Source organism: Emydura macquarii, unplaced genomic scaffold (assembly GCF_026122565.2).
Source record: "Emydura macquarii macquarii isolate MOO-44397 ecotype Brisbane River unplaced genomic scaffold, CSIRO-AGI_Emac_v2 contig_691, whole genome shotgun sequence".
NCBI classification, from domain to species: Eukaryota; Metazoa; Chordata; order Testudines; family Chelidae; genus Emydura; species Emydura macquarii.
Window position 1 is genome coordinate 7,598,872 of NW_027130828.1, and position 121,896 is coordinate 7,720,767.

General features: G+C 44.6%; 3 protein-coding genes, 1 long non-coding RNA gene and 1 other non-coding gene across 9 annotated transcripts; 3 read left to right on the plus strand and 2 right to left on the minus strand.

The window, feature by feature from the left end:
- Positions 1 to 25,618: 25,618 nt before the first annotated feature.
- Positions 25,619 to 25,746, plus strand: LOC137148972 (U6atac minor spliceosomal RNA). Its single transcript, XR_010918630.1, has one exon. It is a non-coding gene; the product is annotated as a U6atac minor spliceosomal RNA (small nuclear RNA).
- Positions 25,747 to 29,933: 4,187 nt separating this feature from the next.
- Positions 29,934 to 47,249, minus strand: WDR5 (WD repeat domain 5). 2 transcript variants are annotated; one of them, XM_067541849.1, is made up of 14 exons: positions 47,147 to 47,249; positions 44,767 to 44,957; positions 43,114 to 43,222; positions 41,609 to 41,682; positions 40,132 to 40,221; positions 39,257 to 39,346; positions 38,246 to 38,329; positions 36,994 to 37,049; positions 36,737 to 36,783; positions 35,211 to 35,286; positions 33,938 to 33,971; positions 33,398 to 33,472; positions 32,165 to 32,252; positions 29,934 to 30,797 (listed from the first exon to the last, which is right to left on the minus strand). In XM_067541849.1, exons 2-14 carry the CDS (start codon positions 44,845 to 44,847, stop codon positions 30,697 to 30,699), a joined length of 1,005 nt encoding a protein of 334 aa, XP_067397950.1. In that variant the 5' UTR covers positions 44,848 to 44,957; positions 47,147 to 47,249; the 3' UTR covers positions 29,934 to 30,696. The 2 variants fall into 2 exon arrangements, with proteins under 2 accessions (XP_067397950.1, XP_067397951.1); XM_067541850.1 differs by lacking the exon at positions 47,147 to 47,249 and adding an exon at positions 45,710 to 45,733.
- An 8,023-nt stretch (positions 47,250 to 55,272) lies between these two features.
- On the plus strand, positions 55,273 to 60,729 carry LOC137148808 (uncharacterized). Of its 2 annotated transcripts, XR_010918595.1 has the most exons (4): positions 55,273 to 55,398; positions 56,435 to 56,487; positions 59,713 to 59,796; positions 60,207 to 60,729. It is a non-coding gene; the product is annotated as an uncharacterized lncRNA (long non-coding RNA). The 2 variants fall into 2 exon arrangements; XR_010918594.1 differs by lacking the exon at positions 56,435 to 56,487 and having other exon boundaries at positions 60,207 to 60,431.
- Positions 60,730 to 61,615: 886 nt separating this feature from the next.
- On the plus strand, positions 61,616 to 108,786 carry BRD3 (bromodomain containing 3). Of its 3 annotated transcripts, none has more exons than XM_067541851.1 (12): positions 61,616 to 61,631; positions 81,026 to 81,340; positions 84,975 to 85,112; positions 86,706 to 86,853; positions 88,810 to 89,024; positions 91,023 to 91,394; positions 99,925 to 100,053; positions 100,974 to 101,165; positions 102,293 to 102,534; positions 104,753 to 105,045; positions 106,797 to 106,955; positions 108,054 to 108,786. In XM_067541851.1, exons 2-12 carry the CDS (start codon positions 81,140 to 81,142, stop codon positions 108,167 to 108,169), a joined length of 2,205 nt encoding a protein of 734 aa, XP_067397952.1. In that variant the 5' UTR covers positions 61,616 to 61,631; positions 81,026 to 81,139; the 3' UTR covers positions 108,170 to 108,786. The 3 variants fall into 3 exon arrangements, with proteins under 3 accessions (XP_067397952.1, XP_067397954.1, XP_067397953.1); XM_067541853.1 differs by having other exon boundaries at positions 106,827 to 106,955; XM_067541852.1 differs by having other exon boundaries at positions 61,617 to 61,631; positions 88,813 to 89,024.
- Positions 108,787 to 118,215: 9,429 nt separating this feature from the next.
- Positions 118,216 to 121,165, minus strand: BRD3OS (BRD3 opposite strand). Its single transcript, XM_067541854.1, has one exon. The coding sequence runs from the start codon at positions 121,163 to 121,165 to the stop codon at positions 120,896 to 120,898; it is 270 nt and encodes an 89-aa protein (XP_067397955.1). The 3' UTR covers positions 118,216 to 120,895.
- Positions 121,166 to 121,896: the final 731 nt, after the last annotated feature.

Here is a 121,896-nt window from a genome sequence, read left to right on the forward strand (position 1 = left end):
CGCTCCTTGGTGAAGGTAGCTGTTCTTTGTCAAATAGTGGAGCCAGTGAATCAATTTGCCCCTGGTATCCAGACAGCTCTGGTTCATATATCTGGATCAGGCCAATTTATAGCTTGATTTTTTTATTATTATTTTAGTAAAGAGAAAAAGGTTCCCTCCCCCCTGCTCCGCTTTCTTACTAACTTCAGCTTCAGATAAACTATGGGTTTATGGCCATCTCTTGAGCTTGCTGTCCTCATCTGTTCATGCAGGAGCATAGCACTTCTGTGTCACAGTGAATGTGCACTTTGGTCCCATTCTGTGAGGTTGGAGAGTACATTTGCTCTGAACTGTTGGTCTGGTGAGAGCATCTTCTTATAGGTTCCTCTAAATCTCCATCTCTTTTTCTGCTGGAAAGCACGCCTGCTTTGGGAGGAGAATGGGTTCCATGACCTGAGAATGCTTTTCCGTCACTAATTTCTGTGGTCCACCTCATCCATGTTCTGCTATGTAAGATGGGCAGGAGCAAATCAAAGGAGAAAACAGTCTGGGGTCCACTGTAGCAGTAGAATATCTATGCTGGAATGCTACCCAGCACCCAATGGAGATCTCTGCCTGCCCCACACTCCTGCTGGTCCTGTATACTGCCAGAAAGAGAGCAGAATGGGTGGGGTTTTCCCATTCTATGTCCCCTCTGCTTGTTTTTATATGGAAAGAGAGCAGAGGAAGCACCGACTCTCTAACCTTGGAATCCTCATCAATGAATCTGTAACAAACTTACAAGGGGTGGGAATTAAGCCCAGGCTCTTCTGCCCCAAAAACACAGGCCTCTATTATTTGAGCTAAAGGAGCAACGAAAGAGCAAAAAATGCACTGGCTGTACAGGATTTTTTTTTTTTTTTTTAAAGATCTGCTCTAGGAATTATTTCAGGGAAATTCTATGGCCTGTGTTTATACAGGAGGTCAGAATACATCATCACAGTGGTCGCTTCTGGCTTTGGAATCTCTGAATCACTAGAACTTTAGTTTGAGCATGACCGTGGCAGGATGGGGGATGAGAAAAATCAGTGCTGTTGTGCTGTAAAATCATGTTCTTCTACTTCTAAAAAATGGCCACGATTTCCCAAAGTGACTAGTGAGCTTTGAGCTTTGGTGTCTCCATTTTTGGCTGCCCCACTAAAGACTCCTCAATGGGGCTTGATTTTCCAAGGGCTGGTTCTGAACACTTTCTGTAAAGGAATCTCAAGGTGCAGCCCAAAAACTGAGGCATGTGTGGTGGAAGGGGATAGGAAAAAATCCCCCAAAAGTCTGTAACACTATGTGAAGCAAACAAGAAGAATGAGGATCTGTTGTTTTGGCTGAAATTTGGAGTGGATCAACCCTGCTTTTACTAGCTACTGAAATTAATGGCTATAAACAATGTACACTTCCAGAGCATGAATTAAACAGCAAGTCTGCAATGTGACTGTGTTTTAAGCGATGTTTATTTGTCCTTGCTGCAGTTCTGCAACAAGTTGCACAAGCATCTATTAAATTTTAACCTACGTTGTTCCTGGGTAAATAGGAGTCCTTACTCCAACATGAGCACTAACCGCAGAGATAAGCAAATGTTAACTAGAACGTTCCAGTGCGTGCAATGTCTCAGGAAATCTCCCAGAGCGAGAGGTAGGCAGAGATGATCCACTGGAAGACTACAACATAAGAATAAATAATACTGGAATTAAATGGTTGTTATGCCACTGTGGATAGCATCAGCAGTGTCCAACTGTGTGTCATAGGTCTTGTACAGCTAACAGAGATTCTCCTTTAGCTGAGGTAGTAGAAGGCTGTGCTTCTAGATCCAAGTTCTATCCCCTCTGAGGCAATAAAGTTCCTAATAGCCAGGTATTGCATCAGAATGGCTGTGAAGCTGTTAGGTGCCTTCAGATCTGTTACAGAACTTTGCATCTTCCTTCCAAGAATCTCAAAGTGTTTTACAAAGAGTGGGGATTTTACTGACACATTTACACTGGTGTAGCTCTGCCTAGTGTAGACGAGTCCTGAATGGTGTTATCCTCACTTCACAGTTGTGGCAATGGAGGCACTGAGAAGCTATGTGAATTGTCCCTCAGCCAATAGTGATGCTGTGATGGACCTGGCATTAGAACCCAGATCTCCAAACATCCAGTTTTGTGCTCTAACCACTTGGGACCCCTGCCTACCTTACATCCAAAAGCGCTATGAGCTGGAACAGGTTTCTATGTGTTTGTTCCTCATTGGAAGATGTCATGTATTTTAGCCCCAAATTTGCCCTATTTCATAAATGAATCCCAAATTAGCTTTCTTCACTGCTCATTTTTCCTTGCATAGCAATAGCTAGGTGTTCCTCACACATTAGAAGACCAGCATCACACATTGTGGATTCGCAGGGCTAAGAGCTCTGCCTAGTTAGGGTTGTAATTTGCCAGTTCCCCGGCAGATCAGTGGCCTATTGAAACAGGAAATTCAAGTTATAGCTTTCTGGGTAACCGTAACTCACCCTGATCGTGTCATACCTCTGCCACAGTAAAAGCAGCACGGAAGATTACAGCATTAGACTTCCATCGATTGGGTCTGCACCCTATAAATTAGGGCCTGGTCTACACTTCAAAGTGAAATTGGCATAGCTATGGTGCTCAGAGCTGTGAAAAACACCACCAAGCACTGCAGCTATGCTGACAAAACTCCCAGTGTAGACCCGACTTAGGTCACTGGAAGAATTCTTCTATTGACCTAGCTACAACTGCTCATAGAGGTGAATTACCTATGCAACGGCAAAACCCTTTCCGTCAATGTAGGAAGCACCTGCACTACAGCAGCATAGCTACAGCACCATGGCTGTGTCACTGTAGCGCCCATAGTATGGACAAGGCCTAGGTCACAAGCAAAACGTGGGGTGTTCTACTTCCTAGTGGATGAATACCACAAAGACAGCGCAGAGCGCACGACAGGGAATGCCACAGCAGGAAGCGTTCACTTTTGTTCTGGGGAAGCACAAGAGCAGAATGAATCAGCAAGGCCCTGAAGATCAGAACTGAGAGGAAGACAAGACTGAAACAGGAAGCTGCAGGGCCCCAGTAAGATGACGTGGCTGGGGCAAGGCTGTCTGTCAAGGCTGAATTACATGGGCCGTGATGGTGGGGGTGGGGGCTAGTAGGGGTGCAGCTGGCTAGGAGTGAGGTGCAACCGTTGTGTGAGGGGAAATTGCAAAGCATTTGCATGCTCCAGGTCCGTCTCTCGTCTGTCCTCTGAGCCCTTCTGTTTCAGGAACTCTCCTATTCATGCAAAATAAAAAAACAAATCTGGATTAACACAAAATTAGCTCATTTTGCCTAGTCCTTTTTCTCTGCCTAAATCTTTAAGAATCCTGTTTATGTAACTCACAGTGTGTTACGCTCCTGTCTAGTGCTGATCTAAGTAGCAGGATAAGAGACTACTACTGTTTACAGCTGAGTTATCCCTTTAACTCGAGTAGCAAAGGTTCATGCTTTTGTGGTGTGAGCACACCAGCAGCCTAAGCAGGGAGATTGTGCCAGTCATTCTACTGTCAATATAGACGCAATGACCACCATGCCCCAGCTTTATACTGGCGCCAGGAGAAACTGATATTACTGAATGTCCCAGCATCCCAAGCTCTGACATCAACCAGAGGGGATGGAATGGCCCTGTGCAAGTCTATAGAACTGCCACAGAAAAGAGACCTCTTGAGACAGGACAGCAAAGCCTTCGTAGGGCAAACTTTTTGTGCATTCCTGGTTTTGACGCAGCTCATGCTCCTCTATTTGAAGGCTGGTTCTTGATCATCTGCTATTACAGGGAGTGCAGACAAGTCTAAACACCCCCCTGCTTTTCTGAGGTGCATCGGTGGAGTTTCCCCTGGTCTTGGGAAGGGAGAGGCAGTCACAGGATGAGAAGCTGCTTAATATAGGTCTCCAAACAGAAAAAGGATCTATGTCTTGTAGAAACATTTCCAAACTCGTGTTTGTTCCCTCTCACTGGTCTGGGCAGAATGTCAAAGCCTGTTTTGAGCTGGAAATATTTCAAGACCAGCACTCACTAGAGACTAAAACAATGGCAATTCTTTAGCAACTGAGGCTTTCATGCACGGGCTTTTGACACAGCAACTGCTTTGATTTTTTTAAAAGAAAGACTTGTGCTAGCTGCCGTGTGTGTGTGTGTGTGTGTGTGTGTGTAAAATAACATGTTGCATTTCAATTGGGCGTTTCATCTGAAAGTCGTATACAAACATACAGTGGAACCATTGAAATGCAGCCACCTCTGGGGTAGAGGAGAGAAACCACCAATCACACAGCTCAGCAATGGAAGAAAAAGAAATTTTAGCTAAGGAGACCAGGGCAAATCACAGCTCTTAAGTTAAAAAAAGGGGGAGGGAGCAAGAGACTTTAATGCCCTAGAGACAGCCTCATTTTCAAGGGGTTATCCGAAAGATCAAACTCTGTGGAAATCAATCTCTCTGTATAGGAAGAATGAAAAGGATATCGCTGGGATTTCAACTTTGGCTCCAGCAGAAAGTCTAGATGCTCGTGTGTCAAACCTGCTACAGGTCAATCAGCTTTCGTGTAGGAGCCACTCAATTCATATTTTCATCTCCCGCTCTCTCATATATATTATAATATCTATTATATGATATTCACATACACATTAGGTAAGGGTAGGTAGGTAGCCTGAAGCCAAACCCACACAAACCGTGTGATCTTGTCAGATCTCATATCAACTAAGCGGGATAGGGTTGAAAGCTGGGAAAATAACAAGGCTGTAGAACATGGGGTCTGTGAAAAGAACTCACGAAAATCCCGGCTGGCTCAGAACAGACTCTTCCATCATCTCTCAGAAATCAAGGGGCCGCCAGGGCCAGTGCCGGAGCAACGGGCGTAAGGGGCTGGCTGCAGGCAGCACCGCACATGCACGGACGTCTGCGAATGGCTTCAGGGCATAGCTTCACATAAAGGGCTCTGCAGTCATTCTGCTTTGGGCGACAAAGGTGTGGGGAACCCAACTGCTATGTTTACATAGCCCTCAGAGATAGCATAGACCTACCTGGCTGTCTTGCCCCGACCCCCCTTCATCCCAGCTAGTGCAGGATTCGCTCCCTTCAGGGGTTAAATCCTGGCTTCGCTGACATCAGTGCAAAACTCCCATTGATTTTAATGGGGCCAGGATTTCTCCCTACACAGCTTGGCTCAGGCCCAGTTTACTCAATTTAAATGCCTCAAAGCCTATTCCAAGCTTAGACTACCCTTGGGACAGGTCCTGATTAGGCTTCAGCTGCATGGAGGTGAACCCCTTAGTGCAGCAGGGCGACACCACCACGGCGTAGCTCATCCCTGCTAAGAACTGCGGTGGGCTGCACCGCTGCAAACACTGGTTCTTTAGCGGCTTACCCGGGCGAGGCTAGACGTTGGCACGGACCGAGCTCAGTGGTTGGCCAACAACAGCTGCAATCAGAAACTCACTTGTGTAAGACAGCCTTCGCTAACTGCCCTGCCACCTACATTTTCCTGGCCTCAATTTCTTCCCCTCGCTCTCCCATTAAATCCCCTCGGACGCTCCTAAATGCTTATTGGCCCTCCCAGCTGTTCAAAGCTTTGTCAACAGTTTTCACTGCCCCCTTTTTTCAGGCAACATTCGTCCAGGTCCTACAGATTTAGCTCTCTTGGTCTTGCCTCCTTGAGTCAGTCCCCACAGCCCCTTCATGCTGTGTGTGCATGGAACGATAGATGGCCCGCCGCTTTCCAGTATAAATCAAAGCCCTTCCAATGCTCCAAAGTAGCATTTTCCACCTCAGGGTGCTAATAGAATCCAGCAGGAGAAAGCAATGTCAGCTAAGGAGCTGCCGCTGTTCTGAGTGTGCGCTGGAGCTGATCCACTACCCTGCGGCAAAAGGAGCAATCCTAGGGCAAAGGTTAAAGAGTTCAGACACACTTCAGCCTACTTAACTGCAACAGGTCTCTTACACATTGCAAGATGGATGACTCAAGCTGGGGAAGGGGGGCAAAGTTGGGTGATCAGGGGCTGCCCCCTGGAGGAGCATGAAGAGCAGGACGGAAAAAAACGATGCTACTCCGGTACCACCTATACAAGAAGCTGAGGAGACTCGGTTTAGTTCACAGGAGGGTTGGCGACTGGTTCTGATTTGACCTAAGCACCAAGTGGGGTCTTTCTGAGCCAGAACAACACTCAAAAAACTCCTCAAAGAGAATCTGGATGCAAGCCCTTTATGTGGTTTCAGGTCAAAACTGGGTGAAACCTTCAAATTTTCATTGCAAAAGTGTAGCCCGGTGCTTACCAACACAAATAAATGATCGATAGTGATGACAATTATTACAGCTGCTCGGGAAATGGTTTTCATGCCTGTGAAATTTTCAAGGAAAATGGAAATGTTTGTTTTCACTGAAATTTTTCATAATTTTGGGGGGGGTTGTCAAAAAAAAAAAATCTCAAAAGGAAACGTTTTCTTGGTTGAATGCCAACTCACCGACATTTTGGGGATTGTTCAACATTTTTCTGTTTTTAATAAGGTGAGGTGTTCAAAATAGCTGTGTCTTTCTGTGCCTCAGTTTCCCAACCTGTAAAATGGGGACCTCTGTGGGAGGTGTGGTGGGCATAGATATATTAATGAGGGATGGTGTATACTACGGATGGGGAAGATATATTAATGGTGATGGAGGCCATAGAAGCACCTAGCCAGACCCCACTCAGCCGCCTTTGTGTGAATGTGGCCTTCCACAGGGCTGGTCTTGGTAGACTCTCCTGGGCCCTACTTCTTTTTCCATGGGACGTTTTTGCATCTCCATGGACTGAGGATTGGTTGGGGAGTTCACCAATAAAGCAAGGAAACCGCGCAAGAGATTACAGGAACAGTGGGGGAGGCTCCTTGAATGGATCTGCTTGAAAATACAATTCTCAGCGGGTCTGGGAGCCAGGCACTGATGCTGGAGAAGCTGATGTTACAGGCTTCCAGGCCTAATGGGTCTTTAAGCTACCCCTGTTTCTGATTATCTCCTTTTTTTTTTTTTCCTTTTGTAGGGATGGAGGTGAGTTTCAGTTCACACTGTGAATGGGGAGACTCTGAGAGATCCAAGGGTGCTCTCTGGTGGAAAGAACTGGTTGAGCTAGAAGAGATGTCTTGGTTTCAAATGCCAGTGGCAAAAATTCTGTTCTGATGCCCATTGTATCCTGGGAAGACGTTCCCGTTGACAACCAAGTAGGTCTTGGACCGAAGAGATGGATGCGTTGGTGTGCTGATTCCTGGAGCTAGAACGGCCCCCTGGTTAGAAAGCCACCGAGAATGGCAGAAGGGTTCAGATGGAGCCTGCCAGCATTTAATAATAACAATATCGAGCTCATACATAGTGGTTCTGCAACAGTAGCTCTCCAAGCACTTTACATGCACAAGGGGAAAGCCCAGGGCAGGGTATCTAAGCACCATGCACTGGCTAAGAAGCTCATTCAGGTGTCTGGGACTGTACTGTCTACGGGGCACGGTTAGGGGATAGACATAAAGTAAGATAGGAAAGTGTGGCTTTGACCAGCGCTATGGTATTATCAGGGCCCTCCCTCTGGGACCCAGCCCGCTCTGGGACCCATCTACTCCCACCTATGGCTGCCTGCTTGCCATCCCAGCTCAGGCTGCATTATCCCCTCATCTGGAAAACAGGGTCCTATGTGGGCCTCTTGTGTATTATGACCGGGGCTGAGTGAATGCCGGGGTTTCTCTTCACCGGGCCTCAGGCAGCGATCCTGAAACTTAGTGCTTTGCCTCGCTGGGAACGCCAAGCCCCAGGCTCCGTACATGAGCCCTGGCCCAAGTTCCAGGTTGGCACAGCTTCCGTTATCCCTGCAGGGTAATCCAACAGGACTCGGCCATCGCCAGGCGCCAGAACCCGCCACTCGCCCTCTAATCTGGGGAAGGGAGAGCAAAGGGCTAGCACCAGCGGAGAGGGGACGAATCAGGCCGCAGGTTCGCTATCCCCTCTCCGGAGCAACTCAGAGTGGTCGTCCGTCAGCAGCCATGGAGGGAGCCCTGGGATCTGGGGAGTCGTGAGCGGGAGTTGGGGGGTGAGGAGCTGGCAAGGTGCCTGCAGTAGCAGAAAGAGCAGTCTTCAAGCACGAGGCGGTTGCTGTGGCGAGATGGCAGGAGGACAATGCAATGAAATCCTAGACCACTAGGCCTGAGCACTGGCTATCGGTACCTACACCCTGCTGCAATGGGGCAGAAGAGGCAGCCCACGTATCGGGCCTCAGGTGCCCCCCACGCCTCCTGGATCCTGCCACCTACAGGCTGAGTTAGCCACCACTGTAGTTACCGCGGGGGGTAGCTGTCTACACCAGAGCTCCTCAACCTTTTTGGGCGATGGGCCCGTTTGTAAACACTTGCGGCCTGTCGTGCCCCAGTAAACACACGAGGGGTGGAGGCTCCGGGGCAGAGCCGTAACTAATTTTAGCGCCCGGGACGAGCAAGCATATTCACACCCCCTACAAGAGGTGATGCGTGTGGGGGGGGTCATGCAGGGTCATGTGCCTCCCCCCAGCAGAATTTTGGGTTGCACCACCCCCCACCCAGACAGGCTGGGGGCCTGCTGAGGTGAGTCGGGGGGGGTGAAGGTGACACTCCCTCCCCTAGCTGGCCCAACCGAGGCCCGCCACGCGTCCTGCCCTGCCCTGCCCTGCCCTGCCCTGGGATGGTTTTGCTCGGGTCCTGCCCCCCGCAGGGGTTGGGTCCTGCCCGGCATTCACCCCACAGTGGCGGCTCCTATGGCTCTCTTGCTGTGGGGCTGGCTGGGCTGGGCTCTCGGCTCTGGGCATTGCAACTCCTCGGGTTACAGCACAGCTCAGGTTTGGCCGCACCTTTCTGACTGGACCAAACTGGTGTGAGTGGAGCTGTGACCTGGTTCCTGGGCTTACAGGGCCACTCACTTCGCCTTTGGCACACCCGGACTCCCGTCGGCATGACGATTGGGCCACCCCTGAGTGGCGCTGGGACCCGAGAGGTGGCAGTGCCTGGAGCAGGGAGGCGAGCCCAGCCAGCTCCATGGACAGGAGCTGCCACGCCACCTTTTGAACCATTCTGGCGACCTGATTTTTGGGTCCCATCCGATGGGTTGAGAAACCCTGCTCTGCACCGTTGTACAGAGGGGTTTGCACCTGCTTCTTTCTGCCCTAGAAAATAAGCCTTTCTTTCTCCTCTGCTTATTGGGAACCCGCCAGGCGCTGTAGCTCCTATCTGTCAAGCTTTCTCCCACACTTGCCTTCAAGGCCTCTGGCATGCTACTACTACATTTGATGCCCCAGCACACTCACAGTGACTCCATCAGGTGGAGAAATGACAGTGGATTGGGCTGGAGTGAGTAGGGGAATATCTTGTTGGATGAATGACCTTTCAAAAACCTTCTCTCTCAGGTGATGCTCCTAAATCTAGTCTTGTTGCAAGGTTGTATGTGCCATGTCGATATAGGCCTTTCCTGGCCTCCCCTGCATCAGGGCAGTACAGTCTCGTTAAACGCCCTCGTGGACGGCTTATCATCCCAATTACGAGAAGATGCGGCTTTGTACCTGGAGTGTTTCTTAAATTGCTTTGTTTCACTTCTATCCAGCTAACGGAGGACTTAGAACTCATACTGCTACTGAGCATGTATACGGCACTTCACTTGTTCCAAGCTTCACTCATGGAGCTTCTCAACACTGCACACAGGGGGAACGATTATCCCCTTGCTTTATTGGTGGGGAAACTGAGGCACAGCGCGCCAGGGTCACAAAGGGATTTTGTGAAGGGGCTGGGAAATAGAACCCAGGTATCCTGACTGCCTGCCTTTCCTCGCTCAGACCACGCTGCCTCTCAGCACAGAAGACCCAGGTCTGCTGCTCTCAAAATGTTCATGGGATTTTCTCCTAAACTGAGCTGGGCGGGGGGGGAGGGGAGGGGAGTGAAATGAGGACTACTCTGAGTGTCTCTCATGGAAGGCGCTATAAAACTGCAGAGGGCTTTGCAAACATTTGAAATGCTGCTCAGCAAGTCTTGGGTAGTTAGTAAAGCATCAGTATCGCTTCTACATACAGGGAAACCGAGGCACGGAACGATTCATTAACTGGACCACTGTCAAACCGAAGGGCTTTGGCAGAGCTGGGCACAGCACTCCAGTGTTACTCCTAATTCAGTATTGCCGGGAGGCCCCAACCAAGATCAGGATTCCATCGTGCTGGGCACTGCACAATCTCACGGTGCTTTGCCCAAAGTGCTCACCCACTAAACAGAGGCAGGCTGGGCGTGGAATCCGATGGGAAGTCAATTGCACATGGTCACACGGTAGGTCAGGGTAGAGCTAGGACTAGGACCCAGGGCTCCTGACTCCCACTCAAGTGCGAAATGCCCCATGTGACATGGCCAGCACCTGAGGAGGTAACGTTACTTCTTGAAACAACCTGCAAATGGCTACTCAAGTAGTTTGCGTGGTTTCTGAAGGTCTTGCCCTGTGGGACAGAGCACTCTCCGCTTCTGAGAATCACAAAACTCAGGCATCCCTACCTCTCACTTAATCACACACCGTTACCCATCCAATTAAGTGGGCTTACCAACCCAAAGAAGCAGGAGTAATTGCTATCACATCTCATTAAATTTCATTTGCTTTCTTGGGAAATGTCCCAGTTCAAAAGATTTCCCAGGAACGCGTGTCCTGATTAGCACCGGGTGCTGGCTGGATGGATCAATGCTCTGACCTGGTATAAATACTTTGCATTTAGAGAAGGCTTTCCAGGCAGAAGGTAGTGTACTCATAGGAGGTTAAAACATTCATTCAGAACATCTGCATTACATCAGCGTCTAAGGAACCCAACACCTCCTGTATGGCTAATCAAGTGCCCCACGTCCTACAAGACCTTCCCAGGATTCCCCCCACCCTATGTGCCCAGAAAGGCCAGACAAGCCCTCCCACCATTCCCTGGGAAAGAATTCCTAGCGCAGTTAGCTTAGAGCATCACGGGGGGTCATGAGATGTGTCCCTGGAAGGCTCAGTGCCACGCGGGAGTGAGTGCAGCGCCCATGTGGACACAGCAGTTTGAGTGTCACTTTGCAGAGCGGCTGCTCTCACTCGAGAGGAGTAGGTCAAGCGGAGATAGCCCAAGCTCACTCTCCAGAGAGGCCTTCCTTCCGTCCCGCCGCTATGCAACATATGCTAAGAATGTTCCTCTCTGTGGGATGCCTCCCCTTGGGAAAAACAAGGGTCTCTCCCCAAAACTAGCAGATCCCAAGCCCCAGGGAGACCAGAGCCATCGGCATGGTAGATCCAGGATCCCACCGGCCCCCCAGCAACATGGCCCCCATAGGATCTTGTGTCCCTCAGACCTGTCCTTTGGCCATTGCCCTTCACCATTAACCTGCCTCCTTCGCACGCTCAATGGCCGCCATCTTGGCTAACAGCAAGGACCGCCACAGCTCCCTACAACCAAAGCTAAAGAGCCAGGCCTCTCTAGCCAGCTGCTGTAACAGACTCGCATCCTCCGCAGATCAAGCCCAGAGGTAGACAAATAATACACTGCCCAGGGGATTACACACAACCCCAGCCACAGGCTTTCCCACCCAACTACCTGCAACGACAGAGGGTCTTAGCGTGGTGCTTCCCACCTTCAGGTATGTGAGTAAGCCTGGGACCTTGCTGGGTCAGTTTGTTTGGTGCTTTTATTGAGAGAGAAGAGAAAAAGAACAAGGGTTTTCTTACAAGCTGTCATGTTAGAATAGTGAAGTGTTCATGCCAGTCAGCGGATGCCTTCTCCCCGTTGGGCTATGCTCAGTCAATGGCTGGCCCTGGGATCTCAGAAGAGGAAGAAAGCAGTAATGACTGAGGACACCAGGAGGCAGCAGCTGGACAGGGTATATGGTGGGAGGGCAGATCTCGGGGAGCCATTGCACAGATCCGTGTCACAGCAATGGATCCGCACACCCGGCAGCTCCTGCTGCTGGCAGTGACGGGACGTGGCACAGCCACTGGTCAGCAGGATTCCCAGCACCACTGCAGAGCAAGCACAGAGCACAAAGAACATCCCATCAGGGCAGAGGGACACGGCTGATCCAAACAAAGTAAAACACAGTGCAAGATAATCAGCGATGGGTGAACCTCAGCGAGGGTGGTCCCGATTCTGGTCTTGCCTACTCTGATTTTACAGTGAATTCACCTGGCTGACACCCTTCAGAGCAAGAGCAGAATCAGCTAATTCTACCGAATCTAGTTCTCATGAGCAGTCTAACTCCGGTGGGACTCACGGGCATCTGAGTGTGGACACGCTATTTCCAGGGTGAGGAAATCTATCCTACGTCACTCTGTCCAAAGCCACACAAACAAGGTCCTGAGCGGTTCCTTCACTTAGATGCTATGGTGTATAAGCAGATCTATTAACTAAAATGCCCAATTAAACCCCATCTCTGCAAGCCGGAACTTGCTCTTTGCAATGGACTGCCGACTTCTTTACCCAACGGAGAATGGCTTGATGACTTTTGTTGCTCATTCCAACGTCAAGGGCCTGATCCAAGGCCCAATGCATTCAATAGAACCATCTCCTCTGTCTTCAAATGGGGGTTGGCTCAGGACCCAGCTCAGCACCTTTGGTTGCTATGCTCTGGTTTACAAGCTGAATTACAGGACGCAGGCTGCCCCTGTGGGGCCGTAAGGAAACAACAACAACATCACAGCCTGGTACAAGTTAGGGAACATCTAACAATTGCAGCGTCAGGCTCAGAGGCTGCAAAAATAACCTGGTTTGGTTTTGCACAACAGCACTGCTGATTAGACAACCTCCCTGGACAAGCGTTTCACTTGTGGGGCTGGAGGCAGACTTACCGCTTTCTGTTTTAATGCAGAATCGGTGTTTGAAGCCCTGGTGAGAATGGGAGCAGGTAATCACTTCTGGGTTGGAGCATCCCATGTCAACGTACTTCGTGCCAGCGACAATATTGCAGCCGTAGCACTGTAGACCAGAAGCTAAACAAGACCATTGGAAACATGACTGGATTCTTCCAAGGGCAAATATTTGCATTCTTTTGAGAGATCCTTTAATACAAATTTTTCTGTTGCCTTTTACCTTGCCATGCTGAATTACGCTAGAACCATGAAGTCAATTCTCCTTTACATTTGTGTAACCCGCGGGCCCAAGGAATAGCCTCACCCCATTATAACAAAACCTGTTTTTGTCCACTAGAGGTCACTAGAAAACCAGAGATGTGAGAAAGAGCCGGGGCTCAGCTTGAATAAGCATATTTAGAAGCAGTTTTGTAAGCAGAAAAAGAAATCTTAGCGCCACACAGACCCTCTGAGGCTCAGATCCTCAAAGTTATTTAGGTGCCTAACTCTCATGGGACTGAAGAGCCTCAATAGCTTTGAGGATCTGGGCCCTGGTGGCTGTAGGCCAGTGTTTCTCAACCTTTTAAGTAGCAAGTACCCCCTAACTTCTGAAAATTTTAATAAGTGCCCAACACTCCATTTTCCACTCTGAGAAATACAATCTTTTCCCCCTTTACCGCTGGACAACTGTATTTCTCGTAAGGCAGGAGAATTCTGAGTTCTGCAATGCTGTGTGGCTGTGGCAGATCACAAAACCGCTGCTGTTTCTCCCCTCTTTCCTCTTCCTCCATATAGGAGCAAAGGTCAATGCCAACCCGTCACTATGGCCTGATGGTGGGGTCACGTGGGGTTCTCCTCACACAGGCGGTAACTTGTGGGGTCTGAGCAGGCGCTAGCAGCCCACCAGAGTGGATAGCAGCCGTCCCTAGGGGGGTGCGGACCTGGGGCAAATCACACTGTGTGGGCCGCCTGCCTCCCAGCTGGGAGCTGAGACAGGGCGGGAAGTAGGCGGCTGCCACCTGGCTTCCCCAAAAGTTGGTGACTGCTGCTCGCCTCCCTTCACTGGGTTTTTCACCGCGCACCCCCTGCCTGTGTCTCGCGTACCCCTGTACCACAGGTTGAGAAACTATGCTTTAGGGAATCTCTTTGTATATTTCACAGCCCGTGTTCAGCTGTGATTGTGATCATTATTATATGGGTCAACAAAGGCATCAGGTGGCTGGAAAGTTAAACACAAAGCATTCTTTCCCAGCGTAGGATATTGTGCATCCAGCTCTCTTTAAAAGGAGGTTCTGCTCTGAAAAGCAGGTGTAAAAATGGCACCCCAGGGCGGGGGGTCTGCATTTATTCCCGTGTTTTGAGTTGTGCCCAGATTGTTTTTCACCGATTCCAGGTCCAACGTGCTCAGCGTGCAAGTCAAAAGGGTTTTTTCCCCCTACATCAGAGCCCTGCAAATGCAGCCTGGGATTTGAAAGCCAACCCGGTTTCTTTCCTTTTCACACATCATCACCAGCAATTCGAGTTCCACAGGCCTAATTCTGCCCTCAATGTCACCTGTGGAGCCCGAATTATACCTTTGCAACCCCATTGCTAGGTAACCCATCAGTCCTGGAGCTGGATGCCAGTAAACCATTCTAGTGACGATGCACAAGAGGGAATGCAATCCAGTTCTTGTCCTTTTGCTGGGCCAGCTATGCCAGGCTAACAGGAATAAAACACTTATTTTAGCCAGTAGAGTCAGCATCTCTGACTCAGAATACACATACGGCACAGACAAGCTGCCCCAGGCACTTTTCAGAGCAGATGTGCACTCTACTCTGGTCTTTCTCACCAGGCTGCTATCACTACTCTGTGGATGGGTGTTATTCCTTACTGTTGTGTTGCCATCCTCCTGCTCGGATGAGAATGTTGTTAATCAGATGTTGCTTCCAAGGAGCACAGACAATATACGCCCTCCCACGCACTGAAAGGTTCAGTTCAAGGCTCTCTCTCTAGTCAGATAACTCTGCTTAATGATAGCTTCTTGGAGTGTGTATTTGTGGGATCTGTTTCAGAGGTAAACAGAAATCTGGATGATGGCCTTTGAAGAGCCAAGAAAAATAATTTCACCTCCATTTGCACATATATCATTGTCATTTGGAGGCTTATTTTTTCTATTGAAGTCCTTCCTTTGTTAAACCTTGGTGTCTAGCAGACCTGCAAACTGACAAGGAAATAGAAGAGGGGGCAGGAAAAGCAATGGTCTGTGACCTCTGGGACAGGGAGTCCCCCCCAGTGTTCTAAGTCTCCCTATGGTACGGAGATAGCACATGTTTTCCCAGCAGAATTTAGTCGTGTCCTCTGAGAACTGCCCATAGACTAAGCCTGGATGAAAATCAGGCTAAAAAAATCAAGCTAAAAAACAATGGTCATGAACAGAAAGGAGCAATATGGATTTTCATGCAGATCTGCATGGGAATTTTAAGGCAAACACAGCACCTGATGCCTGTATTGAACTCAATGAGCAGAGCAATAAAAGACTCCTTGTCTATAGTAGCACTGAATTTCTCACTGTTTCACTGTTCCTTATGCAGTCTTCAGTGCTGTGGACCTAAGAGTGCTACATCCCAACCACACAGCTCCAAATAGTAATACTTAGCCCTTCCACAAATCCTCCCATCTCAAAGTGTTTCACTGTATAGTAGGGTGACCAGCTAGCAAGTGTGAACGATGGGGACAGGGGGTGGGGAGTAACAGGCGCCTATATAAGAAAAAGCCCCAAATATTGGGACTGTCCCCATAAAATCAGGACAAATGGTCACCCTGCTGTATAGATAGGGAAATGGAAGCTTTACCCAAAGGCCACTCAGTGAAGAGGATCAGAAAGAGAATCCAGGATTCCCGACTCATGCTAGAGTCTTGTTCCTCTTTCATCCATATGCCTCTTTTTATACAATATATGATTATGTTAGTCCAGTTTCTGAAACCGCCAGCAATTACTAGGTAGACACTGGGTGGAAATGCCTTTAAATGCCCTCCAAAAATTAAATCAATTTTAGCAACTAGGAGGAAAACAGCAACTTCAAACAACCAACTGGCACATTTATAACCTTGTAGATTGGAAGCACTTACCCCTTGGAAGATCGAAAGCGACAGTCATCAGAGAGAGAATCCCATATGCCACACCAAGCCCGTGTCTTAACAGCATGGGGATCAATTCCAGGGATCCACTCTATGTTAAAAACAAAGCAAATCAAATGTGTGCGTGTGTAGACAGAACAGACGATCTAACCCTTCCAGCCATTCCTGTCCCTCGGCATGCCCGCTACAATCTCCAGGCATGTGGGATTATTCTGCATTACTTGAAAAGCATCTTGTTATTTATTCAGAACCACGGAACCCTTCTGTAGAAGAACATAAAGAAAAAGGCAGTTCGTACATGTAAAATCTTCTTTCAGTCGTCCTCTGAGTCACTGTGGAGCTGGGGGTTTTTTGTTTTCCTCCTGAGAAATTCCCAATTCTTTCGCTTTACGAACAGACGTGTGCGTGCGTATTTGTAACCCTCGGTTATTTCTGTCCTATTTCCTCTACCCACATCGTTACCCATTAATACTATCACGCAGCAGCTCTTGGAGAGAAATTCTCCCTAATCAAGATTTAGTTCTAAATCCACTTGGAAATCCTCTAATTCAGTTGGATTAGACAGAAGGGTTGTGGGTTTTTTTTTCCCCCCTTTTTTTTTCTTTTTCCTCTTTGAGCTTTTTCATCTGGGTGAACTGACTTTGTACGACATACTGTGCTATTTAAAGAGGCCAAGAATAATTTTATTAAAGAGAAACGGGCTGACTAATTTTAAACCCAAAGTAAGATTTTAGAACAAAAATTACACACACACATCCTGGTGTGGTGGCTATATTAGAGCAAAATCTGACGCAGGCAGAAATGGGGTTTTTATTAATCATTTATTTCAAAAGAAACGATTTAAAAAATAAACAAGAGAGCGGCCTGAAGTAAAATCCCAGTTCTGAATGGTGCCTTTCCCCAACTTTAGGGAGGAAAGATGGTCCAGAGATTAAGACTCTGGTTTAGGAGACCAGGGTTCAGCTCCCTGCTCTGTTACAGATTTCCTGTGTGACCTTGATCAAGTCACTGAGTCTCTCTCTGCCTCAGTTTCCCATGTGTACAATGGGGATAAAAGCCCTGCCCTGCCTCACAGGTGTGTTGTGAGGTTAACAATAATACCTAACTCTTATAAAGCATTTTTATCCATAAATCTCAAAGCACTTTACAAAGGGGCTTGGTATCATTATTGCCATTTTACAGAATGGGGAAACTGAGGCAGAAAGAGGGGAAAGTGGCTTGGCCATGGGCATCCCCAACAGGCCAGAGGTAAAGCCAGGAACAAAATCCAGGTTTCCTGGGTCCCAGTCCAATGCTCCAGCCACCAGGCCACACAGGCTCTCACTATAAGTGCTTATTGGCCACACACCAAGGAATTTGGATGTGCAATTCAGAGCGCTTTGGATGCTCAGTTCCCATTAGTTGTAATGGGATTTGGGCATCTAAATACCTTAGGCTGCTTTGAAAATCTCAGCCAAAATCTAGATCTGAATTTTCCAACTACTCCCTCTCTTTATAACAGGATGAACCAACCCCTGGATCCAACATCCCTCCTCCCCCAGGTTTGTAGTGCTTGAAATCCAGACTTAAGCCCCCAATCCTGAAATGACCTCAAAGCAGTTCTGCATGGACCCCAGGCCCCGCCTGAATAGAGCTCCTTGCAGGACTGGAGCCCTTCTTCTATTTATTAGTCACAGCATTTAGTGTCTTATGGAAGAAGTCTGTGTTGTGTTCTCCTTTTGCCATATTGAGATGTCCTAGAAATACATCTGCCATCACGGCGGAATCACTCCTTACTCTGTCAACGGCGGAGGGATCATAGAAGATGGTAGGAGTTTAGAAGGAATCGTTTTCCTCAGTGAGAGAGAAATGAGTAACTCAGGATAACCCTTCCTAGTCTAGTTTATGCAGCGTGGGTGAAATTCACCCCATGAGCAGAAGGCCAACACAAGACCTATGCGGGACACACATAGCGTTCGCACTGGCCCTGCTGCTCTGAGGGTGAATTTCAGCTAATACCACCCACACAGCGTCCTGGTAATCTGAGCTGAGATCTGGGTTTGATTCCTCTGTGTCACCTTAGGTAGGACACTTCATCTACCGCTTCCCCAGTCGCTTGTTTGTAAAATGGGGATATTTGCTTTCTCCCATCTTGTGTCTGTTAGATTGTATACTAAAAAAAAAATTTCACTCTGTGTGTGTGTGTGTGTGTGTGTGTGTGTGGGGCCTGCTGCCGTGGTGGTCAGATTTCAGCTGGCATCTCTACTGTAATATACATAACAATATGAATCCCAAAAACCAGCAGCCAAGCATGACAGAAGCAATTTCATCCTCAAACACCTGTGTTCCAGCCCTTTTACCCTGTATTTTATTCCGCTCCCACATTTTGTCATGACATCTTGCAACCCCCTCTTCCCTCTGCATCTGTCCCAGAAATACACACACAAATAAACTCCTTTTGCTTTTGGCCTGTCCCACAGGCGATATAAAAAACTTCCCTCTGACTCTTCATGCAATGCAGCTGCACCAGTCTCAACACTAGTGGATGCACCGCTACAGACAGGGCTGACTTGGCTTCTGAGATTTTTACCATTAAATTCTAGCTGGTCAGAAAACCGATTTTCAGACCTGTGAAAAATGTCAAGATTCTGAAAAAAAGAGGGGGGCCCTGAATCAGAATGAAAAGGCAAACTTTTGAATATTTTTGTTAAATGAAATTTCCCTCCCCCCCAAAAAAAAATCATTTAAGGTCAGTCAGAATGTTTTATTTTGATCCATTTAAAATGTTTTATTTTTGACTCTTTTGATTTTTTTATATTAAAAATATCGAAATGAAAAGTCTTTCCAAAACAAAACAAGATCTACACTTTTCATTCAAAAAATACCAAAACACAAGATGTTTTGATAGTTTCAAAACCTTTTTCCAAATATTTTTCAAAACACGAGTTCATTGAAATCAACAGGATTTCACAAAAGATTTTGGTTTTCGTTGAAACAGCATATTCTGACAGAAAACTGGGCACACATTTTTCAACCAGCTCTAAGTTAAACTTGCTAGCAGCTAGCTGCATTCCTGAAGAGACACTTCACACCCTCTGGGCAAATTCACACCCACTAGCCTAAAAATATCTTGGTACATGGAGCAGACAGAACCAGAGAGGAGATAAGCAATGGAAAAGTGATAGCCAAGAGACCCAGTTTTAACAAGAAGTATGGGGAAGGAGAAGAAACTTACACAGGCAAAGTATAGTGGCTGCATAAAAAAACAAAAGGGAACAAAGTGGGAGAAGAGACAAATGCTGATTTCAAACCATTGTGAGTCTCCACTCGGTTGAGATCAGCTAGGCCCACGGATGTCACTTGAGTTAGTGCTGATTTGCACCAGTATCAGTGAGATCAGAAGCAGGCCTATAGCAACCCACCAGAGCACTGGTTGGGGGAGGAAGGATCTGGACTTTGGAGGAGGCACTCGGAAGTTGGGCTGTGTGCACATGGCTGGAATGCTTGCGGCAACTGCAGCATCGCTGTAAATAGTTCTCTTAATAAAGAGCCAATTTAGTTTTACAAACATGAAGTCCTTATGCTGTTACCCAGCACGCAGTACGTGAAACACGGCCCGTTTGTGCCATGAAACAAGGCCTGAGTTACTCATGCTTTGCCTCAGTAGCATCAGAATCCGGCTCATTGATGTCAATGGAGTTCTTGCTGATTTACACCACTGTATGTGAGATCAGAAGCGGCTCGCTGGGCAGACAAGGTGCAGGGCTCAGAGCAGGAAGTGGAATCCGAGATGCAGCCTCCTAGAGCACGAAGAGGAAGGACAAGGGGTAGGCACTCTTCAATGATTTACTGCCTGGCCTGGATTCAGATATGCAATTGCTGGTGGCACTGGCCGTGCAGGAGGGACATGGCAGCTTGTTCAGGGCCCCATCCTCGCTGCTTTCAGCCTGCCCTACGCTCACAGCTCTTGGCCATCTAACTGTTGGCATCCCAAGTCTTGCCAGCTCCCCTACCTCCAAAGCCCAAGCTCTAAATGTAGCTAATTGGACTTAAAGAGCTAATGCTTACTGATAAGAGAGAACAACCGAATGTATGGGACTAAAAGATTAAAATGGCAAAATAAGCAGCTTAGTTAGCGTGGCCATCAACCTCTCATTAGCTGCACCGGGGAAAGCAGTTTCTCCGGGTCACACCCTCTCACCCAGTGTCTGACTCGTGCAGCTGGGTTCACAAGGAACGAATAGGAGGGTGGGGTCTGGGCTGCCTGAGGAAATCTCTGCATGTGTGTAGAGATGGTGGGGTGGGGAGAACACAATCAGAGAAATAGAATCCTAGATCATTGTTACTTTCATTCTACACCGTGTCCAGGCTGCCACTCCACATGGATAAAGCTTCCAATGGGGCCGGAGAAACGGGATGGATTAGAGAAGATGTTTTTTCTGCACATCATAGCACTGCTGTAGCCCTTTTTACGCCATGGTATCAAAAGGCTTTTCAAGGAAGAGTACTGCTAGCATATTTTCCAGATGGGGAAACTGAGACACAGAGCAATTAAGTGACTTGCCTGGCAGCACGGCCAACTAGTGGCAAAACTGGGAACAGCATCCAGATCTCCCAGCTCTGATCACGTCACCCACTGGGTCAGGGTATTACACATCCCACTTTAGCGGCTGGTCCATCCAGGATAACAGCCTGCTGTTGCTACCTCGTAATGGAATTTACTCCTTTATCTCAAGTAGTAGCTGTCAATGCTTCAAAGGCAAAAATCCCAGGTTCAAAGCTCAGTGGTGAGTCCCAAGGGAGCCGGTGCATGTTCAGTTTCTCTGGCCCAGGTCCACAAAGGTATTTAGGCTCCTAACTTCAATTGAAATCAATAGAAAAAGACTTTCTCTTGCAGGAGGAGGGCAGCTCACTACTTGTGGTCTGCTTCTCCAACAGAACAGAACAATTCTGGTAAGGATTTGTCCTTGGGAAATCTCCCCACTAATGAGGATATATGGCTCAACTAGCAGCTAGAAACTGAGCCTTATCTCCTCATAGACCTATTCAATAGCAAGTTTGGTCATTAATATTTCACTTGGAGGCAAGACTTCTCTAAGTCAAGTGCATGCCCCTACTACTCAGTATGGCCAATTAAATGTTGAACCACAGGAGCAGCGCCTAGGAAAGCTGCCTAAATAATGCAGACCATTTATTCAAATCACAAAATAACCCAGTGTCTTGCCTCGAAACAATGTGAGTATAAAAAAAATGTCTAACACAGTGAAGACCAAAAGCTTGGGGGAAGAGATGAAGGGCATACTTGGGATTAATTACTTTCATACATAAATCCTAGGATTCAACAAGCAGGGGAAACTAACTTTTAATCTTCAATAAACTACAGTGGTTGCTGACTCGAGAGAGCACAACCGTTTGAAAGAAGATCTCCTGTCAGCTGATACAAATCATCAGAACCCTTCTGAGCTGATGGAGATACACTGATTTGGTGCCAGATATTCAACTAGTGTAAATGTGCATCAATCTTCAACCAATCCACCCACTTGTATGAACTTCTCCAGTTTCATGAGCTAGGCCAAGTATTTTGGACCAGAGGCTCCCAACCTGGAAATCCCAAGGTGCCATGGAAAGCAAGGCTACTAATTCAATAGGCATCACTCTTCTCTTTGAGTCAGGACTGAACTCACGCCTTGATACGTTGTTAACATTGTGCTGCCGGAGCTGCCGGAGCTGCCAACCTCTGATGAGCTATAACGCCAACATCTTGCCCACCTGCAGTCTTTAAAGCTGTCATGGCACTCTTTGCAAGAGAAAGGTGTTAACCCAGAGTCCTGGCTTGGATAATTTTCTACTCCCTGAATCCCCTCTATAGTTTCAGTTGATTATGGTATTCTGCTTCACCTCCGGTCCAAAATGAAGCTTTTACCACTCGGGTCAAAAGAGTTCAGCTGATCCAGCAGGGCTCAGCCAGTGGTCAGAGTGGAGACGGGGGAAAGGTGTGGTACTCTTTCATGCTCCACCTATAACATAAGCTCCGTCCCCACAAAAGCTCCACCCATGTGAATCACCAGAATGAGATATTGCTCACAGTAAACTATGGGCCGTGCCCCCCAGTGGATGAATATACAAACCAAATCAGAACACGTCTGAACCCACTCTACCAAATGGGATCCTCTGCTCAGCATGACCTCACGTGCATGGTACATGCCAGGTCACGCTGCCTGGAGGATGCCATTTCGTAGAGCACATATTTCTGTTCAGGGCCCCTGCAGACACTGCATTTGGTTCAGTCTCCAGCAGTGAGTCTAGAGATGTAGTGATGGTGCCACACGAATCAATAAGTCTCAAAATGGGGCCATGCAGGCAAAACGTTTGGGAACTACTGCAGTAGATGGGGCAGACGTTCAACATATGGTCATCATCACACTTGGCTCAGTTGGGCTTCCAGAATCTGGCTCCCTCTTGGTGGGGCTTGCATATTCTCATGAGTGCTGCTGGACTCTTTGGACATAGCTCCTTCTCAAAGAGTGGTAAGATAAGTGGTGGCATCTCCAAATGCCACCCACTGAGGTCACCAAAATGAGATGTCAATCACAGTAGACTGTGCAGATGTGCGTGACCTTTCCACTCCTTCTCACGGGAGGAATGAAAGAGTTAACAGTCCTGTGATTTAAGTTATTACTGGGCATCTAACACCGCATGGAGCAGAAATTGGAAATTTGGATGGGAAATTTGACTTGTCTCCCTGTTTCCTACAAAAGCAATGACCAAGGCATGACCTTGCTCAGTTCATGAGATCACAATCTGAGGTACTTCAGTTGCTGATTTGGCTTGGCTTCTTGCTTTCATTTTCTTTGGATCCCATTCTTCTAAAGCATGTTTTTGGTGCTGTCAGCACCTTTGGGATTAGGATAAATTTCCTTCATTTTGTCATTAGATCTGATGTCATTTACAGAGATTTAGCAGTTGGAATCAGCAAACTGCATTCCTCCCCTGATTGAGAAAAATTTGATTAACAAGTTCATGGTACATTTATGTTCTCACTTAAACCTTTGGGATACCCAGAAAGATGGATAAACCCGGCACAGATTAGACGATTTTGCCTGTAAATCCTTCTTTGAGCTCATCTGTAACCAGAGACATAATTTATCACATGGTACTAATTTCCCCTTCTCAGTCAAATCCCCCAGTGAATGGGTCTCAGTCTGGGGCAGTTGGAACACTAGTTTACTGAGAATGCTGCAGGCACAAAAACCAGCATGTTGCTTGTTTGCACCTGAAATATTTCTTGATGGTGAGCATTGAATTTGCAACTGCTCTTGGATGCTTTAAATGAAAAATGTGTTTATTTGTGTGTGTTCAAAACATAAAAGAACAAATAAAACATTGCGCTTCCATCAGTGGATCTCAAAGATGTTTGTTAATTAACCTCTGGGCTGGCTGCATTATTGTATTCCTTTTACCGACAGATGAAATGAGCCACAAGGAGATGATGACTTGCCTCAGGTCACCCACACAAGGGTCCATGGCAGAGCCAGAGATAAAAAACCAGGAGGCAGATCCCCAGATGGTGTAAATTGTCAGTGGAACGATGGCAGTTTACACCGGCTGAGGATTTGCACCCAGAAGCACTGACCCCCAGTCCTTTGCGCTGATCTTGAGAGGACACAGGCTCCCCCAAAACAATTCTGCACTCCATGTTTTCAGGACTAAGGAAACTGTTCTGGGTTTGATCTGTTCCGAATCTGCCTACTGTAATGGAGACAGAATTAAATTCCGTGGGATTTCACCGGGATTAGGAGGAATTCACATGGGATTCAGACATCAGAATGCTAATCCCCATGCCACACACACTTCTCAGCAGTTCATTCATGGGCCTCGAGCTTTTTAGGCCTTGGACATGATGCCACCCCACTGCAGGAGGCCTTTCATATCAACTTCTGTCTCCACATACAAGGAAGAAAAAAGCAACACACTCATATGCCTTTTATCCTCATCCCATACCTTTTCTATGGTCTCTCTCACCTAGTCACATCTGAAATTGAGCTTGTCAACTCCCTGGGGCAAAAGCCGGGTCTTTCTAACCCTTCTGTGGAGCAGCTGAAGAGCTGTAAAATAATGCCTAACTACAACAGCCACCCTGTCTGTGGCACCATCCTGTGCCCTCACCCCACAGCACTTGTTTGGTTACAGAATACCTCCCATGCCCAGATGTGCCTTAAAGAAAACACTGGTAAAGGCAGAGATGTGTCTCAGCTGGGAGTTCAGATGGAAACCAGACCTTTTCCATAGTCTGGGGGTTGCTGGATCAAGGATGGTGGCTCAGCTCATTATATCAGCCCCAGAATCTGGCTCCGTGTTGTTCAAATATAGCAGCTTGGAAAATGCTGATAATTTTTCAGCCAGAATTTTTAAATAATTTTTGTCTCGCAGGTTTCAACTAGCCACTCCAGCACTGCAAATGACCTCCCCTTGCAATGCAAGGAACTTCTTGAGGGCCCCCTGAATTCTTTGGGCACTGTGCTCATATGGCAATACGCAGACCAGCCGGGTCTCTCCTGACTCCCCAATTCAGTGTCTCAGGACCAGAGAGGTGTGACACACAGGACATGGATTGCAAGGGTTAATGTACCCCAGCGGCCTGATCTGATCTCTGTCACACTGGTGCCATCAGTATTACAGGCTGGGGCGGTTTCTCCTCCCGGGATCAGGGAAATCTTGCAGTCCTGGTATACCCCCTCACCACCACCACCCTCTGCCCCTGGGGGTCCTAAGCTAGGTTGCCAGTCTTGCCGAAAGCCCTGAAATGACGGGATTCCCTCGGATACACACGTTGTCCCTAAAGAAAAACACCTGCAGTGCAAAGGTTTAAAAAAAAAATCTTAAAAAAAACCCTGAACTTGCAAAAATAATAATTAAATAGAAAAAAAAGTGTAAACGTTCTAAAAGGTTTTTTTTAGCAAGACAAAGTGGATGAGGCAATATCTGTCATTGGACCAGCTTCTGCTGCTGAGAGAGACAAAGTCACACAGAGCTCCTCTGCTGGTCTGGCTGTGATTAAAAAAAGGTTTTATCAAACAATGAAGTTTCGGCCCCCAGTGGGGATTCGAACCTATCAACCAGGCACGCTAACGCTCCGGTGCGGTCGCCATCTTGGGTGAGGCGGATAGGCTCCGGGAGCCACACCTGCCACATTCAAAATGGCCAGTAAATATATCTGCTGTTTGGAGACGACTGATTCGGCGACATTGTTGCGGGTTGTTTGCGTGTTGAGGGGGTTTTTCAGGCCAATCCGATAACCAAGATCTTGGGAGGATCTTCACAGCCGAAAGCAGGCGCCTAGCATATTTTTAGGAGATAAAATTCAGCACCCTCTTGTATTCTAATCAGCTGAATTCTGTATTCTGATTGGCTAAAATGGATGAATATATTAGCGACTCAAAGACGATCAGCAGCTTAGTTTTATTCACTTTGTTGAATTATTTGGTTTCTGAATAAAATTAAGAAGGTAAAATCCCAGGATAGTCTATAAACATTAGTTTTATGAGTAATAAAATAGCATGAAGAGCTAAATAATAATATTTTAATGTTATTTACCCTGCATTTCTTTCTCCCCATAACCTTAAGATTAATCACATCCCAGAGCTATAAAAGGATGCAGTCTGAGTCGTAGATATGTGTTGTATGAAAGGAGAGAAGGTTAGCACTCCCCTTGATAAGGATGGAAGAGGTCCTAGTGACCTTTACAACACGCATATGGTTAAGGCATTGCCACTTACTTTGTGGCATCTAACCAAGTTTTTTGCTCTGCCCTAGGCCGGCATAGGAGTATGGTCATTACAATGGGATACGGCTGCTTTGTGTTAGCACAACTCCATGTCGCCACTAACAAAAGCATCGTTTGCCACCAGTGTCTGACTTCGTTGCTGCATTGCATGCTCTAGGTATCCTATAAATACCAGAAGTAAAACCGCAGAGTATATTAGGGCAGCCTGGCCAGTTTTGCCTGCTGATAGTCTGGCCTTATGCAGATATCAAGTGTGGGTTTTATGCCATTATCATGTCCAGGGTTAGAAAACAACAACAAATGTTAATGATGTCCTTAAAATGGGATTTAACGCTATTGCTACGTTATTGTTACCAGTGAAAACTAAGCCTTTGCAACAAAAAGATGAGTCCCTTTTTACAGTCCTACAGAACCCCCTTCATCCAGGAGAGTCTCAAATACCTTAAACTATACAGTCATACTATGGTAGAGCTAGGCCAGGATAAGAGACGCATGGACAACAGGTTGTGATCCGGACAAGATATGTGAGGGCTGACAGACAGCGCAATTGAGGTGATGGTGCAGTCAGTGGATGGATGTTTATGATGGGTTTTGGGGGTTTTTTTAAATGAGAAAAAAATCATTGCAAAAAAATCATTCTATAGGTAGATCGATGAAATACTGGAACACAATAGTCTAAGATGTAGCAAACAGTGACTGCAAATTGTGAGAGAAGTGAAATACCCTCGAGTTTGTCTCATTCCTGGTTGCATAGCACCCGATGGGCACTACCATAATATAAATCATTAAAAGTGGTTGAAAATCTTTTAATAATATTTAACTAAGAACTAAACCCCACTGGAAAACTCCAGCAGACTGCATAGTTTAATAATTTAATAACGATTCAATAATTCATGGCAGAGGCTAGCTCATTCTAACTCAGGCTGGCTGGGATGACACAGCCCAGGAGTGTTAAAGAATAATCAGGAAATTGTTGGGTTTTTGGCTCAGAAATCACTGAGGTGAGGAGTCCAGAATTCTGTGCCCCACAAGACCTGGGGAGCATTCGCTTATTCCCAAATCAACTTTCAGGATCGGCAGAAGGCAGCATCGTGGCAACATGCTGATTTGGATGTGACAGGTCCCTACAGCCATTGCTAGTCAGACATTGACCATGGACACATGGCAGTGCGGCAATGGAGGGCATTGAGAAGGAGGGCAGTAGCCAGGCGGACAGTATGCTATGCAATGGTGTGGCGGGAGAAAATGTTTAGCAAAGGTGGTCTCCCCCTCCCCCTCACACCATGCTGACTGGGCTGAACAAAAGCCCTATACGTATTGTCTCATCATTTCCTTGCACGCCCCCATTTCTGTAGCTGTCTCGTCTTATACGTCAATTGCAAGCTCTTTGGAACAGGGACGGGCTTTTTTGTTCTGTGTTTGTACAGGACCTATCACAGAAGGGTCTTGGTCTACAATGGGAGCTACACTAGTACAACTAGCCCCTGAACTATGTAGGACTTCCTTGACCATGACACCATCCAAATAAGATCCCTGTAATTTGCTTTTTGGAGTTAGGAACACGTCAGGGCATTAATTCTTCCATGTTTTCAGAATCCCATTAACCGGATTATTTGCTTGTAACCGACCTGCCTAGTCAGAGCCTGTAAAAGTGAACCACTGAACTCTGCTCCAGAGACGACAATCCAGGGAGGAGGAAGTTATCCCTTTTATTACTTAGTTTAGCCATTCAGGTAAGGGTGGTAGCACTGGGCTGGGCCTGAAGCTATTTTTATTAGCAGGCTGGAGGTTAATACTCTCATTTTTACAGTGCTTTCCTTCTGAGCTCATCATGCAGAGCTCCCAAGACAGGTATAGGGTGCGTGTTCCCTATTTCACAGCTAGGGAACTCAGCCTAACCTCATTTTCAGAGGCACTGAGCATCTGCAGCTCCCATTGACTAGCAGGGATGTTAGTTCTCAACCTCTTTGAAACTTGGCAAGTCACTGATGATCTGATTTCTAAGAGCTAAGAACAAGAGTAAACTATCATTATAAAATCAGGGTTAGATCCTAAAGTTACGCCCTTGGTAATTCCCAGGCTGAACCCCACTGAGCTAAACAGAAGCCTTTGTAGAAGAAACTGCTTGTTGTGTGTGAATCCCCGCACATGCAGACAATTGGCACCCAAGCTGGCTGAATCAGCAGTCTTGAACCTCTAATAGGGATTTACTGTAATGAGTTAAAAGACATTGACTCACCCTTTTGAAATAGCGTTTAATGATGTTACCAGGTAGAATGCAATAGGAACATGAGGCGTTTTCTGGTAATGAGTGGATGTTACTGTCCATAGCACAAAAAACAGGAGAGTTTATTTCAAGAACCTTAAGAAATTACATTTGAATGTGTGACTAGCACCTTACCGAAACAGAATCTCACTTGAGGATTCTTTTTACATGGTGTTACTGATACATCCGGCAATTCAAAAGTGGGAAAAATCTAACTCGGGCCAGCGTGCTCCCTCATTCCAGTAACACGAGTGGCTGCAATGAGAAAATAAACAGTTGTAGAGATGGCCTAACAGCCAGCTGGGTACAGGCCAACTTGAACCCTAGATTTATGCAGGAAAAAATATTGACCCTCAACTGTCTTAGCGTACTAGATGGTACAAATTAAAACGCATAGTAGCTCCAACTTCAATTTGGACAAGGAATGGAGAAGCGAGAAAGCCACATGCCAAGTGTTTCAGATTTGGGCACACACACATGCATGAGGTTGGTTCCTCAGGTGCATGCTAGGGTAGGTTCTTTACTAAAGCACGTGATTATCGAGAATGCCCATTAAATTACTGACTTTTTTTTTTAAACTAAGTACTACATAAAAAGTTTGACAGGGCCTCTGCACCTAAACTAAATCGGATTATTCAGAAACTTCCATTATTAGCAGACTGCCTTATAAACCCAAGCAGTAGATTGTTCTGCAGCTGTTTTCCAAGAGTGTCATGCTTACACACAGACTCGCTTTATTTATCTGAGAGCCAGCTCACGTGTAGCTGAATTCTGAAGTAACTTTTGCAGGTACACACTTTATACGAGGAAGCTAATGCGCTCAAGGTGTCAAACATCAGTCTCCACGGCCCTGTACCACCCTCCATCTCCCCTTCAGATTATCCACACAGAAAGATGATCTATTTCTTTAAGTGACCTGAACCCTCTTGCCCCTGTTGATTGAGAGGCAATCATCAGTATGGTTAAAACTCTCTGCCTTTCACTACTAACTGAAAAATCACATCTAATGGGAAACACGAGTCTACACTGCTTCTTTGAAAGTTTAAGTTTAGATGCAAAAATTGAGCAGTTTTGCCTCAACAAGAATAGAAAGTGCAAAGGGCAGGAGGAACACACTGGGGCCAAAAAAAAAAATTCTCACATCTTCTGCCCCATGAAGGTTTGGTTTGAGAGGAGTCTTGTTGTATGGCAGTTGTTTGCCTATTTTTGGATACTAGACTTTTGTGTTGCAAATGGTCAAGACTAATCTCCAGCTAGTTCTCAAACTCCTGTTTGCCTGCTGGAAGATTCACTAATCCTTTAGCCCAACAATTATTTAGCAACGGAGACTTTTCCTCCCTCCTAGAGACAGGACAGCAGACTGGCCGGAATTCTTTTCACCTTAAGTAAGAGTCCAGTCCATTTGACCGTTTACACGTTGCCTCAAGCTGAGGACTCTGTCAATTTAACACTCTCTCCTGGCTCCTTTCACGTGCAGCTGGACTGGAGTTATGCTCATCATCTCATCCCTCCACACAATGGACTCTCATCCCGCCTAAAAAATATTGTGGTCAGGGATCTGGTAAAACTTCTACAGCAGAAATGGGCTGCAAAAAAAGTTGGTTTTGGAGGAAGTCTTGCGAGCTGAAGGGACACAGACACTTCACATTAGTGCACTCTCACCACCAGCGTACACATAAAATCCCACCTTTTTATTATGGCATATGGTTCTGGTTTGGAAGTGTGACAAAAAAAGGGAAAGACATAGCGACGCTGAAATAGTTACAGAGTCATGCCATTAGCAACACAGGTCGATACGATGGATTTCCAAGATACAAAATTGTTTGAGATGGTTTTTTTTTTTTTTTTGCTTTACACTGAAATAACTTTACAATATTTTGTGAACGCGCTTTTTTTTTTCCCAAGAAGAGAAAAAAATGTAAAATATGCTGAGAACAACTACAAGCAGGAATCATTTTAATGGTTAACAGAAAAAAAAGCTGTAACTTTGTTCTATAACAGCATCTATTAAACACACGTAACGAGAGGTAAGCAACTATACAGAAGTAAGAGTAGATATTTCACCACAGGAGTCTGAAGTTGGGGCAGGAAGGGGGACGGTGGAACTGGATGGTTTTATTTGGTCACAGAGTTTGAGCTGAGTGTTTAAAATGAGGCATCCTTAAAGATGCAGCACTCCTATTTAAAACAATAAAGAGAAACTTCTGATAGATTAGAACCTACCGGCCTGCAAAAAAAATAGTTAAAAAATAAAAATTAGACATTAAAAAAAAAAATCCAAGTATTTCTAGTATTCCGACTTAACTTACTGTTACAAAACAGACCGGGAGCACCTCCTTAAGAAGCAGCAAATCAGCCAAGGAGCAAAGCCACCTTCTCCACAAAGTACAGTATCTCTGGGGCTTCCAATACAAGGCTGATACTCCTAATGCGATGTAAGAATGATCCGTTTTGTCTGCCAAGCGATCAGGCACGAAAAGGAGACACTGCCTCTTTTCCCACCGCATTGCCCGGTTCTAGCAACAAGCTAAGACGTTCTCTTTGGGCCAAAACTAACAGAAACCGCTTTCTCAAATGCTCTTCAGGTTTCCTGCCAACCTGGGTTTTTATCATTATTATTCTCACATGGGGGGTTTTTATTATTTTTTTTTTAAAAAAAAAAACATTTTTCCTGACAGTCTCTAAAGTGACACAGAAAGTGTTTAACAGTCACTCTTCCACAGTTTAATTGTTTTGTCGTTTTCTAGTGCCGCTGATGCAATGATGTTTTCTGTTGGGTGACAAGCTGTTGAGATCACAACATCTAAATAAAAGGAGAGAGAGACAGATGTTACCATTTATGCCAGTACAACCTGCTTTGGTTCACAGCAGGTATTTTCAACTCCAGTGTGCACAGCTGCCCCATTATAAGCCATGGTCAGGTTACCTATCTACTGCAGATTCTGACACCAGAGCAATTGTTATGAATATAAATGTTGTGACCTGACCTTTGTTCTTCAGGAATCATTAACTATACTCCATAACAGCTATGTTATAACAACTGGGGTCTAGTAAGCCTACCTCAATCATGAGCTTAATAGCTGAGAAGTGGGTAAAATTGTATACACTTCTACTATAACCTATAACAAAGTAACCAATCAAAACACACCAAAACAGGCAGAACTTAGGGAAATTTTTCACAGCAGTAACATATGAAAGAACCAGACCCAATGTTCTGACCACATTTCATGCCTAGGGTTCCCTGGTGTAAGTTAGGACAGATAAAACCCACCAAAGCAAATAGCTGATTAAGCCACAAGAGTCCCAAACTCATAATTGGAAGTCCTGAGAGTCCAAAGACTTATGCACATGCTTAACTTGATTAGACTGCAAACAGTCCAATTTGCCTCCGTGCATGAAGTTCAGCAAGTTGCGTAAGTCTTTGCAGGATTGGGACCTAAGACACTGATCATGCCATTCACATAGGGCATGCCACTAACTACTCATGTGAGTAAAGTTGAGCACGTGCTTAAGTGTTTGTAGGGGCAGGACTTAACTATTCAAGACTCTTTCCTGTTTGCTAGAGGCTGGGAATGGATCACTCAATGATTACCTGTTCTATTCATTCCCTCTGAAGCACATGGCATTGGCCACTGTCAGAAGACAGGTTATTGGGCTAGAGATGACCATTGGTCTGACCCAGTATGGCCGTTCTTATGTTCCTTGCTGATGGGGTCAATGTCTCTAAAAGATGCCTCAAGCTCACCTGGAACTCATCCTTGGACAAGGGAGGCTTTGGGAGGACCTAATGGCCAAGATTTTCCAAGAATGACTAGCAAGTTGCAGTGCCTCATATCAGGCATTTAAAAGTTACTAAAACCTTGTGAAAACCATGGCCAATTTCTTTATATAATTCAAAGAACACAAGGTCTTTGATCACGGATATCACCACAGTTCCTCTAAAAATACCCAGCAAGTGTCAGGAAAAACACACTTTGTGTCCTAATCATGCCCCATTCAGACAGATTTTTATACTAATCCCATCTGTCAAATTCGAAAGAAATTTGAGTTAACACTAAAAATAGACGTTTCCAATTTACACCAGATAATTAACCTTAAATGCTATGTGCTTGTTATTTATTCAGTTAAGGAATCTTCAATCAATATGAGTAACAAAAAGCAGATTCACACCTGTGTGCCCTTGTAATTTCTGTACAATCTCTTTTGTTTGGAGGTTCCAAATATAAACCAGGTTGTCCTCTGAACCAGACACAATCCACTGGAAAAAAAATGGAGAGAGAAATAGTTACTGAAGTGCCATTTCAGTCTTTCCTGCCACACCACCTTTAACTGCTATTTATTCTATATAGGTTCATATACCGCCCTCATCACGGTAGCACCCGACTGCCTTCCAGTTGTGCATTAAACCATGTGGTTAACATCAGTCACATGTAGTTCATTCTCTCTCGCCCCACAAGGAGAATTGTGTGTGCAGTAAAGTGTTTTGTTTTGGTAGGGTTTGTTGTTTGTTTTCATGTGTCCATGGTGTTCTGTCTTAATCATAATACTGAGCTCTTCTACAGTGCTTTTCATATGTGGTTCTCAAAGCACTTCACATAGGTCAGTATCATTATTCCCATTTTACAGATGGGGAAACTGAGGCACAGAGCTTGGGCCGGGGGAGAGGAGGGGGGAGAGTGACTTGCCCAAGGTGTCACACCAGTCCAATGGCAGAGATAGAACTCAGGTCTTCTGAATCCTGGGCCAATGGCTCCTTCCACTAGGCCACGTTGAAGGCCAAGAAGGTTGGTTGAAGAAGTAGGCTTAGCACTTGAAGCAGAAGGGTGAGGTTTAAGATGGAGCTTAGAGTCCTTGGGGGAATGGCTCTTCAAGGACGCACCATCTCCTGCACAAGGATGCTGTGGTCCTAGAGACAACATCTCAACCAAGACTCCTACACAGCAACCCACTATCTGTAACAGGCAAGTGCTATATTATGAACTAACGTGGCTGCTCACCACGGAGGCCTTCCTTCTCCGTTACTGGCAAAGTTATTGGGCCTGCACTTGGGGCACAGATGCACTCTGGAGCATCCACACAGCTGAATGAAGTTTCCTAAAACTTGCCCCAAAATGGACCTTTCAACCAAGCCTCCAGAAAGTAAAGTTGCCACGAGATTCAAACCTTTGGACCGTTGCTTCTATTATAATCTTGCCTCATTGCTTGGAAGTTTGCAACATTAACTGGAGCACTTGTTACACTGCCTCCCCCGCGCCCGGGTGAAGACAGTTTTGCACTAAGGGCAGGATGGCTATTTATGGATCCAGAAATTGAGAGAGATTTGCATCATCTCTTTCATTTTGATGGGAAAAAAAAATCCTCAAATCCACCAATGTCACTAAAAGCAGCTCAGTAATCACCAACCTTTCCACCAGTGACGGAGAAGTTTGCAAATATGCAGTATTTCTCATTCTTGTGACCTGTGTATGTCTTCAGGCACTGGAAGTGAAGAGCCAAAAGGCAAAAATCATAAGCGCAGCTGTGAATAAGATATCTAGCAGTCAAGGACAAACTCCCTTTGCGGGGCAGACTAAATATATCTGTGCACATTTCCCACTCCACCAACTCATCCAAAGGATGCAGAGGGCATCTCAGCCCTCAAACGTTAACCAATCACTTTACTGGGCAGGGAATAACCCCAATTTGTCCCACAAACAGAAAAAACAGGGCAAGAACAATTGCAGTTCAGGAAACAGAATTCAATGTCTCTGGGCTTCATAAAAGTGTAAAGGAACTTTTCAAATTATCCTGTTTGGCCCACTACTAAAGAAAAAGGGCTGTAACAAATATTATTTACAGTAATTATACTGTACAGAGGACAGAGAAAAAGCTTAACCTTATGTGAAATCATCCAAAGCAGGCTACAAACCTAGCTAGGACTTTATAGTAAGACTGTGATTGTACCTTTCCTTTGCTGTAGTCCCAAAGTTTCAGCGTGCTAGAGAACAAAAGGAGAACAAGGATTTTAGGCTTTGTGTTATTTCACCTGACATGATTTCCGGGTACATAAAAGTTTTTCCATACTTGAGCTTCTCTAAATTTATATTAGTCATTCTAGTCTGGCTTTGGAATGCAGAGTTTCAGCTAACTCAACAAGAACTGGATTTTATTTACATGCCATTCTGATTCTCCGCTATGAAAAAAAATGGAGCAAGTCTTTAAAATTGCATTTTGTCAAGTTTACTCTTGTCCTTTTTGCTTGATGTGTGAACAGACACTCTGACGAGGTGTGTGACAGACAGCTCAAAACGTTATGGAGGGAAGGAGCTGGATGACAATTCTCAACTCTCTCTCACTACAACATATAGATTTTGTATCAGGCAAAACCAAGCCAGAATCACAGGCTGCCCTGCATCTGGGTAGTTACGGACACTGCGTAATAGGATGAGATCTTTAAGTCAGTCAATAAGTAGGCAAAAAAAGAAGTAAAGTTCAAATTCTATTTGGTAGCCTAAGAGTGAAATTAATCACTGGTTTTGGACAGAGGTGTCTCTTTCACACACACAGAAGAGAACACAAAGCTCCACCCATATGCAAGTAGGATGCAACAATGTCAACTCCCTTGGTCTGACATGCAAAACAGCCACAAATTTAGTTTAATTTAGGATAGGAGAAGGAACAATCCTGTAATGTCTGTTATAAGGAGACATTCATAAATAACTAGCTCATCACACTGTGAGGTCGGGACGGGAGGGTCTCATTACAGCAGCAGCGATTAATACACAAGAGTGGAGAAAGGAGAGCGGTTGGTTTTTGCTAGTCGTGGCAATGGAAATATTCCAGTCGAAGAACTCTCAGCAGAACCAATCCATCTGCATAGCTTTTCTGCTTTGTACACACAGCTATTTTTATATTGCATCCTCTGTGGGGGAGACACTCAGCCTTTGATGGCGTTACAACAAGAGAACCATTTGATCAATGCAAGGAACTACTTCATGATGAAGGCTCTAAAGAGACACAAAGCTAAGAGTGCAGGGGGAGTATGCCAACAGCAATGCTAAGACTTCCAACAGCATAAGCTTTGTTGTCGTTACTGACACCACAATTCCCAAAGGAATGGATTATAGACGTTTGAGAATAGGTATGAGTTTACCCATCCTAAGAATATTACAACAGCATGAAAAAGGTTAAATCTGAGGTTGATGAATGCACTATAAATGTATTTTTGAATACCTACTTGTCCAGAGTTGCTGCTAGAATGTATTTGCCATTTGGAGAGAATTTCACAAAAGATACAGGAGGGTTATCATCATCTGTATTGAAAATATGAAGGTGTTATACAGAATATTGTGAAATGTTTTTCTTATGGACAAAGCATTTCTTCCGACAAAATAGACCTCCAGTAGATGACAAAAGCCAACTTCAAGATTTGTTCAGTTACGTTTTTGTTCAGTTACCATTTTATACTTCAAGCAAACCCATGGGAGATACAGGAAAGTGGTAGTGTGAAATAGTTCAAGAGGAAGAATATTTGGTTTACTAACATTTTTATTACATAATCCTCTGTAACCCCAACCTTCCCACTCCTGCCTCAACCATCCTTATAGTCCACAGCGTGGCTGTAAAAATCATAATTAAGGCCCTACTTCATTTGCGATATTGCAAATCACGCAATATTAGACTTCCACTGCATTTTGATTTTAATTACCTTACTTTGCACAGTCCACAATTTTGCATATATTTTGAGTATGCAATTAGTACTGCACTAACATCCAATGCCTGTAAAATGTAAAAGGCTAAAGTGACTGGACTCGATTTCTACAGCAGTCGTGTTAAGACTTTGTCTTCTGCATTTTATATTGTACCGATCACTTTTTTTAAATGATATAATATAGTTACAGCAAAATGTCTGGTTATCAAAAAAAAATAGCAACCATAATATAATACTTGAGTGTTTACATCATTCCAGCATTTTTTTTCCTTAAACAAATAGATCTACTCTGGCTTTTCCAATTTACCAATATTAATAAAGGTCCATTAGTACATTTCTGCAATTTTCCATGTCCTGTCCACAACTCACCACAACTGCAATTATTTGAAGATCATCCTGTAATTTTAGCAGGGCCTTAATCATAAGACCATGACACACCCTACTGCTAAAGTATGTCCATTTTGAACACTAGAAGGTGTAGTTTTGCCTATGTCATGTTATCACTCTAGAGTCTGGTAATCAGAGGTATGACATCACTGTTCAACAGGCTGCCCACTGTCTTAAGAAGGGCATCAGTTCTCAAACACCTGTAACCCTAAACTGTAAACACATTTGGTCTTCTCTCACGGCCATAAAGAGGATATTCTGTTGCACTGGAGTATGCAGTTATCATTTCAAAGTGGAAAGTGGAAATCAGACTCATTTTTGCCATAGCAGTTCTAAGCCGTTGCATTGCTAGGCATAGTACTACAATGACTAGTGGAAAACCCTATAGTACAGGTATTTAAACTTTATTGTCAGCACACAATGAGCAACATCCCAAGCCAAAGAAGATTTCCTAAACATAGGAGAGAGGAGATTGCTTCTTAAATCAACTGCGAGGATGGTAGTGTATGACGAGGACAGTGTAAGGAGAAAGGAAAAAAAGAGAAACCAAAACTGATAAGAAAACTACCTAAGAGCAAAGTCACAGTCACACTGAGTATTTCATATGCTACATGATAACGCAGCTATGAGAATCAAGCACAACATATGCAAGTTTGCCTGCTTACCAATGAGTGTTTTTAAGCACTGGCCTGATGCTGTATCCCAGATTCGACTTTAACAAAAAAAAAAAAAGAGAGACATGAGTCACTATTGTAGCTTATGAAATGTATGACATCATCAACTTACAAGTCTACAATTTAACTTCAAAGTCATGGTATAACAAGCGTAAGACTAAAAATCTATATTTTAAACATTATTTTTATGTATGGAGCCTAGAAGGCTATGGCTCATAATAAATGTTACTGAAGAAATAACCACTTACCAGAGACCATCATAGCTACTTGATACTATCAGGGACCCATCACGATTAAAATGCACCTGTGGTTTTATATAAGGGGAAAAAACAGCCGTATTCATGTTTATGAAGACCAAACTCTTGTCCCACAGGTAAAAAGTTGCATCTGAAAATTAATTTATCTCCCACTGTGTCCCTATTATCACAAAACTAATATCTTGCGATTCATGTGAACGGTGGCAAGATTTCAACAACATAAGGATGGGCACAGAAAGTTCAGACATATCAAGTTAAAAAAAGCACTCTGGGAATTTTAGTGTAAGTCAGCCTTACAAAATTCTAATGCCTTATTTGCCTCGCTTGATTTTTTTCCAGCCTGAATAGAGACAGCTGCAGTTAATTCAGTTAGCAGGATAATGTTTGGGCAAGTAGATTGAGACTAGCTGGTAAGGTTTCATAACAATTACTAGACTGTTTTAAGAGGCCTCTTAAAACATTAAGACCTGAACTGATTCATTGCTCGAATGTAGTGAGGAATTTTGCTTACAGTAGTGGGACCATACAGGAAGACTGAATTATAGTTACATGGGCACAGCATTTAATTATATGTACATCTTGGTCTGGTCCATTTATTTTCTTCAGTCACCCATGAGCTTCCCGCAAAACCACCACTAAAGTGAATTTTAAATAGCAAATATTTAAACATACCCATGGGGGGGGGGAATTTGTAAGAGATATCACACACATTTCTGGTAAGCATTGTGGACTATACTCCATTTTAGTATCAGAGACGTGTTCAGAGCAGTCACCACTCAACACGTCTGACGCTTAGGAAATTCTGCTTTCCTCTGCTTCTTTCATTTTGTAACATTTCATTTCTGTTAAGAGCTGCACCCCTACTGCTTCCCTATCTTGGATGGATTAAGTTTTAGTCACTTTCATCCACTGAATGGACAAGATTTTAAGTGCAGTTTATTCTGACGTTACAGTACTTTGTTTTATCTCCTGAAGAGGTTTAGAGTAATGAGAAAGTTATGGAGCAACCCAGATGCACAGCCAATCCAGATGTTCATTGAGCAGTGTGGAGTAGCCCCCACAATGTGTGCTTCTATAGTGCTTTCTATCATAACAAATCATCACATGCCATTTATTATGCTGTGTCCTTCATCAAGGGGCGGCTACAGAATAACAGCGCTGCTCCATTCTTTGCAAAAGGGGAAAAAGCCCGGCTAGTTGCAGGCAAGTATGTCAAAATGTTAATGTATCTGAAGGCACTTACAGCTGAAACTGGGTCAGAATGCGCAGGCAGCGTCTTGAGGCACTTCCCCGTTTTCACATCCCATATCCTCACACTTTCGTCAAACTGAAGATTAGAGGACAAATTCACACAGTGATTTTCAAATGCACATCACTCCCCAGCCATACTGCTCAGCCCACATGAATGGATTAACAGGTTTCATCAGGGAGGGAAAAGAAATATACATGACCACATTCCTCAAGCAGCTAGACTTACTTCGGCTTGGGAGCAGCTAAGATTTTAATGTAATTTCTGTTCACTTCGTGTGGGGATCTTCAAAGGAGTTAAATCCTAACCTTCATGCTTTGCACTTCATGGAACCTTCCTGTGCCAATCTCAACGAGCTTTATGAATTTTAAGCTCAAATATTCATGCAAGGAAGCTAGTATTTATCCCTAGCTTACAGAGAAGGTAATTCAGGTTTAATGACTTGCTCAAGGTGACGAAGCAAGCTGGGAGAAATGTAGAGGAGAACCCAAGAGTCCTATTCCCAGTGCCTTCACAAGCCGAGAGCATAATGCTTTCTAGCTGCAGAGCAAGATGTTGAAATTGTCATGAAGCTACCTTTCAGTGAGGCCATGTTTTGCATGAAATGCTCAAATAAACCCTCAAAGAGATAAGGGTCTCTTCCAGAGCGATCACAGAATCTGCACTACAAAGATACAAGGAGCATCTATTTCCCAAGGTATTCATGCCAGAGCAGCACTTAAGGAAGGCTTTGCAATGAAGTGAATGTAGATATGCTGACTGCTAGGGCAGCCCCCTCAAGTCAGAAAGAGCATCTGGAGTTAGGGTGCTATGGGTGAAGCCCCAAACTTCTAAAGCTGGGCTGAGAGCTTTGACCTGGTCCCAAAAGCCAATGTGGTAGTGATGCTACCAACTCTCCCCTTCAAGACTTCATTTAATTACATAGTATGAACGGTGGAATTCAGACAGTCTAGACCTCTTTAGGGGATATGGGACTTCTACTCTATTGAGAGCGTGTTCCCTTACCGAGCCTGAAACAATGAGGTTGGACTGGGGGTTGAAGTTGCAGCAGAAGACATAGTTACTGTGCCCCTTCAGTGTCTTCAAACACTTGCCCTAAAATAAGATTTAAAATATTATTAAGAGTCAAATATACACACAATAGATTTACCAGTAACTTTCCACACCTTCAAAGCTCCCACAGTGACCTGAGTTCAGGACTATTCATAGTGTGATAAAGGGACAACATCAGGATAAATTTCTACCCAAAAATCTAGGCTTCTTTAAAAACAAAACAAAAAATCCCCCACAAACATCACCACCGCAAGTTTTTATGGGATAGGAATAGTTAAGCAAAACAGAAACAAAGTATTTCCATCCGAAAGGCTGGCCCTTTCTCATAGTGCATGAGAACCAGGCAGTTAAACGGAGCAGAAACAAAAGTGAGATAAACTAACTTCTTTTCTTGCTAATACAGAAAGCAAGCAAGCAGCATCCCAGGTGAAAAGTGAACGACAAATGTTCCATTTCAGAGAGAGCTCTCTCACATGAAGACTGTCATCTCTCCACCATCACATGCCTGGGAGGCCAGGGTGCCATCTACTAGCGTAATCACTGTCACCAACCAGGCAGTAAGTAGCAAGCTCCAGTCTCCCAAGATCAGCAGGACTTTTTCAAACAGACAGCACAACTCGCCCCTCTTCAGTTCACTTTAAACAGCTGTGTAGCATTACCAGGTAGAATCACAGATGGGCATGTTTAAAAGGAGCCGATGCTTAAAATTTCTCCTCCAACAACCTTAACACGTCAAGTTAGCCTTCTTCATTTTAAGATACCCTAAGAGAGAGGACTGGAGAGAGGGAGAGAGAGAGAGAGAAAGAGAATTCAAGCTCTGCCCTTACCGAGCTCACATCCCAAATTTTGAGAGTTTTGTCATCCGAGGCAGAGACAAGAAGGTTGGAATCTGATGACCATGCTACGTCAGAGATACCCTGAAACAAAGGAAAGCAATTTAACAGGGAGCTTTGCTTGATCATTCACTCCAGAACATGCTAAGCATAGACAGTTTATCAGTTTCATATCTGAAGCCAGAAAGAGAGAAAAGCAAGTTTACCTTAACTCTGGGACGTTTAGCTAGAAATGCATAACAGCATCTAACACCTCTCCATCTTAACACAGGACAGTCAGTGACTCTGGGATGCTTTTAGCTTTGCTGAGGCCTGGTCTACACTGGCCGTGGATTTCAGTGGCAGTTGACGGGATATACGCAAGCTACATACAGTAGCTTGCTTATCTTCCGTTGACTTCCTAATGTCTACTTTCTGTGGCATCTCCACTGCACTGATGGGATATGCTCGCCCTTCGACGCAGCGCTACGCTACTTGCCGGGGTGGATTTAGAGTCGACTTCCGGGTTCGAGCGAGCGAGCGAGTCTTTACTACTGCTCAATCAAACCTGCAAAATCGATCCTGCACTGCGGGCTGTGTAGACATAGCCTGAGTCTCGCAGTAATAAGAGCACTAGTACTTGTTCAGCCAGTGGGTTCTAGTTACACTGGAACCTGGTCCTCTTTTTGAAGTTTGTAAATAATAACTACAATAACTGGGTTAGATTCTTTTCCTTCTCCCTTCCTGAAGAGGGGCTCATCCCTGCTCTCTACAATACATGAAATGACCCACTGCAAAACTGCCAAAAGCACCAAAGTGACTTAGAAGCCTAAGTCCAGTTTTCAAAAGTGACTTAGGCACCTGGATCCTATTGACTTTCAGTGCGATTTAGGAGTCTTGAGTCTCAATGAAAGTCACTGGGACACAGGCATCACTTAAGTCACTTTTGAAAACGGGTACTTTTGAAAGTATTCTTTATTTCCTAACATTCAATCTTATTGCCCGAATTTCCATGTTGGCAAACCCATGAGAAGTGTCAGGTTCCCTTAAAAAAGCAAGCCATCCTGATCAAAATTGAAAGCAAATCCTGTAGGCAGAACATTATACCATGTAGTGTTCCTAGGTGGAAGATCAGCAGTCAAACAGGTAATTCACACTGGCTAAGCATTGTGAATGTAGGCACTTCATCAACAGATGAAGTTTCTGCCCATCTCTCTCAATCCTGACCTGAAACATCGCTACTTTTCCTGTACCAGGACATCATCATCATACAGGGTTGGGACATTGACACGTGGACAAATTAAACCCCATCCCCAGATGAGACCAAACAATTTGTTTTCACATGAATTAAATCAGGATAGGATGGCTTCTGAAGGGGAAAGCTAGCAATTTAACCCATTAGGCAAGCCCCAGATGAAATACGGAATTGTAATTGTGATCTGAAAGGACAGCTATTTAAAAGGAAAACTATTCTTTAGAGTTTAATACTTACCAGTTTGTGACCAGATATTGTTTTTTCAAACTTGCCATCATATGCTCCCCAAATCTTAATTAATTTGTCAGCCGCTAAAAGAGAAAAGACTCCCAATTAATAAATGAGCAGTAATAAAAAGGGCTACCTCACTCCCTTAAGAAGAGAGAAGTTCATGGGCTACTTTTCTGCAAACATAGAACAGTTTTTACCCTCAAGCAGACTTCAGTGCATAAGGTAGCATGTAAACATTAAATGACAAAGTTTCACATATGCCAGACTGCAGGAGTTGAGATTACACATACTGCCTTGAAGGTAAAGGGTCTCAAATAATTCAATTTCAAAACTGAATCCACTGTAATTTATCTGACAAGCAGTGGACTTTGGTTTCTCATTTTTAAAAATAAATTCATTGCCGATGAGAAAAAAGCTACCGTATCACAAGAGCCACTGAAACACTTCTACCTCAGAGAGAGCAAAAACATCCATAAATTGGGCCGACATTACTGCTTGTGAGAAACAAACATGCTACCTATTATCATGTTAGCTTGTGCTCTGTAGCAGAGGGAGAGGTTGATATTTGCCAGATGTTAAAAGTTAGAGAACTGTTCAGGGAGTGAGAAGAAATTTTCTTCTTCTAGAAGGTACTATGAAGAGTAAGAAGTTAATTTCTATGGATTACATTGCCCATTTAAAGGCAGTCACAATAAAGTAAGAGACCAGAACCATTGCCATTTCTACAGGTCGTGGCGGTTTCGGTAGCCATCTCCATTACCTTCAGTTCCTCTGAATTGCCTTTTTCCTCTCTAATTCCCTTTGGACAACCAGTGCCCAAAGTATGTGGGACTTGATTCAAAAGGAAGTTGTCAGGCAGTTGCAATGCTTACCAAAGAAAAAGTTAAACGGATATCAAGGTTGGCTTTGAGTTCTAGGCAAATACTTGTCAAGTTCCTCCCTTCCCAAGTGTGTCTGCTTGTTCCTTTCTTGTAAACAGCATGGTGAAATGTGTCAGACTGACTCTCCAACATCCTGTTATATTACAATGCCAGTGGAGGGGAGGGAGTGATAGGAGCACTCTGGACGAATTTCACCTCAATGCAGAGAACACATGCAGGTCCTTTATGCCAGGCGAACCCCAATTTAAAGGTTTAAGATGCAGTTTGAATGATGCAAAAGACTGCAGGAGGTCCCATCGGGGCTGGAATTAATTTCACCAGTATCCATAATCAAAGCAATTCTGCACTGTTTTCGCTAGCGTGTTCCATAGCCCAAGTTGAGCATCTCAAGCCCTTTGGTCCAGGCAAAGGCAGATCCAACATTTTGGACAATAGGACATAAAAGGCAACATAAAAGTGGGTCAAACTTTGGAACAGCCAGTTTTGAGGGCCCCTTTAAAAAAGGAGCCATGTGGTTATATTTCCCCACCTTTTGATCACTGTAGCATTAAGATTAGCCAGCTAGCTGTCTCCCAGCACGAGGTTCACATTTGCACAATTCAAAAGGAATTAAGGAAGACTGATACTTACAGGAACTGGCCAGCCACTCTCCATTGGGACTAAACTTTACTGACGAGACCGCCTTAGTGTGTCCTGCTAACGTGAACTTCAGAGCATAGTTTGGTTTTACAGGTGCCGGCTGTAAGAAAGAGTCATACGAGTAAGATGACCAGGGATGTAATTCAGTGTTTCGGTTGTAAATGGGGTACCAGAGTGAGCCACTATGCAGCGTTGTGCACTTCAATGGCAATCCAGATTTGAGCCTTTATTTTTTTTTTAATTTCAGTTTCTAGCCCTTCTGCTTGTGAAGCAAACCTGAGCCGCTACTTTCTTCCTGAGCTTATATAGAACCGTGCTCAAACAATGGGTTAAATTCATCCTTGGTGTAACTCTAGCCAAGTCAGTTACCAGGATGACGCTGGGCTAAGAGGTTTGCAAAGTGCGAACTGAGCCACTGATCTCAATGGAGTGTTCACAAAAGTGAGCTGCAAAGGATTTTTTAAAAATTGGTGATGTGCCTTTTTGCTTCTTCATGATTTAAAATAAAGACCTAAAAAGCTCCCCCACCAACCGCAACTTGTTTTCACCTTAAATTTTAGCAGTGTCATATCCAGCCTTCCCCGCTTTTGTTGGAGGACTTCTTGGGGGAAGGGGTTTCAGAGGGACACTGCGAGTTCTCATGTCTTTATTGAAGGGGCAGAGGTGTTTAACAAAGACATATTTTCTCCCAAATGTCTTCAGGCATTGAAAAATTTGAACAGTCACTTGCAATCTGTTCCTCTCTCTATTGAGATAATAAATTCACCAGTTCTCCAGTTGCCCTAAAGCCTTTTGAGTGTAGACAAGACCTGAATTTCTAGTACAGAAAGCAATAAAATATTTTCTTGATAAGACTCTTTTAGGCTTTTTTTAATATCACAAAACAGAAAAGGGTACAAGGCCATTTTTTTAAAAACCTTTTGCAAGTCAGCTTTACATTCCAGCATCAGCTATTTCACTGATGATCTTTTTAGCAGAAACATTCAACTACTCTGGGATCACAGGAAGACTTTGGTAGGATACCATAGCTTTCCCCCTCAGTCTGGCCCCAATGTAATGATTGCGGAAATCAGAATTAGCAGTAGAAAGAAACCAAACTTCCGACAGGGTGCATAATTCCTTTCTGGCTAACTGGAAAGCCTATTTATTATTTCAAGAAACCCTGACAATGTCTCCCCATTTCTCAGGAAAGATTTAATACTAGTGTCTCGCTAATTACACAACTGTGATTTCATTAGTTACAAAATATACTACACCATATTTACCAATACTCAGAAGTGTTACCATAAAACAAAATTACACATCTTGTGATATATTCTCTTTAATGAATTTTGCAAATTAGCAAAATTCAATAAATCACACTGGATCTCAGTTGAAGGTTACATTATACACATACATCAAAACCGAGCTCTTTAGGACAATGGAAGGAATCTTGCTATCAGTCTTGTCCATAAAGCACTTAGCATATTTTTGGCTCTCAGCAATATTAGGAGAAACTCTGAGAAGTTCCTTGAATTCATTTAAGTTATTAGAATTCAGTTTCTTAAATACCCCTGATGCTATTTGTAAGTTTGCCGGTAAAAGATGCAAGTAACTTCCATGTGTGCTGACAGACTGAGATATCGTTCTGAGATGTACACACACCTTGGTCTGATTGGTTGAGGAGGAAGGAGTAGATTGTGTTTTGGTGGATTCTGCATCTGGTTTCTTCTCTTCTGTTGCCATGGTTCTGAAGCTGGCAAGTCAGACGTATAGTGCTTGAAGGGATGAATGAATGTGCTGCTTCAAAAGGGAGCTTTTCACACCAAAAAGAGAACTGTTCTAATAACGCAAATCTAGGAGAAAATGAAACCCCATTGTTAACTATCAAGGCAATTATTTCAGCACCTAGAAGAAAATTAACACAACAACGCATCCTAACAGTAATCCATGTCCCCAAATAATCAATGCAAAAATCATCGCTTTCCAATTCTAGCTAGTCTCCAAGAGAGCTGAATGCTGCAGGTGGGAGTTAGATAAATACAGGATTAACACAAAGTTTCAAGCCCATCATCTTGTACCCTATGCAACGCTCCCTCAACTCCCCTTCTTCTTACAAGCCATGCTATATAATAGCCTTTTGCTAGCCACATTGTACTGACTCTTCTTTTTCTCAGATGCCAAATCACATTTAAATAACTATAAGCACATTACTGTTCCTGAGATCTCTTTTCCATGTAAACAATTGCTGTAGTTGCCACTGTTTCACAGATAGGTGGTCCAGGTGATGCTCTGAGAAGATGTGGTCTACAGCCTACAAGTTCAAGAACCCCAGTTATGGCCATTTATCACATTTTGCAAATTTTGCAAGGCTCCTCTGCACCATGTCATTCCGCAATCACTAAGAATACAGCTGTGAGGATCTGGCGAGGGTGGGGACAGTTTATTTCTCACCACACTTCCTGAAATGCCATTAAAAGTAGATAGTTTAAAAGCGTTAGAGACACAAGGGTTCATGGAACAGAAGCAATAGTCCTGGATATCCTTCAGATTCAATGACACACATGATACAAAACGCATGATAATGCAAAGAATGCAACACGCATACCCAGAGCTCAAAATCCTATTAGCTTCTTCTGCTCTTTCAGTTCACCCATTTCAACCAAGTGTTGTCTCCTTAAATGCATTTCAGAGCAGCAAATCACACTCACTTCTGCCCTACACTTGGAAGACGTTTCACCTGATTAAGAGCCAGCCTTGTAATAATCTTAACAGACTCGCCTTCTGAAACAGCTGTGCCAATGTTCTGCAAACAGGGCTTACACTGCAGAAGGAATACCTCTCCTGCAGCCCTGCAAGATTTCAGCCTGACAATGAAAAATACTTCTGACACACACAGTAAGACTCTGTCTTTAGAAAAAAATGTATTAGTGGAATTTTCACTGTTGCTACCACCAGTTCTGTTCTGCTGGTAGTGGCTGTACTTGGAGTGACACCATATGATCCACGGGGACTATGCAACATGGTACTGCCCATGACTTGTCTTCACTAGAGTTCGCTTTGGTGAAGAGAAGTCTCCAGGAGGAAGTTTTAGAAGAGATCTTTGGTAACTGTACATCAGCTTTTCAATGTTTAGCTCTGTTTAGGACAATGTTATTCAGCATAAGAAGAGGCAGCTTTCTGCACCAAACAGCAATATTCAGTTCAGGTTTCCTGAATGGCAATTGGCTGATGACAATGTGGCTAAGATCAAGCTCATGAAGAGGCCTAAACCAAGCCCAAATCATTCATGCTTAAAGCTTCAGCCTGCTGGAAAGAGAACAAACTCTAATTCAGTGTTTGTATCACTCCAGCCCCCTACAAGAGTCTGGGCACCCAGGACGAGACACCACCACTATGCTCCATGTAATGAACGCTAAGGGCCAGGCTCTAGCCGTGCAAGCACCATGGGTCATGCAAGCAACCCAGAAGCAGTCCGCAGAAGCTGGGCGAGAGAGAAAAGAATAATGCATGCCCGCTAGAGAGGCGCTGTTCGAGCATGTGAATGAAGGGAAGGGAAGGGAAGGGAAGGTTTGTGCATGCAAAGTTATGGGAGCTGGGGAGGGGGGGGGCAGACCCACACATCCCTGGGGAGGGACTGATGCGTGCCCCATTCTGGCACCGGGGCCAGGGAGGGGACAGATCCGTGCACCCCGGGGCCAGGGGTGAAGCACGCCCCCCTCGGGAGCTAGGGAGGGGGCAGGTCCGTGCACCCCGGGGCCAGGGAGGGGGCAGGTCCGTGCACCCCGGGGCCAGGAGTGAAGCACGCCCCCCTCGGGAGCTAGGGAGGGGGCAGGTCCGTGCACCCCGGGGGGGGGGCAGGTCCCTCCATGCTCCCGGGAGGAGACTAGCGAGGCGAGCCCGGCGCATGCCCAGCGGCGCGGAGGGGGCAGCGGCCGGTGCGCGGGGCCCGTGCCGCGGGGCGGAGGCTGGCGCGTGGCGGCCGCGCGGGGGCGGCGGGTGGGGGAGGTGTGGGGTCTGGCCCCTCCCCCGCTCAGTAACTTACCGGGGGGGGCGGGGCGCCGCCTCCTCCTCGGCGCGGAGCGGGGCCGGGGAGGGGGGAAGCGGCGGCAGCTCCGGGGCCGCCAGGCGGGGAATGTGGGGCGGCGTGGCGCATGCGCTCACAGGGCCGGGGAGCAGGAGGGGGAGGGGCGTACAATGCCGCTCTCTCCCGGGGCCGCTACGGCGAGGCAGAAGGGACAGAAACAGCCACCGGCAGATTGGCAACGCCTTAAAGGGCCAGAAGCCTGCAGTGCGTGGATAGTTTGCAGCGATGGGTGGGGTGGGGTGGGGGAGGGGAACTATCTTAGGCTTGGGGGTTTGGGTCCGGCTCCCCTGCCCCCCTAACCTGAGCCCCCCATAGATGCACAGCCTGGGCTTCCACAGAGGTCACAGCTGGACGGTGCTGTGAAGGGCTCAGCTCCATGCCCAGGGGTGCAGCTCCCACTGAAGTCACTGACCCTCAGCTTGCCAGGCAGGACCAGGAGCCCACGTGGCCTGACTGCTCCCTGCCCGGCCTTGCACCCCGGGGCGGTCATTTACCCTGGATTTCGGGGCCGCTTACACACCCGGGCAAGGCTCTGAGTGTGCAACACACCAACTAGATCGGGGGCTCCGCTCTGCAAGCGTCACACGCGTGACGACTCCTGTCGGGAAACCCAGGCCCAGGGCTGCAGCTCGGCTTGAAAACGGCCTCTCTTAAAATATAGGGGCGGCTCCCGCCGTTGCTGTGTCTTACTGATGCCAGGTCAAATGTGCTCCGCTCCGTCCCTTTGCAAGGGAAAGGGTGACTTTTTAGCACCCAGTCTTGCGAACTCATTCTGGCATCTGAGAGTCAACCTGGGTTCTCTCTTTATACATCAGCGATGCTCAGACTGAGGCTCAGGAGCCACAAGTGGCTGTTTAATGGGTCCCCGGCAGCTCTTTGCCGCACATGATATTAAAACACAACACAATGTGATTTAGTTATTAACCAATCAGGATGCTTTCACTATGTTATTAACCCTCTGTAGAATACTTGGTCAGCAATAAAACAGCCAGTTCTCACTACTGTAGCTCTTTGGGGTAATGTTGATGGCTAATTTGTCTCCTGAACACTGAGGTGTGAGTACCACTGTTATACCGTATTACTAGGGTTCCACTTAAATCGTGGGAAAATCACACATATTTTTCACAGGTCGGTCACAGCATAAATAGACGTTTCAAGGATGCGTTCGTACAATATATATACAAGAAGTGTTGTGCTGTACTACTGTTACGTTTGTAAGTTGCCCTGGGTAAAGAAATCTGCTAAATCAGAGGTTATAAAACATTTTTTTTTGCTGGGACCCCCTTTGAAAATATTTCAGGCTGTGACGACCCTCCTCCCCCCCCAAAAAAGTGATGACTTGCCCCCATACCATGCCACCCTTACTTCTGCACTGCTGCTGGTGGCAGCACTGCCTTCAGAGCTGGGCGTCCGGAGAGCAGCAGCTGCTGTCCAGCCACCCAGCTCTGAAGATAGCGCAGAAATAAGGATGACAATACCACAACCTCTTACAACAGCCAGATTCCACAGGGGAGACCAGATTTCATGGTCTGTGATGCGTTTTACATGTCCATGAATTTGGTAGGGCTCTAATTGTTACCTGTAATGCAGATTCTCCAGGATGAATTATGTTTTCAGTAACTCATGTGCAACCCCACTGTCTCACAGTCAGGCCATCAGCAACACCTGCCTGGGCAGGACCATCATCTCCAAGCTATGCCTTCGGTGACACTTGTGCAATGCCCAGCACCACTAAGGGCATCATTTGGAGACTAGGAACTTGCCCAGATGTTGCTGAGGACACAATTCATCCTGCAGAATCTTTATTACTGACAGGGCATGGAAAAAAAAAAAAAAAGCTTGATTTTCAGAAGCCGGGCTTAGTTTGCAGAGCTGGCAACAAATAAATCATTGTTTGGTTGGTAAAATGAACAAATATGATCAGGAATTAGAGACAGAGTAAACATGGAGCTTCGCGGTAATAAAGGCGTGACATACAGGAATGCTGTAAAGGGAATGCTTTCATCGATGGGCCCCATAGAATGCTTTCCAATATTGACTTTCAGGATGAGAAAACAGCTGGTATTCAAAGGACTTCCTTAGTCTCAAATCCTTATGATCCAGCTAGCGCCCCCTTGGGTTTGCTACACTGGCACTTTCCCTGTTGATAAGAAAATCCTCACCAAAGGCAAATGAATGACTGAATCCCTCAGGAAATTGATAATAGGATAATAGCTTTTTAATTTAGCCTTGCTGGTTCAAATCCAGCCTATGAGCTGTACTGACTGAAGGTTACTACCCTTTGGCCTACTCAGACCGGGGTCAGATGACATAGCTGTGAAAATGCTCACAACTGGTCTATGCTGCTGGCACCACTGGTGTAGCTGCATTAATCATAATGCATTAGTGTGAGAATTGCAGTGGAGACTCTGATGGCTGTTCAGGCTGTATGAAATGAATTGACAGCCTCAATCCACTTCCTTACACACAATTATCTACCTAACCTCCTCCCACCCCTGAATGGACTTTGCTAACACCCTCCCCTCCCCATTGTTGTTCCTTACCCTTGGATGTATATATATACCCCCTATCTGATTTCTGTTTCTTGCATCTGACGAAGTGGGTTGCAGCCCACAAAAACTTATATCTGCAGAATTTAAATTTGTTAGTCTTTAAAGTGCTGCAGGACTCTCGTTGTTTTTACAATAGCTATGAGATCTCTTCTGGAGCTCAAGTGGTTAGAGACCTGTGCTTTTGGTGCTGGAGGTATCTGATTCAATCCCCAGTGATGACTGAAGTCTGTGTACATACAGGGGCCTTGGCTTGATACACTTGCCTTGATACCACAGTGAACCTCAGGAAAACTATTGTCTATCAGTGTTAATAATAACTGCAGCTGTACTGATTTTTTTAAGATGACAGCTTTGGTTTTGGGTTAGATTGTGCAAAACAACTCAAAGAAGCTCTTAAACAAGCTGCAATATACACCCCAAGTGGTACCGCTGAAAGCTTAATAAAAATTCTGATCTGACCCTACACAGGAGAGCAATTGAAAAGGTTACAACATAGAAGGGCTGGATTCAGCAAATAGAACCTGCCCCGCTTATGCGCCACACAAGCACCATAAAAAATTGACAGAATCTCAGAATATCCACACAAGGGCCCGTATTTAGGAAGGCATTTAAGCAGATGCTTAACTTTCAGCATGTTAAGTCCTATTGACATAAAGTTAAACATCTGCTTAAGTGCTTTCCTGAAAATCAATGCTTTCCTGTGTCTAGGGCAAAAGCTACACAGAAATCACTACAATCATTTAATAGAGAATAAAAGCAAGAAAAGTGTGTCAAGTGCTGGTTCTTTAGCAAAGATCTTTGAGATCCAAAAGTTCTTATGGCAGTCGGGGAAGGGAAATAGAAAAATCTCTGGTGTTGGGGGAATTCAAGGAAAATTTTACTGCCTGCTTAGGAAATCTGGAGCAGGAATTTAAAGAATTAAACCTTATAATTCAAACCTGGAGGAGGGGAAAAAGTAGATGATAGGAAACAGAGTTGGAAAAACTGCACAATCCCCAGGGACATCATTAAGGACATACCGGTTAAGTTCTCCTTTTTTGTAACCTAAGGTTGGTTGGTTGGTTGGTTCATTAAATACACTAAAGTTCACCATTTTATAAATAGGCACTTATTCAATTTCTTTTTGGAAGGAACAATGTAATTTGCTTCTTTCTTGTTGAAGATTACAATTCACATGAACTGTGCCCCACTTCTCACTTACTCCCTTGTTTTGGAGATTTTTCCTACCACTTCCAGAGTTCTCTTATTATTTTTATTACTCATAATAATAAAATAATAATAATAATTAATAATAATAGTAACAATGTTTCTCTAGAACCTAAAGATCTCAACGTACTTAATGAACAGTAATTAAGCATCTCAGCAACACCATATTTCTCCCTGCCCTGGGAGCTGGGTAAAGTTTCCCTTCAGCCTGAAAACCTGAAGCTTTGATGGGCCTGCTCGGGTACACAAAGTTAGATGCATACATTCAGAGACCGAAGCTGGTGTAGAACTCAGCCTCTTGCTTATTGAGTGGGGCATCTCGCTGAAAGCATTGCTCTGTGATTCGCCCTAACTGACCCTTGGCTTCCAGGTGGAATGTAAGGTGTTGGTTATGGCCTTTAAAGCCCTAAATGGCCGAGGACCTGCCTATCTGAGGGAATCCCTTTTCTCTCCATGCCACGTGAAGTTGAAGCTAGACAAATTCAGACTGGAAATAAGGCATACATTGTTAACCACTGGAACAACTTACCAAGGGTCGTGCTAGAGTCTCCATCACTGGCGATTTTTAAATCAAGATTGCATGTTTTTGTAAAAGATCTGCTCTGGGAATTGTGTCTGCTCTGAGAATTGTTTGAAGGAAGCTGTATGGCCTGCGTTACCCAGGAAGTCAGACTAGATGATCACAATGGTCCCTTCTGGCTTTGGAAACAATGAACCTCTGACTGGCAGCTGAAGACTTTCCTTCAAAACAGGATGATAATAGAACACACATACTGATCCACACAGCAGTAAAGATTCATTATGGAGCAATGCACCTTTTCATAAGAGCAGAGTGGTCCCAACACAGGACTAGGATCAAGCAAACTCTGAGTTCTGATTCCAGCTCTGACTCTTTTTTCCCCCTGTGTTCAGGGAAACCACAACCAAATTTTGAAGAAAGGCCATGGATTTAAGGTGTTTCACTTTTGAGGCACCCAGCCTGGGTCATACATGGTTTGATGATCCACAGTGATGAGAATTCACATCTGCAAACCACTTCTACTGGAGCAACAGGCTCTCCGCACTTCTGAAAACCAAGGGTCGTGATCCTCCACTGCTGTAAACTGTCACAATTAAGTAGTTAATGTGTGCAACGCATAAATATGAGCTAGAGATTATTATTTTATTTTATTAATGGAAAGCTGTATACCAATGCTAAGTGTTATTTATTAGCTTAAAGTCACTCTGTCTCAATCTCTAATATTTGTTATAAGGCTTGATGATAAGGAGAAAAATACATGGGCATCCCCTGAGAGGTTCGTCTAATTGGGGTCAACCTGGCCTGCCTAACAACACATAGACCAACACACTCTGTTCGCTCAGCCTGTACACAAGTCCCTGCACTTGGATCTGTGCACATTATTACGCTAACGTTAAGTGTAAACACTAAGTAAAATAATTACTTATACAGAAACAAAATTTCAAACCACCAGCCTTGTAAACTAAGCATCAGATTTGATAAACCCTGACCCACTCAAAGAAAATAATCACAGCATTTTAATAAAATCTAAATAAGCCATGCTGCAAAAAAACCCCAACAGAGCACCAAGGAGCAGATCGCCATCTTGCCTCTTGGTCGTTACGGGCAGCTGTAGGGCTAGATCCTGAAAACATTTATTAGCAAAAGTACGAACTAGAGGGCTCGATCCTGCAAGGTGCTGTGCGCTCTGACCCTGATCCGGCAAAACATGTGCTTAACTTTACATGTGTGAGCAGTCTGATTGATTTAAAGTGAAGTGATTTGCTGGATCAGGGACAGACTGCTCAGGACGTTGCAGAACGGCACCTCAGGCCCAGCAGATGGAGCCCCATATAGTATATAATGTATATTACACAGTCTGTGGTATGTAGTGCTCACTGAAGAGATCAGGGGTGAGTAGGTGCAATATCCAGAAAATAATTCCAGAGAGAGTATAGGTGAACATTTTGCCCAGGTAGGCAGAATAAAGACAAGCTGGTGAGATAAGGGAGCTGTGGCATTTCTGAGTTTTCTTCAATAAAGACTCCTAAATCTATCTTCTTTCTATCAGCATTCTTTTCTAGTCAGTCTCTCCCTCCCCTTCCCCCAAACCACATGCGTTCAACTGGTTGAATGATATGAAGGGTGGACACAATACAGCGTTCACAGCAGTTTATGCACATTAATCCTGATTTGTAGATCCTCTCTTTGGCTCAGGGATGGGGGTGGGCAGAAGGTGTCTTTAAACCACCTTTGTGTTCAGTGTTCTGAAGCCATTTAGGCTGCCATAGTCTCTGATATCAGTTAGATCAGCCCTTCCCCACCCCAGGACCCCCACACCACTGCCCTCTACTGGATGGAATTAGAACTGCTAGCACTGTGTGTCCTAAGCCCTGTACTGCTTACAGCTAATGGATAGTGTCCTTTAGCTCAAGTGGTGAGAGCCTGTGCATTGAGAGCAGGAAGATCTGACTTCTATCCTTCCTCTGGCTCCACGAAATCCCATGTGCTCAGTGTGTGCTGCACAGGGACAGCTCCAGTGTCCTAGATGGACATGGATTGGTTACAAACTACAGATTAAAAACAATGTGGTCAGTTAGCTGCACATCCTTTGGCGCTTGGATAGCTCAGATTCTTCCCTACCAGCTCATCTGTCAGTGTGGCAGTGCACCTGTTCTAGGTCCCATAGACAGCTTGGTGTTCAAAGTCCCTTGGGTGGAAGCTCTGTTTTCCCCTTTCCATCTGGAAAACAAGGGTTGGGCAGTGAATGCTGCAAAAGGATAAAAGCCGTGCAGGCACTGACAGACTTTAGCATGCACTCAAGGGTGTATTTTTCTTGGGGTAGCATTATCCAGTGGTTAGAGCAAGAAACTTAGAACATGCAGGTTCTGGTCCTGGCTCTGCCACAGGCTCTGTGTTCCTCACGGTACCACAGCTTCTCCAGTGGTTAGAGGGGGTAATAATATTTACCAACCCCAGGAAGATGTTATGATTATTGAAGTGCTCTGCAATCCTCAGATGAAAGGCAATATAGAAGTGCAAACTATAATTATTGCTTTCCAAACTCTGGGCCTGATCTGTCACCCTGACTTATGCAAATAACCCTTCCTTAGCTAAGTACTCCCATTGACTTCCACAGGAGCAATCATGTGAGTAAGGACTGCTCGTCATGGCTGCATTAATGTGCACTTATACCCTGACAATAAAACCACTGCTCCTTGCCCATGAATTCTTGCTCAGATTACTATTCTGACTCACCTACAACATAGAATTTAACAACTTCATTTATTGGCCACTGTTTTTTTTCCCATACTCAGCTTCTTTCAAATAAGTTCCCCCATTAACACTATACAATTAAATCCTGGGCAAAGCCTATAGCCCCGTAATAGGAGCTGCCCTGTGTGTAAGTGTAAGGTCCCCTGAGGCCCGTGGCTGCTGGTGGATGACAAGGAAGGCAGGACTGTGACTGTCAGCCTTGGGCTTTGCAGAGCTGGAAGAGTCACAGCTGCAGATTTTCCTGAATTTAGCTTTATTACTCCTGTTGGGGCTCTGCAACTGTTGCATTTGGAGCCATAGTACTGTTGCAGAATTCTACTACTATATGTGTGTACAAAGGGAAAGTGGGCACCTATAACATTTCAAAGCTGGTACCAAACTGTCAAGGAAGGAACGTGTCATAGCAGTAATATTTGAACTATTGCAGCATCATAGGGTTTTATAAACACTAGTGAAACTTCACAGTGTCCCTCTTTTCTTAATGGGGAAAATTAAACCCAGAAAGGTAAAGAAACTTGCTGAAGGTTTCACAGCAGGTTAGTAGCTAGGGCAGAATAAAACCCATGTGCCCTGGCTCCCAGTCTGGTGCTCTAACCTCTTAGAAAAACTGCCTCTCACTATTATAAAAATCAGACAGGACCCGGTCCCGTGAGGGTCTGAGGCCCAGCTCCTCAAAGGTATTTAGGCACCTGACTCCCATTGTTCCTCTGGCATAACAGCAATGGTCTCTGCAAACTTGCCTCTGCTCTGTTTTTGCACCGATTCAATGAAATGGGATTTTCTACTGATTTCATTGAATTGGTGCAAAAACAGAGTGCAGCCCGCTCTTGGGAAGGGCACCCGTTTATATAGGCAGACTCCCCTTTCCAACCACCGTGCCCATCAAATCCCATAGGGTGTGTGTTAAGCAGTGTGGTCGTAAGGGGTTAAAAGCGACAGTGCAGTGTGGAGGAGCAAATAAACTGCAGGTGTGTGGTTAACGAGGTACTAATTGGGTAACTGGGGGTGTGACTAAAAGGGACCACAGAGGCTAATCAGAGGGCTTTTGTTGCAGGCAGAATGGTTGAAGTTCTGAGCTCCCTGAATGAAAACAAAAGGCTGTTGAACGGTTTTGTTTCTTTTGCCTCCCTCTTATACGTGATGAGAAAACTGGAGCTATGGCTCCCAAGAAAGAGCAGGTGGATTTTTAAGGTCTTAGCTATACTAGAAAATGGTCCTGAATTAACTACATCTGTTTAGAAACTAGTTTAATGGAAGTGTTGCACCTCATTAACCTTCTTACTTTGGTTTAAGAGTGCTGTACAGTGATGTAGATGACTCCTTAGGCCTAGATCCTCAAAAGCATTTAGATGACTAGCCCCCACTGACTTGCGTTAGGAGCCTCAATACCTTTGTGATCGAGACCTTGCTGACTGAAGCTAAATTGATCTAAGGTGCTCTTCCATCAAAGCAGGGTGCCCCAGGATAGGGATTGTGCACATTTCATACAACTAGTTCCTAAACCAATGTAGTGTGATTTGCTTGTGTAGGTAGGACCTTAAGGTATTTCTAGCAAATGTTGGCTTTTCTCCAACCTGAGAAGATGCAGCTAGGTTCATCAGCCACATGTTAACAAGTGGGGAGGTAGGTGAGCGATTGCCTTGTGTGCTTCGGGCCTGGGAGTTAGCATCCTGCCAGTATAGCATTGCACATTTGGCTACATGCATGGTAATAATAATATTCTGGGATGAATCCTCTCCTGATTTACACATGGTGCTAGATAGTGAGGATGCATCATGTACGGTCGAGGACGGTTTGCTTTTTGGATTAATGTAGCACTCTGCAGCATCAGGATGCTGTTCAAGTGATCATTAAATAACTTCATAACGTTCCCGTAAGGTAAGTCGAGCCGTGCTTGTGTCCCCTTTTACAAATGGGGACACCAAGAGGTTGGATGATTTGCCAGGGAGACACACAGCAAATGAGTGGGTGGGGTTGGGATTAGAACGCAGAAACCCCAGGCTCCCAGCAGCACTTGCCAGTGAGGCATCTCCACAGCCCAGGGAGTGTTGTGTTGTTTTATTTATAGACTTCTCCATTGTGTTACCTGGGCAGCTCACAACATGAATGAATTTATCTTCTCCTGTGAGGCAGGCAGGTAGTGTAGGGTGGCAGGAATTCCACAGTAGTTGAAACTAATTTAACAGTTTTTAATAAGTGTTTTAAAATCCACAGGCTTGCTTGGATTGTTTTTAAAATTGCTGTACCTCATGGAGGCCTAGGATGGGGTAAGTTATCCAAATGAGGTCATTTGAGCAAGGCCTTCCCGACATACAGCCCCGTCCCCTAGAAAAATCATGTGACACAAAAAGTGTGTGGTTCTTGCACGTTTTTTTCCCCACATCCCCATGGCACAAACCTATGGCTCTGCTCCTCCCCAGCTGATGTCACCTGCTCAAGAGAGATCTGCCGGCTAGTGTCTGGCACCTCCTGTCCCTTTGGAAAAGCAATATTGAAGGGGACTGAAGTTGAATCTACAATGTGGCACAAGCCAGAGAAAGTCACTTTTGCACATGCAGCAGGACTTAGGCTTTATTGAAAGCCAGAGAGGATTTTCAGACTGCCTAATGGAGGTATTGTGTGGGTAGTTCTAGCTGACATGCTGGGTCTATCGTGGGTAATCTAAACTAAACTAAACTCCATTTCCCCGTGTTTCCCTTCACCTGCACCTCTGAAGGTGAGGACTATAGCCAAAGGATTTCTTAGATACTCTCCTCAAGGAGCTGATCTTAATCCAAGTTCCCTGAAATCCACACATACAGGAAGATTGTTTTGAAAACTGGTCTTCCCCAATGGGCGGGGGTAGAGTTTGCGGGGCAAATTTGAAGTTATTTGATGGAGTTCCCAATACCCAGCCCCCACCCCCACATATTATGAGTGGCTTTGACTTTTCAAAACACTTTAAAATGCGGCTGCAAAAAGATGATCTATAACACCAGTGTGCTACACCAAGGGCAGGGGAGCACTGCTTAGTGCAAATTTGGAGTCATTTGTTCAAGAGGTTTGTCAGATACAGCTGCTCCCTTCCCCCCCCCCCAGACCCACACCCTCCATAGGGGGCTGAATTTAACAGTCCAGTTGCTCTGAGACCCATGTGCATAATGAGATTGTCTTGAAAACTGATATTCCACAACACGGTCTCTGGTAGAGTGTAGGGGGGGGAGGGAGGGAGAACACCCATTGAGATGAATGGATCAGTTCACAGCTCTTGGAGCGATTGTGTTCCTCTCTAAGGGCTGTTCCGAGTCCTCTGTGAACTTGTCCCTGAGATGAGCAGGGCCCCTCCTTTCTGAGCTGGGTGTGGACGGTGTAGCGGAAGCAACACACTGAGCTATCTACAAAGGTGGTTTTGTAGCAGTCCGGTAGCCTGAGTGAGTGCTCTGCAGGGCAGAGGTAAATGCAGGTGATGTTCCAGAGGAAACCCTTCAGACAAGGGCCACGAGGTGGTGACATCTGGCGACTGGGCAATGATTTGTGCAGAGTGGTCGACTATTGGCCAGGCGTAGCCAGCTGATGTTCACTAAGCCTGCCTCAAATGTGGTTTTTGCCTTGGTGAGAACATGGTCTTCTCCCTCTTCCTACAGTACCCATCTGCTGTGTCCCCCACAATGCTCCATATTGTCTGGAAGGATACGGAGTGCTCTGATGTTGATCAGGGATGGGCTAGGGCATCACTCAAAGAGGACAACTTGCCGGGTGGGGCTGATGCATTCTTTTATTCTGTATTTCCTGCTTTCCAGAGGTTTAAGCATAGTTGCACTGAGTGTTCTGGAAAGGTACAACGCCCTGTCAGTCAGCCTTAATTCTGCATTATCCAAGTTATCGAGCAATTTATTATCTCCACTCCACAGATGAAAATAATCACACCTTGCTCTTATATAGTACTTTTCATCCGTCGATCTCAAAGCCCTTTACAAAGGCCGTCAGTATCATCATCCCCATTTTACATATGGGGAAACTGAGGCACAGATCAGTTAAAGTGATTTGCCCAAGGTCACACAAGAGAGCTGTGACAGAGCAGGGATCAGAACCCAGTTCTCCTGCATTGCTGTCTAGGGCCTTAACCATAAGATCTTCCTTGCTGTGAAGCAGATTCTGGTCATTGCTGGAGGTAGTGTATCATACTGATCATGTACATGGTCATGGGCACAACACCATGCTCCTGGTGTCCCTAATTTCTGACTGCCAGAAACTGACTGGATGACAAGGGATGAATCACTCTAAATTGCCCTGTTCTGTTCATTCCCTCTGAAGCACCTGGCATTGGCCACTGTCGGAAGACAGGATACTGGGCTAGATGGACCATTGGTCTGACCTAGTATGGCCGTTCTTATGAAATCTATCTGTGCTACTTATGGTCTTCTCTAGTTGGTTATTTTAGCTGAGCCTATTTCGTTATTGCAATCAATCAAACTTTTAAATGGGACTACTGTTCTGAGAAGATGAAGCTGTAGGCTGAAGGCTTGCTCTCTGCAACACCAACAGTGCTGTAAAGATTTGGCAAAAATGACTCTGGCTGTCAGTTCAATTTCACTATTGATCTTTTCTTTTTCTAACTCATGATGTTGTCGGTCTGTATGATCCAGGCTCCTGAATTTGATTCTCAGCATGTTGCTCTTCAGAGCACAATGCTCAGTGTTGCCCGCTTACATGATTTGATTGCGATTCTTGAGATATTTGGTGCTTCCCTTGAAGTTCCAGCTCTGGGAGCCATGTGATTACATGAAAATCTCAAGTTTTTTTTTTTTTTTTAAAGCTAAGTTTCTAGCCCTCATGATTGTGGAGAAAAGCTGGAAAACATGAATTCTAAAGGCTATGACACCAAATAGAAAATAAAAACAAACCCAAATGTTATTTTTAAGCCAATCTTGTGACAGGTTTTTTGTTTTTTTTTTTGGAGGGGCGAACTAATGATTTGTGAATGCTTGGGATTGGCACTACTGATTACTGGTCTGCTTTTCAGAAGTGTTGAGAATTGCAGTTTCCGTTTAATTCAACGGGAATTCCAGAGCTCAGGGCATCTCAAAATCAAGCCTTCCATGTATTATTGCCTCTTTCTGAGGCATAAAATGTAAGTCCTCCTCATTGTAGAATCAACCTGATTGAGAAATTCTTAATAATTGGATGACTGGTTGTGGATACTGTTTACTAGAGAAGGAAGCGTGAGGATACGTAGAACAACCCTTGCAAACTGCAGCTCAGCAACTGCAAGTAAACTTTTATTGTATGGGCAAGTAGAACGTCTTTATGGTCATTATTAACCAGCACAGTATAAATGTGTTAATACTTGTGCTTAAGACAGTAAATTCTACAAGACAGGTAAATTCAGAAGGCCAAATTGTTAAATTAGTGACAATTATTCTAACATAGAAATTGCAACTACTCTTTCCTTGTGCTACTTGAATGTTTTATTTGCGTGTATATGATGGTTTTGTCTCCTATATTTTTCATAGTTGCCATACTGGATTACACCAGCGATCTGTTTTCTTCTGTATCCTGTCTCTGACAGTAGTCAGACCAAGATGCTTCAAGGGAAGGTATAAACATCCTCCTCCCTGACCTACATGGATATCAAGCCCAGATCCATTAGCAAGGTCTCTCCACTAGTGTGGAGTCCCATGGATTTCAGTGGAATGCCACAGGGTCTGAGCTAGTACATTTGATTGTGGGATTAGGTCCTCAGCGGGGAACGTTAATGGTAGTTGCATGTGCATTTACCTGACTAACAGGAACAAATGTGGGGTTTGGTTGTGCAAGCAGATGCAGCTTCAAATATTGTGGTGGCACTGTTTTCTAAGTCTTTGAAAATGTGGTTCAATGGGTCACACTGCCAATGTGTTCCTGATTACTAATTCCATGGCATGATGGAAGTTTGGGGAGGATTTAAAGCTCATTTTTAAAAGGGAAAAAAAAGCATATATAACACTTTGTTTTATTTCATTCTCAGATGACTGCAAAACTGGCTAGATGGAATTTCCCTAACCATTCCTTTCCCCACTCCCACAAAAAGAAAAAAATCATAATTGTGATGAGAACAAGCCTGAGAAATTTCAGTCCCATCACATTTTTCAGAAATGTATCCTCTGAAAACATGGTCTTACAATGAAAGTGCATCCAACTATGGTTATAATAAACCAACTTATTAATTGGCATCTCTACCTGGCTATTTATATAACAAACAGCATGGCAGCCTCTACTGGCATATGCATCCAGAGAGAAATCCCTTTATTACTACTTTTTATACTGACATTCAAATGTTTTCCCTGGATTCATTTATTTTTCAGTTGCTATATTTTATTTTCTACTGAAGCAATTGAATCATATTTTTTGTTATTATAATGTTTTGGTTTTTATACTGTTCTTTTTACCAGTGCTTGCATCTGTTGATCCAATTCAGCACATATTCATTGCTCTTTTTGTTATGACTTGGTTGTTCTTCTAAGAGTGTTCACCTCTGATGCTCTGTAGAGTGCGTGTTTTTTATATCTACACTTTTATTTTTTATGATTTTGCATTTGCTGGATTATTGCATCTTTTTTATTTTGGTTTGCCGTGGTTGATGCATGATGCATACATTATGAAATGCATCAACCACTGCAAACTATAACATGATTTTGCATTTGGATGCATTTCAGGCCATGCTATTATGGCTTGCATTTAGTTGCATTCTATTTTGATGGTGAGTTGCATTGCTGGTTGCATAATAGCTGAGAGTGTGTGCAGCAATGCAAACCATAATAAAAAGAACAATATAACTCTTATGACCTTGGAGTAAAAGTGCACACGCCTCCAGGAGGTTAAAAAAAAAACAAAAAACAACATTGTAGGGCTGTGAAAGGAATCTGCACATTTCCAGTTGCACTTTTAAGGGCTCTTATCGTTGTACCTTCAGAGATTGAGAAGAGCAAAGCCAGGCGGAGAGGGGAAGCCTGGATTTTCACCCAGCAATGTCCGCCCTTAGGGTGACCCCCAGCCTACAAATATTTTCAGCCTTCTGCCACATGTCCCCCCAAAACCAACCTAGACCTCGCCTCTGCTGGGAAAGGAGCGTGTTTAAATGTCACACTCGCCCGCTGACCTGGGAATAACCCCCTACTGTTTCTCTCTCCTGCCCGCTGGTCCAGGGGAGGAGGAGAAGGGGGAGACAGACAGACAGGCGGAGCGCGGGGGGTTCTGGGACTTGTAGTCCTCAGAACTACCGAGGTCCTTTCCAACGCGGGGTGCAAAAACTGCCTTCCCCACATGGCCTTGCGCCGGGGCGCATGAGCGCTCCATCGCTTTAGCGCATCTATTATGCTGCCTTGCTGAGCCTAAAAAGAAGAGCAACTGGAGGGACTATAAGGCAAAACGTTGCTGGAGCTGCCGGGGCCAAGTAATCTATTTAATCTTACCCTTTATTCGTCCCATGCTTTGTTTTGCATTGCTAGGGCCGGGCCCTGTTTTCTGGGAGGAGGGGGCGGGGAAGGGGGGGGTTGAACGCAAACCCGCACTTGGGAAAAGCTCATGCGCTTTTCTTTCTTTCTTTCTTTTTTTTTTTTGCAAGCCCCTTAACGCTCCCCTTGGTTCTGCAGCCGCTGTTCATTGCAACAATGTAACAAAGCCAGCTGGAGAGCGGATGCAGCCGGGCTGCTGCTTTCTCCCTCTCTTCATTCTTCTTCCTCGCCTCCTTCCTCTCTCTCTCTCTCTAACCCGGCGCCCAAACCAGCCCCCTAAGGAGCTCTGGGGGATGCCCGCAGTTCTGCCCTGAGATCCGGCCTCTGTCATTGCGTCCCCCCTCTGCCCCCGATCCTTCCCCACGTCTCCCCCCGAAAGGCACGGGCTGGAGCCGTGCGGTGCTGGGAGGTCGCAGTCCATCTCCTTTACGGAAGGGATTTTTTCCTCTCTCTCTCTCTCTCTCTCTCTGCCCGCCATCTTTTGAAGGGGAAAATTAGGGGCGAGGAAAAGGAGGGCTTCAGGCTTCATTAAATATGTATCTATCTATCATCAGAAGAAGAGAGCAAAGACCTGCTCGTAGCCGAGGCCCAGCAGATCGGCTTAATACAGCTCTGCCCGGCAAACGCAAGCCAGGGGCTAGTCAGTTACGAGCCTTTAGTCCATTTCACAAGAGCACAAAGTGTGTCTATTCCCTGCCGGTCCCCTGCGCTGAGTTGCGAGCGGGGGGGGGACCGTGGAAGTGTTTTGAAGGCGGGCGGTTAGGGTTGGCTGTCTGGTTTTTGTGCACCCCCGTGTACCGAGCTCTATGGTGCTGGCGTTGTGTGTCTGGCCAAGGAAAGGCAGCTAAGTGTGTTCCTTGTAGACAAGCGGCTAAGGTGGAATGCTCACTTGATCTGCTCACAGCCATTCTCCCTCCCCCGTTTCAATGCCCTGTAAGGTAGGAGAGGGGCTGGAGCAGGTTGTCTATATAATAATAATGCATGCACATATTCGGTGTTTAACCAAACTTCCTGCAAGTACGTTCAAACAATGGAGAGTTGCCTAAAGTGACCCGTTTTAGGATGTAAATCTCTGTGCAAAAGGGAAATCCAGGTTATATTTTGTGTAAAATCGAAATAAAATAACTGTCGCTGCTAGGAATAGTGCCTCAGATGGTGGGAAGGCGGGGAGTTCACTCCACCCTGCCTTTTGTCATTGACGCTGTTTGTTTACTTTTTGCCCCCGCTTGGAAAGTGGAGCTAGAGCCACAGTTTCCAGTCTAGTCAGTTTCACTTTCAGGCTTTCACACAATGCTGCAATGTTTGGGTTACACACATCACAGGGGGAGTGTTTTCGCCTAAAGGTGAAGTCCTAAAGAATATAAATCAGGAGTAAACTTAATAAGGTTTCTTTCAGAAATGCAACAGATTCTTATAGAACCTCCCCTTGGCAGGGCCGAGAATAATCTCCTTTCTGTAGGTTTCCTTTTAACCATTCTGTCACAGTTCTGTTGCATGGCTATGTTTTTTCATTGATGGATATAGGAATCAAAGCAAATATTCAAAACAACCTAACCCTTTGGTTTAGAAAAGAAATAACACTCTCATTAATACCGTGAAAGCTCTGTATTTTTTAAATACAAAACTTAAATTTCCAGTTTAAGCTACTCCACGTTATTAAATAGTAGGTTAGGGAAAAACACAATTAGCAAAGCACACCTGGTATCCCCTGCTGGGGAAGAGCTGTTTTTGACAGGCTCATTAGTATTTTTAATGCACATAGAGTTATGTGAGTCATGCTAAGGGGCTGTGTCTAAATTAAACTGGAAATTAAGATCAAAGGCTGCAACACTGTCCTTAAGTTACCCTGTAATATGTCAAGGTATTAGATAGGACTTGGGTCACCTACCATATGTGCTGCAATATTTGAGTTCATTGGGGTGTTAAAAGTGCAGAATAAATTGTTTCCTTCAAGACCAAAAGGTCAGACTAATAATTGACAATCAATTAAAGCTTTTGCATTGCTTTTATAAATATAATACTTTGAAGAAAGGTAAAGACAGTGCATGTGCAAAGTGCTCTCCTAAGCTGAATACCATAGAACTTGGAGACCAGGACTGCTCCGAAGGACCTCGGATATATTTTGTTAGCTTAGAATTTTAGGGAGTTTCAAATAATACAACACCAAGGCTTTTGCTGAAATGTGTCACTTCCAGTCTAGAAGCCTCCTTTTTATAAAAAGGTTTAGTTCACAGTGTCTTGTGTGTGACTGGAATAACCCTCGAGATCATATTTCTCTTTTCCTTGCCTCAGTCTGTTAAAAATACGCATTCACTTATTTGGTGCTTTCAGACCATGCTTAATAAATGAGTTGGGGGCATAACAATTGAACTCAACATCCAGTGTAAGCCTGACCACGCCTCTGTGTGCTATGCTGTGCACGGGCAGTAATTAGTGATACTAAAGGCCATTATTAGAAATGTTTGTTATGCATGCAGGTTAAAATTTTCAAAGATGCTTAAATGATTTAGGCAGCTAAATCCTAATACCGAAAGTGGTTTGGGCACTTAGGGGCTAAATCCCATTGACTTTCAATAAGATGTAAGCTACTAAGTCACTTTTGAAATGGGACTTACGTAAAATTTTTGAAAATTTTACATTTTAAAACATCAGCTCAGACGTTTTCTATACATTTTTTTCTTTTAACATGCTAAGAGTTTATATTGTAGGCAACAGTGTTCTTTCACATTTTATTTTTAAAGTGAAGCTGGTTTTGTGAGAGAGTGTCTGCAAATGAAACGCATTTGAAACTACAGCTTTGCTTTTCTGCGCTGCTTTAACTTAACAGGTGGAGTGACTTCAACCAAAATTTCTACTGATAACGCAGATCCATTTCTCCTAGACTAGTGACTTTGTATCACACAACTATATCCCGGAATTTTGTTTCCAACATAAATCTCATCCCATAAAACTGAGGACAGTAACAGAGCTTCTTATAAACCCACACCATGACCCCAGATCCTATTAGTCTGCATGGGCAGAGCCCCCTAGCACATGCAGACCCATTGACTCCCATGTAATTCGCATGGGTTGAGAGGTTAGGCCCATAGATTGGGTTGCAGGATTGGGTCCTGCAGCAGCACTTGCATGTGCATCTTCAATACATCTACACATGAAATGAAGTAGCTTTAACATGGGTGTTGTTCAGACCTTTTAAAAATGCACTTGTGCAATAAGGGCCTGCTCCGATTCGCACTGCAGTCTTTGGCCAGGTCTACACTACAAAGTTTTGCTAGCATAACTATGTCAGTTAGGAGGGTGAAAAAACCCATATCCCGAACTGACATCGCTATGCCAGCAAAACCCCTTGGGTATATTCAGTTTATACTGGCAAAAGAACTCCTTTTGCTGACATAAGCTGTGTCTCTAGCTACACCAGCAAAACCTTTGTAGTGTAGATGAGACCTTAGAATCTCACTCATTCTCGCTTGAGACTATGTAAGCCTGATCATTCTCACTGCCAGCACAAATGCCCCAACAGTCTAACCCCTCTTCTCAGCAATAGCCGTGTGATGTAAAGAGAGATCACCTTTCAAAGATGTAGGCCTGGTCTACACATAAAAATTAGATCAACCTAGCCCAGTTGCTTTGGACCATGAAAAGTTTCGTGCCCTGAGCACCCTAGTCAGTTCGACCTAACGCCCATGTAGATGCAGATAGGTCAATGGAAGGCTTCTTCTGTCAACCTAGCTATCACCTCTTGGCGAGGTGGGCTAACTGCATTGACAGAAAACCCCCTTCCATCAATATAGGAAATGTCTACACCATGGGGGTCTGGTGGCACAGTTGCTGTAGCAACTGTAATGTAGATTGTACCCTTTGTTACTTTTACAAAATCTCTCTCTCTCCGTCTACTTCGGTAAACTACCAGATGCTATACATTTGGACTAAGCTACACTTGTTTAGATAAATGAACAAAGAATGTTTTGCAGCTCAATGCTGTTGATTGTTCTTTAATACCACATATTCTCCTCTTTGCTTCTTTGCAAAATTCATTAATCCACAGTGGTGTCCCAGCTATTAGCGTGAACCCTGTGTTTTGTTTTGTTTTAAAAGTACTACATTACTCTGCAATAATAGCCCTGAACACAATTGTAAACAGTGGAGTTCTGGGAATTAGCAAGGTGCATCTTACTCATTGTCTTGCACAGTGTTCAGTGAGCTGATATACATGTCCATAAAGACTCATCTCGGCTGTTCGTTTCTGTTGCATTTTAATGTGGTTTCAGCTTTCTTTATGTAAATCGTTCGTTCTTGAGAGAGGTGAACCTTCTTGTGGAACGCTGGCCATGCTCTGTGACTTAGAAATACTCCTTGTGTGGTTTTATACATTGCCTGCCACAAGACCCTATTTTAGAAGGCAAGGATTTAAAAGCAAAAATGCTCCTGGACGCTGATGTGGAAGTTTGTAATAACGTGCTGTTAGATAACGCTGGCTGATGCCGCTCTTTATCATTACTTTTTAGTAGAGTCTTATAATTGATAAGGCACAGACTGAAGAAACACTTGCATCTATTTTTGATGCCTTTCCTTACCCTGCCAGGGCTGGTTCTCTTCTAAACTTCTTGTTTTGTTCAGTCAGATAATCAGGCACCAGAGCTTTTCGTCAAGTGTCAGCGACATGGGTAGCCTCCGTAAAAGAATTTATCCATTTGTCCTTCCCCACCTCCCAAGCCCTTCATTCTGGTTGCAACTCAGCTGTTTCTCCCCATCATCAACACAATGGGCCTAGCAAGTACTATTTTGTATGAAATTTCAAGGAGCTGAGAGATGGGCCAGAACCAAAGGACCTGATGCAAACAGTCCTAAACTTTGTGGAAGTTTAGATCCAATCTCAATGGCTTGGGCCCACTTCTGGTTGCCATGGCACTTTGAAATGTTCCATCATCTATGTATTTTGAGCACCCTGTTTGGTTCTGTCTGCCCTAAACAATAAAGGGCCAGATTTTGGCATCACCACTCGTGTTGTCAGCGTTAACTCCCATGAATAAGTTGTAAGTCAGGGTGGGCATACCTGTTTATCAACATGCGTAAGAGGTCCACAGTACAGCCTTCTGTTTTGCTGAAAAAAAACGCTTTTTAAAAGAAACCCCTGTTTCCACTAACACAATCTTGCCAGGGGTGGGGATGGAGTACAACTTTGCTCATACAGTTTTAACAAATGAGAAATAGTGCTGTAGAGATGTCCTGAGGCCATGTTTACACACACACAGTATTCACTGATTTAACTAAGGACTTGTCTACATGAGAGTGTTGCACTGGTATAACTTGAATCCTATATTGATAAACCAGTACAAAAGCCTTTGTGGACACTCTCATATAAAGCCTGGTCCATGTTCAGTTTTTGTACCAGTGTTGTTATTTTGGTTAGGGGTGTGTGATTTTTTTTCACTTATACCAGCATAACTCCTAGCATAGATACTGTGTCTAATACCAGTATGGTTTATTCTCCTTCCTGTACTGGAATAAGCACTTTTATAGCCATATAACTGTGTCTCCACTAATGAGATTGTTTTAATCATACTTGCATGCCTTAAACAGTTGTTATCCTAATAACAAATATCACAGGATCTTTTTCAGGGGATAAGGCAACAAGCCACATTTATTGTGAATACAGAAATGTGGTAAATAGTATCAATAATGCAAATACCAGGGAAACAGGATCAACACTGTAACAATATCAATATTGTGCTTTACAGAGATTCTTGCTAATAAAGTATACTTCATTGACACACGTTTTAATTGGTACTTTCATTCACACTCACACACAATGACAGGCATACACAGACAGGGAGACAGACAAACATACATAGGGGTCTCACAGATATTATAGTTACCAGCCTCTTGGTGCTCGTGGTAGTCACTGACCAGGTGACTATAGTATGAGGGTGAAGAGCAAGGTTCTGCCGATGCACACCGTTACTCCTGGCTGGTGTGATGATGTAGACCTGAACCTCCAGCCTTCATCTTTCTGTTCCATTTTATAGGGAAAAGACCCCATGTAAGTCTATGGGTTTTTGCTCTGTTATGCTGCATCTGCATTTGATGCGATCCTTAATCACCCACATTGCTGCAAGCCTGATCAGATTTTGTTCTTTGAAGTGGGCTGACTCCAAAGTTATCCGGGTGGGCTCTTCTTCGGCCAGTTGAATGGTAAAAGTTATTATCTTCTCTCCTTTCTTCCTCCCTCAAACGTTTTAAGCGAGGCTGGTGTTTTCTTCGTCTGTTTCGACATCCCTTACTCAGACCAATTGTTCAATCACTCTCCCTGTCTACACCTACCTCGATTGCTCAGCCATTCACACTTCTATCACTCAATGCCAACTCCTAACTGAAGGATTCACATATTATTTTTAAAGCAAACATTATTTCATTTTTGCCAGTGTCTTTCACAATTCGATAGGTATATTACATTTCACAGTGTGGCTTTTTATACTTAAAATAGGGTTTTTACAAATATATTGAAAGTGGGTAAAATGAGCAGATAAGATGGTCAGTGGAGTGGTTTTACAAACAATCTTAAAACAAATAGAATTATACAAAGTACAGACAGACTTGAATTATTATGCAGTAAATGGGAAGGCTGAAGTGAACATTTAAAAGGGTAGAACAATAAGCGTCATTTGAGGTTTTAACTTTTGATTAAAGTTACAGTGTGTCAGGCTGAAGTTCCTCTTGGTAGGAAGAGGATGGGGGGCGGGGTGGCATGCTTGGCTCTGTTCTTTCATGTATTTTATGAAAACAGGATTGGGCCAACACAGTACCATTTCTGTATGCAGGCAAGGCCTAAGAATGGCTGCTTATGGTTTAATTAAACTTGTCCCTGACTGACTCAAACTAAACCAAAATTATCCATTCTTAAACCGAAATAAGAATGTCCACTTATTTTGCACCTTTTCAATTACACTGGTTTAAATTCACACCTTTACGTTATAATGGTGTAATTTTCTTGTGTAGACGAGTCCTTTAAGTTGATTTAGAAGCAGCTTTAGTAAAACGGATGCATCCCACTTGTGTGGACGCTCTTAAGCTGATTTAAGAGTGCCTTATATTTATGTAGCTAGGCTTTGTCTGTAGGGAAAAGCTGCCCTGGCATAATTTACTGTGTGAATTTGAACTGATATTTAAATTGGTGCGAACTCTTGTGTAGAAGGTGTTGTTCGGTTTAAGGTTTTGCCTACGCACACAAGTGGTATTACTGTAACTATGCTGGTATAATTAAAGCAGTACAATGCCTGTAGGCTATATCTACACTATAGACCTCAGCCTGACTAGCTATCTCAGTCAAGCACGTGAAGACGTGTGAACCTTGACCAACATAACTCTGCCTTACGGCTGATGCAGTTACACTGGTGAAACTGGCCTTTTACCAGTATAATTTAGTTTGGTTTGGTGAGGTAGCAGTGAAATAAACTATCCTGGTAAAAGCACAGCTTTGCTTGTGTAGCTAAATCCACGCTAGGGAGTGCTTTGCCAGTATAGTATGCTGGTGTAGCTGCACTGGTAAATTGTTTCTAGTGTAGACATAGCCCTAGTGTGGATACAGTTATGACGGAATAAAAATGCTTATACAGGTATAGCTATTCTCATATGGGAAGGGAAATAAGCTATACTGGAATAGGGCATCTTTATACTGGTATAACTTCAATGGATTGTATACTGGTATAACTTTATGCACATGTAAACTTGTCCACAGTTTGGTCGTACCAGTATAAATATATCAGTTAAAAAAAATCACACCCCTATTCAACGTAGTTATATTGTACTAAAATGGTATGTGGGCCCAAAGAAGGGCTGGTCTACCTTGAAAACTTACACTGGCATAGCTACATGTCTTAGGGGTGTGAAAAATCTAAGCCCCCAGGTGTAGACAACGTTAGGTTAATGGAATTTGTCAGTCAGCCTAGCTACCCCGTCTTCGGCAGGTGGAGTAACTGCAGTGGCAGGAGAGCCCCTCCACTCGCTGTAGTGAGCGTCTACGCTGACATGCTACAGCGTAGAGTGTAGTCATACCCTAAAAGCAACTTTTTTGGGTGTAGCTTAAGCCTGCTCTATGTTTACAAGTTTGTGCCAATTTAACCGAATCAGTTTCTTAACCAATTCAGTTAAATCAGTACAACTTTTGTTGATAGATAAAGTCTGTTTTCCTCACTTTTAAAATATATTTCAGTACACTTACTAATTTACTGTGGAGTATCCGTCATGAAAACTAAAATACTAGTTCACGGATTCTGTCCAAGTACATCTTGTGATGCAGCCTCCTCAATTGTTTGTCTTGTAGATTTACTCACTGATTTTGCAAAGTTCAGTAGCCTGTCTTGGTTTCCCTATCATCAGTGTAAATTTCAACCTGGGTTTTCCAAGGGGCTCAAGGGTGTAAGAAGCCCAACTATTGTAATGGCAATTGGGTGCTTCTCTTACCTGGCCCAGTTTGAAAACCCCAGCCTTAATTTTCAAGTCTGATTTGTTTGCTTCTCTTGGGATAATAAAGTTAAAAAGCGAACAATCATCATCATTATTTTTGCCTTAAAACAAACCCATTCAGTTTCATAATCTGAGACTTTATTTTGTTTTGTTTCTGGAGCAAGATGAACTATTAGTGTCACAAAGAATGTGTTAGGGGGAAATCGTGGTGAAAGAAGTTACTTTCTGTTGCATCAACACAGCAACACAGCAGTTATGTTGTGTCTTATGAAATGCTTCCTAGCAAGCCAGCATGTAAGTTCTGTCTCTGTGTTTGGAACTTTGTCTTTAATTATCAGTGTTAGCACTGAGCTGATCCTTGGGCTGAGGTTTACTTCAGGGCCTTGTGTCTGGCTCTCCTGAAGGGCGTTGGAAATTGTGATTCATAACCAGACAAGGCAAATCAGTATTCGCCAGAATTATGCAATTTGTATAATAAGACCCAAACCTTTTTTGCATTGCCTCTCTCTGTAATGCTGTCTAGCACACATTTCGGCATTATTCTGCCCCCCCCCCCCCCACTTTTTTTTTTTAAATTAAGGAGGGATATGTTGTTGCATATATCCTCTTAAAAACGAATTTAGATGGAAGTTGAATTTGGTTGCGTCTACAGGTACAATCTGGAAGTATTTCCAACCTTTCCTAATTGATATCTATGTATAGGGACCTACGTTGATAACATACTGATTATTTAAAAGCCTTTCCACAGAGTGCCTAAATATTGTGGGAAAGAATTATCAAGCAAATGGCAATTTGAGCTTCTGCAATTTCTTCAGACGACAGTTAACAATCCTGTTTATGTTTGATGGTTCATTTTAGAATCTAGGTTCTTACATGGCTCCTAGCACTGGAGTATTTGAACACCTCACAAATACTAATGATTTTTGCCATGTGTGATGGGCAGTATCATCATCCCCATTCTACAGAAGGGGAATTGAGGCACGGAGAGACGGACTGATTTGCTGAAGGTTACATGGTATGTCAATGACAGCAGTGCCAGGAATCACCCTCCGGTGTTGGGAGTTCCTTAACTGCTTAGACCTCCTTTTCTGTAGCTCTGTGGAGTTGTTCTACACAGTGTTCGATTGTTCTCTGTGGGTTTTTCTTTTTCAAAAGGCTTTTTGTCCAATAACTTTTCTCTTTGGAAGTTGGAGGGTGGAAAAGGAAACAATGACAACAAATGCTGCGAACTGTAGTGGAAAGACTGAACATAATTTCCTAACATAAAATCCGACTGGATCAAGGAGAGTGTGTGGTTCTCTTTTTAAATGTGCATGGGGCACAATGCTCAGATTGAAAAAAGGGAAGAACTGGCTGCTTTTTCTGAGTTTTTTTTTTTAGTTTAACAGTGCAGGTCACATCCTTTAAAAGGAAAAAGACCTTCTATGGTGGAAATATATGATAATCCCGCTAGGAATTCTGAATCCCATGTGGATGCTCATGTGGTATGCTTGGCTGGATGTACACAAATGCTCCTATGATGTGAGTGTCATCTAGGATTTGTATTAATGCAATAGTACCTTTTTTAAAGCAGAAGTTTAGTTTTTTCTAGCCTGGAATTGGAAAGTCTGTTTCCAGAAGTTCGCTGTCCGAGGATGAATGTTCAATGGTGTTCGTTATTGGTATCGCCCAGAAAACTGCTTTGGGAGGGATTTGAAAACGGTGAGATGGTACGTCTTGCCAATGGGCTCGAAGATGGCATTCCATGCGCGGGGAAGAACGTTTATTGTGACGCTGTCAAATGGCATTCAAAGGTGGGGCAGAGGCGGCTGCTGGAGGAGGTTGGGGAAAGGCAATGGGAAATGAAACAAAGGTAAACGTAGCGTGACCACCTTTTCAAAAGGTAAAAGCAGGACACCTATAGGAGCTGCGCCCTTCCCCCGAGACCTCACCCCCTGGCCAGGCTGGAAGCTGGGCAGTGGTAAGAGCTGCCCGGGGAGCCTGGGCTGCTGTGGGGAGCCCCAGAACCTCCACCTGCCCTGGGTGGGAGGCTGGGGGGCCAAGAGCAGCCCCCGGCTCATGTCCCTGTCCTCCAAGTCACACCGCCCAGGGCACGTCAATGACTTAATCTCCCTGTGCTCTTTTCTTTCCTCTCACAAACAGAGGTGAGCTGAGGGCATAGTTTTGACCATAACTCTGAATCTCAGACTTTAGCCGGGGTCACACTGAAAGCATTCTGATTAAAAAATAAATCTGTGGCATTTGGAGTTAATGATGTGGGGAACAATAACTGAGGCCAATGGGGACATTCAGATCATAGGGTCTGCAGTGTAACAAAGGGGCATCATCCTAAAGCAAAATCCGAGTTTTCTCTCATGATGCTAGGTTCCTCCTCCAATTTTTAAAGGGTGGTTTAATGTTTGTGTCACAATATCTGGCAAGCGCTGGCTTATAAAGCAACGGGCCATCCCAGAGTCCTGTTTGCAAATTGCACGCCCCTTGCATTTAAAGCGCAGGTCCCTACTCCTGTGTGTCACTAGCTGCTGAAAGCTGCCCAAAGGCTGAGCTGTGGCAAGGCTGTTTGAAGGGCTCTGGAAGGGCAGAAGGCAGAGAAGGACTTTTGTTAAGTCCGTTTTTTTATTTTCTCCGGAGTTCCTAAAAGAGGGGCTGTGGGATACATGGTCTCCAGCCCTGATCGAGTTCCACGTAGCGGGAGACCCATTGAAATCATTGGGGCTCCCCATGGAGGCAGGGTCCTGCCCGTGCAAAACTCACTGTAGGGCCGGGAATTAAGGTGGTAATTCATAGGGGGACAGCTTGGTTTGCGTGACTCATGTGATGTCACAGGAGCAGATGCAGTGACTCCACTGGCTTCCATGAGAGTTGGGCTGGGCCCATGGTTGCTGGAAGGGATCTTTACTTACACGGGAATTCCAATGGGTCTGAATGGAGATGAGGGATAGCAAATAGACGCCGGCTGAAGAGGCCTTGCTGTCAGCGCAGTGGAAGATGCTCGGAGCAAGAGGTTAATAGGCATGAAGTCCAATGCCAGCAGCCCCTCCCCAGGGGAAAAGCACCAACTCTTACTCAGCTGGTTGGAAAATTCACTCACTCTCTCCCTTGGGAATGCTGCGCTCCTGAATCCCCCCAGCACCTGTGCTGCCTCTTGGTAATCAGGCTTGGCTGGGCACTGAATTTCCTTTCCCTTTCATGCACTGGGCCTTCTGTTCCCTTGGCCTCCAAGAAATTCCCTCTTGCGGGGTTAAGCTTTTAGGGTGAAATAAACAAAGTCAAAGTCTGATGGGGGTGGAAAGTCTTGTTCTTCAGCAAGGCAACTCCCGACTGACCATAAAGACTATTTATTACTTCCCCCTTTATAACACAATACCTATGATGTATTTTCTTTTGGCAGAGGGCCTGAAATCCTTCAGCTGTCACAGGAAAGGATTTGGTCAGTCGGAGCTCTCTATGCATCTCAAAACCCCAGCTCCTAACACCTGGTACCCGCTCCATGAAATGGTGCTAGACCTCTTCTGGTTTGTGCTCCTGGCTCCACGTCCTCTTCTGAAGGGTTCAATTGATGGCCTTCACACCTGCATGAGGACTGTAGCCATTTCTTGTGACATCAGTAAATTCCACTGATGATCTGGCATACAAGTAGGCTTGGCAGAATTTAATTTTTATTTTATTTTATAATTTTGATGGCCAATATCGATGTTGATTTTTAAGCACTTTTTTCAGTTTTTACCAATTTAAATTTTCACATTTGTGCAAAGTTAGGGGTTTTATTTGTGTCCATTTTAAATGTTGACAGTTCCGGGAAATGATGGGGAGACTCAGAGAATACGGGGCAGAAGGGTCAGACAAATATTTAATGACGGTAGTCATGGAAGCTGAAGAAGTCAAAGCTTTATAACATTAAAACACAAACTGTCGAGATCTTGTGTCAAAATATACAAAGTCAATCACCTTAAGTCAAGCTCTAGTTTCTCAAGCAGCATTTTTCTTACTTTTCTTATCTGTAAATTTCATTATCGATGGAAATATGTTTTGTTGGTTTATGGGTAGACGGTGATGTCAACATTTACCCATGCAAGCTGAATCCTTCCAAGCCTGCTTACGAAGGGCAATATGATTTAGTGGATAGGGCAGAGCGCTCAGATCCAGGAGCCCTGGGTTCTGTTCTCAGCTCTATCACTGAACCATTGGGTTACCTTGGACAAGTCATTTCACGTCTGTTTCCCCATCCACTCTTTATCTCTCGCATCTGTCTAGGTTGTAAGCTCTTTGGAGTAGGGACTGTCTCTTCCTGTATCTCTGTACAGTACACAATGGGGTCTTAGTCTCTGCTGGAGCCTCTGGATGTTCCTGGGTTGTAAATAATAATGGGGAATGCAGAAGAGGTACAGGAACGCGTCTCTGACATGCAGAAATAACTGCTCCCATCAGTCTCCTGGGTTTTTTTTACGGATAGAGAGATTTATGTTCTCATTTCTGGGTGGGGTGAGACTCTTCCTGTTGCTGCTCTCTGTCAAAGTAACTGTGCAACCTGCTGCAGTAAGAAAGAGTTGGTGGGCTCAGACGTTAACATAAAGCACCTGGCCTTTTATTTTGCAATGAGCACGACTTTTAAAAACACCACTCTCCCTTGCTCCACAAAGAGCGGCAGGGGAGTGAGCAGTCTGTTAAACGTTCCACGTTGCCAAAGGAAGTGGCAGAACTGCTAGCCAAAGCAGCAGGCTTACTGGCACAATGCACATTTCATGGGGCTTTATAGCTTATTTTAAAACAGCCTCCACCAGTGCAGGCCGTCTGTGGGCTCCATCAGTGGGGTGAAACGTTATCCTCTGGGTGGAGGGAATTATTAACATGATTTCTCCATGCCAACTGTCTCTCCGGCGACTGACCCGTGCAAGCAACGCAGAGCAAAAAGAGAAAAGAAAAATCCTCTAAGCCTGGCTGTATGTCTGATGACTAGGCTGGCTGAGCGAAGAGCCAAAACCCGCTGCCTTGATGGATTCTGCAATGGGGGAGGAGGCAGAGCCATGAAGTGGAACAGACTCTGATTCAGTTGAAGCAAGATTTCTCTGCAAGGTTGGGTTCAGGTTTTGTTTTGAATTTTTTTTGGTAAAACTGGGAGGAATCTACAATGGACAGAGCAATGCTGGACCTTACATTCAGTGGTGCGAAGGTTAGATTTAAACTGGCAATGGCGGTAATTGCAGATAAGCAGCTAAAAACTGCAAGAGCCTTTTTTATTGTTACTTGAAATTTACAGGGCTGGGGACCAAAAAGGGGAAAAGAGATGATTTAACATTTTAAAATATTTCTCAAGGGCAAATATGAGTCTCCGTTTAGGCCCTGATCAGCAAGGCACCTACACATATAGGCAGAAAGCTAAACACATGCTTAAGTCCGTCTGTATTCAGTAAAGCATTTAAATACGCGCTAAGCTCTTTCTTAGATTGTAAGCTCTGATGGGGCAGTGGCCGCCGTTTTGTTCTGTGTCTGTACAGCATTTAGCACAAGGGTCCTGGAGCGTGACTGAGACACCTAAGTGCTATTGCAATACAAATAATTAATGGTTGATGTCAGTGAGACTTAAGCATGTGCTCAAGTGCTTTGCTGAATTGGGGCCTTAATGAGTGAAATTACAGGCATTGGCAAGCTGCTTAGATTGTAAGGGCTTTGGGGCAGGAACTGCCTTTGTCCTGTGTTTGTGCAGTGCCTAGTGCAACAGAGTCCTGGCCCATAACTAGGGCTGTAGCCATGGTGGTAATACAAAGAGTCAATAATAATAATTTAGGTCTTGTGGCAGACCTCTGCCCGGGTTTTAAATTTCACCTCATGTGCATCGACGTACATTGCAGTCAAAGCTGAGGCCGGGGGCTGTGTGTCTTACTTCTGGCGGTGGCCGTGTGACAATATGTATGTGCATGATTGCTTTCGGGTGTGATTCTCACCAACGAAACATCAGGAGGTTTGTCTGACACTTTCTGGTCTCCCTGGGCTTGTACGCACGACCACTTAATGTCGCTTCACTTGGGTGTGAAAACGCCGCCCTCCTGAGCGATGTAAGTTACACTGGCCGCTAGTGTGGACAGCGCGGAGGTGGAGTTATGCCGACAGGAGAGCGCTGTCCCGTGGGCGTAGAGTGTCTTCACCAGGTGCCCTACAGTGGCGCAGCTGCAGTGGTACAGCTGCACTGTTGTGGCACTGCTAGTGCAGACTAGCCCTCACTCCGTCATGAATCACAGCTCCTGGCGTTGTTAAAATGTGAATCAATAACAACTGGCAGCGGAGTTTTTGCTAGTGCAAAACTGCAGGATGATAACCCGTTATCGCACCCTCACCTGCTTTGCTGCTCCAATGAATCCTGCCTCAGCACTCTCTGCCCATTATTAGGATTTAGCACCAGTAGTGTCCAGAGGCTCCAGCCAAGATCAGGGCCCCGTTGGGCTGAGCGTTGTGCACGCATCTAATAAATGAGCAGATCTCGCCCCAAACTAGAGAGCTAACAAGCTAAGCTTCCCGTGCTCTTGACTTCATGCCAGCTCTCAGGCTGCACCCTGTGGAATTCCCTCCTCATCCCCGCCTGCCAGCTGCCAACCCCCTCCTGTTCCAAATTCCTCCCTCCCACACGGCCCCCAAAAGCTGCTACCACACTGCTTGCTTTTCATTTAAAGATGGGAGCAAGAGAAGTAAAAAAAGAAGAAAAGCAAAAGCAAAGGAATCCTTGCAGCAAACAAACAGGAAACTCTACAGGCAAGGGTTCAAGAAAGGGGCATTGAGGGAGAACACAACTCCCCTCTCCTCTGCTCAAAGCAAGGGAGGGCTTTCCCTCCTCTTTCTGGCTTGCAGGAGTGAGAACAGGAAGCTCATCCCCTCCACTTTGTGTCTGCTGAGAATTCCTGCTCCTATTTCAATTTGCTTTAAATCCTGTGTTTGACTGAATCTTCCTCTAGATCTCCCGTGCATTTCACGGGGAAGGACCAAGTCTTCTGTATACTGTCTTCCAAGCTTAGTTAGGTCACATGAACATGGCAAATTGCGGCCTCTGACATTACTCTCTGTCTGCTTGTCTGTCTGCCCTTCGCTTGTGAGCTCTGAGCATTTGGAAAGTGCCTAGCACATAATGGGAGCTACTGCACAATAACTCTGTCTAGCCTCCCGGGATGGCAGGGAACAGGACTGTGTTGGAATTGCAAGCTATCACTCTGAGTGTGTGTGATGGGGTGGTAGTCCTAATCCTGCTTGCGGGCCCGGGGACTGTGTAAGAAAGCGTGCAGCTGCAGGATCACTTCTGAAAAGAGGCAGCTTAAAGCAAGGTGGGGTGAGTTGTGCCTGGCTGCCTTAGAGAGCAGCCTGTTTTCTCTCTCTCTGTTTTTAGGTTCTTCTGCGTTATTGCTCTGAATTATAAGAAATAAAGTAGTTACGCTGCAACCTTCCAGCAAGAGTATTTGTTTTATCTAATTCTTCTGTGTGTGGGCTGTGAACATAACAGACTGTTGCAGTTCTCTGTTGCCCTAAGCGAATGTAGTAGGCTGAGACTCTGTATAAATACTCTGACAGATCTATGACCCACTGAATGGTGAAACACCTCTACACAAATAATGCGTTGAGTGAACAAAATATGTTAGACAATGGTGGTGTTTCTGGGCTTTAGCCTGTGATGGTTAGGTTGGGTTAGGGCTGGGCAACATAAGAGGAGATAAAAACTCACCTGAACTGAATAGCTAGAATCCTTTTGTGTTCCTATACAATATCAATCATACAGCAAATCCCTAGGCCCAGCTAGTAGGAGAAGTTCTCTCTCAGCTCTGACATACTCTGAGTGCTCTCATTCGTGCTAAGACACTTAATTCTTTTGATTCTTAAACAGAAGTTTTAAAAGATCCTTTCTAGTTTATGTAGTTAATTATTACTTAATTGCTGTTCATATTACAGTGCTGCTGAGAGGCCTCAACTAAGATCAACATCCCATGGTGCTAGATGCTGTTGAAACACACACATTCAAAGATTATCAGGCCACAAGAGACCACTGTGATCATCCACTCTGACCTTCTATAATACAGGCCATAGAACTTTCCTGAATTAATTCCTGTTTGAACTAGAGCGTATCTTTTAGAAAAAGGATTGTAAGAGAGAGCACCCATCCCAAAGAGTTTACATCTAATTAGACAACACTGACAAAATAAGGCAGAAAGAAATATTATTATCCCCGTTTTACAAATGAGGGAAATGAGGCATAGAGAAATTCAGTGACTCTCCCTAGATGCTAGTCCAGTGCCTTAAAAATAAAAGCCTCTCTTCAAGTTAGCGTGTTTTGAAAACAGGACAGGAAGATGCTGTGAAGTTCTACAAAAACAGGATTTTTGTTGTTGTTGTTGAAGATCTTGCATTTATTCTCAATACTTTTAAAACACAGTAAAAGGAAATCTTGGTATGTGATATAGAGTTTAAAAAAAAATGTGACCGAGACCCTGCAGCTAAGGTTGCCTCAAAAAATTGGTCTCCAAATAATTCTTGTTTTTCCTTTCGGTCTTTGAATGGGGTTCAGTTCATTGACCAAAACACTGAAGTAAACATTAGATTTGAAGGATGCACTCCAGGTTCTGCAGTCAGCATTATATGTGCTGCTTAGCTGATATATGGCTCTCGTCTGTGGGAGTCTGAAATCCGCGCAAAAGCCCAGTTCAGAGCTGGAGTGGAAGGGAAAAAAAGCGGGAAACACTGACATTTAATTATTTTTTTTACATTCCTGTTGGGATTGTTTTTTCTTGAATTTAAACATTTTGAAATTTTTGGCAATAAACGGAATGCTGTCGTGCGAACATTTTTTCCTGTTTTTGTATTTCAAATTTTGAAATGCTGAAGTAAGTTAACAGGGCGAAGTTTGAAAAACTTTGACCAGCTCACACCAGTTTCACTGCTTTCCAGTCGCCCCACCTGCCTTGGGCTCCCGTCCAGTCTCTGTCTGCTAATGACACGAGACAAAAACAAAACCCTCCTAGCCGGAGGGTTTCACTGTGCAAATGGGGACCCAACGTAAGATGCTGATGGGGCCAACACGACCTTACGTGAGGGTGGAGGGGAACATCTACCCTTCCTGCCCCATGGAGCTTGAACCCCCATGGCTTCCATGATGTCAGAAAAAAGCAGATGGAGAAGAAATTGTCAGTTGCCCATCCTGGGTTTTCCCATTGGAGGCCCCTGAGTTTGTGAAAGCACAGATGATGATAGGGATTGAACAGGTTGAACATTCTTAGGATGTAAGCGAATGGATGATGGTTAGATTCATATGTGGGTTCCTATGTTCTACGTACACATCAGAGATGGGCTCTTTTGGTTTACACACACATGCGCCCACCAGACGTGGATTTGTTTGGGAGTAATCACTTTTCTGCACCAAACCTTTTGAGAAATAGGAGCCCCTCCTAAGCCCAGAAAAGCTGGGCCCTGATTGGCTGCACGCATTCTATCTTGGAGCGTGAAGCGGTTTTTGATTGGCGAGATTGTCTCGTATGTCACTATCCCACTGCCATCACAAAATGCTTCCCACTTTGTTCTCTTGGTTACTGCGAGGTTCATGGGATGCTCTGTCTGTTTCTGTGTGAGCTCGTGCCTTGGCTATCTGCGTATGACTGAGAATATTTATTTTGAATCATCCCTCTCTTTTATGTAGACGCATGCATGTTTCTTTGCATTATCTTTTTTATAAAACTCCCTAACTTAAACAAGTGTTCAGTGTTTACTGCCATCTAATCAGCTACTCAACGGGTTGGTTGAAATTCTATACTTAGTCTTGATTTTAAATTGTGATGGTTAAAAATACATTAAATGAGAATTTTTTTTAGGGTGATTCTTTGCACTGGGTCCCTCTTCACATTTCACTGGTGCTTCTGTTTTTCCCTTCCTTTGTGACAGTGTTTTCACCACATATCCTAGAAACATGTGTCAGTGAGAGTATCTGTGTACTTGTCTGAGGGTATTTAAAATATTTTGCCGCTAGAAAGTCTGCGTGGTTTTTTTGTCATGAGAAATGTTGCTGCGGTTCTGCTGTGAGTTGAACTGTCAACTGTTTATGGAAGATGATGTCGATCTTTACAATGTGGTATCCAAGACACAGTGATGCTAGACAATTTGTCACCCAGGAACATGCTAGAGAAAACGTGAACCAAAATAAATGAATTTTGTGTGTATTCGTATTTCAGATGGGCTATTTAAAAGGCAGAATGTAATAAGCTCTGTCCATTCCAGGGGCTGACAAACTCTTTGATTGTTTATTTGAATTGTAGTAGCACTTTGATATCCCCAAGTGAAATTGGGTGCACCCTGTAGTCAGCAAAGTAAGAGATGGACCTTGCCCTGAAGACCTTCATGGTATGGAGCACATCTAAATAGAGAGATCATCTCCGAGGCCATCTTCCATTTAGCAGTTAATCAGACTACCTCGACTTCTGGTCAAGATCCAGTTCTCAATGATGCGATATACCTAGGGCAACTGTAGCGAATGTTTGTGTACAGCCCAGCTGGCTCCTGTGCTTTGTTTCCAGCTGCTTCTGCACCATCCAGGTGGTTCTTTGCAAGGAATACCTGAGATGCTGGCGGAAGCAGATGAAACAAGGAGCAAGAACCAGCATTGTGAGACCAGCCAGTTTGCTGCAAATTACTAGCAAGTGCTCTGCAGACCATGGGTTTGATTTAATCTCTTTTGGTTTTTGCATCATGCTCATCACTGGTATCTGAGCTTCTGATGGCAAATGCAGTGGATCAGATGAAGGGGTTGGGTTTAGCCACTTCTGCAGTGTGTATTGTTTTTGAACATGCGAGTTTCAATTAAATGTCTATATTTACACTCTTCTTCTGCCTCCTTTCTCTCATGGTCTAGGTTGCATGGTTGGGCCCTGGAAATGGGATGTCAATCCCATTCAGGGAGCATAAAGGAAGACCGAGAATCTCATAGTTGCTGCTGTGACAGTAAGTGAGACCCAGAGGTAGGAAAATGTCGACGGTCACGTCAGCGATACAGGCTCCCCAGGGCCCTGTCAATCCACCCCCCCCAGAAGTCACCAACCCCAACAAACCCGGGCGGAAGACCAACCAGTTGCAGTACATGCAAAATGTTGTGGTGAAGACCTTGTGGAAGCATCAGTTTGCTTGGCCCTTCTACCAACCCGTAGATGCAATTAAATTGAATTTACCAGTAAGTATTTTGTTTCCTTTGCTTCGTGTCGTGCTCTGCTTTAACGATGTGCAATTTTTGCTCATGCAACATGAAATGTTGGCAGGTTCCTTCTGATTCACTGACCCCTTCTCAGAGTCTGCGTGCTGAGCACCAGCCACTCCATTGCAAAATGAGTGGGGGTTGTTCTTCATTTCCCAGGACCTTGAATATCAGATGGCCTTTTACAGACTTGACTTCTTCATAACTGGTAGAAGTTATGTTAACTCTGATCCATCAGTTCATGGATTTTATTTTATTTTATTTTTCACTTCTGTTTATTAAGAAGCGCCTCAGGTCGCTTCTGTCATTGAGTTTTGTTGTAAATTAGAATGTTACCTTAATAGCTTCTGACTTATGCTCAGAGAAGGAGCCTACGGACAGCTTTGTGGAATTATGCAATGGGATTTCCAAGAGCAGAAGGTTTTCCTGAAATCTTTGGGTCAGGAATAGCAGCTGCAATGCTAAAGAACTGAACCAGTGATTTTACTTCATGCCAAACTCTCTTAACTTTGGTCTGGGCTACACTGGAAAGGTTTACTGGCATAGCCGGGTTGGTTAGGAGTGTGGAAAAAAAATCAGACTGCTAACCAACATAGATATACCAGCAAAACCTTATTGTGCATGCAGTTATAAGGGCAAAAAAGTCCTTTTGCTGGCATAGCTTATTCTGTTTGGGGAAATGGTTTAAGCTATGCCAGTAAAAGAGTTGCTGGAATAAGTTGCCTCTCCACTGGGGAGGTTTCCCAGTATAACTACACCAGCAAGCTCTTTTAAGTGTAAACGAGGCTTTGTCTCATAAACTCATGCTACACAAAGCTGTTTTTTAAAAGAAGCCTCTGAACTTCTTAGTTCCTACTGAATCTCTTAAAGATCACGGGCTCGATTCTTTTTCCAGAAGCACATGGATAGCTCCCATTGACTTCACCGCGGTCTGCACACATTCACCTGATGGTAAAGCATGAACTTGCCTCCCCAGATCTCTGCTCCAGGAGTCAGCACCAAGCCAGCTATTGTCGGCACCTTTCAAGGAAATTGGTGCTAACTCTGGCTTGCATGCTCCAACTATGGTTGCAGTAGTTAGTGGAGGGACTGTGCATCTGATTTCCAGACGTTCTGAGCACTTTGGCTTCCGCATTGACCCATCTGCCCACCCCATTAGTTGTAGAGCAAAAGAGCTTATTTAGGGTTAATTTTTAATTAGAATTGGTAGGCATGGTTTAGATCCCATTTGGTGGTAGGTATTTTTTTTCAATCTTGTCCTAGTTCTGACACTTCAAAATTGCCATTTGCAAATCAGACACCACCAAGAAAGCAGGGTCTGTCTGATGTCCACCACAGGCCCCTGCTTTGCCCCCTTTTGGAGGGGAAATCTATTTTCACTGCATTTGTATAGCGCTTGCTCTGTCCTGGCCTAAGGAGCCAGATCAGAGGGACCTTGCCTTTCATCTGCTTGTGAGCATTCCGGCACTAACACCGCACACTGGCACCAGACCAGCATACATCGTGTTTCCTATTGGCTTTTCTGGATTTGGTGCCGAGGAAGGAAAGAGGAGAATGCCCGTCATCAAGGGGCAACTCTTTGCTAGGTACATTGGAAGGCCTGACCCAAAGCAGAAGAACTAGCACGGACAGCGACTCTCCCGTTTGGCACTGATGTTCCATCTCTCTCATCAGGCAAATGCTCCTCTGCTTCTAGCCCATCTGGGTGTCAGCGTCTGTGGAGGCCAGAGAACACAGGAGAAAGCTGGGTTACTAACCAGTGAATGGAGTTTCTCTGAGCTGCTTTCTGTGGCCTGAGTCATGCTCTTTCTTTTCTCCTCTCTGATCCCGGGCAGGCAGGCAGCAATTAAGGGCAAGATCTGTGCGCCTCTTTTATAAAGACATGAGCCCCATGCACTCATGCATCATGCAGGCTGCCTCTAAGTAGCTCTGGCTGCTTTGAACCACTTGGTGCTTTCAAGTGCGACTCTGGAAAGTGTGATTCTGTGATGTCCATTGGGAGAGCTTCAGTTCTCGCTGGTTATTACCTGAGTTTATGGACTGAATCGAGATCTTCTTTTGAAGTCCATAGTGTTGATAGGCCTTTTTAAAAATACTGGCCTGAAGAGTAAAACAGTTGAATACCAGAGTAATTTTCAATGCCTGTGTGCGTCTTTGTGTCTGGTTTTTTTTTGTTTGTTTTAAATGGATTTAGTTTCATAGGGAGGAGTTGGATAGTGGTTCTAAAGGAAGGGCAGGGAGAAATTTAAGGAAACAGTTGGTGGAAGAAGTTGCTTTTTTCATGTACAGTCTAAATCAAACCTACACAGGCCAAAAAACTGAGCTGAGTTTTCCACCCCATCCTTCATAGCTGCATGACAGTAACTCCTTGTGTGCTCCAGACACAGTTGGTCTCTCAGGTCATTCCCTGTTGTTAGCCACGGAGGTGGCCAATGGTCATGTAAGAAGGTTTCACATGGACATAGGAACAAGGATCCTTGCACGGTCCCCCAAGATATGCAAATTACACCCATTTAACCCCCCCTCACACACACACACACTTGGAGGGGGCCCTGTGTTATTGCAGCATCTGCAGCTGCCTGGGACTAGTCTTGGTTAGGCAGCAGGCAAAGCGGAAGCCCCTGGACAGCAGTATTTCAGGAAGTGGCACCCAGTTGTCTGCTAACGTTCATCAGCTGATGCTGTGACCCTTCCCCTTAATGCCCACATTTGTATGTGTTGCCCATTTCAGAGGTAGTCTTTAAAGCAAGCTGATAACACAGCAGCTTCATCAGATTCAGCAGTTCCATTCTGAAGGCCTTGTCGTCTGTGCTACAACGAACACGATTGTCCCCAGCTTTGGCTCCAGAAATGGCCCCAGTGTCTCGTATCCCCTGGGTCACAGCTGTGTTCAAAAAGAATTAGATAAGTTCATGGAGGATAGGTTCAATTAGCCAACATAGCCAGGGACGCAACTCCATGCTCCGCATGTCCTAACCCTCTGGCTGCCAGACGCCGGATCTGGATGGCAGGGGATGGATCATCTGATAATTGCCCTGTTCTGTTTGTTCCTCCTGAAGCATCTGGCACTGGCCACTTGTCCGAAGCCAGGATACTGGGCTAGATGGACCATTGGTCTGATACAGTACAGCCGTTCTTATATGTTTGGTCTAGCGACAAAAGATGGCATTGTTCCGTTCTGTGCTGCAAATCAAAACTGCATTTATAACCAGATTAGGGGACAGAGGGGTTGAAACCATGTTCCATGGAAAGCTGGTTGAAAAACCTGTTTTTCCCCCAATATCAGATACAAAATGTTGAGGGCAAAACATTTTTTTTTAAGTTGATAATGTCCCTCTTGCCCTTTTGTGTGTAGGTCTTTTTGAGAGAAATCCTGAGGTTTACGAATAAACCCCTTCTTATCAATTAAGAGTGGGCTCAAATCTCCCCACTGAGGAGTAAGTGGAAGCAAAGGTTATTTTGGCAGTCTGAGCAGAGAGGGGAAGTCTGTCTATGTGTGGTGACGGGGAGGCAGGCAATGGAGGAAGATGCTTTTAGCAGCTGGCTAACAAGCCTGTGAACAAACAGGTCCAAATCAGCGCTGTGTATAACATCTTTACTATTTCTTGAACAGGATTATCACAAAATAATCAAAAACCCGATGGACATGGGGACAATTAAGAAGCGACTGGAACATAACTATTACTGGAGTGCCAGTGAATGTATGCAGGATTTCAACACAATGTTTACAAATTGTTACATTTACAACAAGGTAAAGAACTCAGACAAATGCATAGCTTCGGCACGGACTAGGGAAACCTGCGTGTGGCTATTCCACTGCAGCTTTTGACTAGGGATAACTTGCACGCAAAGCTCTCCTCGCAACGACATGCAGTGCCACTAATGGTAACCACATCACTTTAAACGTACAAAGCTGTCTTTGTGTTGCATGTTTCTTTCCCTGCACTGGTTAAAATGGCAAATGTGGTCTTAACTGTAGGCAGAATTTATATCTTGGGGTGACGGAGCGAGTCAATCAAGACTTCAGCCCTTTAATTTCACTTAGGAATTCTTTCAGATTAGCTAATGTTTGCACAACACTTTGTAGATGTTAAGTGGAATATAAGTGCTAAGTGTTATTCTCTTTGTCCAGTAGTAACTAATATCAGATACTCCTCTCAGCAGCAGAGGGCAGGTAAATAACTCCTATCATTATATCCGCTGTCCATGCCTCATGCGTTCTTCCATAAATTTCTTGTGCACTTTGTTGGTTGCTTATATATGCTGCTTTTTTTTTCTTTTCTTTTTTTTTTTTTGGCTTTGAAGTGCTTTTTATTCCTTGTATTCTTTTTCCTGAGATAGTTCGTCATTGAGCCATGCTGGGGAGCAAGCGGAAATAAATAAATTTAGCTGGTGCTACAGCGAGAAGGGTGTTTGTTCTCTTCCCCCGGTATTCTGCCAGAGAGGGACTGACAGCTCATCGAGTGAAGTTCACTGCCTCCAAGCTGATATGCAGGATGGCAATGGTGTGGGCTTCTAAAGGAAGCCGTCCTCTCATTCTTCAGGGAGGATTGTATTTAGAGGCTGTAATTAGCCAGCTGATCAAGGACAGGAATCCGAGGGTACGTATCCACTGCAATAAAGGATCCACGGCACGGCTGCGCCTGGCCCAGGGCAGCTGATTCGGGCTGGGGGGCTGTAAAATTGCAGTGTGGACATTCAGGCCTGGGCTCTGAGGCATGGCGAGGGCGGGGGGTCTTAGGGCCCGGCTACGTGGGGATAAAAGCCCTGCAGCATGGCTGTGGTTGGTCCAGGTCAACTGACTCGGGTTTGCAGGGCTAAAAATTGCTGTGTGGACATTCAGGCTTGGGCTGGAGCCTGAGCTCTGGGACCCTCCCTCCTTGCGAGATCCTTGAGCACCACCTCCAGCCTGAACGTCTTCACAGCAGTTTTTCAGCCCCAGAGCCTAAGCCCCACGAGCCCATGTCAGCTGACCTGGGCCAGCCCTGGGTTTTTTATCCCCATGTACACTTACCCTTAGAACCCAGGCTCCAGCCCGAACCTGGACGTCTACACTGCTATTTTTAGCCCTGCAGCCTGAGTCTGAGTCAGTTGCTCCGGGCTCTGATGCTTGGCATTGTGGGTTTCTTATCGCCGTGTAGACGTACCGATTGAGGCGCGAGTGAAAACCAGAGAAGGGGGGAAAGAGTTGTTTAATTCTCAGAGCTATGACATGTTCATTGGTTGGAAAGCAGTGTAAATTTCTGGCTCGGGACAATAAAAGAATGCTGTTGTGAAGGCTTTCAGCACCTCTTTGCTTCTCGCGTGTGCGTTATGCTAGTGCTGCCTTGTTCTGTCCATCCAGCCCACGGATGACATCGTCCTCATGGCACAGGCCCTGGAGAAGATTTTTCTGCAGAAAGTAGCCCAGATGCCCCAGGAGGAAGTTGAGCTCTTACCACCGGTCCCTAAAGGCAAAGGTCGCAAGCCAGCAGCGGGCACGCAGAGTGCAGGTACTGACTTGACCAGATGACAATGAAGGTTGCAATCCTTTTGCTGATTCCTGCCCCACCTTCCACCCTGCCCCACTATACACATGATTAGGAGGAGAGGAAAGGAGTGTAGTCTAAAGGTTAGAGCAGTTGAATGAGATTCAGGACTTGTGGCTCCTGCTTGCCTGATTTAGGGCTTGTCTGTCTATCTAAGGTACTTATGGGGTGCCCATCACCATAGTATCTGAGCGCTTGACAGTCTTTAGCGTATTTATCCTCATAACATGCCTGTGAGGTAGGACTCGGCTGTTGTCTCCATAGCACAGAGAGATTAAGGGCCAGATATGTAGGTGTTCAGGCTCCTAAACTCCCATTGAAATCACTGGGGTAAAAACACAGGGGGTTGCACTGGTTTAACAAAACAGGTTTAATACAGCAAGTTTTTGCGTAGACGAGGTCTTATTGTGGCTTTGGGCAAGTCAGTTTGCCTTTTTGTGCCTCAAGTTCCATATCTGTCAACTAAAGATAAAACTTCCCCGGGATTCTGTGAAGCTTGGGCCACCGAGGATATGTCTACACTGACGATGGCAAAGTCGCCACCGTGTAGACATACCCTCAGTGCCTTTCTGGATCGATTGAGTGGTCAGAGAAGACCCACTCAATCGATCCAGAAGTCGACGCTGTTAATCCACCCCCCTCAAGTGGCGCAGTGCAGTGAAGACGGCATGCAGAAGGGAAGCACAGCAGTCAACGGGAGTTACGCAAGCTACTCTGCGTAGCCTGTGTAACTCCCGTCATCTGCTGCTGAATCACCAGGTCAGTGTAGACCAGGCCTGAGTCTGCAAAGCATCCTTTAAAGGTGCTGTAGAAGTGCAAAGGATTATTCTTTCATTAGTCAATATTAAAAAGTTGCTATGACTTTAAAAAAAACCCACAAACTTTTGCACCTTGTATTAAAATGCAGCTACCTCTGTAGGGTAGACCACCAGCGCAACCTAACAAGGAAAGCAGCATGGTATAGTGCTAATGCAGTAGGCTGACAATCTGGAGAACTGGGTTCTGTTCCCGTTTTGCTTTTCACGTGTGGCATAACCGTGGGCAAGTCATCTCCTCCTCTGTAAAGAAGTTTGAGATCTATAGATTTAATGTGCCAGACAAATAGGCCTAGGTGAAACTCTTTCGCACAAAACTTTTTTGGTGAAAAATGCAGATTTGGTGACATTAAAACGTTTTGTGAATTCACATTAGCTTTGCCAAATGGCTTTGGCTGGAAAAAAAGGAAAACAAACAAAAAGATTCTGAAAAATGTAAACATTTCATATTGACTTTTTTAAAATGAACCGTTTCAATGTTCTGGTTTGAGGTGACTCTGGGTTCCAAATTTCCTTTTATTAAAACAAACAAACAGACAAAAATCAAATATTCAAAAAGGGTTGAAATTGAAACAAACCGTTTTGTTTGACCTGAAATGAATTTTTTGTCGACTTTTCAATTCACCAATGAATTTGAATCCCAGTTCAACCCAAAATGGACATTTTTTGAGATTGCTAGTGACCACAAAAAAAATCTATATTTTGCCCAGCTCCATAGACAAGTGGTATTTATTATTAACTGTGCAGAGCATCAGCAAAGGCAAATTGAACCCAGTGGAGGTTCTCCTGCTGTGAACAGTTCGGTGTCCTTTCTGGAGAATCGTCTCCCTTCCTTATCCTCCGTCCATCTCCTCCATGCTGAGCACAGGCTAGTTCTGAGAGAGGCTGAAAGGGGAAATAGAAACTGTCCCATAAAGCACAGCTGACAGTCACGGCTTGGAGCAGATTGCTCACATATGGGCATCCAGACGCTGCAGAGAGATTGGAAAGGTCTAGACAGTCATTGTTGAAGAGTCCACTGACAACAGCTTCTCTTGGTCAATCTGGCTGAGCGGTTGTTGAATCAATTGTTGTGTCACACGTGTTTCATTGTGTCATTTTAAAGCAGCGCAGCAAGCAGCAGCCGTGTCATCTGTCTCCCCGCCAGCCCCTTTCCAGAGCGTCCCTCCAGCTGTCTCTCAGACCCCAGTTATCGCCGCCACGCCTGTGCCAACCATCACTGCAAACGTCCCGCCTGTAACTGCCCCTCCTGCTGCTGCCGCCCCTTCTCCTGCTGCTCCGATGATGACGGTGGTTCCCCCAACGCCACCTGTAGTCAAGGTAAACGAAGCAACCAACTACCTTCCTTTTTGCAATACCGCATTTTTAGATGGGTCAGAAACATGAGTTATTTCCCTTTGCATTTGACTTTCAGGCCCCCCAGATATCCCTGCCAGTTAGCCAGCTGTGAAGCTGCATGAGCTTAAAGGAGTCTAAGGGCCTAGGGCAGTAATGCACACTGACCTAAGAAAACCCTGCTTTCACCAGATGTCCCTTAAGATTTTGGTAGGACTGCTCCTTTCAGGTTTGCAAGAGCAGTCCCGAGGAACGTACAGCTCCACTTTAATTTCAAACGGGTATAGAGCAAACCAGGAAGGACTTGATCCTGCATTCCTGACTCCCAGGTGGTCAGTGGGAGTTTTGTCACAGTAAAGACTGCAGAAGGGTGCTCCAGTTGGAAGATATTGGAAGCAGCTGCATCTTTCAAGTACCTGAGAAATATCAGCGGATGCAGCAAGTTCTGTCTTTCCTACCGACTGCATTCTGCTACCAATTGTACGCCTGCGTTCTACTATTTAATTTGCTAATTTAATTTCCCAGTAAATTAAATTATTACTCCCTGCAGCTGCTGGCGGAATACCATTTTTTAAAGAAAAAAATTGAATAAAAGTGTAGTCTAGTGACACAAAATATTTCTTTTTCTACATGAAATTTAACAGCAAGACAGCGCTTTTAATAGCGTGGCGCAGAGGATCGTGAGCGCTGGACTGGAACACAGGAAACATGGGTTCTAGTTCCAGTTTTGCCACTGGCCTGCTGGGGGGACCTTGGCCAAATCATGTCCCCTTTCTGTGCCTTGGTTTCCCCAGCTATAAAATGGGGGTAATGATATTGACTGCCTTTGTGTAAAAGTGCTTTGAAATCTACTGAGGAAAAGCACGATATAAGATCTAGATACTATTGTTTATGTCATGGCAGCACCCAGAGATCATAATCAAGATTGGGGCCCTGTTGTTATAGGCAATAAACAAACATAAGTAAGTTCTAATACTGTAAATGGCATGACTATAATTTAAATCCTATTCATATGTTACTGCCAAAGGGGGCATTACCACTTCCGAGCTACCGTTCCTATAAATTTACAGATGAATGCCACAAGATGAGATGAGGTTGCATCTATTAATAGAGTCATGGATCTTAGTTCTTTGGGTTTTTTTTTTAATTTCCCTCAAAATTAACTTTTGAATTTGGGATTTAGGGGAAAAAATTGTTACCCAAATCATCTTCCAGCTAACCCCGCCCTGCACTGACATCTCTTTCATTCCTGATGCACTCTGTGCACAAATAACTCATTTCCTAGAGTCACCCGTATATTTTAGGGACATTTTGCCTGCATATTAAAGCAGCTAGTAAAAACTTAATTTTGCAAATAAACATTGCAAAATTATCTCCACTTGAAATCACAATTTCCTTCCCCACTCCTCCAGGTTTCCATGGAAAGCAAGTTTTTCCAGAGGCAAAAGGCCATCCCTGCAGAAGTGGGGAGGGGTTTGGTAGGGAAGAATCACAGTGGGGGGATCTATATGCACTGAATATATTTTATTTCCTTGGTTTCCTTGAGACCAGAGTATGAAATTCTTACTCCCATTCAGCAGTTACTTGCCTGAGTTGTTCTATTGACTACTGTGGGACTTCTCATGTGAGTAATGGCTCAGCAGGTGAGCAATTGGGCTTTGGGTGAGTTCACAATTTAGGGCTTGATCCTGCAAATCTTTAACCGGGCAGGTTCTCCTCGCTCGTGTGACTAGGCCCATTGACTTGAGTGGGGTAGCTTCCCCAAGGGCCTGATTCTCCTCTCATATCAGTATTACTCAGAGACGGCTCCATTGCAGTCAATAGAGGTATAGCTATGTGAACTTGGTGTAAGTAAGAGGGGAATCCCGGACCTATACCAAGAATCAGTTGTGCGGGGTGAGTAGGATCAGGCCCTGAAGTGGCCTTTGCTAGTGTAGTCTGCAGGCGGGACCTGCGTTCATGACCCGCTGTTCTTTGTTTCAGAAAAAGGGAGTGAAGCGAAAAGCAGACACAACCACGCCCACCACCTCGGCCATCACTGCCAGCCGGAGCGAGTCGCCCACCCCGTTGTCTGACCCCAAGCAGGCAAAAGTCGTAGCTCGCCGAGAAAGCGGCGGCCGGCCCATCAAACCACCAAAGAAAGACCTTGAAGACGGGGAGGTCCCCCAGCATGCGGGGAAGAAGGGCAAACTCTCTGAGCACCTCAAGTACTGTGACAGCATTCTGAAGGAGATGCTCTCTAAGAAACACGCAGCCTACGCATGGCCCTTTTACAAGCCTGTCGATGCAGAGGCCTTGGAATTACATGACTATCATGATATTATCAAACACCCCATGGATCTCAGTACTGTGAAAGTACGTCTACATTTACCAGCTATTTTGCAGGGTGCCTTAGCTCTCTGGTTGTGAATATAAGATGGGCTACCGCTCTTGCAGTGGGTCGGTTCTTGGTGGGTGGGGTGGAAAATTGACCGGATTTGTGGACCATTCCGATATTTTTTGTCTTATTTTGTTTCCCTTTTTCCATGTCCTGGAATGTTCCCCTGTACCCTGTGTTCCACAAAGTGCAGTGCCAGCAGCTCCCTGAGCAGATAGTCCGGCTGTCTAAACAAACGCGCCCTTGACAGCGTTGTGCCCTGAACACAGGAGGTGCGGTATTTCGTAGGGTTCGAGCCGTAGAACCCCCATGTGCAGCAGTCACTGCCTTCCCATCAGTTGTTGGTGTGGCGTGGGCCCTGGATGGTCTTTGTGTGACTCCAAGTGGGACCTGATTATCACCTGTTCACTCTGCGGTGGTAGATGTTACAAATATAGCAGCGTTACTAGCTAGCGGTGGTTCACGGCTGCCTCGTAGAGAAGCAGGTATTTCAACTTAGCTTACTTGGGTTTGAACTTCAGGGTGCGTCTCTTTTGGGGCAGGGAGGTTTCCTCTCCATCCGTTGCCCCCTCGTTCCGCTGGTCAATTGGCCATAGGAATCTCTGTTGGTTGAAATGAGACTTTCCTGCCCACGTGCAAGAGGTGAAGATGCTGCTGCTGCTGCTGCTAGCTTTTACTTTTATGTTGAGGGCTTGATCCTGCTCCTCTTAAAGCTAATGGGTGGGGTTTCCAAAAATGCCTAAGTGACTTAAGAGCCCCCGTCCTTTTTCTGAGTGCTCCTAGGTCACCCAGGTGCTTTGGCAAGTCCCACCCAGCACTTATGCACTACAGTAATGGTCCCAAAAAAAATCTTCCACGTCCTGCTGCAGTGTCTGGGACTGCTACTGCCGTGTCTCTTTATTTTTTTTAGAGGGAGGGGATTTTGTCAGTATGGGCTTGTGCATGAAGCCTGAGGCTAGGAGCCGGATCATTCATGAGTTCTAATCCCAGCTGTAACACTGTGGCCTTGGGCAGGTCATCTCACCTATCTGTGCTTCAGTTTCTCCAGCTGTAAAATGGGGGTGATGATACTTCCCTACCTCACCGGGGTGTTGCGGGGACGGATGTTTGTAAGGCACGATGTAAGTGCTAAGTATTGTTATCAGGAACGTTTTCCCCTGCCCAGGGCCAGCTCTCTGCTGGCTGAGATGCTGCAAGCAGCTGCTTGTGGAGTGATGCCTCCAAGACCATCCTTGTTCTGAGCTTGCATTTGCCCTCACTCTAAACCCGAGCCATGCCAGCGCTCAGGATTTCGTTTTAGATTTGCCACTGAGCCAAGCCAAGCTAAAGGCCTCCAGCGACTTCCTGGGAAGAGAAAAGGAAAGAAGCCTGGGTGAGTTGAGTTTGCGCAAGCGGAGAGGGGATTCTGGTGTAAGCTAGAGATGGGGGGAACCGGTGGCAGAGCCCTGAAGCGCAAGCCGGATCCAGATTGAGAGCGTGAGAGAGTGCCTCCCCTGGCTCTTGGTGCATGTGTCGTTTCTCGGGAGGCCAAGCAGAGTGGAGCAGGCAGGCAGCCAGAAGGGCAGCGTGGAATGTGGTTTGGAGTCAGAGGAGAACGGAGTGGATCAAATCCGGGGCTCTGAGAGGCTTTTCTGCCTGGGTCTTCTGCAGCACTGATCGAGGGGAGGGCTCGAGTGTTTTATCGACTCCGTTTTCCTTTTCTCTCTTGGGGGCATGAGAAAGGTGGCCCCCATTTCCCCATTAGAGCTCGGAGGTTCCCCCTGCATTTCGGCCGTATGATGCAGCTGCCGCCTTGCTGTCTTTGGTTGACCAGCAGCGGAGGCTCCTCTGGGATGCATGGGGTGGGCAGTGTTCCCCTGCCATTCAGATTCGCTACGTGGATTCCCATTCAGGCCCACAGGGCTCCAGGGGGTCGTGAGGCTCCATCCCTACGGATGAGATCACACGACCTCCTCCACTGCCAGAAAATCTACGCTCAGCTTCATGGGTCCATTTTGCCCCTTGCTTCCAGATGTCGCCAGCTACAGGGCTGACCGGGAGCCCAGTCCTGCTGACATCAAAGGCAATGGCAGAACTGTCATTTATCTCAGAGGGAGCAGGATCAGACCACGGGTGGGACTTCCTCTGTAGAGCTTACTGGTGTTCCTCCTTGGGTCCTTCTGGAGCGGTTCAGGGACCTTCCTCCTGCCTGGAGCAGCTTGGCCACCTGCCTTAGTGACAATCTCAGCCACGGGCGTTTTAGCCTAGCATAGATTGACTTTGATTCCTATTGTTTCCACAGTAAGGACAGGGATCAGTTATCCTCCATGTCCACTGTAGGTAGTACAGGAACAGTCGGCTCAGTTTGCAGCAAAGGCGATTTAGGTTAGATACTAAGAAAATCTTTCTAACGATAAGGATAGTTAAGTACTGGAACACGTTACCAAGGGGGATTGTGGAATCCCCATCACTGGAGGCTTTTAAAGAACAGGTTAGATCAACACCTGTAAGGGATAGTTTTGCTTTCTTGGGCCTGCTTCAGTGCCAGGAGCTGGACTAGACGACCTCTTGAGGTCCCTTCCAGCTCTGCATCTGTATGATTCTGTTAGATCGGCATTGCTGCCTCTATCCTTGCTCTGCAATGGATCTGTACTACATATTAGGAAGAAGAGACACCCGAAATGTTTATAAACCAATCTGTCTCAGCAGTGGAGAATTTACAGTCTGAGGTCCTAGTACTGCAAGCACTTATGCAGATGAGTAATCCCATCAACTTCACTGGAGCTAATCATGGGTAAAGTTACATGCTTAAGTGTTTGCAGGATGTGGGCTATCAGACAGACAGACAGACAGGATACACTGGAGGTTCTAAGGGACATAACTGGCTTAAAGCACGATCCTGTCAATTCTTTTGCACATGAGTAATTTTACTGATGAGGCATCCCTTTAAGGCCACTGGGACGGCTCACGTGAGTAAATTTGCTATGGTGCATAAGTGTTTGCAGGATATGGCTATTAGATTGTAGGGTTTTAATATTATTACTTTCACATGGCTCCTTTTTCCTTTCATATGAAATTTTGCTGAAGTTGTTGAGGTGTTGGAGTTAATCATCTGAAATTAAGAAATATAGACCATGGCCCTGATTTTGAAGAGGACCAATAACAAAGTCTGTAATTCAACGATTAGATACCCATGGATGCAATTGGGTGGGTTTGTTATAAAATAGTCGGGCCCCGTTGGGTAGCTGGATATCCAGTGTTCTGTCAAATGCACATGCAGTTATTTGTGCGCACAGTTATTGCATGTGCACAATTAAAAACCCAGCCTTAAATCTCTGTAAAGAGCTCTGATTTCTTTAACGGGGCTTTGACGGATATTTGTTCCAAAGCTGACTGTCCCCCTTCTAGTCATTACTACCTTACACCAATACAGACTGCCATTTTGGTAATATGATTTTGGAGGGGCTACGAATAAAATCTTCCCCAGCTGTCTTGTGCGAAGAACAGTCAGTGAATCACCGATGGCCAGATCCTTCTTGGCTATCTCACTCGAGTAGTGCATTGACTTCAGTGGACTACCTATAGGCCTGATCCTTGAAGGAGCCAAGTGCATTCAACTCCTGTTGATGTCATTGGAAGCCAAAGGTGGGGAGGGTCCTTTCCAAAGAGCACAGCACCTTGCAAGATTGAGCCCCAAGTGAGTAAAGCAAGTGCTCTCATTGACTCAGTCAGGTCAGGGTTTTGCCCAAGAAGCCATGGAAGCAAGATGATTAGATGAATTCTGTGCTATTAGGTCTGTTTTTCTAAAAGACCTGGATGTATGAGAACACGGAGATTTCTTTGGCTGGCACTAAATTCACACTCCTCTCCATTGGCGTTCAGTGCATGCTTTTAGGGCTCTCAGAGTCTTGATTGCAATGTCTAAAACATGTGACTCTCTGACTGCACTTTCTACGCCAGTGAGTGATGTTCTCCTCCCATTTGCAGTCTGTACTTTGTTAGTACAGCAGGGAAGGTTGGAGACAAATTAACGGTGAACCCTGTAGAGTCTTTTAGAGAGAGAGACTCTGGAACGGCCTTTTGCATGGTAGAATTTTTCTTAATAAATTCTGTTTGAAGTGCTGTCTGGGATTATTTTCTGCTGAACGGTTTTAGTGTTGCCATCACCTTCGGCTTGTTGATACTTTGTCATACGTGACCCTAGCATGATTTAATTGAGACAGGCCCTATACGTTGTGTGGCATTAACAAAAACTTACAACTCCTGTAGCTCGAGAGGGCTTGGTTTATGAGTCGGAAGGTCCTACGTTCAATTCTGTAGTGATTATCATAGTGCTGGTATGTGGAGTGCAGCCACATCCCTTGAGCTAATGCTGAATGCATTACTTAGAAATAAACCTCTTTAGCCACAAGAATATATGCTATGGGATTCTGTGTGCCTGTCACGTCTGCTCCCTGGATGTATGAGGGGTTGATTTTGCAGAGCTAATATTTCATGTCCGGGTAGGTATTTGTCGAAGGCCTTGCAGTGAATTGAGGAGCAGTAGGTATACCGCATGTGCTTGATGGTTTGGAGGGTACTTTGTGACTGTGCTTGTTCCAGCGAGGTGGGCTGGGCTGGTTGCCATGATGGTCTCCACAGAAGGAGAGATGATGAGGAAATATAACTGAGCTGATTCCAATTGACCGAGAAAGGGTCTTTAGTGCAGAGAGGGGATACGTATATGAAGGGGGTGCTGATCACAACAGAATGGAAAGAGCTGAGGGAATTGCAGGGGTCTCCTGTCCCATTCCTGGCATAAGGGATTTGCACAGGAGTCCTCTATAAATGAGCATGTACCCGTGTACATCCCCTGAGCATCACAGAGCAAAACGGGTGCTGTAGAATGTGATTCCTCTGCGGCCATCAGAGAGTGGCCCTGTTTGGTGGAGTGGTGAGCAGGAATGACACATGTTGAGGCGGGTTCTGGAATATACTACATCAGTGAAAGGGGGTGAATTAAATTGTAACAGCTCTGTGGCTGCTGCAGGTTATTTGGTAATTACACTTGAATAAGTTTAAAAAAAAGAATTGCCAGGGAGTCTGGACTCAGTAATAATACTTTGCATTTCCATAGCTGTGCCCAAGGACAAACGCTAGTCCACCCTCCTCACAGCACTGCAGCATCATCCCCGTTTTACAGATGGGGAGACTGAGGCACGGGGAACTGAAGCATTATGCCCAAGATCACCCAGTGTGAGAGCTGGGAAGGGAACCCAGAGCACCTGACTCCCAGCCCTGTGCGCTGGCCATTAGGTCTCTCTTCGTCACTGCGGAGACATAAATATGGATGTGTTTGCCCTTTATTTACACTGTAGGACACAAGGGGCCATACTCAGCAGTTCCCGTATGAGAGGATTTGTTTAGTGCTGCTTTCAGAATAAACCACTGGCCTCCAGGGAGTTAAACATGCTAGTTCGTTAATTTTGTTTCAGGAAACTGCTGTGGTTTCGGAGCAGCCAAGTTCAGGGTTTTTATGCAGGGAGACGTTTTTCTCAGAGAATCGTAAAGATTTCTTTAATTGCAGCCATTCCAGGGGACAATTTTCTGTCGGTTTAAAATAACTAACCCATGAAGCAGCTAGTCTTGATGAGACAGTTCACGTAACTCGTGAGCGGGGGCTGGAGAGTCTTGGACTGAATCTCCAGCTGATGGAAATTGTCACAGTGCTATTGAAGGCAATGGAGCAAGACTGATTTACACCTGCTGAGAGTCTGCTCTCTTGTCCCTGAACCATGCAGAGGGGACACTAGCGTCTTACGTCATGAAATTATTAATTTAAAAGACTCCTTAAGATCTAGGGCTGGGCTTTCCAAAGGGGCTGAAGGGAATCCGTGAAAGTTGGGCGCCTAAAGGCGTGTCTGCACTGCAGCCGGAGGTCTGCTTGTAGCACGCGTCACCCAATCCGAGCTAGCTTCGATCTAGCTGGTTCATATACAGGTAGCGGTGAAGCCGCAGAAGCACAGGTGTAGACGTACCGGGGACCCTGAGCAATTACTAGCCTGTGCCGAAATCCTTCTGCCTTGGCACACAAGCTCGGTGGATTAAAGTTAGCTCTGGTATATCTACAGGGGCTACCTCCACATCTCCAATTGCAGTGTAGCCGTCTCCTCTGTCTTTTCGGTTCCCTCTCTGACCAGACGCTCTCATTCTGACTTGCAGTTGCAAACTTACCTCATCTGCTAGTGGCTGCGAAGCTCGACAAGTGAAGTTATCACCCCAACATTTCACGCAGCCGTTTGAAATCCAGGCGCTCAGTCTTTCTTGAGGGAATTTTCTTTAAAACAAAACAACACAAAACGAAATCCATAGATTAAGGTGGCCTGGAGATAGAAAACCTTTGTTTTTGGATGAAACCAAAGCCTCATTCGCTGAAATGTATTTCATCGGCAATAATCAGCCATTGAGCACTCTGAACAAACACAAGATCATCAAAAAGGCCTTTCAAGCCGGAAGGCATATTTTAAAATAACAGGGCTCTTTAGTTTTAATGTATTGTTTTGCTTTGGAATTGGCCCAGAATGTTTTCCATACAAGGCCAAACTGTTCTTCATCGGTAGGAGCACAAAGCTGTCTCTATCTCCCCTGCCACCCTGGTGGTGCAGCTCAAAGGCATTCTCTGGCTTATTAAATCCCCCAGAATGGGGTCTTGTCACAGAAAGCCTGGCAGACGTCTGGCTGTAGTCATAATGGGAAGTGCTGCTGTGGTAAGGTCACTCTGAGTGCAGATTTCCTACCAGAATTAGTTCAGTAAGGATGAAATTCACATCTGTGTAGATGGCTGCACAAGGGCTGTCTGCCACTGACGTCCCACATGCGTCCTTTTGAGCTAATTACAAAGTTCGTTCTGAAGCTCTCAAACATGTGTATCTCCCAATGAAATGAATGGGGATTCTGGATGCATTAGGACCACGGATTGGGGCCTTTCTGATTTAAGTGATACATACGCTTTCCACTGGCCCTTTGCACAGGGGTATCTTTTACCGTACCAAGCCTGCAGTCCCTCTGCATACACCCTCCTCGTTTCAAAGAGAGTTCCAGTTGCAGAGAGCTGCAGAATGGAGGCTTTTAGCCATTCAGCAAATACAGCATTTCTGTACGGTAGATACAAATCAAGCTTGCACTGTTCGATTTTGCACATTCTGTAAAAGAAATTGCTGTGCACATACAAACCTCACTGTAAGTCTGTCAGAATGAAGTTATGCAGTAAAATATCCCACTGCAGTACGTTAAACTGGGCTTAAGGTTGAGTACATATCTCTAACTGAAGAGTAAAAAACTGCTCCAAGACTTTTTCTCTAAACAAGCAATACAAACCCAGGGAGATCAGAGTTAAGGTTAAACTGAAAAGAAATGGGTGGAAGTTGAGGCTGGAAAAATTCTAACTGGAAATAAGGTGCAATTTTTTTTAATTTGTAACAATTAGCTAATGCAGCAAGGGTAATTAATGATTGGAACGGCTTGCCAACAGCTTCAACAGACTCTCCAGCACTTGGAGTCTTTAAGTCAGGATGGGATGTCTTTCTAAAAGACACACTCTAGTTCAACCTCAACTGGACTCGATTCAGGAATCACTGAGTGGAGTTCTCTAGCTTGTGTTATGCGGGATGTCACGTTAGATGAGCCTAACGGTCTCTTCTGGCCTTAAAATCTACGAGGGGAAGAGAAAAGCCCAACATGTTAAGGTATGGAAATGCACATTTAATGCACCCAAACAACCTTACCTTTGTCCTCTGATGACCCTAGTTTCCAGTCTTCCGTTCTCTGTTCTTTTCTTATTCAGTGTCTCATCCTGCAAACCCTTGCTCATGTCATTAATGTTTTGCAGCATCTATTCGTGACACTGTGCTAGACATTTATTATCTAGGATCAAGGGCACTGAGTGGAGTTTTAAGGGGCATACACATGGGCCAGAATCTCAGCTGCTTTACATCACCATAGCTCAGTCAGCTTCAATGGCGGTGCGGTGATATGCATCAGCTGAGGATCTAGCCCTTTACATTTGAAAACACAGTGGAATTGTACAGTGACAGGGACTATAACTAAGGGGATACTAAGAAGGATGATCCTTCAGTGCACTCCCTCTTTGCCATCAGACTGGAATTTTATTACCTCTTTTAGCAGATGCAAAGTTACGTCTTTTTACGGAACCCTCATTTCTAATAGAAGATGAACGCTTGCAGCCTTTCACAGACTGTCAGTGGAAGCAGAACTTCTTGGGATATTGGAGTTTAAATCACTGTGACACAATAGTCAAAGGATTCGATTTATTTAAAATATTATCTGAAGCCTTAAATGTCATTTAGCAAGTTGAATTAAGCAAGCTGGACCAAACTGCTGCTACCTTAGGCTAACCGTTTTTAGTTACTCTGAGCTCTCTCTGTGTTCCACCTTTAATCTGTGCAGTCACTGTGAATGCATTTTGCTTATGGCTCTTCCCCCTCCTCCCCCCACTTCCTTCCCCGCCCCCTTTGGCTTATTTGTTTGCAGAAAAAAATGGACAGCCGGGAATACCAGGATGCACAAGGGTTTGCAGCGGATATTCGGTTAATGTTCTCTAATTGTTACAAGTACAATCCTCCAGACCATGAAGTTGTAGCCATGGCCAGGAAACTCCAGGTAAAGATGTTGGCAAATGCATCTTTCAGAGACAGTATATTTTAGTTCAACCTTAGCAGGGACCTTTTGAGGTTCTGAGCCTGCTCAGCTCTTCTTGGTGTCAATCCAGGAGGGTCCTTGACTTCCCTAGTATTTGGAAAGGGCCTGAGATGCCCTGTGCTGTAGCCTGTTCTTCACACGGTGTGACTCAAAGCTGAACACTCTGCTCCTAATTGCATTGCAAAGTGAAAGGAGAGAGACCTTGGGTTTACATAATACACCTCTCTGAACGCCCCCTGGAAGAGGTGGGAGAAATTGTGCAGCCTGAAAACTCTGCTAGCAACGTACCATCCCAAAGCCAACATCCAAGGCTGTTGCAGCAGATGTTCTCACGCTCGCAAACAAGAGGCGCCGTTAGTGTCAATACTCCCAGGATTTTTTCTGAACTGTATGGAGGAGCTACATACTAAAGCGGGCATCTAGCCAATCAGCAGAGGAGCAGTTATGAGCAAAGCAAATGCACCAGGAATTGCCCGACTAGATCAGACCCATTGTCTCTCTAGCCCAGTGTCTGGTCTCTATCAGTGGCTCCTCGCCAGATACTTCAGAGGAAGGTGTAAGAAACCCACAGTAGGTAAATATTGGATGATCTGCCCCCCACGTAGGTCTCAGACAACTTTACAAAGAGAGATTAAGGTGTGATCCAACTCCCATTGAGAGTCTTTCCACTGACACCAAAGGAGCTGGATCCACCACAAACTCTTTGGGGCAGGGAGTGTCTTCCTAGTTACTTGTCTGTACCGCACTGACCACAGCGGAGCCCTGACAGTTGATCAGGGCGCCTACTGCGGCCTTAAGTAACGTCATGACCTTAAAAGAGGCAGAATGAGGCCGCTGTGGCTGAGGCATCTTTGTCATCCTGAATCCCACAACTTCTGCAGGACGTCTTTGAGATGAGGTTCGCAAAGATGCCGGATGAGCCAGTGGAGCCCCTGCCCCCACCTCCTCCGATGGCGCTGGTCGTCAGCAAAAGCACGGAAAGCAGCCACAGCAGCGAGGAGAGTTCGTCTGACTCAGACAGCTCCGACTCCGAAGAAGAGCGAGCAACCAGGCTGGCGGAGCTCCAGGAGCAGGTGAGAGACAGGCCAGCTCTGAGCAGCCTCACCGTAGTGCACGGTATGTCTGTGCATGTGGTGCGCACATTTACAAAATGCATATTAGAGCCGCGCTTCAGGAGGGTATAATTTTGTTGTAAAAATCCCCTCTGGGCTGAGACTCGGCAACCAAGATTCCCTCCTGGAGCCTTTACGGTGCAGGAAAAGCCTAGTCTACAGCAAATGGTTTTTAAAAAAATGTTAATTTTCCTTTGCAACAACAATACTTGGCACTTCCATTGCACACTTCCTCCCAGGATCCCAAAGCAGGTGGCAAATATTAATGAAGCCCCACAACACTCCTGGGGCCTAGGAAAAGATTATCACACCCATTTTACATGCGGGGAAACTCAAGTATACCACACACTCCCTTTGGGACCTTGGGCAAGTTTCCCTTGGTGTAAAATGGGGTTAATGATACTTCCTTTCTCTCTCCTATTGGCTGTCTTGTCTGCTTAGACCAGAGGTATTCAACCTGTGGTCCGCAGACTCCTGGGGGTCCACGGACTACATCTAAGATTTCTAAAGGAGTCTGCACCTCCATCTGAAATTTTTCAGGGGTCTGCAAATGAAAAAAGGTTGAAAACCCCTGCTTTAGACTGTAAACTCTTTGGGGCAGGGACTTTCCCTTCTTATGTGCACATGCAGACCCAAACACCAGGGGCCTTGGTTGGGGTTTCCAGGTGCCACCAGAATACACCTAAATAATCAAGAGATTTACCCAGCACATGATTGGCAGAGCCAAGAATAGAGCCCGACAACTCCGATGCCCCAGTCCAAAGCACTAGCCAGCGCTCCCTATGTTTCCTGGGTTTCTCCACTTGAGAGGTGGCTACTTTTCATTTGCCTAAAGAATGGGGAATGAAATTTTCACCTGAGGGTCAGCTTCCGTGGACCCATACTTCGCTCTTTAAAGAAAGCGACCAACATTCCAACTAAATTCCCTAGCTGAAATCAATATTCAGCCCCATGATTGACTTGAAAATTAAAAGATGCTGGTGTGTATGGGAGAGGTGTGAGCAGATATGGGTGGGTGGCTGCTGTTGGTGCCAGGAGGAGCTCAGTGTGTTGCCGTTGGGGCTTGACTCTCCTGCTCTCTCCCCCAGCTGAAGGCGGTGCACGAGCAGCTCGCTGCTTTGTCGCAAGCGCCCGTGAACAAACCAAAGAAAAAAAAAGAGAAGAAGGAAAAAGAGAAGAAAAAGAAAGACAAGGAGAAAGAGAAAGAAAAAGAGAAGCACAAAGTGAAAGCCGAGGAGGAGAAGAAACCCAAGGTGGCCCAACCAGCAAAACAAACCCAGCAGAAGAAAGCACCAGCTAAAAAAGCAAATAGCACGACCACAGCTAACAGGTGGGTGTTGGGCATCTTGTCTGGAGCCTTCCTGTACAGCAGAACCTCAGCGTTACGAACGCCTCGGGAACGAAGGTTGTTTGTAACTCTGAAACGTTCGTAACGCTGAATAAAACGTTATGGTTGTACTTTCAAAAATGTACGACTGAACATTGGCTTAATACAGCTTTGAAACTTTACTATGCAGAAGAAAAATGCTGTTTTCCTTTTATTGTTTAGTCGTTTACGTTTAACACAGCACTGTACTGTATTTGCTTTTTTTGTTTTTGTCTTCGCTGCTGCTTGATTGCATATTTCTGGTTCCAAATGAGGGGTGTGGTTAACCGGTCACTTCGTAACTCTGGTATTCGTAACTCTGAGGTTCTGCTGTATTAGCCTTTCCATTCCCTTGCCAGTTTTGTAGAATGAGCTTTTCGTTATCCACACTAGCCTAGTGGATAACAGGCTTGGAGGGTCACATCCGAGAAACGTCTTGGGTGGGAATTGCAGAAGCACTCGGCACCGGCCTGCCTCTGCACCTTTTGAAGTCAACAGCAACACTCCGACCGACTTCAAGGAGAGCAGAGTTAGGCCAGCGCTGAGCATGAACGAAAGTGCCCTCCCCAGAAGCGCAGACCCTGATTAGAATCTCTTGAGTCTTTGAACCAGAGCTGGAGATCGATCCACCCTATTTCTAATGCCCCAGGCGTTGAAGATCTCGAGGAAGACATCTCCAGGTCAGGCTTTTTCTTATGCTTTCTGCCTCTGGCTTAGCCAGCAAGAACATGGTAGTTCATCACTTCCACTCCAGTCTCAGCTGGAGTGCAGCAGAAGTGCCTGCGGACGTTAAAAACAATGGGAGAGAGGGAGTTAAAAAGTTAACCCCATGTTTCGGAACGTTGAAGAAGCTCCAGTTCTGTTCAGAATGGGCAGGGGCTCTGCGCTGGGGTCAGTTACCTTGGGCCAGATCCCTGGTCCTGTTGAAATCAGTGGGAGTTCTGTCATGGGTTCAGGATCCAGCCCCTCCTTTCTGAGCTGGCTTCTCTCTCCCGAATGCGGACACCTCGTAAAAAACAGGGCCCAAACCTGATCCCAGTGAAGTCAAGCGGAAAATGAGCGCTGAGTCCCTTCCAGTCCTCTGTAAATGAGGCCCACTCCAACGGGTTCCATCCACTGTCTGGTTGTGTGGTGTTGTGATGAGTTGTACCTCTCTGGCGCCCTCTTGGCATGAGGGCTGAGGTGCCCCTCTCGTCTTGGATGTCCTTCTCTGGACAGTGGTGTGACTGTAGTCTGGGCTCCAGACTTGGGGTGCAACCTTCTGGCCGTGCCTCTGTGGGGGTCAGTTCCCTTCGAGGGCGGGAGGAGGGGGTGTTAAAGTAGTCCCAAAGAAAAAGACAAAATGCCTCCCTGGCCCACAAAAAGGGTCGGGTCCCCACAAGGTCCTGGGGGGAAGATCTGGGCTCTTTACCAAACAACATAGGCTAAGTTCTGGGTCTCCGAGAAGAACAGTAAGGAAAAAGCTGATCCCTCTGTTTCCTCAGAGAGATCAGGCGGTTGGTGCTCTTGAGGAGTTCCCCAGCAGACAGCCCCTGTTCTCTGGGGCCAGGCGGCTCATGCACTACCTCTGCTTGTCCCTGAATGCCGCCCAGCCTGAGCCAGGAGCCTCCTTTTTAAGGACCTGCCCCTCTCCAGGATTGAGAAGCCTTAGAGCTGCAGCAGATTGGGGCTGACTGAGCCCAGAGGAGCTCTTGAACCCCTTATTGACTGGGGCGGGGAATGTCCCCCCCCACACGGTGTTCTCACAGTCAGTCACAACTGCCGACATACCAGACTGAATTGTGTCCTAAATCAACCTGATGCTAGACGTGGGATGTTAGGCCCCTATTCAGGAAAAGCATCCCTGTTCACGACGGCACTTAAGTGCATCCTCCAGTACCACTGACATCGCTGGGTCTTAACCACAGGCTTCAGTGCTCTCCTGAATTGAGGCCTGAACAGGGGGCATCCCCCAACATTAGGGATTGGTAGTCACGCAGGGGTTCTCAAACTGGGGGTCATGACCCCTTGGGGGGTTGTAAAATTATTATGGGAGGGGTTGCAAGCTGTCCTCCCCTGTGCATGCCAGTAAGGATGGCATGGCATGGGGGGGTTCATCATCAGTGGTAGAACATTTGACATGAGGAGAGAAGAAATGAACTCGATACACCCGTGAGCGTGTCTCTGCTTTTGAACCCTCCAGGCAGCCTAAAAAAGGAGGCAAGCAGGCGTCTGCGCCCTACGATTCGGAGGAGGAGGAGGAGGGCTTGCCCATGACCTATGATGAAAAACGGCAGCTCAGCTTGGACATCAACCGCCTGCCGGGGGAAAAGCTGGGCAGGGTGGTGCACATCATCCAGTCGCGGGAACCTTCCCTCAGGGACTCCAACCCCGACGAGATAGAAATAGATTTTGAAACCTTGAAGCCCACAACTTTACGAGAACTGGAGAGATACGTCAAGTCTTGTTTACAGAAAAAACAAAGGAAACCATTTTGTAAGTTACCTCATGACTCGCGAGTTCCCCTCAGCCCCAGTCCCCCCGGTGCGGGAGGCGAGGGGGTCCTCGTTAGGATTCTCCTCTTATCAAACTTGCTTTCCAAACATTGATTACTTGTTGCAACCTGACAGTGATTTTTTTAAGAAGCCTCTTCCCTGCCCTCCCCGCAATGGAAATGTCCAAGACCCTTCTATTTATTCTGTTCCTGCCCTCCCCAAAATCCTGTTCCATGGAAGGCTGAAGGTTCCAACTCCCCACAACTGTGCTTCTTCCCTCCAGAATCTGTGGGGGGTTTGTTGTCGTTTGCATTATGATAGCATCTAGAAAGCACTACCAAGATCCAGGCCTCATTGTGCTCGGTGCTCTGCATACATCTAGAAGGATACGTTCCCTGCTGTGAAGACCATATAATCTAAATAGACAATACAGACAAAGAGATGAAGTGGCTTGCCCAAAGTCTCTCACAAAGTCTGTGGCAGAGCCAGGAATTGAGCCCTGATTATTTAAGTTGTTTCTTAACTACAAGACTGTCCTTCCTCGATAAGTGGTCTCTGCTTTGTCCCCAGCCCCTCACCTCCAGGAGCAAAGAATCAAATGTAGCAGATAACCATGATCCCTGCATAATAGCCCCATTTTGCTGCCATATGACTTCCAAAGAGGCCTAAGCCAATTTATCTTTTTTGAGGATCTTGATAGTTCTTTTTTGCTTTTTAATGTGCCTGCTTAACTTTGACTGAATCCATTTGCTGCGGGAACAATTCAGAGAGACTCTCCGGAATGGTTATGTGTGGGAGAGCATTTTATTTTTGCACCATAAGCCTGTGTTAACAGGAAAAATCTCAGAATATCATCAGTGCAGGTGTCTGAAGTTTGCATACCCAGCACTGATAAACAGGGCTTTGTCTGAACTGTAGTGACCATGTCAGCACCCTGGAATGTAACTAAACTTTTCTGCCACATTCTGCTTATTAAAATGTTTAGCTTTCAGAGGGGACTCTCAGTAAGTTTTTGGTGGGAGGGTTTTGGTTTGTCATTACTTTAAAACAATACGTAGGTTTCCTTCCAGGATCAAGCCCATGGACATCTACCCTGTTTCTGATAATGGCCAACATCTGATATGCGACAGTAGAAAGTATACAATAGACCTCTTTTATTCATTATGTACTGTGGGAGGGTATTTCTTCTTCACCTCAGCTGGCATTAATTTATGATCTGAAGCATGAGGATTGTTGTTGATACCTCTTAACATTTTAATACTACCTAATGCAAATACATCCTTGCCATCTGCAATTTTTGCCTGAATCCGTTGCAGTTCGGTTTTTTAAGCAACAAAACTGCTGAATTCTTGCATGAAAAAGCTAGAGCTTGATGGCAAATGCCTGCTTCTGACAACCTTTAATGGGACACTTTGTTTTACAGGGCAGAAAACCCATGTAACAATTCTTTAATTACAATGTAACTATTGACCATATAAGTGGCTGGTAAGTAACCTGTAACTACAAGGTTATTACATGGATATTTCTCTCTTCTAAAATAGTTTCCAAGAGATCTTAAAAATAAAACAAAAAAATCATGTAAAAGGTGATTGTTATCTGAGAGGCGGTGCGATTTTGTTTGTTGTCCTCTGTAGGGATGTGTAATTGCTATGTGGTCACATGATCTTCACAGTGTAACTACAGAGCAGTTGCATCGTTTTGTGTGCCCTGTAAAATAGTGATGTCCGCTCTTTTTTCCCCCCAACCATGCAGTCTCAGAAATTGTGCGTTCCTCCTCCACAGCTGCAAGTGGGAAAAAGCAAGCAGCAAAGTCTAAAGAAGAGTTAGCTCAGGAAAAGAAGAAAGAGTTAGAAAAACGGTTGCAGGATGTCAGCGGGCAGCTAAACAACAACAAGAAACCTGCGAAAAAAGGTAACTGGCCACACTTCATCAACTACTTGTAGTGCGGTTTCACTGCTGTATAGTCCCTGGGCCAAATCAATTACTATATAGAGACATATATGTATGGAGAGAGACTCAATTAATATATGGAGCTATGTTTCAGACTGACACATCTACTTTAAAAAAACCAAACAAACAAACAGGAGATGTCGCACAATTCCCATCACCAGCAACACTATTAGTCTTTATTAGCTTGGGCTTGTCTACATGAGAAAGTGGCGTCAGTTTAACTTAAGGTGTGACTTTTAAAGTGATTTAATGAAAGCAAAATGAAAGGTTGTGTGGGCAGTCTTATTTCAGTTTAAACTGAGCTTATTCCAGTTTAGTTTGTCAATTAGGAATCAATTAAGGCTAAACCAAAAGAAGTGTGTCTACACAGGGGTTTGTGCTTATTTAACAAAATCGGTTTAAAAACTGATTTCAGGCCATATCTGTTATGAGCTAGGGCTGTTATTCCACTGCTTGTGCACACACACTTGCTCTAGCTTGTGTACATATACTCGCTCACATTGAGCTGATGTGAATACAACTAGTATAGCTGTGGTAGCATAGATAATGGCAGCAGAAGCATGGCTTAGCAGTGCTGAGTACAAACCTGTCTGAAACCAGTGGGTACATACTCAGAACCGCTAAACTGGGCCTCTGCTGCTGTGACCCATGCTACCGCGGCTCCACTGCTGTTTATACTTACATTAGCTTAGTGAGAGCTAGAGTGAGCATGTATACATCCCTAGCTTGTAGTGTAGCTGTCGTCAAAGTTAAACTGGTGCAAATTTCTCATGTAGACAAGGCCTTAGAGTGAATAACAGGTTTGACAGTCTCCAAGCCTGGCTGTTGCCTGGAGTTGGGTAGAGCCTTTGATTGATAATGTGATCAACCTGTCTTTGTCCTTTAGGAAAATATGACCAACTAATATTATTCATCGCCCAACTATCGGATTGTACCATAACAGCCATAGACAGTTTAACCCTGGGGGGCAGTGGCAGTGTAGAGAAGGGGTTATATGAATAAACCTTTCATAGTTCAGATATCTTTCAAATAAGTGATGCACAACGTACTTCCCTCTAGAAAAGTCCGGCTCTGCTCCATCCGGAGGCCCTTCCCGTCTCAGCAGCAGCAGCTCCTCAGAATCCGGAAGCAGCAGCTCAAGTGGATCCAGTTCAGACAGTAGCGATTCAGAATAAACTACAGACACTTAATGGACAACATACACACTGATACTCTGCAGTGTTCCCTTCTATGGTTAATATACTACTCTTGTTCGATGGTGGTCAGGTTTTTGTTCTCTCTTTTATTTTTTTATATATTTTTTTTAATTCAGTGTTATAAGAGATATCTTCCATTTTTTTTCTTTGCTTTTAATAGGTCAAAGATCTTTTTGTGTGTGCGTGTGACTAGACTTTATGATAAGTAGTTCACTTTGCGTAAAGTCTCTAAAATTTTTTTAACTGAAGATGGTTGCTTGGAAAAGACAAGAACTTTGAACTCTTAACAAGAGATCCATAGAAAAATCTGCAAGGTGTAGTATACGTTTTTTGAGGTTTTTTTCTTTTTTTTTTTTCAAAGCTCCCTTTTAATACATCCAACCTGGCTCACTACGACGCAAGGAAAACATTTTTTTAAAAAGAAATCTCTGTAAAATGGTACTGTATCTGAAAGATGTTAGCTTTTGAACTAGTTGGTGTATTTGTTATTAGCACTAGTATTCTTAATCTCCAAGTCTACAGTGTGATGAAAATGTCAGATGCTATCATCTTTTTACATTAAAAAAAAACAAAAACTCATGTACTGTGGATTGTTAAAATGTATCTTTTTTTTTTTTTTTTTTTTTGTAGAGGCCTAGGCCCCTGTTCAGGAAGGTGCTTAAGCATGTGCTTAACTTTAAGCATGTGAGCAGTGGAGCTGGTCAGAATTTTTCCCTCCACTGAAAATTTTGACTTTTTCTTGAAAAAATAAAACATGCTCAGTCTTTCAACAAAAATGAACAAATTTTAAGGAAAATGGAACACTTTCTGTGTCACTGAAAACCCAATTTCCCCTCAAAAACATTTTAACCAGCCCTAATGAACCATGCCCACTGAAGTCAAGGAGATAATCCACATGCTTAAAAACCGGACACGTGCTCCAAGTACCTTCCCAAATCAGAGGCTTTAGACTGGGCTTGAGATAAAGTAGGTGCTGCAGCTTCAGCCCAGGCCAAGTCACTGAGGGAATGGGGTAGGGATGTTGAGTTGGTTTTTTTTTTTTCCTATCTTTGTGTCAGCAACGAGCTCCTAGGAGGGAACGCTACTTCTGTGTCTCGCAGGGTGCAGGTTTCCAAACACTGAAACTTTTACCTCAAGAAAAAAAAGAAGAAAAAAAAAAGGAGGGGGGAGAGGGTGGGAAGGAAGGGGGGGAAGACTTTTTTTGGTAAGGCTCAGCAATTTTCTCTGAGAGTCCAGCCTAATGTTTAAACCTGCACTGCTGCAACACACACTCCATTGTCACTGTCCCTAATTCATGTATATATAAATACTTTATTTATTAACACCATCAGTCATTTGAAACATTAAGAAAACTGCATTATGAAGAACAGCAGAAATGCAGCAGGTTTTTAAATGGTTTGAACCAGTCTAAAAAATAAATAAATAAATCTGAGACCTTATTTAAATATATTGGACTTTTTACCTACAGGTGCTACAGTCCATAGTCTCCTGTGTTGGTGCTCTATCATGTTTTGTGTATTCCATTTTGTTTTGTTTTGTTTCTTCTTTTCTCTCCTTTTTGTACAGAATTTGGAGACTTACAGGTATAGCTGACTTCCAGATGAAGCACATTTTTATTTGATCTTATTTGTAATTTTTCCACAGATCTTTCTCACTGTGTTTTTTCTTTTTTTAATCCAATTTTAGGAAAACCCCAGTTCTGTGATATAAACTTTGTATTCTGAGGGGCGGAAATGTATAGTAAATTGAATTCTTGATTTTTTAAAAAAAAACTTTTTATTGTAAAGAAAAAAATATACAGAGTTTAACAGGAGTTATGCTTTTCCCTGTCCCAACCCCCAATTCCCTGAGGCTACCTCATTGCCTCTAACATGGGAAGCCTGGACATTTGCCCAGCTGAGGGCCATATTAGCCAAGAGCCTTGGAGCTCCACCTTTTCTCCATAAAATGGTGCAGGTTGCAGCTTTCCTCATTTTATAATATAGAGGAGTGCCCATTAGGACTGCAAATCCCTGCATGCAATGTTCCCAACCACAGGGCTGGAAAGAGAACATTGCATGCTGGGACATGTGGTCCCGGTGGGCCGCACCTCCTGTTGAAAGTGAGGGAATCCATGGACCATGTTGCTAGAACACTGTGGCTTGCACTTTTGGGTATCTTTGCTTTAACATTTTCATTCTGATGCAAAAGTTACTGTATCCAGGCTCAATTGTGACTCGAGTCCTAGGTAACCATATTTTATTGGAAAGGTTTTTAGAGGATAGACTATCAGAGGTTAACTAGGTGGCTCACCCTTGCATCTGTCTACAAACTACATCTTTGTAACCTCAGTCAGCATTTCAGGAAAGATGGTAGGGTATTCCTACGCAACCCTAATAAACCGAAGCTGCTCTGTGTATGTGTCTTTTAATTATAAAATAATAATAATAATCAGCTCTACACAGAATCTGACACAGCCCCAGGAAGCCATTGTCCTATCATGCTATAGGAATGGAGCCTGATTCTGTGAGATACTGAATGCCTCCTGTAGGTTGCTGAAGACCCTCTAGTCACTTTGAAATCAATGGGATATTCAGCCCTTCTGCAGGAGGCGCTCAGGATCTTGCAGGATTGAACCCTAAAGCATTTGAAAGGAATTTAGGGTATCCTGCATCTTACTGAAATTAACAATTTACTTTTTCCATTAAACTGAGTTTAATTTTAGTTCCTATATTTTTTTAAACTCTGCCCCCCGAAACAGATCCTTAGTAATATATTTTTAAAAGTTACTATGAGGAAATGTAATATACATCTAATTAGAGCTTAGGATGTTTTTTCTTTTTCTTTTTTTCAAAGGGTGGATTTGTTTCTTTGCATTTTGTTTTTGTTTTTTTGTTATAATTTTCAATACAATGAAACTGAGGATTGTTTGGTTTTAAACAGATACGAGCAATTCAATGCCAATCTCGAAAAAATCCTAAGAAATAAGCTATTCCTCCTTCATACTGAAATTCTCCCCCACGTGCATCTGGGTTACATCTATTAAATTAATATGAAATTCACTCAGGGACAGTCATTGGTGGCTATTTACATGAGCTGATGATCTGCCCCGAAGTGTTTACCTCCAGAAAATAAAAAGAAGTTTGATGCTTGTATGAAAATGAACAAAAAAAAAGTCCACCGGAGAAAGGAGAAGAATATGCATGTCCCTAATCAACCACTGTTAGTATATCATTTAAAAGCTTTACTTTTTACAATTAACACAGGGTAAGCCTATTTCTTGTCACACCATAAGGCCCAGATTCCTGTGGGAGCTGAGGGGGCATCAGTCTCCCAAGGATCAGGCCCTAGTTCACCTAGAAAATGAATGTGTTGACTCAAACTTTTTCACTGAATAGATATAGTCGACACACAACAAATTCAGTTTTGTATTGCTGTGATTTTAAACTTTCCTACCTACAGGGTTTGAAACTGTAAAACTGATTTCCATTCAGAATGTAAAAAATGTTCATAACCAGTTACCATCACTACTACACACAAGTAGTACTCGGATTGTGGTCTCTTTCCATGTTCTCTATTTGGTAGAATCGGACAACAGTTACCTAATTTAATTTTCTCTCTACTTTTGGGACTCTTAGACCAGCTTTTAATTTGTTTCCTTTTGGGGAGGGGATTTGGACATGACAAAAGAAAACCCACAACCTTTTTAGTAATGGATTTTAAAAATACACATTTTAAAACACAAGCTATTAGCATTATGGTGCAACTGGGGGCAGGCTGTGGGCTGTAGGAGATTAACACAGGGCAGGAGGAGGTCATTACACTAGCAGCATTATCGTGCTTGTAAAACGATAAGATGCATTTTTAAAAAATGGTATTTGCATATCTTTTTAAAAAAATCATTTTTTAAAAATAAATAAAACAATCCACCAGCTAGGATTTGACACAGGCCTTTTAGAGCTTATACCCCGATAACTGGTGTAACAATTCCAAAACAATTTGTTGTATGTTTTTTTGTTTTTCCTTTTTTTTATATTTAAAACAAATGTTACTTTTCTGTATGATGTGCATGCAAATTTACCGTAACGCTTTTTCTTAAGACTTTTTAGTGCCATTTCTAGTATATTCCTGTAAATGTCAGTTACTGAAGAATGAGTCAATGTAACTAGTTTTAGCTTGTTTATTGCAAATGCTGGCCTCAACACAACAGAATTAAAAAAAAAAAAAAAAAAGTTAGAAAGTAATCTTTGATGTTACTGGTAATCACGGACCCCCTCTCCTGGGGCATTTGTTTTGTTTTCATAATAAAAAGAAAAATGTTCCTGCGTGTTTGCAGTTTTATACATTGCTTGCTTGCTTCCTTCCTCCCCTCCCCAATCTTCACTATAGTTGAAAACATGCTAGGTCCTGATTCAGCAAAGCACTTTAGTATTGCCAAACCTCAGAAATCATGAATCGGGACCCCCAAAATCATGGAACTGGCTTAAAAACCAAGAGCATTTAAAAAATAATAATTTTGTTTGTTTTATTTGTCCTCTGGGTTTTCAGCCTTTTAGGGTTGCCTTTGCTCATGATTTCAAGCTTTCTTCTGCAACCCTGAGGACGAGAAACTTACCTTTATTTTAATAAATGAAAATTGAGATTTTTCTCAGAATCACATGACTCTAGATGCTGGGGTATTAAGTAAAACATCAAATGTCGTGAGACTCACAATGAAGTCATGAGACTGACAACATCGATTGTACATGCTGAAGTTTAAGTATGTACTTAACTTCATTCCTATTCAGCCAAGCACTTACGTCCGTGCTGAACTTCAAACGCATGTGTAAGTTCCATTGTAGTCGGTGCTTTGTTGAATAAGGAAGTGCTTAAGGTATTGTCTACACACGCAAGCGGTACTGCTGTAACTATGCCAGCATGGTCAAAGTAGTATAATCCCCCTAGTTTGGACACAGTTATACAGGTATAAATGTGCTTATACTGGTATAACTTTTACTGCATAAGCAAGGGAATACGTTACCCCAGTAAGAGGCACCTGTATAACTGCATCCACACTCGTGGTTGTACCGTATATTTGTTTTTGTTTTTTTTTAAAATCACACCCCTAACCAAGAGTTATACTGGTACAAAAACTGTGTCTAGAACAGGACTTAAATGGTTTTCTGACTCAGGGTCATAGTGCTGGAGTGATTTAGGCTATTGCTTCCATGGTTGCCGTGACTAATGTGTACAGGATTATTTTTCAGGAACCATCCAGCTTTAAACCCCAGTCCTGCAACTGGATCCACATGGATGGACCCTTACCACTGACATCAATAGGGCCTGCCATGGATCTTTTTCCAGGGTTGGGGGCATAGGAAAGCTGCCACATGGTTCTTACAGGTTACCTGAAAAGGACCTGGGGGGAGGGGAGTGGGTTTGTACCCTTTTTAATTCTGTATCAAGAAGGCCTGAAATGTGGTGGATTGGTTTGATTTAAATTATTTTGTTTGTTTGTTTTTTACATTCGAAACTCAGGTCTCATCTGCCCTGTTTTTCTGGAAGACTCCATGGACAACCGGAGAACTAGGGAGATATGACATCACGGCCACCAAGGCAATGAAAGCTGATTTATTGAGAAGAGAACTAATTTTTATTTAGATGGCTTAAAACTTCGCTTTTTGTTGACCACTCTTAACCTGAATGCCTAACAGTCAACTCTCTCTGTTAAATGTTCAGCACGTCCCCAACCCTCTGATTTAGGACTCAGAAAGCTCCCGATACATTTCTCCAGGACTTCCAAAGAGACCTCCAGGAAAAACAGGGAAGACAAGACTGGGTGTGTCTGATATTTGTATGACTGCTCTTTGTGCTACTGGAGAGAAGTCTTGACCACACAAATCAATCACAAAACTCCCACTGATTTCAATAGAGTCAGGGCTTCATCCCAGGGGCATCAGCTTTTGCATTCCGGCTGTCACCTGCACACGTTTGCAAGTGGAGAACAGTGCTCTATCCTTTCCTGGCTCTTCATGACTAATTCTCAGTTGCATTAAGGCTACATTCTCACTGCCAAAAAAGATAGGCTTTTAGAGCGAGGTCACTAACACACATTTGCTCTCTTGCTGTAAAATCCTAGTGGAAACAAGGCACAAAACAGTTTTCACTACAGGGTAGGCGGGCAAGGTCAATGTTATTGCGCCCCACCTGCAGTTGACCTTGGCTATCTACGTTGCAGTAAAAATAACAGCCTAAAACATAGACAAGATTATGCCTTTCTGGCAATGAAAAGGGCATTTACACTCACTTTCGGTGAGTCAGAGCGGAGTAAAGGCCTGAAGTTAAATGAGAATCAGGCCTCTTGATGGGAAGTGCTATATTGAAAGAGGGGAGCTCAAAATTTCACCCTGGTTTAAGCACCCATTAATTACTTTGAATTGGCCAAAACCAATGCCAGAGGCTGGAATTTTTACCAACACTGACCCCACTTATGCAGCAGCCGTTGCTATTCAAGCAACAATTGGTTGGTCCAGTCTGTCTTGCGATCCAGCAGAGGCCCATGTAGTCCCAACAGAGGTAAGTGCTTTATTAACAATAATCTGTAAGAGACACAGTCAGCACTACTGGGCATGATGAGATGCCATTAATTCTTTCAACGCTTACCACTGTATAGTCAGGGGCTTCATTAAAAGCTGGACTAATTGGTATTGGAAACCTTGGAGCTCCTTTCAAGTGGAAGACTGTGGTTTGCCTGTGGGAGGCGACTCAGTCAGATTTTGCTATGTACACATTTTTTTGCCATGTGCTGGTTATTTTAGGTTGTATTTTCAGGCACTATACACCCCAGGGGCAGAAGTAGCAGAAACGCAAGAGGGTTTACCCCTGCCTCCCCATGGCCTTTAAAAACCATAAGAACATAAGAATGGCTGTATTGGGTCAGGTCAGTGGTCCGTCGAGCCCAGGATCCTGTCTTCCAACGGTGGCTGGGATCAGATGCTTCAGAGAGAATGAACAAAATAGGGCAATTTTTCAGTGATCCACCCCGTCATCCAGTCCCAGCTTCTGGCAGACAAAGTCTTAGGGACGCCCAGAGCCGTGAGCCGTCCCTAAATGACAACGTTAAAAATTGTTTGGAATTCATCATGATTTTATTCAGTTTTATTTTTGTTAAATTGTCTCTCTCTCTTCTAGTGCAGGAGAGCTACTTCTACAGGATATGCTGTCCCAGCAAAGGCAAAATCTGCCCTGAGCCACATCTTCAAGCTTATGTGGTTTAAGGTGTGTCCTTTTCCATCCAACCACCTTTGACTGCCTTGAGCCTATGGATCAGGTACCCATTTTGCAGTTGGGTGAACTGGAGGCAGCTTTTCAGTGTGAGACTGAGCTAGACTTGAACTTGTGACCTGCTAGATTGTCATCAAGCATCTTAACCACTTTGCCACTGTACCTCAAACTGGCCAATTAGCATCTGCTGATTCTGTAGCTCCAACTATAAAAGTAGCCACAGTTAGTGGTAAATCCTGCAAACTGCTGAGCACTCTGGCTCGGACTCAGGAAAACACATAAGCCCATGCTTAACTTTACGCATGAGTAGCCCCATTGAAATCATAGCTGAACATTCACAGTACTATAAACTCAGTACTAGGGAAAGAGACTGGATGATTTGGAAAGCATTGGCAGTGTCACCATTTCACTGGATGAGTCCCAAGTCAATGGAACTACTCACATGCTTAAAGTTAATAAGCATGTGTGTATGCACTCTGCTCGATCAAGCCCTTAAACCAATGGAGCTAGAACATTTTTCCTTCAGACAGGCGATAAAACGCACGTAATACAAATATGTGGCATCCAAGCACGCAGCCTGTAGGCACTTTCTAATGTGCATCAGAAGCTGAATGCCCAAGTGACACTGATAGACTTCAAGTTGTCTTGGACATAGGCAACCCGTGATAGAATACAACTTCAAAGTCTTCGACAATAAGGAAATGAGATGCTTTTTATAAGGAGCAAAGGAAATTAAGACTCTTTCCATGTTTTTTTCTTCCTCCAATACATCCCTATTTGTATGGGGCCATAGTCAGAGCTCTCCTGACCTGGTACGACTAATGAGGGAGCAACAGTAAAATCAAATGATTTGTTTCTTACAGGCCTGGATTGTCAGCTGGTGAAAATCAGTATAGCTCCATTGACTTTTCCCGGGCTATGCCTCTTTACCTTAGTTAAGGATCTAGCCTTATGAGCCTAGGAGCAACATGAAGGACATGTGATTTCCTCAGGGCTGCTTTGCTGCAGTGAAGATGCCAGTACTTTGCTACTGAGTCATTTCTCTGTGCAACAGTGTTTTGGTTTTCCCTAATGGCACCGATAGAGAACAATATAAACATCTAGAAACAAAGATGGTTCACTGTACTTACAGGTTAGGGGGCTCTATCCTGGGAAGCAGTGACTCTGAAAAAGATTTGGGAGTTGTGGTAGATGATCAACTAAGCGTAAAGTCCCAGTGTGACGCTGTGGCCAAAATGGCGAATGCAGTCCTGGGGTGCATAAACAGGAATCTCAAGTAGTAGAGAGGTCATTTTACCTTTGTATTTGGCGCTGGTGCAACTGCTGCTGGATGCTGTCTCCAGATCTCGTGTCCACCATTCAAGAAGGATGTTGATAAACTGGAGAAAATCGTAAAAGACGAGGGTTGGAAAGGACCTCAGGAGGTCATCTAGTCCAACCCCCCCTGCTCAAAGCAGGACCAACCCCAACTAAAGCATCCCTAAATCATCTGAGAGGGTTCAGAGAAGAGCCATGCGAATGATTAAAGGATCAGAAAACATGCCTTTCAGAGATAGACTCAAGGAGCTCAATCTATTTAGTTTAACAAAGGGAACATTAAAGGGAGACTTGATCACAGTCTCCAAGTACCTACATGGGGAGCAAATATTTGATAATGGGTGCTTCAATCTACAGAGAAACTTAAAACATGATTCAATGGCTGGAAGTTAAAGCTAGACAAATTCAGACGGTAAAAAGGCATAAATTTTTCAGAGCGTGTAATTAACCATCAAAACAACGTCATGTCAGTGTCACCAAGGTTATGATGGAGTCTCCATCATTGGCTCTTTTTAAATCATCAGGGACTAGGATGTGGGCAGTTGTGCCTAGTCATGGGATCAGGAGCTGGAGCCCAGGGTCAGGGCTGGAGTCAGAGGCCAGATGTCAGAGTGAATCACAGTCAGGAATCGGAGCCAAGGGTCAGAGCCAGGCTGCCTGGAGTGAGGCAAAGTTGGACCAAGGCAGGCGCCATCATAGCAAATTCTTTGAGCAGCCAGCATGCTGCTGCTGGTCTTAAGAGCAAGTGTGCTGATCCCCTCAGCCAATTGGGCAGTTGGCCAATCAAGCGGCTCCCTTGGGGCCCAGCTGCACTTGTTAGATTGCCTGAGGGTTTAGCTAGCAGGTAAGCAGACTCGCTGAAGTCATTACCCTGACACAACTCATGACTGGATGTTTTTCTGAATGATCTGCTCTAGGAATTATTTGGGAAGTTATCTGGCCTGTGTTATGCAGGAGGTCAGACCAGATGATCACAATGGTCACTTCTAGCTTGGAATCTATGCAAGGATGGACAGCATGTGGCTCCCAGTCAGCTCTGTGGACTCACTTTGACATCTTCACTGTAGCTCTTCAGACCCACATGGGAAACAGTGGCAGCAGGGGTACTCATCAAACCCCATCTCAAGGAAGAGCTCACAAAACCTCTGGGCTGTGGAATTAGAAATCAAATCTGAGCAGCTGCGCAACAGCACTGTCATGGAGACTCCAGCCTCACCCACAACTAGCTAACCTCAGGTAACTTAGTCTGCAGATTTCTGTTCTGACTCTGAGACTCACCCTTACATTAAGGAACAGGTGGCAATAGGACCACCACTAGTTAACACAATCCCTAATTGGGTGCATCTGCATATATATCTAGTTTCACCATACCTTGCCTTGGTTAGTATTTTGTGCTGTAAAACAAATAATAATCAGATGTGTTAAGGCAGTTAATGTGGAAAAGAAAAGATAGTTGCTACAGAGGACACATTCAAACCGTTTTAATTTACATCAAGAGACAATAAATGCATTTATAACAAGTACATCAGCATTGCATAACTAATTACAGAAACTCAGTTAATACTAGTCATACCACCAAATCTGCCAAGACTACTGAAAATACATTAATACTATAAATGATGAGAAAATATACAATCACATTTAGAAGGATGTGCAGAAAAGCAAGCAATACAATTTCCCCTTACTGCCATGCAAAGCCCGATCCTGTAGACAATTGTGTACATGCTTAACTTTACACACCAGAGTAGTCCTGAGGAAGGTCAAGTGGGTAAAATAAAGCATAAGTGTTTCCAGGATCAAGATCCAAGTGAAACTTTCTGAACACAGCATTTTTTATTAATCATCAATACATGCATAAATAATAACAGCTAAACAAATCAGGACTAACTGATTTGTAGTGAATACGCTTGCTAAGAGTAAGTGCTGAGTGCAGAAAACCTAGTTCCTCCCAGAGTAGAATGGATGTGTTATAGTTAGCTTGTCAGGATGGATAAATGTTAGTATATGGCAATTTCAACACAACCCAATTAGCATGGGGAGGGGGAATTTCTATATTAAGAAACTTGAAAATGCTTAAATAGTTTTTAAAATTAAAACTGCTAAGCTTCATGGATACTGAGGAGTACAGCAGAATAGGCCCAATTCTGCAACATGCTTAACTTTAGACAGCTGGGTAGCCCAACTGAAGTCAAAGTGAAGCAGTTGCCTGAGTGCTTTGCTGGATTAGGGCCAGGGTGTTAAATAAGTACCTGGCTGAATGGAGGTTTAAGGGTCTGATCCAGCAAAGTACTTAAGCACATGCTTAACTGTAATCATATGATCAGTACCACTGAAGTCAACGGGCTTGTGCACATGCTTGAGTTGAGGCATATGCTGGATGAGCCATGTAAATGAACATGACTTCTAAGGGCTTGGCCCTACCCTGCTAGATCAAGCCCTAAAATACACACTGGGGGAGTAAGGGCAGACAGAACGGGAGCCTGACACCAGTGCTCATTTCCAGATGTAGAAGTCTGATTTATTTTAATCCTTCAGACATTAACTGAAAACAATAATTTCTGGACATGAATTTTAAAATATTGATATCAACTACAATTAAACGAAAGATGTTGTTTGCCAAAAATTAAATAAAAAAAATCCTTCCTAGCTTATTTATTATGGACACTCCCATTATTTTTGTTTCAAATAGGAAGTGCATAAACAGAGCTAGACACATTGACAAGGATAAATGCATAACTGTTGCATGCATTAAGGTTTAACTATATAAAAAGCTTGGAGAAGTAAGTCCCTTCTGCAGCTGACCTATGGCTCTAGCACGCCTGTTTTCTTTAAGACATTTCTTTCCTTTCGACCCTTCCCAAGAGATGTGTGTGTTTAACAGCTTTCTTCATTATTACTCTCCTAAATCTGTCCTGGCCTATCTGGTGATTCAGTCGGTGATATACTTCTGTACTATTATTTGTGACGCATGAAGCTGTTACTTAAGCAGAGTATTATTCACGAGTAGTCCTACTGACTTCACAGAATCATGCCTTCAAACCATTACCTCCATGACACTGAACTGTAATATCAGAGAGAAGCACCTGCTACTTTACAGTGGACAAAGCCTGTATGCACCTCTCTCACCCAGACCTTTTTAAGGCCCAAATGTAACTGCATTCAGCACCTCCCTTCCCTATTCTACTTACAACTGTAAATTATTAGACTCAACTGCCAGGTCATGAATTGAGGTTGTAAGAGACTATTTATAAAGGGAGTATGGAAGGGGGACAGGAAAGGTCCAAAATGAAGGTTCTGTGTATTTTTGCAGAACAATCTTATCAGAAACATTTTGAAGAATGATTTCAAATGAAAAAAGTGTGGACTCTAACATTCCCTTGTTGCATTTGCAAGGCAACCATTGCAGAATTGTGCTAATGTATAAAGACTGGCAAGTGAAACATACTAGGCTATTTTCATCATTCCGTCTCAATGAAATACATAACGTAAATTGGGCATAAACGATGAAAATAAATTTAAACTTCAAACAGCCTTTCAGTTTTAATAATTTTCTAAGGGCTAGTCCGCACACAAAAGTTGTACTGCTTTAACGATAGTGGTGTAGTTAAAATGGTATGACTGCTCTCTGATGTAGTTATACCAGTATAAATTTCCTTATGCCAGAATAGCTATTTCTGTAAAGGAAGGGGAATAAGCTATACAGGTATAAACCAGTTTTATGTGGAGACGTGTGTCCACACTAGGGATTGTACTGATATAAGTATTTCAGTAACTAAATCACACCTATAACTGAAACAGTTACATTGGTACCCAATCAGTGTGTAGATCAGGCATAAACTATTTAGATATACAAGGAAGGTAATAGGTCTTTTTTTTTTTTTTTAAGCCTGATCCCTTGATTTATTATTTTGGCTTTTTCCTCTAGTAAGGTGTCCCTGGTTTTTATCTCTTGGTACCATATTGAACCTTGTTAGTTGATCCCAATTATCTTCCAGCAATGGTGGGAACCAATGTAACCAAAGCTCCCATTTAGTATTAATGGTGGCATTTGAATAAAAATGTTATTTAGAACTTGCCTGAGACATAGCACAGATTCTTTCATGTAATTTTTTGTTATGTACGGATTTGACATTAAGCCATTAAAAATTACATAATAATGCAAAACTTTGATTGTCCAGTGTCTTTGGAGACATCGAGTTTGTTTTTGTCCCGTACCAGGATGGCCTCATTACCATACTGCGAATACCACATACTCCGGCTTCTACTCAAGTACGTACCAGGTGGGGCAGACTCCAACTGCTGCTGCTGCTGCTGCCAGATGAGCAAGGAGGTGTCCCTGTAACGAAGCCGGGCATAACTCTCAGATAAGGCTTTTTCAGCTAGTGGCACCCGTCCATTCATTACTCTGCCTGTCATTCACTCTGGAATGACCCTGGAGGCTAAATGTGTTTTGTACCAGCTCTCAAGCACTGTCGCGGATCCATTGACTTAATCTGGGTTTTGCAGGTATGAGCAGGGGTACAATGCTGCTCCTACTGCTTTGAGATAAAGGGCAATCTCCTTTAGCTGTGGCACTATTGGGATTCATGACATACAGGTCAGCATGTATAACATTGTGCACAACAGAGGACATTGTTGACACACACTCGTCTGTATGTTACAACACCGTATGTGGCTTGTGCTTAGTCTCAGTGTAATAAACCAGGACTTTTGAAGGTTGATGATGCCCTGTCATTTTGCAAAGGCTTAATGTGCAGATAGCCCATTGGCTACTAGGAGTCCATGGAGACACAGCCTCAGCAAACTGAAATGGAGGCCTAAAGGCTAATGGCTGGCTCAGGAAAATCCAGATTTCTTCAACAGCAGAGAGATTTTCATGAAACAGAATGAAACAACAGAGAGCACTAAACTTTAGACAAGATCTAGGAGTTCAGCGTGGTCCAGACTTGCATCCATTTCACTGATTGTGCCTGGTTTCTATACACTTTTAAATGGATTTATTGATAGGAATGTGAATGAGTCACTTCATTAAAATGCACCAGGCAACAGATCTCTCCAGGGTGTGGTCGGTGCAGTGTATTTGAAGCACATGGATTAAGTTATCTCTGGTTCTCTAATTCCTAAAGATGTATTCTCCAGTAATAATC

Excerpts from the sequence above, each read along its gene's own strand:
- WDR5 (XM_067541849.1), bottom strand. The coding sequence starts at position 44,847 with ATGGCAACAGAAGAGAAGAAACCAGATGCAGAATCCACCAAAACACAA. Across the intron at positions 37,050-38,245 it reads ATTCTGACCCAGTTTCAGCT|GTGCATTTTAATCGTGATGG; the intron begins GTAAGTGCCTTC and ends ATAAAACCACAG. Across the intron at positions 33,473-33,937 it reads GGGACTACAGCAAAGGAAAG|TGCCTGAAGACATACACAGG; the intron begins GTACAATCACAG and ends CTTCACTTCCAG.
- BRD3 (XM_067541851.1), top strand. The coding sequence starts at position 81,140 with ATGTCGACGGTCACGTCAGCGATACAGGCTCCCCAGGGCCCTGTCAAT. Across the intron at positions 85,113-86,705 it reads ATTGTTACATTTACAACAAG|CCCACGGATGACATCGTCCT; the intron begins GTAAAGAACTCA and ends CTGTCCATCCAG. Across the intron at positions 100,054-100,973 it reads CCATGGCCAGGAAACTCCAG|GACGTCTTTGAGATGAGGTT; the intron begins GTAAAGATGTTG and ends CAACTTCTGCAG.
- BRD3OS (XM_067541854.1), bottom strand. The coding sequence starts at position 121,165 with ATGACAGGCAGAGTAATGAATGGACGGGTGCCACTAGCTGAAAAAGCC.